The 111,901-nt window shown below is 51.7% G+C and overlaps 4 protein-coding genes and 1 long non-coding RNA gene across 24 annotated transcripts; all 5 read right to left on the reverse strand.

Moving 5' to 3' along the window:
- Nucleotides 1–36,503: 36,503 nt before the first annotated feature.
- EIF4E2 (eukaryotic translation initiation factor 4E family member 2) lies at nt 36,504–61,122 on the reverse strand. Of its 5 annotated transcripts, XM_036911976.2 has the most exons (8): nt 60,967–61,122; nt 55,345–55,459; nt 54,176–54,310; nt 50,660–50,764; nt 49,366–49,518; nt 49,133–49,269; nt 42,358–42,436; nt 36,504–36,748 (listed from the first exon to the last, which is right to left on the reverse strand). In XM_036911976.2, the coding sequence occupies exons 1-7, from the start codon at nt 60,984–60,986 to the stop codon at nt 42,391–42,393; spliced, it is 711 nt and encodes a 236-aa protein (XP_036767871.1). In that variant the 5' UTR covers nt 60,987–61,122; the 3' UTR covers nt 36,504–36,748; nt 42,358–42,390. The 5 variants fall into 5 exon arrangements, with proteins under 5 accessions (XP_036767871.1, XP_036767880.1, XP_036767857.1 ...); XM_036911985.2 differs by lacking the exon at nt 42,358–42,436; XM_036911962.2 differs by lacking the exons at nt 36,504–36,748; nt 42,358–42,436 and adding an exon at nt 42,472–43,984.
- Nucleotides 61,123–62,792: 1,670 nt separating this feature from the next.
- On the reverse strand, nt 62,793–69,215 carry CHRNG (cholinergic receptor nicotinic gamma subunit). 12 transcript variants are annotated; one of them, XM_057503425.1, is made up of 12 exons: nt 68,623–69,029; nt 68,043–68,182; nt 67,765–67,809; nt 67,455–67,564; nt 66,687–66,842; nt 65,817–65,914; nt 65,302–65,502; nt 65,007–65,079; nt 64,688–64,802; nt 63,764–63,980; nt 63,422–63,555; nt 62,793–63,114 (listed from the first exon to the last, which is right to left on the reverse strand). In XM_057503425.1, exons 1-12 carry the CDS (start codon nt 68,939–68,941, stop codon nt 62,941–62,943), a joined length of 1,782 nt encoding a protein of 593 aa, XP_057359408.1. In that variant the 5' UTR covers nt 68,942–69,029; the 3' UTR covers nt 62,793–62,940. The 12 variants fall into 12 exon arrangements, 8 of the variants coding, with proteins under 8 accessions (XP_057359408.1, XP_057359407.1, XP_057359412.1 ...); XM_057503424.1 differs by having other exon boundaries at nt 65,012–65,079; nt 65,302–65,516; XM_057503429.1 differs by having other exon boundaries at nt 65,007–65,049; nt 68,623–69,027.
- A 3,119-nt stretch (nt 69,216–72,334) lies between these two features.
- Nucleotides 72,335–80,447, reverse strand: CHRND (cholinergic receptor nicotinic delta subunit). 3 transcript variants are annotated; one of them, XM_036912008.2, is made up of 12 exons: nt 79,895–80,447; nt 79,483–79,628; nt 79,014–79,058; nt 78,433–78,542; nt 78,175–78,330; nt 77,849–77,958; nt 76,823–77,023; nt 75,491–75,602; nt 75,274–75,388; nt 74,233–74,437; nt 74,025–74,143; nt 72,335–73,280 (listed from the first exon to the last, which is right to left on the reverse strand). In XM_036912008.2, exons 1-12 carry the CDS (start codon nt 80,445–80,447, stop codon nt 73,098–73,100), a joined length of 2,055 nt encoding a protein of 684 aa, XP_036767903.2. In that variant the 3' UTR covers nt 72,335–73,097. The 3 variants fall into 3 exon arrangements, with proteins under 3 accessions (XP_036767903.2, XP_036767910.2, XP_036767918.2); XM_036912015.2 differs by lacking the exons at nt 79,014–79,058; nt 79,483–79,628; nt 79,895–80,447 and having other exon boundaries at nt 78,447–78,514; XM_036912023.2 differs by lacking the exons at nt 76,823–77,023; nt 77,849–77,958; nt 79,014–79,058; nt 79,483–79,628; nt 79,895–80,447 and having other exon boundaries at nt 78,433–78,514.
- Nucleotides 80,448–80,628: 181 nt separating this feature from the next.
- PRSS56 (serine protease 56) lies at nt 80,629–86,250 on the reverse strand. Of its 3 annotated transcripts, XM_036912039.2 has the most exons (13): nt 86,151–86,242; nt 85,427–85,944; nt 84,693–84,830; nt 84,255–84,308; nt 83,951–84,155; nt 83,508–83,607; nt 83,261–83,420; nt 82,897–83,039; nt 82,492–82,654; nt 82,121–82,297; nt 81,866–82,030; nt 81,280–81,386; nt 80,629–80,920 (listed from the first exon to the last, which is right to left on the reverse strand). In XM_036912039.2, exons 2-13 carry the CDS (start codon nt 85,524–85,526, stop codon nt 80,630–80,632), a joined length of 1,803 nt encoding a protein of 600 aa, XP_036767934.2. In that variant the 5' UTR covers nt 85,527–85,944; nt 86,151–86,242; the 3' UTR covers nt 80,629. The 3 variants fall into 3 exon arrangements, with proteins under 3 accessions (XP_036767934.2, XP_057359413.1, XP_036767941.2); XM_057503430.1 differs by having other exon boundaries at nt 84,255–84,305; nt 85,427–86,250; XM_036912046.2 differs by having other exon boundaries at nt 85,427–86,250.
- A 2,670-nt stretch (nt 86,251–88,920) lies between these two features.
- Nucleotides 88,921–89,531, reverse strand: LOC130684219 (uncharacterized). The gene is made up of 2 exons (XR_008998405.1): nt 89,436–89,531; nt 88,921–89,059 (listed from the first exon to the last, which is right to left on the reverse strand). It is a non-coding gene; the product is annotated as an uncharacterized LOC130684219 (long non-coding RNA).
- Nucleotides 89,532–111,901: the final 22,370 nt, after the last annotated feature.

Below are 111,901 nucleotides of genomic sequence, written 5' to 3' on the forward strand. Positions count from 1 at the left end.
ACTTGAAAGGGGCAGGATTTGGGGGCAGAGCCTACCAGGTACCCTATAAGCCTCTCTGCCACTGAGGGGTGGAGGTTGGACACCTCCTAAGCTGTGCCCAGCCCTGGCAGCAGGCACCCTCGATGCTCACCAGGGAACACCTGGCCACCCTAGGAATGAAGTCTCGGTACCTCACTAGTGACCCAAGGTAAGTCACAGTCAAAGCTGAAAGGCCTATTCTCCACCTCTCTTTTTCCAGCAGCATCCATCAGGGTGCCTGACTTAGAACTTAAAACCTGATTGCTGAATGATAGGTCAACATCAATATTACCGTGCAAATATGACCTATGTTTTATAAAATAGATTTTTATGTATAGAAAAAAAACCATGTGTGTCAACTACCCTTCAATAAAAAATAATTATCTACAAAAAAAAAAAAAAAAAAAATAACCACTAAAGGGAAAGGGACCAAACTGACCATTGCCACTGCTGGGAGTCAGATCATGTCCCTTCTTTTTCAATTCTCATTTTTCCAAATTTTCCACATGAATATATAAAACTGTAATAATCAGAAAACAAATGTGATTGTTTAAAGTGAAGATGTCCTGGAGGGTCGATATGTTAGCTATAGAGCAGCTGAAAGTATTTCACCTTGTGTCATCCCATGAGCTCACAGATCTCACTAACATTCCCCTGGGTGGCTAAAGGAGGTTCTGCATCTCATAGAGAAATTAAATGTGTTTTAACTCCAAGACTTCGTTTTCACTTATCTATTACTGTATAACAAACATTCCCAGACCTAGTGGTTCCCAACAACAGCAATTACTTTGTACTCAAATCTGCAGTTCAGGCAGACCTTCACGGGGAAATCTCTTCTCTGAACCACTTGGGAAACGCAGGGGCAGTTTCAAACCTGGTGGCAGGAACCACCTGAGGACTCATTCCCTCACAGGTAAGGGTTGATGCTGGCTGATACTGGTCCTTCCCCTTCCTTGGGGCTGTTGGCTGGAACACCTACACACGGCCCCTCCGTTTGGCCTGGTCTTCCTCACAACGTGGTCACTAGATTCTTAGGGCAGGCTCGCAAAGAGGAAGTCTCAGGTAGAAGCTGTATTGCCCTTTATGATGAAGACTCAGAAATCAAATAGCCAAACTCTGTCAAGACAGTCACAAAAGAGAGGGAAATTAAATCTCCACCTCTCAACAGAGGAGTGACAACATAATATCTAAGAATTGCATGTGAGATGGGACATATACTATTGTGGCCATCTTTGGAAAATAGAATTTGACAGTCCTCCCTCTGAAAATACCTGTGGAATTGAGTCTATTCTGGTTCTGGACATCTGGACAAGAACAGATAGTCCTTCAGCCCCGATGCGTTGGCACAGTCTCTGGGACCTCTGGGAAGTGCTAATCTGCAAGTCAAGAGGTCAGAATGAACTGAATTCCAGAAAGAGAAAAGCCCTCCAAGAGAGCATTCTGTCCTGCCCATCTTTGCAGTATCAACTTCTTCAACAAGCCAAAATCTCAGGGCTTTGATTTGTTTTAGAAGAAAATGTTTTGTCCTTTAAAAATTATGCGATTGTTGGTGTCCTGTGCTCTTTCCAAGTTTCTTCATGTAGTCCCTCACTGAATTAAAAATATTCCAAAATTAGCTAGTGAGGATGGTTGTACAACTCCATAAATATACTAAATAAAACCCACTGTGCTTCAAAAGTATTCATTTTATGTGAATTATATCTCAATAAATCTGTTATTTAAAAATGACAACAAGCCATTACTTATTAACATAAATTAGAAGAAACATTGTTTTTCATTTTTGTATGTCCCTAATGTTTCCCTTAGGATGAGAGTTGGATATGCATCTGCTTCTGGATTTGATTTGTTGCAATTTGTTGCTTTATTTGAAGAGTATAAAGACAATCTGGCCTTCCACAGATGGCTGGAAATATACTTGGAAAAGGAACCAGTATTTGAATAGTCTTTTCAGATCATTGTGGTTATCATCTTCTTTGACACTACACCAAAAGGCAGAAAAGTGAGTTTTTTTTAAGTTTAGTTGCAACATGGAAACTGAAAGCATACAAAATCAACTCTTCACACTGTTACATTAAAATCTATTACTCTATCTTGCACACTTAATGGATCCTTGACTGATGCATAATTTCATAGCATTTTGTGTTGGCCATGTTGACACATTTCACTTATACGATATTCAAGTTTTCCAAAATCTTAGTTTTTACTTGAAACTCAAATGTTAGGATTCATAGCCAAACAGTTGACCCTTGAACAACACAGGGATTAGGGGCACTAGCCTCCTGCACAATCATAAATCTGCATATAACTGGCTCCTCCAAAACTTAACTCCTAATAGCCTGCTGTTGACCAGAAGCCTTACTGACAACAGTCGATTGACACATATTTTTACAGCACATTACATGTGTTGTATACTGTATTCTTACAGCGAAGGGAGCTAGAGAAAAGATGCATTTTCAAATTGTCACAAATGTCCAAAAAGTTTTCTACTATACTTATAGAAAACTTTCTGCCCATAAGTGGAACCGCATAATTCAAACCCATGTTGTTCAAGGGTCAGCTGCACTATCAACTGTTTACCTTGAAGTGGCAGGTTCGCTTTGTTCGTTGTTCAAGAAGGCACTCCAGCTACCCAACCATGAATAGCCACAGCCTATCAGTTGTTCTTTGGGGTAAGAAATGATGTTCCTTTGGAAAGGGGGCTAGTTCTGCTCCGGATCCATCGTATGCACGCTGTTCTCCAGACGACTACCATGCTGTGGTCTGCAGAGGTGCTCTATCTGCACTTTCATCACAGCAAATATTAAAAAACCATTTCCTGAAGGACCAAAATTAATAAAATTAAAAATTCTTCAGCTTCGTCAGAAAGTGAAACTGCAACTTAAAACAGAAAAATGAAAACAAAAACAAGGAATGCACAAGGGTGAAGAACAGGATGACTCCATACAGTTTGGTACCACAGCCTTGATTTAGGCTAAGGTGACATCTGTTTCACCCACCATCACTTTTGCACCATTGGTGCAAATGTCAACACATTGAAAAAGCCGTATGATGTTCTTAGTATCACAAAATAGTTATCAGAGGTCTGCGGATCACATTTTAAGAACCATTAATCTGCCTTATTTCTTTCAACAGTGGCCAGGTATTCTATTCTGTGTGTAGCATAAATCATATAGCTCCTCCCCTGCTGATGGACTTTCAAGTTGCCTCTTGCCTTTTGCTATCCACCCAGGACAGCAATGAGCAGACTCCCCATCTTAGGTGTAGATGTGTTACACAATGAAAGACCTCATTCATTCACTTGACCAACGTGAACCCAGTGTCAAGTCCTGTCCTAGGTGTTTGAGAACAGCTCCAAACAAAACAAGGTATCTGTACTTATGGACTACATTCTGATTGGAGGAACAGTCAGCAAGACAAAAACATATGGTGTGTTAGATAATAATAAGTACGTCTTGCTGATGGGTTTCAGCCCCAGGCAAGTTCACTATGGATTCAATGAGATCGAAAAATGACAATGGAACATCTTTGGGGTGAAAGGGTTTATACCCAACTATATTCCCACAGTGACAAGTCAATCACTTGAATCCCGCCCGCTCAGAGCGAGTCTGCAGGCAGCAAGCCAGTCTCTACCACTAGATCTCTCTGCCCCTGCAGCCGCCTCAGTCTGTCCTGGGCACTGTCAACACTCCAGTCTCTGCTCACCTGCAGCCGTGTGGCCGTGCCACTGTCTCCCAGAGCACTGGGCGGAGTTCTTTATATAGAGTCAATAGCAACATATTGCCCACACGTGTGTAGTGAGCTAGCCAACCCAGGCCAGGTGAGAATTCTGGCCACAGGAACTTTTACTTTATCCACAAAGTACTAAGACAAAAATAAAGCAGAGACGAGTCTAGGATGGAAGTGAGGAGCAGGTTTCAACTTCAGGTAAAATAGCCAGAAGTAGCCTCTGCAAGGAGGCCACAAATTAAATAATGACCGGCAGAAAGTGAGAGGCCGAAGTGAGCTGAGGCTCAGAACGTACACCACTCAAAGGCTGGGGGAGTTCTTCCCTTTGTCCATAGCACCCACCCACTTTCCTTCAACTATTCCCCTGTAGCTGTTTCCGGAGGCCCTCAATTATGTCTTCCTTTTCTCCAGGGATGTGCCCTCCAGGGCAAGTTCCAGATCTTTGTTTTTGTTTGGGAAACCCTTAAAGTGCCTCACACATCTTTCCCCAGGCCACTGCATCCTCCCCAGTGCCAAGCCCACAGACACTACCTAAATGGGTTTTCTCACCAGTCTTCCAGCCCAGGCAGTGTGAAAGAAGGCCTGACACACTGGCCTCCATGGGGACCCCTGACCAGGCCCTGGAAGGCCCCTGCTGGCATAGCCGCAGGGAAGTCCTGGCAGAGAATCTGGAAGCAAAAGCCAGGGAGCTTTTTAAGCCTCAGACTCCAGGCCCCAGGCCAGACCTAGAGGCTCTGACCCCCATGTTTTGGGGGGACTTGGACTTGCCAGGGAGCTCCACGGGGGCCAATGAACTCCACGGGGGCCAATGAGACTGAGAGTCCCTGGGTGGCCTCCGCTCTCTGTCTACTCAGAGAACAAAAAGACTCCAGATGGCAAGTGTTGCTGAAAGAGAAAATAATTCCTTTTCCTAGTTTTCACCTGATGGGAGCAGCAAGTCACTACGAGTGGGCGAAAATGAGTCCTGCAGAGTTGGAGGGGGCAGCCAGATCCCGCCACCACCCTGGGGGTTCCGGGTCAGGTGGTGGCTGTCAGAAGATAATCCCACGTGGCCACATCGTCTCCCTACCCAAGCCCTTTGGGGCTGGTGCCTCCCTGGGGAGACGTGCCTCCCGGCTTTCGCCCAGTGCGTTAACTCCTGGTCCCGCCTGCTGAGGCTGGTCAATTCTCCTCCCTCCTTCCCTGAAGCAGGCATGCCCAGGTCTGCTGGGAAGAGCATTAAAACCCGTGGCAAGGCCCTCCTCCTAACTGGCCACTCCGTCTGTCCATCCACCCTCCATTCATAGGCAGGAGGGATTGGTCCAAAAAGTGCTGTCCAGTAAAAATAGAATGCATAATTTTATTTTAGAATATGTATTTTTTATTTTACATTTTCTAGCAGCCACTTTTTTTTATTAAGGTATCACTGATATAGAATCTTATGCTCAGGTTTCACATGAGCAACATTGTGGTTCCTACATTTGCCCCTATTATCAAGTTCCCCCGACACACCCTGAAACAGTCACTGTTCATCAGCGTAGTAAGATGCTAGAGTCACTACTTGTCTTCCCTGTAGCAGCCATGTTTTGAAATGCAAAAGCAAACAAGTGAAATTAATTTTCACAATATATTCTATTTAACCTAATATATGCCAAATAGCATCTTTTAACATGTAATCAATATAAAACTACTAATGAAATATCTTTAATTATTTCATTTCATACCAAGACTTTGAAATTTGGGGTGTATTTTATACTGACAGCTCATCTCAATTCAGACCAGTCACATTTCAAGCACTCAGTGTCACCTGCGGCTAGTGGCTCCCATGTCAGTCAACTCGGGACCAAGAGACAAAGCAGAGTGTTCACTGCCCCCTTGCTCTGACCCACACCTGCAGAAGCAGTTCTGCTGCTGAGAAGCTCCTGTCTGGCCTCAGCTCCGGCCTCTACTCCCTCTGGTCTGAACCCACTCCTACTTGACCCGCCCTCTGCCCCACCACACACGTGCAACAGGGTGCTCAGATCCACCCAAATCTGCCCCAGTGCTCCATGGGTGCCAAACCTGGGGATAAGATCCTAAAATAAAGACCACATGGTGCCCTTGGCCCTAGCTTACTTGTCCAGCCTGGGACCCGGCAGGAGCTGCAGGAACCTCCGGGAGGGCAGGCGCGGATGTCCTCCCCCTGCACGGGGTGCACCGCTGAGGTTCCCAGGTTTGCCTGATTGCCAGGAATCTGCTTGTGGATAAAATGAAAGGTCCTGTGGCCAGGATTCTCACCTGGCCCTGGTTGGCTAGCCCACTACACACATGTGGGCAATACGTCGCTATTGACTCTATATAAAGAGCTCCCACACCCAGCGGTGTGGGGGTGACATGGTGGTATGACTGCAAGGCTGCAGGAGAGCAGATGGGAGCAGCAAGTCACATCAATATATGATCGGAGGCTGGAGTGGTGGCAGCGGCGAGAACAGAGGCCCAGAGGACGGCTGGGCGGGACGACTGTGCTGGCAGAGAGGCCCAGAGGCAGACCGGCTTGCTGCGTGCAGACTCTCTCTGAGTGAATGGGATTCTAGTGACTGACCTGTCACCATGGAAATAAAGTTGGGTATAACCCTTTCACCCCAAAGAAACATTTACTGTCATTTTCTTTGGTCACACTGAATCCATAGCGAACTTGCTAGGGTCTGAAACTCATTGGCAAGGCCCTGCTGATGGAAGCATTTCTAAAGAAGTATCGGCTCTGATAGTAAGTGTTTCGGCTCCTCCCTTTAGATGTGACCCAGGAGTCCTTAGCACGGGAACAGGTGGGAGGGGCAGAACAGTGAGGTGAGTCCTCGCTCTGCCAGTCAGTGGCTGTCTGGCTGTCTGACTTGGAGCATTCCCTAACCTCTCTGAACTTGTTTCCCCATGTACACAACAGACGCAATATTACCCACAGATGTTCAAGGATGCTGTGATGACTCATGGCTTGTAAAGCACTTAGTAGGTGTCAGATTAATGTCACCCTGTTTCTATAGGTCATGGCTAAGTCAAGTTTCAGTTATTGATCAAAATATGAGGAGAAAGAATGTATTAGCCACATATGCAGTGAGAGCCGTCTGATATATTGGTTAATACTCTAAATTGTGTTTTTTTAAATTAAGGTAAAATTCACAAAACCATTAACGACTCTGGAGTGTACAATTCAGTGGCATTCAGTGCACTCACAGTGCTATGCCACCATCACCTCTCTGGTTTCAAGACTTTTCATCACCCCAGAACACCCTGCTCCCCTTAAGTAATCATTTCCCATCTCCTGGTAACCACTAAGCTGCTTTCTTTCTCCATGGATTTGCTTATTCTTAGTATTTCAAATAAAAACAATCATGCAATATATGACCTCTGTGTCCGACTTCTTTCACTTTTCATGTTTTTGAGGCTCACCCAAGTTGTAGCAGGTATCAGTACTTCTTTATTTTTTACAACAATAATATTCCATTGCATGGATAGACCATTATTTCTTTATCCATTTATTTCTTGATGGCCATTTGAGTTGTTTCCACTTTTTAGCTCTTATGGATGCTGCTGCTATGAGCGTGCACATGCACATTTCTGTGTGGACATTCAATTTCATTTCTCTTGGATATATACCTAGGATTGGAATTGCTGGGTCATAGGGTAATTCTGTGTTTAACTTTTTTGAGGAGCTTCCGACTCTTTTCCACAGTGGCTGCCTGCATCATTTTACATTCTTCCCAGCAGCGTGTGAGGGTTCCAGTCTCTGCACATCCTTGGGCCACACAATCTTAATACTGAGTTAAGTCTTAAGTAACTGGCACATACATAACATTCCATGGTCTGTGCTGAAATCTGTTGAAGTACAGACATTGGAATGAGCCTGAAGCAACCTGGATGGTCGATAAATGTGAAAAGGTGCTCTGTCTCCCTGATAATCAGGGAGATGAAATATAAGCTGCCCTGGCAATGCCAGAACATTTCTTACTCATCAGATTCACATACATTCAAAGGTCTGACAAAGCCTAGTGTGGCCAGATGAGAACCCTCAGACACCACTGGTGAGCGGGTAAACTGGCATAACCATTGGAAGTCTCCCACATCCTCCTGCTCTTAGGTGTATATGTTAGAGAAATGCACACAGATTCAGAGATATGAACCTCATGTTTAAAAATACAGTTACTGATGGAGTTCAGGACACATTACTCCAAAATATGGCACCTTGGCATACTGAACATTTTAAGCTGAAGGAATCTGAGAAATGGCAGGTGTAGGAAGGCTTTCTGATCTTCCCTGAAGCAGGTCATAGACCCTCACGTGAGAAGTGCCCTCCCTATACTTGGAGGACAGTGGCATCTTTATCTGCAAGACACCAAGAGGAATCTGAACGGGCTCGGTTCCCACAGTCCCCTGCATGCAGCTCCCAGCCTTTCTCTGGTCCTATCCCATGTTCCCGTGCCTTGCCATTCTTCGTCATCGAATCCAGCATACAAACATTCATGTTTGACTTTGGGCCTTCATTTCCTTATGAAGGCTCCCATGTCACATAAAACCTATATGAAATAAATGGATATGCTTTTCTCTTATTAATCTGTCTTTTGTTACATAGACTCAGCTGAAAACCTAGAAGAGTAGAAGGAAAAAGATATTTTTCCTCCCCTACATCATATTGTAGGTGGAAAAAAATGGAAACCACTATTTTTTGTGAATAAACTACAGCATATTTTTCATCAATTCTAATGACTTACAGAAATCATGTTGGGCAAAAAGAGTTGCAAAGAATAGATACATTCTTATGCATATACCGAACAGAAATTCCTACATGTGTGCACTGAAACTTTCAGGTATAATGCCATATATAATGATATATATTACATAACCAATATATAATAATGAAAGACAGTTATAATAATGTTCATAGCAGTTGTATTAATAAAAGCCCCGTACTGCAAACAACCCAAAATGTCCATGAATGGTAAAAATGGATAAATTAATTGTGGCAAATTCATACAATGTAATTCTATATGTCAGTGAAAATGAACTATTTGAACACATAAAGCCACAGATGAATCTTGTAAATGTAAGGTTGAGGGAAAGAAACTAGGTATAAAAGAAAACATCCTGAATGTTTCTATAAAGTTCAAATCAAGCAAAAGTAACCTTCAGTGTCAGAAGCCAGGGATGGGGGTAGGGGAGCGGCTGGGAGGGGACACAAGAGGGGTTTCTGAGTGCCTCGTAATGTTTTAGTTTTTGATCTGGTTGGTAACTCTGAGTTCATTTTGCAAAATTTCATCATGCAATACCCTTGTGGATAGTGTGCTTTTTTGCATTTATGTTTGTGGTAGTTTTAAAACATGACCACAAATGATTTGACACTCTGCTCATTGAGAGGGAGGGTCTATGTACCCACTCCTTGAACTTGGATGAGCTATGGTGACAGGTGGGGCAAAGAACATGCTGGAATTGACATGGCATCACCTCTAACAGTAGGTCATGAAAGGCCACTCATTCTTGCAACCCTGAGCCACCGTGCAAGAAGTCCGGCTACTCTGAGGCTGCCAGACTCGAGGTGTCCCCTGTGGGGCTGCAGCCGACAGGCCTAGAGGAGCCTGTCCAGTCCGGGTGCCACACATGGGAATAAAGGAATTGTCCCAGAAGTGGATTTTCCAGCTCCAGCTCGTCCAGCCCCAGCTGAGGTCCCAGACATCCTGGAGCAGAGAAGGGCCACCTTCCTTGTGCCAAACACCTGACTCAGAGAGCCTATGAACCTAATAAAATGGTGGTGGCTATTTTACATAACCAAGATTTTTTTAATTGTAAAAAATATATATATATAGCATAAAAATTATCATCTTACTTATTGTGAAGTGTATAGTAGTGTTAAGCTCTTCACATTGTTGCATAACAGATTCCAGAACTTTCTCATCTTAAAAAACCAAAACTCTGTACCCATTAAACAGCTCCCCTTTTCCCTTCTCCCCTGCCTCTGGCCACCGCCCTTCTACCTTCTGCCACTGCATGTGACTTCTCTAGGATCCTCATACAATGAGAATTATATAGTATTCATCCTTTTGTGACTGGCTTATTTCACTTAGCATAGTGTCCTCAAGGTTCAGCCACGCTGTAGCGTGTGTCAGGATTTCCTTTCTTACGAAAACTGAATATCATTCCATTACACGTCTATGCAGTTTGTCGATCCATTCAACCATTAGTGGACACTGGATTGCTTCCACCTTTTGTGAATAATGCTGCTATTAACATGGTACATCACTAAGTTTCGAGGTGGTTCATTACACTGCCGCAGAAAATAGTTGGAACAACATTGTGCTGCAATACAAGTTAATTTTTTTTAAAGTAACTAAGGATGACTATGCCTAAAAAAAAGGTGTTCCCCAGCAAAGCATTCCTGCAAAGACCAGGCCAGACTCTCAGGGAATGCAAGCCGGGACCTCTTCTACAAAACACAAAAACCCTTCTGTGCCGGGCAGCACCACCCAGAGACAAACCCAAATAAACAAGACGGGGTGTGGAAAATCTCTAGCGGAGGGTCTGGTGGTGAGCATGAAATATACTTAAATATAAAGCTGAGAGAGGAGCAGGAATCATGGTTACTTGGGTGGCTATATACAATATAAACCTTGACTTTGTATGAAGAAAATTTGTCAATATATATATATATACTATTTATAACTGCAGATAAAACATTATATGTAGGTACACATGCATATACATGAAGAAGGTGGGGCCAGGTTGGAGGGGTGTGACAGAACTAATTTCTTCCTCCAATATCAGAAAACTAATCAATTGTATCTACTACTGGACTATGTAGGGGTTTTGTTTTGTTTTCAATAATTACAAAAACAACAACAAAGAATGAGTGACTGATTCCTCTGCCCTGATCCCCAGCTCTTTGGACATGGCTTTCTGTGCCGTGCCTATGCTGTCCTGCAGGCTCCTGTTCAAGCCCCGCATTGCCCTGAGGTTAGTGATATTTACTCATTTCACTGAGGTTCAGAGGAGGTAAGTGTCTGGCCCAGAGGTGCACAGCTGGTGGTGGGAGGGGACCAAACCGAGGTGTGTCTGATGCCCAGTCCTGACCCCACTCCCGTCCCTGCAGGCCTGGCCTTCCCCACCAGCCTTGGAAAGCTGGCCCTTCTCCTGGTGTAGGGAGAATGTCTAAGACTAGGTGTTAGTGGCTGATGTGGCCACTAATTTGGGTAAATTTGGGAAAATGGCCATCTAGTCTCAATTTCCTTATCTCTGAGCTAGAATGAGCCCTTGTTTTTCATTCATTCATTCATTCATTCATTCAATAACAACAATTGAGGGCATCCTCTGTGCCAGGCCCTGGGTTGCAGCAAAGTGTTGTGATGCAGGTAACCCAGGGGAACCACTGGGCACCAGGGGGTCAGGGAAGGTCTCTGGAGGGCCGACAGACCCTGGCTGACAGCCTGGTGCAGATGGGAGGGCGCCCACCAAGGAGCACACAGACAGGCAGCGGGGTGAGCCCCTTGTGGTGGAGGCAGGGCTGCCGTGGGCCCCTGGTAATCTGCTACTTTTCATGTCTTTTACCTGTTCTATAATTTTATATATCCGGGTATATGGTATGTACTTTTTTGTGTCTGGCTTTTTTCATTCAAAATGATTTTGAGGTTCATCCATGGTGTCCTCCAGCATCAGTTGGGGTTCCTTTTTATTAGTCCACCATATAGACATACAGAATCCATTTATCTGCTCATCACTCATGATGAGAGCTGTAGGATGAATGCTTTTGTCCTGCGCCACCACCAAATTCTTATGTGGTGGTATTTGGAGATGGGGCCTTTGGGAGGAGATGAGGCCTTGAGGGTAGAGCCCTCCTGAGTGGAATCAGTGCCCTTATAAAATAGATCCCTTCCCCCTTCTGCCAGGAGAGGACTAGTGAAGAGATAAACTGGGAAGAGGGTTCTCATCAGGCACCAAATCAGCCAGCACCTGGACTATGGACTTCTTAGCCTCCAGAACGTGAGATGTAAACTTCTGTGGTTTATAAGCTCCCTGGTCTGTGGTACTTTTGTTACAGCAGCCTGAATGGACTAAGACAATGAGTATTAGGATTGTTTCCGATTTGGGGCTATTACTAATAGAGCTGCTATGAATATTTCATATGAGTCCTCCTGTGGATATATGCTTTCATTTCTTTAGTTTAATTATGTAAGAATGAGAGGGCATAAGTAAAATGGTATGTTTCAATTTTTAAGAAACTGCTAATTTGCTTTCCAAAATGGTACTTCATATGCCTACTGACAATGTCCGAGGGTTTCAGTTGTTGTTCTTCTCACAGTACTTGGTAAGGCCCGTCTTTAAGTTGTAGCCATTCAAATGGGTGAGTAATGATGTCTCATTGTGGTTTTAAGTGGCATTTCCCTAGTGATTAATGATACTGGCCAGTTTTTCTTGTCTTTATTGGCCATCCATGCATTTCTTTGGTGAAGTGTTTGTTCAAACCTTTGCTGATTTTGGGGGGTTGTCTTATTAAGGAGTTGGAAAGTTCTTTATATATTCTGGATACAAGTCCTTTGCCAGATATATGTACTATAAATATTTTCTCCCAGGCTGGGGCTTGCCTTTTAATTTTCTTATTGGAGTCTTTTGAAGCTCATGCTCGTTTTTATGTCAATAAAATATCCAAGAGAGGAAGAAACTGAGTGTAGGGGTGGTGCTCCAAGCCCAGCTGATTGGGATCACTCAGAATTTAGGATAAAGCAAAGCTGAAATGCCACAGACTCTGAAACTCGTGCCTGGTGTTAAGGTTTCCATTTTGGGTCAGGCAGGTAAAGGGCCAGGTGAGCTGGTTTTATGCTAGACACTGGCCCCTGCTGGCCACTTGCTCTTTTGGACCCCTGGGCGCCAGCTGGAGGAGGTCGCCTTCCGGCTGGGAAAGCATGGCCCAGGAAATCTCAGAAGACTGCCCCCTGGAGGTCGCCAGGAGCCACATCGCAGATGGCTCCTGAGTCGGCCGGCTGGTGGGAGGGAGGCTGAGCATCTGGCTCCTACCTGCCCTCTCTCCTGGGTGTGGGCAAAGGCTTCCTCTTGGCAGCACACTGCTGGGACAGTTCTTGCCCCGAGGGTTTCAGGGTTAGTTCCTGGAATCTCTGGGATTTGGGAGGACAAACAGAACTGTTCGGCCTAAGGGAGGGAGGTTCAGACACAGAAGTGGCTCCACTGGGCTGGTGAGTAGCTAGCTGGGAGCACCGCGGGCCACCCTACCACACGGCGCCCACTTGGGGCCCTGGGCCTTGTCAATGATTTCCTCATTCCCAGGTGACTGGGGCCCTCCAGCTAAGGAAGGACTAATCATGAAGGTACTGTGTGTGACACAGGCTGGACAGCCCCCTCCCAAGGTGGCACTGTGGACCGCAGGGATGCCTCAGGTGCACAGCATGTCCTCACCTGGCGTTAGGGCTTTGGACCAACTCACCAAGCTGCCATCTTCTCAGGAGGGACCCCCTTTCCGCTTGCGGGATCCAGGGGCCCCATGGGCAGGGGTGGGAGTCCGCTGGGGCAGCTGGTCATCCTGGTTCCCTAGCCCCTCCAGAAGGGCTGTGGAGCCTCTGCCCTCTGGTCTGGCTGGAGCTTGTCGGCTGGGCACTGCAAGCTGCAGGTGGATCCTCAGGGACATGAAAACCGCAAAAGATGGACTTCAGGGGGCCCTGGCCTTCCCCCTGCCCTAGACACTTCTGTCCTCTTCACCTATGGACTCCTACAGAATGTTTTGAAATGCAAAAAACAAAATACATGGGAGTACAAAGGAAGGTAATTATATTAAAATACAATGATCAAAACATTGTTGACAACATGTGCTACGTGGTGCTTCTTGGCTAATACATTAACAGCAGGTCTAACATGTCAGGATTTTCATGACAGAATAATGCAAATGGTATTTCAAGCTCCCTGCAACAACTATGAGGTGATACAAAACCCTGCGAGGTCACAGGCAAACATGATTGAAGAAAGTGCTGGCTTTTGGCTGGAGGCTAGTAAAGATAAAGACGTAACTGGTTTCCTCATCCAAGTTCACAAACTCACTGGGTTCTGTCCACAGTCACCTTGGGGATCCATGGACCCCAGGCGAGACCCCGGCATGAAGGAAGAAGACAGGCAAAAATGAGGACAGTGCATCACTCCGCGGAGAGACCTGCCCCAGAAGGACGTCACTGTGGACCTCTGGCATCGGGCTCAGTCCTCAGACAGGGCCCTACACTGCCTGGAAGTCCCCTGGAAAAGGGACCTGGCCAGGCCACAGGTCTCAGGGACCACAGAACAAGACAGACCAGCTAGTCAAGAGGCCAGCTTCCCTCACTTCCCTGGCCTTCCCAGGAGGAGTACTCAGTGAGAGGAGAGGCCAGGACAGGCCACGTTGCCCAGGCATCGGTAAAGGCGTCTCTCCGTCCTGCACATTCCCAGACCCCAGCTCTGCCCTCCACTGGTCGGCTCAGGGCAGCCTCAGCAGCCATGGAATTCCGGCCTGCATCCTCTCCAGCACCCCGCAGCTCCAGGTCCAGCGGGCAGGGGGCAAGGGCAGCCTTCTGCGGGCAGCCTCCACCTCCTCAGAACAGCATATCTACACACCTGCCTCAAGGAGCTGATGGGCAGGGCTTGTGGACAGAAATGAATAGCAACAGACACAAACCAGTCTCAGTCTGAACTGAACCCATCTCCCCAACCCTGGGACTTTGGAGAAGTAATCTACACGGTCAGAACATCCCCTCTTGGCATGTGCTGAGACCACCTTGCCCTGAGCCCTCACCTTCCACCTTTGGAAATGTAAGGAAGGGTGGGAGATGAAAGTCGGTGTTTGTAGACCCTTTTCCCTCCCACCCTACAGGGAGTTGTGTGTGACTACAGTGGCCTCAGCGACTATCCCAAGCCAATGCCAGCACTTTGGTGTTTCTTCTTCCTGTGCCCACCTGGAGAATCTTTGTGTTAACTGACTTCAAGATGAAGGAGACAAAAGGGACAAGATTCATTGTACATCACACTCAGCCACTGTCAGAGATGGCCGGGGGCTCTGCCCAGACACAGGTTCAGATCACATCAGTCTCCCGGGGAACAAGTAAGTGCATCCAGGGGGACGCTCAGCCTGAAGGTGAAGGAGGAGGAGCCTTGGGGGACATGGGGGAGGCAGAGCGGGGCCCCTGGAGGAGAACCAAGCCTTCCTCCCCAGCGGCCTGCAGTTTAACACCCCTCAAAATGGATGTAGCCCCTCATGATTACATGTGTCCTTCCTACTGGGGGGTTACTTGGGGATCCTTAGTCAAGTCATCTCTGAATCTCTGGTCCCCAAGAAAGAGCCTAGCACACTTAGGCATTAAAAAAATAATGATGATGATGAAGGAAGGAATTAATGAATAATTGAAATGAGTTTTATATTTCACGTAACCAAGCCTCCTGATCAGAATGTTTCCATATGTTTACCTTCATTTTCATTTTAAGAACTTATTTTCTTTGTGCTTTTAAAAAATCTTTGTTTTACAATAGGATTGAATCTATTAAAATGCATTATGAAGCAGATATGTTTGAATCAAAAAAGTCATTGTACTTCATGCTTTTTCCCCTGGCCTTTCCTTTCCTTTCCTTTGCTCTACAAGTCCGGTGGTTTTCTTTCTCTTTGCTCCAAGTAATTGCAACGTCATTCTATTGATGGTTACCCTAAATAGGAAGGAAGGGGGGTAGGGAGGGAGGGAGGGAAAGAAGGAAGGAGGGAAGGAGGGAGGGGGAAGGAAATCTGAACCTATGTTTTCTTGATTACCAATGTCAAGAATAAAGCAGGTTCTGAGCCTGCACCCCACTCCACCCCCGCCCCGCCCCGCCCACCGCACAACGGGAAGACAGGGTACACTTGCAGTCTCTTCCGATTTGCTCCCAGAAATCGTGGGTTCATTCAGCAATCTTTACTGGGCGTCTCCTGTGTCCAAAGTCCTAGGCACTTGGACTGGTAACTTGCAACACTAAAAATAATAGAATCTCCCCTTCGACTAACACTTACCACGAGCCGCACACGATACTAGGAGCTTTACATTCACCGCCTCATTTCGTTTTCAAGAACTCCCGTGCGCTAGGATTTGTCTTATTTAATCTCCCCAGTACCTTGGGAAGTAACGGCACGCCCGCCAGAAGCCCAGGCCCTCGAGGCGGGGCCTGGGAATCCCGATTTTAGAAAGAAGATGTATGAGGGTGTCCCCGGGTGGCATGCCACGGGGGTCAGACCCAGCGCGCCCTGACTCGGAAGGCGCGCTGGGGGGCGAGGCGGAGCTTGCGCAGGGCCTCTGCATCCCTGCCGGGCCCCCTCCAGCCGCGGGAGGGGAGACGCAGGTGGGTCGGGGCAGAGGAGCGGGGAGGCCGAGCTTCCCCCTCTGCCTGGCATCCCTGGTGAGTCCGGTCGCGGGCATCTCCAACACCCCCGGCCCCGGATTGCAGGAGACGGCAGGACCTGGCACGCTTTTAGTCACCTATTCTCTCCTCCGCTAAGACCCACCCCAGTCCGGGTTTAAATCCAAGAGGATTTCAAACCCCCCGCCAGGCAGGGAACTTTAACTGGAAGTGCCACCTAGTGGCGGCTGTGAGGAATTACCACGTCCCCGCACAACTAGAACAGAAATTGGATGGTTAAACACTGTAATTGAAATTTGCTAAGGGAGTAGAACTTAAATGTTCACACACACACACACACGCACGCACACACACACACACACACACACACACAAATAATAATTATGGGAGGTAGCGGATGTGTTAATTGACTAGGTGGGGGATTCTTTCACAATGTATGCATCTATCCCCGCAAGTACACCTGAAATATCTTGCAATTTTAAACGGCAAGTATACCTCAATAAAGCTGAAATTAAAAAAGAAACAGAATAAAAAGCCTGGTTAACATAGAAAATCATACACTTTCAAGATTGGAAGGGGCTTTAAAGAGCAGCTACTGCAGTCTCCCATTTTACGTCTGGGGACAGTCTCACCTGTAAGGGCGTTGCTCTCAACATTACAGACCATGACCTGAAGAGACTGAGTGAGTGACACTTCGGAGAAAGGCCTCTGTTAAAAACAAATTATCAAAAGAGAGTCAGACAGGAGCCAAGGATTACCTGCTTTCGGAAAGCACACCTGGGGCGGGACCTGGCCAGTCTCAGTTCATCCTGGGGCGTGTGGTTTGGAGCGCCCTCTTCTGCATACCACTGGTTCGTCAATGAACCTCTAAAAATTTGCAATAAAGACAAATTCATTTTGCCCATAGCGTTTGTTCTGTATACATTCATTCATTCAGCAAATGTTTATGGATGACACCCTGTGCCAGTTACTGACTACACTTCAGGCTAAAGATTCAGAGAACACACTGGCCCCAGTTCTTGGGTTCAGAGCATTAATGGGGCAGACAGGTATTAATAAAACTTTCCCATGAATTCATACCAACTGTGATAAATGGCCAGGATGAAAAATAAGACAATGAAAATATATTACAGGGGACCTGACCTTGGCGGTGAGGGAGGGATTCCCGTAGGAGGTGGCCTTGCTCCTGAAACGGAAGTTTGCAATTAAAAAGTCAGGTAGTGGGGCCTGACGTGTAAAGGGTGGGGCCTCCACCCAGTAGGGGCTCTAAGGTCAGTGTAGCCACCTGTCCACTGACAGGGGAGCTGACCTCAATGCCATTGGGTGGAAACAGTTTACCAAGGGGGATAAGAAGCAGGGTCTCATTTTCAAGTTTCATCAAGGACTGTTAGTTGGAGGTCATTTTAAAATGGAAATTTGAGAAATTCTATCATCTTTGTCATTTCTGGTCAATTTATATTGTCTGTTTTTTCTCAGGCTAAAGGCCACCTTTACTTCTAATTCATATGTCAAGTAATTTTTTTTTATTGGATGCCAGTCTTTGTGAAATTTGTTTTTGGGTGCTGGATTTTGTTGTGTTCTTTTAAAGAGCGTTGGGAGTTTTTATGGCAGGCAGTTAATTACTTGCAGATCACTTTGATCTATTTAAGACTTGTTTTCAAGCTCTTTCAAGACTGGTCTGAAGTAGCCTTACCTCTGTGACTACCTTACCCCACTTTTAAGGTGTGGTACTTCTGGGCTCTCTACTGAACATCCTGTGCATTCAGTGAAGTCTCTTCATTTTAGCTGGTGGGAACTCAAATAATTCCTAGTTCTTGCAAGTCTGGAATTCTTCCCCTTATGACTGTGCAGTAAGGGTTCTTTTCCCTGAAAGGTGCTTTCGTCTGGCCTCAGGGAGTGTTGTCCCAGGCACCTACAAATGGGTGTGCAGCCAGAGATTCCATGGATCCTGTGAGAGTTGTGTCTCTATCTGCTTTCCCCTCCCCCTGCCTCTCTGTGCTATCAGTTCTAGCTGCCTCAGCGCCCCCAGGCTTTGACTTCTGTCTCTTCAACCCACTGAGATTGCCAGGCTCTGTTTGGTTTCCCTTCTTTGTGCCCTGTCTGGATTTCACCTCAGGAACAAAGCCTGGGGGAGGGTAGGACTTGCCTCATTTTCTTCCCTTTTCTCCAGTGCTGCCTGTTTCCCACCACCAGTTAGGCATGCTGTCCAGGTGTCTAGTTGCTTCTGGCAGGAGTGCACGGGAGGACCAGCTGACACTCTCAGGGCAGGAAGCAGAAGATTGTATTCTTCTGAGCAGGTAGCTCAGCCCTGAATTGTTTCAACATTTATTGCAAAGTAGCTTTAAAGTTACAGAAAAGTTGTAAGAATGGTACAAAGAACTCCCCTGTATCTATTCAAATGTTGCCAGTTGCTGCAATAATACCAGTTTGGAGCAAAGGCTCCCGTCCAGGATCCCACAGGACGGCAGTTGTCTGACCTCTCCAGTCACTTTCCAGCTGAGCCCCTCAGTTTTTCTTTGACATTTAGACTTTAACATTTTTGAAGAGTACAGGCCATTTGTCAATGTCCCTCAATTTGGGTTTGCCCAGTGTCTCCTCATGATTAGACCCAGAAGTGCATAGCCCACCTTGCATCCTAGCAGGTGGCACCTGATATTCTCTGTCCCATGACTGGTGGTAATAACTTATCCACTTGATAAAGATGGCACATGCCAGGTTTCTCCACTGTAAAATTCCTTTTCTTACCTTTGTATTTAGTAAATGTCTGGTGGGGAGGTACTTTGAGACCATGTAAAGTCCTGTCCCCCACCCCCTTCCTCTGCTGGTTTTGACTTGCCTTCACGTTTCCTGCTGGAACTGATTCTCACTGTGGTGGCCGCCAAACCGTGATGTTCCACCGTCACCCTTCTTTCTACAGCAGCTAGCTGCATTCTGCTGGGAGGAAGAGCTTTCCATTCTTGCATCATTCAGTCATTGATGTCGGTATGGACTCCTGGGTTCTTATTTTATTTAATGGATTATTATCTGTTACTAACATTAGTGATTTTGATGTTCAAATTATCCCTTTAATTTAGCTTTTTGTCTTTTTTTCTGAGTGTCCCTGCATTCTTTGCTCACTTCCTAATTCTTTAGCACTAGGATGTTCCAGGCTCATCTTGTACTTCTCTTCCTCTCCATTCCCCAAGGAGCTCTGGTTCCTTTCCGTGGAGTTGGGTGTCTGGTAACCAAGACCTGGGTGGTGGGTGTGGTCACTGTCTCAGGGGCGTTGTATCCACAGGCCTTTCCAGTGGCCGTAGCTAAGAAACATGTGTATATATATATATACACCCAGAGACACACACTCAGACGTACATCTGGAGTTCTTCCTTTCTCTCTACATACTGAATACTATGCCTTCAATACTATTGCAATCCCAACCCAGCACCACGGGGCTCACCCCACCCCAGTCCAGATTAGTGCCTGCTTTTCCGCCAGTGAGGGCCCTGGGTCCCATTCTCTCCACATGCCTACTCACCTTCACGGTCTCCTGTGCAACCATTCCCGGCTCCTCCAGGCTGCTGCCTCTTCACAGCCTGGCCGCCATTCAAAACCTTCCAACCACAGCCAACTACTTCATCCGGACCTGCCCTGTGCCTTTTTGACAAAGGAAGGAAGGACGCCAATAATTAATATTTAATGAGGGGAAAGAAAGAGAAGAGAATGAGATTATTTTCTGTTTTAATAGTTAATTCAATTAAACATTCCAGCCCCTTTATTGAATAATACTGTGATTTGAAATGCTGCCATATCATATACTAAATTTTAATATGCACATTAAGTACTGTTTTGGGGGTTTGCTACTTGAAGAAGCATTTGAAAGTGAAAGAAATTATTGTGCAGTTATTCCATTAATTTCCCGTCTGTTGAAAGAAGTCAAGGATGAGGGAGAAGTCCGGAGCAAGACGAGAGGCGATGATGGGCTCCCTTTCAGGCCTGGTGAATTTAGCAGTGAAATCTCAGGTCTAGTGGGAAGGCTGGAAGAGGAGACGGGAGCCTGAACACCCCAGGTGACACTCACAGAGCCCGAGCCCTGCTGAGCCCTCTCAGCAGCCGCCAGGGTCCAGCGTGGCGGGTAGGTCCCTGGGGCCTCATTCTGCTCCTTGGCGCGGGGAGGGCCGAACTGCAGCAAAGCAGAGCGACCGCCAGATGGCGCTGCGGCGGCCATCCCGTCCCGCGCGGGGGGTGGCCGGACTCGCGCGAAGATCGCCCCTTGACACCAACTTTGATCAGTATCCGCGAAGTTCTTTGATTCCCACCACGGCCAGGCGCTGCGCCGGGCTCCTTGGGACTTCAGTTCACTGGATGCTAACGGAGCCTTACGGGATAGGGAGGCATTACCTTCCCAGATGAGGACCTGGCTCACAACTAGCAAGCAGCAAAGCTGGCCCGACCCAAAGACCGCGTCCGCTCCACCTGCCCTGCCCCGCTCGCTCCCAGGTATTAAGCTTCGGTGTTGATGATCTAGAGGCCGGGGAGTCTCGGACAGGAAAGCCGCGTCCCGCTTGGGGGCCAGAGTCCTGACTACTTGGTCCCTCATTCTTTAACATCCATCCCGCCAAGACTGGGGGCTGCAGTTTAGTGTTTGGGCGTCTGACCCCATCCCCAGCTGAGGAAGGGAACGGAGCAGGGGACAGTGAGACACTCAGGGAGCTGGGGCGGACTCTGGAGGGAGGGGTCTACTGAGCATGCACCCCCACCCGCCCCCCGCCTCCCCACCTCTGCCCAGGCGCTGCAATTCCTAGATGCCCGGCCTGGCACACTTGCGTCCTTTCCAGGAGCCTCAGCGTCCTTATCTGTCAAACGGGGTCTCAGTGACCTGGCCAGCAGGGCTTGGAAGGATAGGACGAGATTCTGTATTAAGGGCGTAGGAGGGCATCATGGGGGGAAAGCGGAAAGGGCAAACGTGCGAGGCGCATCCAATGAAACCAACACGGCTTCCAGAGTGGAGGGGGGACGCCAAGGTTCCTGAGCCCGTCCTGCCGGGAGAGGGAGTTTCTCTGTCCCCTAGAGCTGTGGGAAGCTGGTAGAAGAGGGAAGACGGAGGCGGGGGGTGGGTGGGGGGGCTGTGTTTTAGAGCTGTGGCATCTGGGGTGACGGTGCAATCTCGGGTCTAGCGGGCAGGTGGGGAGAGGAAACAAGAGCCTAGACAGCCAGGTGACACCAATCTGAGGTCCTGTTGGCCGTGGGAGAAGCTGTGAGGAGCAGGAGCAGGAGGGGGAGGGTTGGATTTGTCGCCCCGGGAGGAGATGGAGAAGTCAGGGCCGAGCCCCGCGGCCGGACAGTCCACCCAGAGAGCTGGGCCAGAGAAGCGCTCCCAAGGTCAGAGACAGGAGGACAGGCTCCAGGCGTGCGTGGGCGGCGAAGATGCTGTGCCTACTGGCCCCGAGCATTCACTTCAGAGACTGGGGAGGGAAGAAAAGAAAGAGGAGGGATGGGGTCATGGGAAGTTGTTTTAACTGGGAAGCGAGAGACCAGTGAAGATGATGAATAAATGCTGCGGAGGAGGGAAACCCCGGCAGCAAGTCCCGCCCGTGGAGCTAACAGTGTCTCAGTGTTACTAAATCAAGTCCTACTTTGTACTTCCTAACGAATCTTCATAACCAAGTAGATTTGTTCTAGGAATGCCAGGATGGTTCAAAACGAGGTGACCTATTCATGAAATTTGTCACATTAATAGAGTGAAGGAAAAGAAAAGATCATTTGCTATCTATGAGGAAGCACTTAATGAAAACCAAACCATTCCTGATAGAAACTCTTAGTAAACTAACAAAGAATGAGTCCTTGCATGGATATAAAGAGGATTTATCTCTTAACTTCTGGGAAATCCTAGAAGCTCCCATTAAATCAGTACAAGGAAGGAAGCCCGGTAGCAGTGTAATCATTTTGATATTTTTTCTTCACATTCCGGCCAACACAATGACATGAGAAATAGTAAAGGGGTATAAATACAGGGAAAGAGAGAGACAGCGGTTATCATGATTTGAAGACAGTCAGGTTATCTGCTTGAAAATTCCCAATCAACCACTGTGTATACACACACACATGCTATAAAACCAACACATTTAGAATAAGCTGTTTTTCAGTAAAAGGTGGTTAAAAGAGAAATATACAAAAACAATACCTATCCTCTCTATCGTAATTTCAATTAAGCATATAATGATTTACAATAACAAGAAATATAAAGTATGTTGGAATGAATTTAACAAAAATGTATAGGACCTAAATTTTAAAACAAAAATAAAAGTAAGAAATAAGAAAACTTTGCAGAGAGACATAGACTTAGTAGAGAAGAATATACAGCATGGCCCTGGAAATAATATACAATGTTATAAAAATAATAAGATTTAAAATCCATATTCAGTTTAATCATTACATTAGAAGTAATCCTAATACATATATGAGAATAGCCAAGAAATTTTTGAAGAAGAACCATGATGTAAGACTTTCTCATTGCTACTAATGGATATCTTAAAGTATGGTTATTAAAACTGCATATTATACATATAGAAATAGCTGTTCAGATCCATAGATCTGAATGGAAAATCCACAAGTGGGCCCATGCATATATGATAATTTAGTATGTGGTAAGAGAAGCATTTCAAGTTCTTGGGGAGAAGAATGTTTCACAAACAGTGTTTTAAAAAGCTGGTTAACATCGTAGAATGCAAATAGGGTCAGATGTGTATGTAATGTCTTAAGCCACGTTATTCTAGATTTCTTAAGGATTTAAATGCAGCAACAAACCAAAAGCACCAGATTTACGGGAAGAAAGTAAATTATAGGTTAAAGTTTAATAACCAGTATAGGAGAACTAAGCAAACATCCTAAAGAAAAACTTGATAAACATAACTAGGTAAAAATGTAAATACTGTAAATAAAATTAAAAAAAAAATGACAACCTGGGAAAAATATATGCAGCAGATATGAAAAGAGATTAGTATATTTAATCTCTAAAGGGCTCTTCAAAGATCCATTAAAAAGATGTTATTTTAATAGAAAATAAGTAGGCAATTTCTAAAACAAAAAAGAAATACAAATACCCAACAAATACAATGTCCAAAATAGAATAATACCCTTTCTCACATTTGAATTTGGCAAAGGTTTAAAAATAATAACAAACCCAGGGTGGGAGAATGTGCACCAAAGTAGGTATTCTCTGAAGAGCGGTTTGCTGGTACATGTCAAAACCCTTCAAGGTAGGTGGCTCACGTTGTGATTCCTAATATCCCTTGGCTTCCCTGCTATGCGAAAACCAGGGGTGATCATCTTAATCCAACTAGGATGATCCCACCCTCTTGCCACAGTGACTGGCCAGGTAGCCCAGTTACCTTCCCTTAGCCAAATGATGGGCTAGGTTTGACCACTTTACCCTATTCAAACCAAAGAGCCTCCAGGGGAGGTTTGCTGGGGCCACTGGGAAAGAAGATTCCTTGTTCTCTGGCAAGCGCTCCCAGACTCCTGCCCTTCCTCCTTTTCTGGAAGGAAAAGAATACATTTTGAATCCTGAATGTGCTGAAGCCATTTTGCCACAATGAGGGATGGTGCCAAGGATGAGGCTGTCCTGGGGTGGGGGGCATAGTGGACAGATGATAAGACTGGGCCCTTGACCATATTGTGGGACCACTGAATCACAGCCACTGGTTGGAAGCTGCCTCCAGGGACATTAGCCAACTGGGACTTCCAGTTGCCTTGTGTGCTTGCAGAGTCAAGGAAAAAAGTCCTGAAACAAAGAGACTCATGTTCACAGCAAGCAAACGCAGCCGTCTACCTATAGGATGAACGCCCAGCAGACACAGGCAGGGCACCAACACAGCTGCCGCAGTGGTGTGAGCTGGTTGTGCTGTTTGCAGCAGACACAAGGTGCATCCGCTTCAACCCAGCACTTCTATAGATGGGAATTTATCCTAAGGAAGCAGTAGAGGGTGCCTCTCAGTGCAGAGCGGATCTGTGGCAAAGAGCCCAGGCTCTGGTCGACATGGGACAAGTGTTTCATTTCTCTGTGCCCCAGGGTCTCCCTCTATAAAGGGGGCACAAATGAGTGCCTGTCTCAAATGGTGGTTGGAGGATTAAATGAACCAATATATGCCAAGGGCTTCTATCAGGAAGGCACATAGAGTAAATACACTTGGATGTTAAATGTTATTAAAATTAATGCCCTTGGTGACAGCAAAAAGTCAGAAATAAACTAACATCCAACTACAGGGACTGTTGAGTCTATTACAACAATTCACACAATAAATTACTACGTGGCCATCAAAAAAGCACACACACTGTAGAAATGTAACCACTGACACAGAAAAATGTTCATGACACATTGTTAATAAGCAGTGCCCGTTACAGGACAGAATGTCCAACCGTGCTGGGATCAGCTTCCTGGTTTTGATATCGTACTATGCAAACTATGTAAAATGTAACCACTGGGGCAAGGGGAAGGGTGCAGGGACCTCTCTGCACTATTTCTGCAACTCCCTGCGAGTCTAATGATTCCAGAATAGAATAGGAAGACCACAAGAAGTGGCGGATCCACAGAACGATCCCTTCAGTTGGAGATCTCTAATGTGTATGTAGTATAAGCTTACACACTTGGGTAGTGAGAATATTTTTCTGAGTGAGAGACAGAATGGATTTTTCAGTCTTTTTTTCTTTTTTCCTGTCTGTGCTTTCTGTAATGGTGCAGTTTTAGGTTTACAGGAAAAATTGTCAAAAAGTATAGAGATTGCCAGATCCCCTCTTCCACCTTACTCCAGTTTCCACTATTTTTAATATCTGATTTAGTGTGGTATATTTGTTACAATTGACAAGCCAATAGTGATGCGTTATGATTGACTAAATTCCACAGTTTATGTTAGAGTTCCCTCTTGGCACTGTACATTCTATGGGTTGTGATAAATGTGTTCTGATGGGTATCTACCATTCTGGTATCATATGAATAATAGTTTTTCACTAAAAATCCCCTCTCCTCCACCAATTTATCCTCCCCCCCACCCCCGAAACACTGAGCTTTTCACCGCCTCCATAGTTCTGACTTTTCCAGGTCGTAGAGTTGGAATCATACGGTATGTAAGCCTTTCAGCCGGCGGCTTTCACTTGGCAACCTGAACTTAAGTTACCACCATGTTCATGGCTTAACAGCTCATTTCTTTTTATCGCTGCATAATATCCCATGGTATGGATATACCACAGTTTATCAAATGAGCACTTATTAAAATAAGGGGGATAAAATGTATTTGGTGTAGCCACGGCAGAAGGCGAAGGTGTGTGTAGAGAGGCACCGAATGACCGTGCTGTTGTCTGGGGAGGAGGGAAGCTTGAGCATAGCAGCTCGTTCCATGAGGGGAGGACCAGGCATGGAAGGAGGGGCGCCAGCAGGAGCCCTGGGCCTCTGGGACCTGGGGGAGAAGGCGGATGCATGACCAGTGCAGGAGTGGTTGGGATCGTCTGTCGCTTCATTTGACCTGTCTTGAGGAATTTCCTGTCTAGCTTGTGGTGGGTTTCAAAGCACTCCTGTCTACCACTTCCTGGCAGCTGCGGTCTGGGAACGCTCACCATCAGGCCATCACTTTATAAATATACTCTGAGCATTTCGCAGGAGGCCAGGGGCTCAGAGCCTGGACATTTAGCACCTTCGTGGCCAAACTGGCATGCTGCTGGCTGCTCTCGTGCCAGGGCATAATTCAGCAGCAGACAACAGCCAGATAGTCTATGTGACCCCACTGTACCCCTAGGGCCAGAGTAGAAAAGTGGCAGAAGTTAGCTCCCCCATCCTCAGTTCTGAGACTCTTTGAGATCCCAGAGCCAAAAGGGCTTTAAGGCCATCTGGTCTACCCTAGGGTGTGCCACTGGGATCTCTGTGGCTAATTCCCGACAGGTGGCCTTCTCTCCAGCCTCTGCCTGTTCGCCCACACTGCTGAAGCCAGCCTCTCCGTTTTTAGAGAGCTCGAATTACCAGGAAGCTTTTTTTCAGCCTAAATCCTGTCTCTCACATCTACCCAGGAGTCCTAGTTCTACTGCTCAAGGCCACTTTCCACAGTCACTCATTCAAATATTTGAAGCCATTCTGCTGTCACCGTTCCCCTCCAGAGGAGATGGCTCCTGGGCGTCAGCTGTTCTGCAGGCAGCGCCAGTGGCCACCCTCCTCGGTTCAGACCCTCCATTCTGCAGAGTAGCCCTGTGTGCAGTTAGCTGCACCCCTCTCCTTTCCGAGAGAATCAAGTTTAGGTTTCCCTGCCCCCAGTTGGCAGCACACATCCTATTTCTTGCCTGGGTTAGTGCTGGGGATCCGTAATTTCTGGAGCCCTTGTCTGCACCCATGCTGCTGGGCCCACTTTCCACGCTGATAATGCATTTTCCAAAAGAGAAGGCAGTTCTTTCTTCCTCTGGTGATCTCACACCAATTGTCCTCATTCCTTTTATGCTCTGATCATCAATTAAACGATCCTATTTGCCCATGGCGGTTTTTGCCGGCCTCAGCTCATGTGGGGCTTAGATCTTAGCAATAGTTGTCCTGGAGATCCAGTCTTGGATGGTCCTCTTTTCCTGCCTTTTGCCATGATTTGGTCAGATCATGTGACCACCTTAGCATGCCTTAACCTGGGGCAGTCTGACCAACCGTTGGCCTATGAATGACCCACAGCTAGTGGCAGTGCCCCCTTCCCTTTAGGCTCCAGCCCCATGCCTGTGTGTACCACCCAGAGCCCACCCAGGTTGGGGCTCAGGAGGGGCTCCTTGACGGGCAAAGTGGGCTATGCCTTGCACTCTTGGAGCTGCACCCCCTGCCCCCTTCCTGCTGGTTCTTTAGGAGCCAGACCTTCCCTCTAGGGTCCCTTTCTTTACCACTTGCCACCTGGGATCCCACCGCTTCTGCTGTGGTCAGGGTGGGTGGGGATTTCATTCAGCCTCATAAGCATGGCTTTTTTTGATGTGAGCGCATAGACGTGTTTCCCTTGTACCAAGTGGGGCTCACGTTCATTTCTTGCCAGGCTAAGCTTGCTCACAGTCAGAGTCAGGAGCCCAGAGCACTTGCAGGCCTTGTGCTAACTTAGGTCATGAAGCGGAGGAGGTGGAGCCTGGTGGGTGGAGCTTCAGGCAGAGTATCCTTGAGTGACAGGCCTGGGGGCCAACGCCCTGGTGCTGGCCCTGAGGGAGCTGCAGGATCCCGCTGTGGAGAGCAGGAAACCAGGCCCCACCTTAGAGCAAGGGCCATGCATTCAAATCAAGCATCACCTCTTGTGCAAGTTTTTGGGCTTTTTATTTTGAAATAATTTTAGATTTGCCCAGGAGTTGCAAAGACAGTACACAAAGTTCCCAGACACTTTTCACTCAGCTTCTCATAGTAGCATCCTATACAACCATGAGCTGGGGATTAGGGAATAAGGTCTGACTCTGCTCTGGGGCTGTTAGCGCTGTGATAGTTGAGGCATTGGGGCAGATGTTGGGAAATCCGTGTGGTTGGGCCTAAGATGAACAATAGCATCTCTGTGTCTTCTCGGTCTTATTTAATTCATGCTCCTCCATTTCAGTATAAAATAAACTAACAGGGACTTAAGACAGTGATCTCTTAGAATGACTAGGGCTTGGGCTCAGGCACTGGTGAGTACCATGCACCGTCTGGGCGGAGATGTGCCGAGTTAGGAGATGGTGTGGGCGATTCACCCCTGGCTTTGGTCTTCCTTTGAGCTCCAGCATGTGTCCTCTCCCAGAAAGCATCACGGCCCACGCACCTCTCCCCTCCTCCTGGCTCCTTGACCCTCCAGCTCTCTCCCGCGCTCACCCTCTGGTCTTTGCCTGGAGTCTCTCTCTTCCTGCAGTCAGGTATCTGCAGCCCTTTCCTTCCAGTCTCCTTCAAGTCCTACTCTCTCTGCCCCTTGGCCTCACTGGGGCCTCCACCCCTCCCTGTTGCTCTGCCATGATTCACCCTCTTTCCTGCCTAAGTGCCTTGGCCAACCACCTCAGGTACTGGTTGCCAGCACTCTTCTCCAGTTCATGCCCTCCATTTTCAGCCTCACCAGCCCTGCCAATTCCTGAACCCGGAGACTGGATTTGCTCCTTCCTGGTGTGGGGCACCAAGCCAGGACCCTGGCATGCCTTGAAAATCCTTTTGTGTAGTTGGTTTCCATCTGCCCCCCCCCTTGCCCTGTGGCTCTTCCAAACATTTACCCTTCTCTATACATAGATCCAGAGAAGGCCTTTCCAGTATGTCTCAAACTCCAGAAGCCATAAAAAGAAAGATTACGATAGATTCAGATAAATAGTGACTTTGGATGTGAAAACATTGGGACAAAATGAGACAATCTAGGAAAGAATATACTTGCAGCTCTGCTGGTCTGTGCATTCATGGGTTGCAAATAAAGCCCTTGACATCCCAGCAAATCAGAGCAAAGGACTGTGTAGGAGACAGTGATGAATACACAAAGTAGAGAGCGAAGCACATCAACAAACCATGACCAGAATCCTGGCCCACACAGTTCAGAGGGAGAAGAGTCAGTGGAGCTGGACATGTCATCAGTCCCTGCAAGCAGGACACAGCTGCAGCTCTTCCTGCTGGGCACCTGGGCTTCTCACACCCTAGAGGTTCCACAGTAAGTTTAACAAGTAGTCGCTTTCAAGTCAAGCTTGCCTGCATACAACAGGTTTTCTTGTTAAGAAGATGCAACTCATCCTCAACTCTCTTGTCCACCCTTGGCCACCAACGCAGTAGAGGCCTCATCCCACCACAATGGGTAAGCCACCCTGGACTCCTTGCTAGCTTGTACTGTTTTTTGCAGTGCTCAAGCTCACGTCACAAAGAGATAGTCTCCTTACTATATAAAGAATTCCTAGAAGTCAATAAGAAAACCAGCAACTCCACACAAAAATGGTAAATTTTTGTATATAATCAGAAAAGCAAATAAAAATTGTTTTTAAATATATAAAATAAACTCAATATCACTCTTAATGACATTGAGACATTTTTTAGAATTAGCAAAAATCACAAAGTTTTTAAGATACTCTCTTGGTGGGTATTTGTGTTCTGCTCCCACTTCCAGAGTGTGCGTGTGTGTGTGCGTGTGTGCATGTGTCTATTTCCCATACTAACAAGCAACGCTCTGGCACCATCTGGGTGTCCTAGAATTCAATTCTGACACTATCTACCTGGAGATAGCATCAGATTCCACAAGTTAAGGTTCAGTCCTACAAGATTGCCTCCACTTCAGATACCAATTGCAAGCCCAAGTTGTTACCTGTATTTCTGACTAAGTGGCTATTAATCAGACATTCCCACTATGCCCTCCTTGGATTCGATTAATTTTATAAAGTGGTTCACAGAACTCAAGAAACAAGTTTACTCACTAGATAACTGGTTTATTACAAAGGATATTAAAGGATATGAATTAATGGCGAGATGAAGATATACATAAAGTGAGGGCCCTAAAAAGGACCTTCTGTCCGGGTGGAGTTGGGGGCCCGACACGGTAGCACATGGAGGTGTCCTGGTTCCCCAACTTGTAAGCTCTCCAAACACTCTCCTTCTGGATTTTATGGAGGCTTCATTACAGAAGCATGCCTGATTAAATCCTTGGGGATCAACCTCCAGCCCCTCTCCACTCGGTAGGAAATCAGGGGGTGAGACTTTCAGTTGGTTCCCTTGGCAACCAGCCCCATTCTTAAATGCTTCAAAAGTCACCTCATTAACACCAACCCAGCTGAGGTGAAAAGGGGCTTGTTATGAATAACAAGACACCCGTTTCACCTTTATTACTATGAAGGCTTTTCAGGAACTGAGGACAAGAGACCAAATACTATAATAAAAGATGCTCCCATTGCTCTTACTGCTCAGGAAATTCGAAGGCTTTGGAAGCTGTTAGCCAGGAACCAAGGATGAAGACCAGATATATATTGGTCACCTGAATGACCAAATATATATATTTCTTATAAATCGCAAGATCGTGGTGGGGCTACGAGGAAACAGGTACTCATACACTGCTTGTGAGAATATAAATCGGCAAGAAATTTATATTTATCAATTTATCAAATCCATTTACTCTGACCTAGCCTAACAAGTCCTCTCCTAGGAATTTATTCTATGCAGGCACGCACATGTGCAAAATGATGGGTATGTAAACAGAGTTAGCTACTGCAGTTTTCTTCCGATTAGTGAAAGACTGAAAATAATCCAACTGTTCATTACATTAGGGACTGCTTAGCTAAACAAGTCATGCATCCATAACCTTTTGCCACACCTGTTACACCTTTTCTTCTGTTCTTCAACAGAATTAAATATATCTTAGCTCTTTCACGGAGACTGTTCAAGGCATTCCTACCAAGCCGGGAGCAAGAGAGAAAGCCCACTATCACCAGCATGACTTACGGTACTGGAGGTGCTGACCAATGCCATCTGGTAAGAGAAAGAAAATGGAGATAAAACAATTGGAAAGGAGAAAATAAAGCTTTCATTGTTTGAAGATAATAAGATCACATACCTGGAAAATCCAAGCAAATCACCTGGAAAACTACAAGTATTTATTGATTCCCAATGAACAAAACTCCAACACAGAATGGATCTCTCGCCACTGTTTCTGGATGATCGGCTGTCAGTAGGACCAGGAAACTGTGAGCCTGAGCCCATTGTTGCACCGCATTTGCTCTAAAATGAATTCTTTGCTTAGAAGCACTGCTGTGTGGAATACCACGATGACCAAAGCGTCCTGTAAATCTCCTTTTTGCAGAAGTGTTTCAACCAGCCAGCGTCTGTGGGTGTCCGCTCTAAGTCAGCTCTGTTCAGAGACCAGAGCACGCCCCCTGCTGTCACAGAACCACCCCTAGCAGGAGGGACACACAAGGGCACTGGCATGGGCCCGTGCTGTGGGGACATGGCAAGAAATTCAGGGGACCAGGAGGGCTTCCTGGAGGAAACAATATCTGAAGGGTGGCAGAGGTGGACACAGGGTGGAGAGGGAGTTTCTCACAGCAGGTGCGCTATGTGGAAGCAAGAAGAGGTGCATCTCAGGCGCCCCAGGAACTCAGTCTGACCAAGAAATGAGCTGGAAGAGCATTAAGTGAAGAAATACAGGCAGTCCTTCAACAGAGCCAGGCTCAAGGGAGGGCTGCTACCTGGCTGGGGCCGGGGAGGGCGTGGTGGGGGAGGTGGGAGCACACCAGTTAGAGGAGGTTAGATGCTGGGGATGGGTGAGTTGTCAGAGGCTGAGGGCCTCTTTCTTTATCTGTCAAATGGGGAACAAAATAACCTACCCATAGGGCTACTGAGACTAAGTGAATCATGCATGTCAACTTACCACTGTGCCTAGCACAGAGTAAGTGTTTAACAACTGGTACACTTTCCTACGCAAACCAGTCTTACCCATAGGCCACACCTCCTGCATGAAGCCCACTGGTAACATGTCTGCACTTTCAGAGTCTAGGTGAGTGAGATCACCTGCCCACTGGCCTGGACCACACTGACTACATTTGAACCCCAAAGCCTCCAGGAAGCCTTCTTTCTCCCTGGCTCTTCGGGGTGCAGGAGCTCCAGCCTGAGTCCCTCCACTGCACTCTGCAAACCTCTGCATCTCATCTGCTGGGTTCCAGAACTTCTCCCCTCCAGACGGTGAGCAACTTGTGGGTACAGCTCCAGGCTTCCTGTTCACCCACCGAAGTCCAGCCTCCCAGGCAGGAGGCGAGTGTTTGCTGAACATTCTGCGGATTGCAGAAACCGAGGATGGACTCTGTTCTCTTGCAGCTGACACAAAAGTGAGCAGTACTTTTTAAGAACTGTTGGGATGGAGGTGGGTTGTTCAGGGCATTTGAGCTTAAGTTGAAACGATCTTAAAGGGGAGTTCAGTGAAGGGCCACATGCAACTAGGCCTAGTGGGTAAGTGTCGTGGCTGACACTTTCAGCTGACACTGAACAGAACTGTACCCAAAGGAAAGCTGACCCAAGGCTCATGGGCAGAGACATGAGGGAATAAATACCCAAACTGGGACCGTACAGGCGGCCCAGAGCTCAAAGAAAAAAGGGCTGGGTTACTTCCATCACCCTTTGGCAAACCACGGAAGTACACACAGATTCGGATGTGGATTTGCACTTCCTGTCCACAGTGCTTTTTCCCAGCACCACCACCAATTACTAGTGGAATGCCTTATTCGCCAGCATGGTATTCCATGTATCACTTTTAATTAAAAAAAAACTCATTTCACAGCAAATGAAGTGAAGCAATAGCTTTGTGACCACATAGGCTTTACCAAGTCCCTCACCACACAGGAGCAGCTGGATAAACAGAGGGGCAGAATGGCCTACCGAAGACTCAGTTACAGCGCCATCAAGAGGCAACATCCTGAAAGGACAGCGTCCTTACAGGCTGCAGTACATGCTTGGCATGAGTTGTCCCTACTGGAACCAGAATCCGTGGGTCCAGAAATCAAGGGATAGAAGGGGGAGTGTCCCTCTCCCCAGTCCCCTCCAAGTGGATCTGCTGGCTGGGAGGTCTTGCTTTTCAAAGGAAGAATGCTTCTGCCCGGGAACAGAGCGATGGCTCCATGCGGCTGCGAACTGAGGCTCATCTGGCCGTTTTGGGCTCTTTGGGACACTGAACCAATTGAAAAAGGGGATGACTCTACTGGCTTTGGGAGCATTACCAGGGGAAACCTGGGCACTGCTACACACAGGGGTAGGGAGGAGTGTGGCTGGAACCCAGAGAATCCTCTGGGGACCCCCTTAGAAAAAGCAAAAATGAATGGAAAACTGTAACAAGGGCAGGACAATTAATTCACACCCTTTAGGAATAAAAGTCTCAATCAACCATGCCAAATAAAGGATCTTGACCAGCTGAGTTCCTGGCTGAGGGCAAAGGAAATAGTGACTAGGTAGTGGGAAAAGGGGTTGTAAAATCAACTCCAGCCTCATGACAGTTAGACTGTACATAGCTCTCTACTGGTGTGCTCACACACACATGCATGATTTTCTTCTCCCCTTCCCACTTCATGCAACTTTTGTTGGAAGTTAATGTTACCCTTTAGTCTTAGGTATCCTGTTATTCTATATCATTTAGATGAGACTGTGGCTGGCTCAGAGGAACCAGCATCGCCCAGGGGCCCATAAATGACTGTTGGGCTTTATGCCTCCTCAGTTTGAGGACAGGATTAGACCACCTTCTACATTTAGTGGCATTGTGGGTGGGAGTTGTTTTTGTGCTAGAAATAAAGTCCACATATGTGTAGAAGGGTGTTTGTAGAGGCTGAGTGGCCCAAGAGAACCGTACCGATTAGTAAGCTCTCGTATCCCACTTCGCACCCACCTTCACCGTTTTTGTGATACTGGACCCTAAACTCTGCAAACATTTCTGCTCTGCCAGCTGATTTCCCAGATTTCTCCAGCAGGTGCACTTGAGGGAAGGTTCCATGCTGGACAAAGAACAGGGCCATGCTCCTCCCTGCATCACGCCTGCTGGCCTCTCCCCACCTCCGCGTGTTCCCAGAGCCGCAGCTGAAGGCAGTTGCCATTTCCATCAGGCCCAGGGCCAGCTTCCTGACACCCTCAAGATCAAGACACGTCCACAGGTGAGCAGGCCCCATCCCGAGGCAGCTCTTCTCGGAGTTGCAGCCTCCTCAATGCTTCAGTGCTTTCTTTTTGCCTTTTTAGTTGGTGCATCAACGGTTCCATCCTATTGGAGAGGTAACTCGCATGGTTAATGTCTCCGACTGGACCATGACTGACAGACACAGAAAGGGAGTGTCTATTGAAACAGTCTCAAGACAGTATTGTTTTAAATCCTCTCTCAGTAGTAAGTGACGCTGGGCAAATGTCTCTCCTGGTATGTCACATGGGCACTGGTGGAGTGACTTCTTAGTTCAAAATCGAATTCTTTGAATTTCTTTCCATTTTAATATTACTTACCCCAAATTGAGAAGATTTGAAATGAACTATATTCTGATATTAAAAATGTAAACGGCATTTTGGCAATGATTAGTACTAACTAGAGAATATTTTTGTAACACGTTATGTCAGTGATGCTGGCATTGCCTGGACTGTTTCACATACTTGGTTCTGGAATGCAGGAAAAAGGAAGCCCAGGCACAGGAGGGCAGAGTTAGCAGCAACGAACTACCCGTGCCCCCACCTCCCTTGGAGTGAAGAGTCCACAACCCAGTTCTTGCCCATATTTTCCATTTATTACTGCAGTAGACAAATGCTCTCAAAGTGCAACATGAAATCAGTCGCCACCGCCTCTGCTCCTCTGGCAAATTCTTAGAAATTCATTCTTGGAGCACTCTGGGCCACCAGCTTCTCTCTGGGTGGAAAAGTATTGCCATTGCCAGTGTCACAGGGACACACACACACTCACTGATAAAATGAGAAGAGTCCTGGAGTGGAGTTGGGGCTGGGAAACCCGGCAGAGGGGTCATGGGAAAACAGCCTGCCTGTGGGCAGTGACCCCACCCATCGCCCACCAGCAACCTACACGTTTAGGTTGGCCCTGGCGAACCTTTCCCACCTTTGTCGCACAGGTAATACTGTAACTCGTATCGCAGCACAGCAGACGCCCATGGAGTCAAAAAGAAATGAAAAGACCTCTCAAGCCAGTTTGGAAAATGGGTGGTTTAGATAAACTGACTCTTTAAGCTCCCATTTAAAGCCATCAGGAAGAGTATCTGTGAGAGCTCTGGGGGTAAGATGTGCCGCACAGAAATAACTCCTGTTCTAACCAGCAGATGATAAGCATTATTTCAGACAGGTAAAGATAACTTTCAAATACGGCAATGACAAAGAGGAAAGGGACACATGAGCAGCTCTAGAAAACATGAGAGAGTAAAAAATCTGAACAAATGAGATCCCTCCCTACAAAAAAAAAAAGCACAAAAATATGAATATGGACAAAACCCTTCCTCATGAGCACTTTACACACACATCACACACACATGTACCCATGCAATAGCCAGGCTGATGCCCAAAGTAGGGCAACTCCCAGTGTCGCTCTTTGGAATTTCCTGGCAAATCGGAGTGCAGGCGGAAGTGAGGACCTCCCTGGGGTCTAGACAGTCCTCAGGAGCAGCCTTGCTCCTGTTTGCCTGAGCCCTTCACAGCTGCCTGGGACCCAGAACTCCTTCCTCGTATTCCTGGATCACTGCGTTATCCTCCCATCCGATCTACGTCTGCCTGTAACAGGAGCTCCTCCCTTTTGGCCCCCGTAGTCCTGCTCTTTTAGGAAAAAGCATCCCGGGACAGGGGCAGTTAGAGGGTATTCAGGAGTCGGAAAGAAGGGAGAGACTAATATGAACACAGTAAGGAAATGCTCACACAATTTCTCTGAGACCAGGTGGCTAAGGCCCTGGCCTTCAAGGGTAGGTTTTAGGAGAGGCCTTAATTTAAGGTACTGTGATCTGTGCTCACAAGAGCCAGGCAGGACATGCCCCTTGGAGGCTGCTGTCGGGCGCACTCGGTACTTGCTTCAATCCAAGGCGCTCTTCTGACCTCCCTGACTTCAGGCGTTCTGGAGTCAGATCACCCGGCTTCTCTGGCACGCGACTGGCCATCCTTAAAGCACGCCTGCAGCAGCCTGCACGAGGTTTCTCTCTGGGCACCGCGGGTCGGCGCACATTCGCTAACATACATACCCAGGGATGAGGACTGAAGGCGGGTTTCTCCAACCACTGGAGACAGGCACAACCATACAAAGAAAGCCATCCATCATGCTCACCTTTTCTTCAGATGCCGCAACTTCAGGATCACAGAATTTACCGTATCGTTAGTATGTGCCGAGAAGGCTTTGCTTCCCTTCCTCAGTGAGGGGCATGTGAGAACCCACAAACAGGCAGGACACACTGGCCCTGCCCCTCTGGGAAGACGGATTCAGGCACTGACCTTGCTCCAAATCCTGCATTTGGAATCTCTTATAATCTAGCTCCTCATCAAACTGGATTCTGCTCCGGTTTAATTTACCAAGGCAGACCCCCTGAGCCACCTCATACTAGGACCAGTGCGGCCCACAGGATGCAAATTCTAAGTGCAGCCGTGCCTAAAGTCCCACAAGAGGGAAGCCTGGAGGGCATAAAGCAGGAGACTACACAAAATTAGTAACATATTTTCAGAAAGTGATGGGCTTGGGGAAAGAGGGGAGAGAAATAAACAAAATGTCCCAATAATTTAATGGCAGAGCTAGAAGAGAGCATTTATAGCTATTCCGGGACTCTTCAACAAAAAGCTTCTCCTGGGTGGACAGACATTCATAATACTGGTAACTTTCCGTCGATAGCTCTGGCTTGTACATGTGGTCACAGCGCCCTTCACACAGCAGAGAAGAGCGCACAGAATGCCCAAGGGGCATCTGGACAGCACACAGCAAAACAGAAGGCGGACCTTCCCCCAGAAGACCCCAGTAAAAAAAAAGTGTGTCTAAACAAAGTCACGTTTTCCGTTTTTCCGCTTTATAAAGTCAGCGATGCTGGAGGTGTCTAGCGGAATCCGTCCTCTAGGAATGAGTGCAAAGGGGGAGCACGTGGCTCAGGGACGTCCCTCAGTGAGCAGGCAGAAGGGCCAGCTGGAGACCCCCCATCCATTTCGGACAAAGACACACATACAGAAAAGGATTATTGCCAGCGTGTGTACTTTCACAATGTGATTTTTGTATTTCGAAAGCTTGAATTGTCCCTGAAAGAAAAAATGGGAGAAAATAGAGCATTCAATATACAAATCATCTATATAAGCAGCCAAACACACACAAGGGGAGATGTGGGCTCAGCAGCTCTACGGCCCTCACGACACACCCCAGGACTTTCCTTCCTCACTAATCTAAAGCCAACACAGCAAACAACCTCCAAGTCCCCTCCACACTTGACTCAATTGCTTGCAATAGCAAGATTAGAAATAACCCAAATGCATACCAATGGGGGACTGGTTGAATATTAGTGTCATGGCACATTCCTACAATGGGACACTTGTACAACCTAAAAAAACAAGACAAGGAAGCTCTCTACTAATAGGAAGAGCTCTCCAAGAGAAACTGACGTGTTAAGGGCAGAACAGTGTGAGTGGACATGTACATGACCTTTTGTGTAAGTGGGGGCGGGGGAAATCGGGTCATAGTTTCCATTTGCTTGTACAGACATAAAGAAACTCTGAAAGCTACACAAGAAACCAACAAAAGTGGTTACCTGAGGTGGAAGATGGGCAAGGGAGCACAGCAGAAACTGGGCTATAACTGGAGTTTGAGTGGGAGGGAAATCCTTCTCTCTTACACACACACACACATGCACACATATACTTTAAAAGAACCATGTGACAATATCATGTGTTCACAAAACCAACCAACCCTTGGTTCAAAACTTATGCAGCTAACGAAAGGATATTCCAGTGGGTGTAATCTGGGTACCCTACACTTTAGAAACTTAGCTATAATTCTCAAAAGAGAACGTGTATGTGTGTGTGCACATGTGTGTGAGAGAGATACAGTAAGGTGCACCCTCTTAGTTGCCTTCTACTGAATGCAGGCAGGCTCAGCCACCCACTAGTAATCCTGTTACTAGTTCCATACTAGAAACCCAACAACATCTTAGTACTTCACATCACCATTTGAATTCCAAAAATCTCAGGGCTGGAAGGTGCTTTAAAGGTCACGTCATCTATTGCTGTGGCACAGAACTTCACACTTAAATTTGTCTGAAGTTTTGAAACAAGTTCTCGTGGACCTTATTTTTGAGTCATTGTTTCCTTTTAACCTTAATGGGACATTCTAGAAGCTTTGGCCTTAACTGGCCTATTTAAAACTGCTACAATTGATTGGGCATATAGCAACTGGTCCAGAGTAAATACACACTGATGAAAGAAAATGGTCAGCCCATCCAAACAGAAGCTTCCTCCTGCCACTGGCTAACAGATGCTCCTCCATCCTGGCAGCAGGCCGTCGGGCAGTCACGAACAGCCCTCGCTCACTACACGAAGACGATGGCGTGGACCAGTACTGTGAGAGCGGAGGCTGGAGCCGGTGTGGGTGGACTCTGTCTGGGAAGAAACTGATGCTATCCTGAAAGCCCGCTGGTATTTCTATAGCCGACATGCCTGACCATGTAGCCCCTGTATCAATGGCTACTGAGTACTTCAACGATTTCCATCTAAGGCATTAAGACTGAACACAAAGGGAACTTAATGGGGTGATCATCTTTTTAAAAGGTCTTTCAAAAGGAGAGACCCCACTGGAGTACCAGAAGTAGGTAACAAAGGATAAGGAACACATCCGATCGCGAGACGGAGGAAATCAGGTGTAACTGACGCGTGTGTGCTGTTTCTGAGGCCCCTTAGGGCCGATGTGCTGTAGGGCTGAGTCTGTGTGGCAGAGGACGCCTCTGATAACAGAGAGGCGATTAGGAAGGAATGGTTTGCTTTGCTCTTCTTCCCTTTTGATGCCACCTCTATCCCGATAGAGCAACTGGATCGCAAGTCAGCAGCAGGGAAAAATAAGACAAGTGAACAAAAGGCGGGGCTGCGGGAAGGAAGAATTAGAATTTTATGGCTATGGAAGAATTACCTCTCTTGGGGCAGAGAGACAGCACCAGCCCTTTCAGCTGTTTGGTGATGCAAAGAGCATTTCAGGTTAAGGCATCGCCACAGCAGGTCATCCTGTCTTTTGGAAGAATTCCTGCTCTGTGCTGGGGTTGGGCCAGAAACAAATTCTTTCTGTAGAAGGTAAACTGAACTCTGTAACACATTCCCATTCACATATTGAATATTTATTCTGATTATTTCTATTGTCAGAGATCTCTTCATTTCCAGAAAACCTAAGAAGTCACCATTATTCTAAGGTCTACTTGTAAAATGGAAAGGGGAGGAAAAGAGCACATGAGCCGGAGAATCCACCTGAGTTTCCCCAGAGTTTGACTTAAATGAAAACAAAGAGCAATGAGTGTGGGTGACAGGCTCCTGACAATGACAGGCTGAAGAAGGCTGGTGGCAGCTTTAGTCAGCCTCTTGATATCAAGTGGGTTGAGAATAGCTTGGTGCCATATTTAGTGTGAGCAATGTGTTCACCTCAAACCAGCCGGGAACTGATTCTCAGTTACGTCGTCCCTCAGCCCAGGCCGATGTGCCCAGCACACAAGAGATTAGAAACAGGGAAAGGGAGAACATAAGCAGGAAGTGGCAGAGGCCACAGGCAACTTGTTTTTCAAAAGCAAACTACAATTGAAAAACTCCAGTGAGCTCCAGGCACCAGCCCCTCTAGCCCCCTAGCAGTGCTGTGTAGGTGCAGGGGCTATTGGGAAGGCTTTTATGGTTTGCTTTTGGTTTTGCAGTGATATAAAGATATTTTTGAAGGAAACTGTTACATCTTCATCTGTGAATTTATGTAAAATAAGCAACTGGGACTTAGCCTAGTGGATTGATTTAAAGGGGCTTTTCAGACAAGGTATTGATAATATAGCTTAACTTATCCCAGGGGAATTTTACCCTCTAGGACACTGGACAGGGGAGCTGACAGACCACAGTGCTAGTGTAAGTCAGAAGTCTTTCTCTACTGGGTGAGCCTTTGTCCTGATAGCAGAGCCTCAGAAACACCAGCGCCCCCTCCGAATTGGTTTCCAGCATCACACTCCCAGGCATCTTAGGGAAAACGTGCTCAAATACTCTGAAATGCTTTCTAACCTTCTGTGTCTCAAAATGATTGCCTTTCTGTACTTCTAGAGAAAGTATAAGTTCAAACTCTGAAAAGAATGAGCTAAGGTAGAGCTTAGCCTCTGAGGGTGGGCCACAGAGGATGAAGGCAGTCGGTTCCTCAGAATGCCCCTCCTGCAGCAACCTGTCACTGTGCTGGTGCCCAGCAGGGGCACCAAGTGATTCTGGGTCCTCAAGGGGCAGTTGGGAGCTGCTGAGGAGGAGCCCTACCTGAGTCTCTGCTCTGCAGGGAGCCCTCAGGGGGCACTCACAGGCCTACAGGCTCAAGTACATACAGTCTTCAGGGGAACATTCTGGCTCTCAGCTGTTCACCGCGGGCAAGCTCTGGCTTCCCCTTCTCTCCCTCCCTGCATATCAAATAAAATGCAAACCCTCTCCAGGTTCAGTGGGGCAAATTTCAGTCTCTAATTTCCCACTGAGTGATCATGCCAAGTTCATTCCCCAACAAGACAGATCACTGCTATGCCTGCCAACCCAGACATACATGTAACAGAATCTCCCCCCAGCAGCTAAATGGGAATTGCACTGAAGCCACGGTTAAAAGGGATGTACTTATTTGTAATGGAGGTCAAATGAAATAGCCCTAAAACAGTAGCAGCTACATGTAATGGCATAATACATTAACAGAGAAAAAGTATTTGTGGTTCAAGAAGAATTACATAAATAGCAGTTTTTATTTCTTCATTTACCATGATCTAGCTGGAAGGGGGAAAAAGCAAAGCAAGAAGAGAAGGCCGGAGTGTCAGGGGCCTCTTAAGTGGCAGCTCCCACACACACAAGCAAGGTGCACTAATTAGAACACCTCTTTGAAGGTTGTATCAACAGACTTGAAATGTGAAGTCCTTTGTAAGTCTGTTAAGACAATGTAGTGAGTTGTTTTCTTTGCTTAGACCCTAATACTCAGCCTTTCAAGGCTGTGGTTCAAGAGTAACACCTAGACCATCAAGTGCTTCCTTTGTCTGCTGCACGGGGGTGGGGTGCGGTGGGGGCAACCCAAACAACAAAGACTACAAAAACAACAATTATGCACATACATGACTTTCAAAGCAATTCAAAGATATTTATTCTGGGGGATTCAGTGTCAGCTAAGGGGAGAAAGAATAATTTAAAATTTTTTTCCATTCTAACTATCTCAATTTCATTACTGCATTTTTAAAGCCCCTTTTTTATGGAACCTAAAATACTACTGATTTTTAAAGGTACCACAATTTTATGCACTTTAAGAAGTAAACACTGCCTATAAAACTATGACAAAAGCCTTTTTCATCACACACAAATGTAAGCATTAAAAAAACAGAAAAAAGGACTTTTAGAAATAATTAAACCTGATAATGTTATTTAAACAATCTCATTATAGCACCAGGCCTCTGGAAATGTAACTTATTTTGAGTATCTGCTATTTTTCAGCTTGCAAGTCAATGTGCCCAATATCAGAGCCGATGCAGGTTTTTCACCTCTCCTTGGGTATGCTAGCAGCCATCTGGAAATCTATGTTGACTGTGTTTTACAGAGAAACCTTGTAAACTATAATTTAAAAAAATCTACTATTATCATGTAAAAATTCATTTAATAGTAAGGGAATTAAACTATTAAGAGAGAAGGCCTGAGTAGCATCACGGTGTGTGCCAGAGCCCTGGGGCCGTCATACATCACATCGGCCCGCAGGGGAACTCAGACCCTGGCCACCTGCTCCTGTCCCTCAGCGTCCTCCTTTCTCTTCTAGCCCATCTGAGGGATGCAAGTCTCCTTTTCTTGAGAAGCCTGGGAAGGGGGACTTCTGAAGCACCTACTATACTACCATTGTTGACATGCTCTGTTTCAATTTTAGAGATTCTCTATTTCGCAGGGAATGGTGCTGGATGGTGGGTAAATGTCCAGGACTATACTCTCAGGCCAGGCCATGCTGATTCTGTGCTTTCATCCATCCCTCTTATCCAGAATAACTTTACCCAATTCCCTTTGCTAACAAGACAGACATGGACTTGGCGCTCTCTTAGTGGAAATACAAATGTTCTTAAAGTGAATGTTTCAGCTGACCCAGCCTTCAGTTCAGTTGATCCCAGGGCCTCTGTCTGCCAGTAAATGTGACGGCTTAGTTACAGTACAACGTGACCTCTACCTCAATGCACTACCTCAAGTTCTATCACTCCCTCCTCACAACTGACAACCACCACCAGCAAACAAGACATACCTCTCACCTAACCCATACTGGGGCCCGAGGAACTGCCCTGTTAGTTGCAGGATAATTTTTAAATGGCCACATCTGGGCAAAAGACAAAAGATATGTGGCACATTTATAACCATGAAATGTTATCAAAGAGGTCTGAGACATGTTAGTCTGCTGAACCTCATTTTCCAAATGGGAAAACAGAGGTAATAATGAAAGTCACCTGTCCAGGGTTCCCCAGGAGACATGTGACCCACATAGGACAACAATCCAGTGGTTTTGGACTCAGTGTTTTTCTGAGGCTGTGATCATCAAAGAGGAGAGGCTGGAGCAGGTTCCTGTCAGGAGAGGGCATCCCCTTGGGAAGAGGGGTCCTATGGCTGAGAGGTATGTCACAGGGTTACAGAGAAGATAGACAAGGCCCTACCCTGAGTGTGAGAGACAGAGGGGGAGCGTCCGATCAGCGGCCGCTGCTGTTCACCAGGCCATGAAACTCCTCCCAGGCCCTGGCAAACCAGAGACAAAAAAACACAATAGCACATTCAGATCAAAAGCTTTTTAACAAAGAGAGAGCAGACATGATAATCCCACATCCCATTTCAGATACCCTCGGGTTGAGTGAGACCCACAGACACCTGGCAGCCCCGCAGTGAGGTTCCCCACCCAGGCTCCCCCCTCAGATCAGCAGCGGTGGCCGGCACCTCGTAGGGGCACTGGGCACTTCTGGCTTGCTCTGCTGGCCAAGTCTGGCCCTCGCTATTTCCTCGAGGATTTGCAACACTCCTATCTCCTCCTTCATAGTGAGGTCAGAGCCAGGCCCACCTGTCACTGGAGACTCCTCCACAGGACAGGCGACAGCACTCTCTGCTTGGGGGTGTGAGGGCAGGTGGTAGAAACGGTCTTTTTTTGTCCAGACTCACCGAGGGTCAATGTAGGTACCCAACAGCAGGATGAGGTCTAAAGATGCAGTGAGGACATCATACCACTTTCTCTGCTTCCACATTTCCAACCAACCCTTTGACCCTTCTAAACTCACCTCAAAACTGTATCAGGTGCCATCTGTTTCTGAAAATATCCGTTTAACTATTACCTTAAAATTTAAGCTGTGTAGGTCACAACAGCCGAAAATACCCAGGGATCAATGCTCATTACAACTTTCATGCTAACTCAATGTAGGATTTGGGGTTAGGAAGGGATAAGAAATGTGACTGAGGGGTACAGTCTCGTAGGCTGGTGCTCTACGAAGAACAAGCCTTTGGTGATTGCTGGCCACCAAACAGGAGGAAACCAGATCCCTCACACATCAGGAAGCCCGAACCCGCCTCAAGTTTTCTCAGAGGAGCTGGTGCCCTACCTTTCTGCCCTGGCCACTTCTTAGCCCCATTAGGGACAAAGTGTCTACTAAGTTCCTGGAATTATATACACACACACATAGATACACATATGTAAAAATGGGTAATTTCGTGCTTCTAAACCTAAAACTCCTTGTTATCAGTTATTCCATTCCATGAATGGGGTGACAATACCCAGGGTGACAACATTGTTCATTAGTCACTACAGGTTTAATATTATGGCCACTAACATATACTTCATTCCAGGCCTTCTACAGATAGCTTTCCTTTTTCTAAACAGGGAGGGATTAAGAGAGACCTGGCACAACAAATTAATTCTTGCAGGCAATATTTATACTAGTTTCATTAGCATTTCCCTTTTGAACTGCAGCATTTACAAGTTAATGATATACCTCTTAGAATAAGAGGTTGATTTGCAGTTAATGGTTTCTTCAGAGTTATGACCAAAGCTACACGTATATGCTAAGTGAATTGAAGAAAAATGTAAGCCGGCCAAACCAGCGTGCCAGTCTTTGTCAATTCACAAACTCAGTTTCCACAGCAAGACCACTGTTCCACAGCCGTTTCTGGAGGGAGAGTAACGCAATGAACTTTGTGAGTCCAGGAGTGACATCAGAAGGCCAGCACTCTTCACTTCAAATGAAGATAAGGGCAAAGCAAAACTCAGTGCTTGGCCAACGGCCCAGGAAACTGCTCTTCATTCTAACAGGGAGATTTAAATTCTATTTTAAGCAAGTTAGGGGATCAACAAGAAATTACATGGCTGTGCTAAAGCTTCACCTCATTTATCCTTGTTTCCACAAAGGCCTACACTAGTGCAAACAGAGCAGTTCTCTATGCAAGAACCTGCGGACACAGGGACCCCAGAGCTCCCCTCCAATCCATTCTAGCACTAAACTACCCTCACATTTTCTTCAGAAGTGTCTCCTTCATAGGAAACCTCAACATGAAGAATCTGGGTAAAGAAATGTCCTCACATGGATTCAGTGGGAATAAACAGTGGCCACAGTCATTGGTACCCTTCCTCCTGTTCTTGTAGGCCAACGCTTGGCTAAGAGGCAAATCAGACACCTAAGGCTGGGTGTGAATATTCTAGTTATTTTCCACCTGGCATCCCAGGCATATTAGATAATATTAAAACTTGCTTCTTTTAAAGGTAAAGAACAAGTTAAATGTGAAAAGTATCATATGAATGGAGTTTCTAAAAAAAAAAAATCCTGAGATTAACATATCCTACAGGGAATTCTGAACAGGTTCATGACAGAGTAACAGAGTCCTTGAAAGACCACTGTCGTCCCAGCTCACTTACCAGAAAGCAAATCCTAGGAGCAGAGATCTCACCTCTGTGCCATTCTGTGCTGGCCCCTGCCCACCCCACCCCCCAGCCTGGCCCCCAGCCTGCAGTCAGCTGGCCCGCACCGCTCACGGGTGAGCTCAGCCTCCTGCTGGTCTGGCTGCGGTCCTGAGTATCAGTAGGAGGGACATTTCATCAACAAAAAGCCAGGCCAGTAATTATGCTGGCATCACCCAGGCCCGCTGGGCTATGATTTAGCTACGACAGAAGGGTCGCTTCATCCTTGCCTATAAAATTCAACATTGAAATACAATGAAATTTAGATGTGATAAAGGGAAGTCCCCAAAATTTGACCCATTTCCCCTCTAGAATAAAGGGACGAAACAGAAGTCACCTACCCTGAACTTTCTCTGCAAAGGTGTCTGGTCAGCCTCCCCAGCACTGTGGCCCACAGAATGAAGCTGGCCCTGTCTCCCCTTTTCCATTCCAGGACAGAAGCACACAAGGACTCAGTGGGACTATTCCAAAGAGGAATTCCCTCACAAAAGGCGATGTTGCTTTTTATGGCTCTGTGCCCAGAGATGTGTCCTGGTGGTCCCATGATTCTGGGTTGCAGGCCTGGCTGTTATGAGATTTCTCCTCAAAATGGAGGCTACAGTGAGTCATTTGATGCTTGCAAAGACCCAAACCTATGAAACCCCAACACTGACTGGCCACATTAAGAGGAGCCATGCCCCTGAGCTAACAATTTAACAAGTCTCCCACTTCTCAATGGGACCTGCTCACCCTTAAGGGGTGAACTGCTGGCAATACCCAAGGGTAGGAGGCAGCAGGCGGGCATCTGATCTGCAGCAGAGCAGCTCACCCGGCACAGAACGCAGCAGTGTTTGCTCAGCTCACCAAGGAGTGCAAGGAAAAGGCTATAAGCAGTGTGATTAGGGGAAAGCTGGAGAAACCAAAGTTGAAAAAGGCCACTGGAATTTGGACTGAAACATAGCAAGGCAGAGGTTGCTTGACTCGACTGTGAATTCTAAGCCACTCCTAAAAAAATGTCCCTCACCACTTTCAGCAGCCCTCATCTCCAGAGTACTTGGGGATGATTAGCTATTGGCTCTTTCTTCCTTTCCTTGAATTCTCAAGTCCCAGCAAATGCTGTTCCTTCGCTCAAACAAAGCCACACCAGTGGGAGAGCCACAAGGACTAGAACAAAGCCGAAGACTTCTAACCTCTGTTCTTACGTGGCAATGACCAGAGGGGTCTCACAGTCAGTTTGGTGCTTTCTAATCAACTCTTACTCTGGAAGGTGACCTCGAACTCAACCCCCAGACTTTATATGAACTGAACTTAGGTTGGTAACATGTAATAGTGGAAGCAAGAGGGAAGGGGCCACAGAAGGGAATTCTCTGACAAATGCTGAGAACAGAGAACAGGCATTTCCATACACCAACAGATCTCCTGTTTTCTAGGTACGTCAACCAATTCTGGATATGCAATAAACACAGAAGCTTTGACACACACACACGCCTCCAGATTGCTGAGCCCAGGGCGCTAGTCCCAGTGTGTGTTCTGTGGGGCTCCCAGGCCACAGAGAGACTGGTGGTCAGTCAGGATGGAACAAGGGCAGGGTCGCTGCCAAAATGGGATAGCCAAGTTTGGAAAACTCCACATTATACCCATGGCCACCCTCACAGATGCTATCAGGCAACCTGACCTAGTGTCCACAATAATCATTTACTTTTAGTTTTGGTGTAGGTGCTAAGAAAACCTAAAGTAACATGAGGCCTGTTGAAATTCCACGTGCAGTTAGGAGCCTAAAGGCCAAGCTGCCACACATGTAAGCCGAGCCAGGAAGCACACAGATCTGGCAGGTGCCAACACCAGATAGCCTAAGGAGCAGAGTCACCCAGGAGGAAGACATTTCCACACCCCGGATCCTGATGCACAATAATCCTGGGGACTGGGAGGAAGGGAAGTTCTAGAACCTAGAGACCTGGCAAGCAGGGCTAGCTCAAAGAGGAAGATCATCTGGCCCTAAAGGGAAAGCAGAGGGAGAAAGCTGGCAAAGAGCTTATGGCGTGGGCAGCTTTGGCACAGTGAGAAAACCCCATTAACACAAAGCAAGGAAGCTACATACGTACAGCCACATACAGATGGGAAGGAAGCAGGGCTTTACCTTCAAGCAAGAGATTCCTTTGAAGTAAAGGCAAAGTCAGCAAAGCAAAGGCCAAGGATCCCCCTTTCCAACCTTAGGAGACTTTTCAAGCTGAATTCTAAATCAGAAATAATCTGTTCTTGTCAGATGGGATGTGTGACTAGATGGGAACTAAAATTCAAGTACCAGAAAGTGGAGTCTCGTTGTGAGAGCTACATGTCACCTCCTTACATCAGAACTCAGCAGAACTGGAAAAAAATACCATGTGACAATATACAATGGATTTATGGAAATGAGGCGGCATTCCCCAGATGGCCCTCCATGGAGAAGTCTGTGCCATTCCTTAATATGGTGACAGTCAGACTGCAAGGCCACTTCTTTGATGCACCATAAAGAGCAAGAGCATGAGACAAGCTAGTTTAGCACCATTTATTAAGTGATCTCAGCTGTTGTTGTAGCTGCTGCGTGTCAGCCTGTTCTTAAAACATAAAATGCTCTTCCAATTCCTCTTGTCCAGGACAGAAGGATCTTCCAGGTAGCACGCCAACACAACAAGAGACTCCGATGATGCCAGCTTCAATGATGGTGCCATCCAGACAGGGAGAGGGTCATGGCACATTCAACCGCGGCTTCCAGAGGTTTTGAAAAAGGAGCCTTTGGGGGCCCAGCCTGCCTGGCATTCTAGTGGAAGTGCAAAAGGTTGGCACATTGGGAGAGGAAAGAGAGGGAGACGCTAGGGCAAGTGGCATCTGGGTATCAAGGAGGGTCTTCTGGTCCCTGTAGCTGCAGGGCTGGTGTACTAGGCAGACCTCTGGAAAAAGCAGCGAGCAGCAGACCAAGGCAAAAAGCCCACAGGCTCTCCTAGACTCTGTAAGAACTCGTACACGGTTCTACATAAGTCAGGAAGAACTGTCCCAGGGTATGAGAGAGGGGGAACAGTGGAGAGGGGAGAGTTGAAAAGTATCTCTTTCCCTTTCCTATCCATGTGAAAAGTTTGCTTTTGGGGGAATGGGATGGGGCATTTGGGAACCTTGAACACAGAGTCATAGAAAAAGAGGGTGTGGCTCTGTCCAGCCTGGACTGCGTCTGGCTGGAAAGCAGAAACTACTTCTATCCCAGATACAGAATAGGAAAAATCTGCCTAGAGAAAAACACAGCTCACACAGGACTGCTAAGCCAAGCCACCAGGGCCATGGCTGGCTAGTAACTGCTGGTGGCTATGATGAGTCACACCCAGCCACCTCGTTACGGACCAACAACTCCTGTGGCAGTGTTCCCAGTTAAGAATTGGCACTTAGCACTTAGCTAGTTTAAGCCAACCCCACGCACATTGTGTCTGAATGCATGGGAAAGGTTCCCAAGCCTGCCTGCTGAACACAAGTGCTGGGCTCATTCCTAGTAACATGATGATGATATCACTGCTAATGATAATGATGACAGCAGTAATATACTTGGCCCTGTAAGAGCATTCTCCATCTGAGGATGAAGAGCTGCAAAGGTCAGATCAGCCTGACGCCCACTCTGTCCGGTGAAGCACTAGTACCCCCCATTGTACAGACGGGGAAAGGGGGCAGAGTGGCAGAGACTTGCCACAGGCACATCCTGACACGGGAGTCAAAGGAGAAAATTAGACCTCAAGGCCTGGTCCCCAGCTGGCTAGCTTTCCTCCAGTTTGGAGAAAAATCTACCAGCCACACCCCACAACTTCTTCCTGATAACCTGAGTTTATTTATGACATTCAGTCCCGGAAGGAGCGGCCCTAACCAGTGACTCTCACCCGTGCACGGTCAGCTCCATGCCCTGAGTCCTACCCAGGTGGACCGCAGAGCTCGTTTCTCCCTCGGCATTCACGCGTCCCTGCTCTCTATGCCCACAAAACACACTAATTTGCTTCCTTTAGCACTTCAGCTCTGCACACACGGAAATGGGATCATCATTCCCAAGAAGAAGTCAAGATCCCAGGACAAAGAAAACAGACTGAAGCTAACAGGTTAAAAAGACATGCCAAAGTGGGGTGAGAGGTAGACAGGGAGGAAGACTTGATCAGTTCAGTGAAATTACCTTAAAAAACAGCAAGAAAAGGAAAAGCGCTTTGTCTTTCATTTTAAGATAGTGTATAGCAAATGAAAGACAAGACAGCCTGTGCAAATAAAGCAAGCCCAGGCGGTGCAACAGGGATTCTGCAGACGGGCCCTCTCTGACACAAAGCACCCCACAGGGTAGGTGGGAAGGGAGCCTTGCCAGCAAAGAACTGCTACGAGTGGCCAGAAGCACTAGAGGGGAAGACTGGTCTGTCCCTTCTCCCTAAGTCGGTCTCCTGTACCACCATACTCCTCTGGGCCCAACTAAGGACCTACTTCTGCTAAGCTTAGGGACACAGCCCCCCAGTGCCCCCAACACGTACTTGATGCTGTCGGTGTGGGTTTTGTATTCCATAATGGTGTTGGGAGGTAGGTTAAGCACTCGCCGAAGAGTATCCCGGATTCGGGCCGTGGTTGCTTGGTCGCTGGCAGTCTTATTCCATATTGAAATAATGTCCTCCTACAGGAGGAGCAGAAGGAATCATCAAAGCACACCGAAGGCAGTGAGGAGAGCAAAGGCAACACGTGACCCCAAACCTGCCCGGAGGCGGCTTACCTGGAACCGGACAGAGACCACAGCCCCACAGATCTCCTCCCCCACCATGAACTGCTCCCCCAACATGGCCAGGATGAGATTCTCCCAGCAACGGGATGCCAAGCCTTTCCGCAGCCGAATAATCCACTTGCCGCCATTTTTATTTGCATCATCCTGTGAAAGAGGAAGCATTAAAGTTAAAATACAGTTCCATAGCTCTTTTTCTTCTGCATTAGGCAGTAAAAAGCCACTTGAACAGTAAGAAGTGTAGTCATTTTCCAATCACTCAATTTTATAGGGAATATGCTGGTAGGACTAGGGAAACAATAAATGGGGAAAAAAGAAAACCAAGGTGGGGATCCTTGGTAAAAACCATTACAAAAAATGGCTAAAGAGACCCTTTAAAAATAATCCTTTTTTTCCAGAACTTTAGGAATCAAAATGAAACATCATCAGATTTCAAACACAGATCATTCCTCACGTCATTTGTTAAAAGTGTATGAAGTGTCACCATGTCTCAGATACTGTCATGAGGCCACAGTCTCCACCCAGACCCTGGCGAGTAGGGAGAGACAGAAAAACGAATCCCAGCAGTAGTCTGACAAGTGCTGCTGCAACAGAGTCATGCTCAGTAAGCGGAGGCAGCACAAGACAGGACACTCAGGAGGAACCCTTCAGGCTGGGTGCTGAGGGACAAAGGAGTTAGTCGGGTAAAGCAGATGACGGGCTCTGCAAGCACTAGAACATGTCTGCGTACAAAACTGAGACAGGGAGATGCGAAGAGCGGGAGCCAGCTGACTCAAGGGAAGCTTTAGTGATGACGGGAAATGAGCCCTGAAGGGTGGCTGAGGTTCAAGATGATGTGAGCAGTGAAGGGTGGCATTAGGTTTCTACCTGGGGTGTGTGAGACCACATCTGTCATCCAGAAAACTGCCCTGGTGTCAGAATAGAAGAGGGATTACAGCAAAGAGATCTTAAAGCTCAGCCTGTAAGATTATTTTTTACCCACTTTAATAATGTGTGTACTATGGTAGTATATTACACACACACGCACACACACAAACCAGTTCTATGGGAATAAGGGTAATGAAAAAAAAAACCACCCTTTAATGTTATTACAGACCAGGTTCATGATGAAATGACCTGAAAACCACCCGCACAGATAAGCGATGCCATCAGTGCACTTTCCTGGAAGCCCTGGTTCCAAGCATGTACCAAATAGTGACGCAGCTTTGAGAGAAGCTCTGAAATACTTCAAACGTGGCAGGGCTAAAGAAAAAAGGCAGAAAGGCGGTCCGAGGCTCTCAGTCCTCACCTCCCACATAGGTTTAATTCCTTCTTTGAAGAGATGGAAGTCACTGTGGCCTGTCAGGTCCCCGGGACGTACCATGTGGCTGTAAAACCTCCAGAACTGCTCCACCTGCAGAAGAGGGCCCAGGAGTACAAAAGATGTGTCTTTTCTTTTTCTCTGAATGAACCAAGGTTTATTTAAGAGGAAAGCATAAACATGGAAGACACTCTGCTATAGGCTGTACATTCTAAAGGACACATTTTCATTTGGGGGATTTCATGTGGGAAGGAAGGTGTTAGAGGAAAGCATAATGTAGTCTGATAAAAAAAAATGTAATACTGTTGATGTAAGAATAAATTATTTAGGTTAAAAGTGCCAGCCTCAGCCAGAAGTGGGTGAGGCCACGTGAGTATGCGCCCCCGAGGAAGCCGCAGGGCTTCCCGTCACACGCTGTAAGAGGACTTTGTTTCACACAGTGGAAACCCTTTAGCCTCGAGATATATTTAGTGTCACGTAAACTCAGCCTGAATGTATTTATTAGGACCACGTCACTTTTAAAAACTTCAGTATTATTAACTATGGCCATCATGCTGCATATTACATCCCCATAACATTTATTTTATAACCTGAACTTTGATCAATTCTTGATCAAAGACTGGTTACTGGCAGACAGCATTAGCTACAATGAAATATTTTAGTTTTGCTTAGTTACTGAGCACAAGTGATGGAAACAACTGGTGCATTGCTCTAACCATGGTACTGCTGCTAAGGTCAGGGCAGTCCAAAACCACACAGAACTTAGCTTCTCAAACTTAGGGTTTAAGTCTCCCTTAGCTAGCAAATTTGTGTTTTTCCTTGTCCTTCCTTCAGAGTTTTGTTGGATAACCAGACATATCTCTCTATCAGATGTATGCTCATTTATACTCATTGTGCTATTCCCAGTTCTCTCATTAGTTACTTGATAGGATAGATTACTTCCCTATTTCTCTGTAACTCAGAGGGCACCTACAAAGTACTGGCCTTCATGAAAAGCACACTTTAGGAGGAAAGAGTGGACATGTAACAGCCTGTAGAAACAAATGGCATTTGCTAACACACTGCTGAGCAAGATACCATGTGTAGCTGAAAATGGGCACTGAAGAGACAGAGATGGAGGTCACAGTTCCAGATCTGGACAGCAACTGAGGAGAAACAGACCGTACACTGTGGGAAACAGCTGGCCCCTCAATTTCTCCACAGAGCAGGAACACCGAAGTGTTCCATGTTACAAAGATGTAAGAATGCCACTTGTAGGTCTTCAATGTAGCAACTGCTATGCTTAATTTTATACAGAGATTTGGGACAGCAAGTGGTCACACACATACACTGAGCAATCATCTTTTTCCACCCTAACAGTGGACAGAAACAAAGTACACTCACTAGAACCTGTGGCCCACTGTGAATCAGGAGTTTGGAGCGTGGTGTGGGAAGGAAGTAACCAGCAATCCTTAATTCCCCAATCAAGCACTACTTTATTAATGGTGTGGTCTCCTCCAGTCTAATTGTCAAAACACAAGAGAAACAATTCAGCAGCTCAAGAAATACTCTTAAACTTGGAAATATTTTTTTCTTTCTCTTTAGGCAATTTGCATTTTTCAAACCAAAAAAATAAATGTTCAGATTCAGAATATGAGATGGAGAAAAGACTCAGAAATCATCTCAACTACTCTTCCTCTTACAGTTGAGAAAATATTTTCAGAACTTGTCCCAGTCCACAGAGTCAAGCACCAGAATAAAGATGCCTCGTGATTTCCTAAGCCCAGTGCTCTTTCCAGTTTAAGACACTGCCCTCTTAGTCACCCTGATTTTAAAAAGTTTTAAATAATTATCAAATACTGGATACTAAGATCCACTGGAAAATACTGCTTTGGAGTTGATAAAAGGTTTCACAACGTGATTATGTCTCTGTGAACAATTTAACTAATTATGAGATATTTCCTAATGCCTTGAATTACATGACAGCAGACTTTAAATTCTCTGCCACACACCCAGTGAGTATCAAAGCAGCATTATCCTAAGAGCTGATGATAAACTCTATTCAACTCAACATACATCCAAAACAAAACAAAACCTTCCTGGCACCTTATCCAGTTGGGTAAATTCATATACGCCTTTCTTAAGAGGAAAGGAAAAAAGCTGGAAATATTAATTACCAAAAAAAACCTGAACAGAATCCTGAACAAGAACTTCCTCCCAGTTCAGTTTCTCCTCTGATCTTCAAGATGCTCATTAGCCAGTTGTTAACATAATGGCTGCCATTCTACCTGTAATGAATGCTTAGCATTCCCACATAGCAGGTAATCAAATTTTTTGTGATAGATCGGAATGTCAGCAAAGTATAGATATTTTTAAAAGTTTAATTCTATTGTTTCCTTTGCCAAGAATCCCTTTGTCTTATCAGCTGTTCAAATTCTTTAAATTCAGTCTTAAGCCGGCTCCTCCAAAGAGGCTTTCTGCACATAGGAATTAATTCCTTCTTCCCTCTGACCTCCGAAACCACTACAGCTACGCCTTCCCTACAGCGCTTTTCACTGTCTCCTGTGAGAGAAATTCCTGGGTGTGACTTGTGTCCCTAAGGGCAGGTCCCAGTTCATTTCAGAACCTTATGAGTGCTTTGAGCTCATTCAACATTTCTTGAACCAAATACGAAGCAGGGCACAAGCTGTTTTTCACGTCTCAAAAAAGCCTAAATTTACCAGTAAAAAGGGAACACTGTAAAACAGGCCAAGTAAAGGAAGATCTTTGCTTCTGGTTGAAATGATATCAACTCAGTATAGTGATCAGATGATCTGATTATCAGTTATATACCTGATTAATAACAGATAAATTTAATTTGTCTAGCAAGCAATAGTTTAAAACTTGGAGTCTCTTGGCATGCATATTGATGTATTGGAAGAGTGAAAAATATGCATGGGCTTTCGAATGTGGCTTTTATAGCTTATCCAACCTAAGGTTCAATGCTGGTTCCTCCACTTAATCAAGTAATTGAGCCTGGGCTTTCTACCCTGACGGTACTGTCAAGAACAATTAAGAGATTTCACTTTTCTTTCTGAACACAGAAAAAAGATGTTACTTTATGCATAATCACTAAAATATCCAAAACCCTAACATGAGGTTCTTAAATACAAAATAAACTTTTGAACTCTAATGTCAAGCTTCATGAGAACAGACTCCATGTACTATAAAATTTTGTGTCCCCCATGAGGCTTTGTGCATACTAAGGACTCAACACACAGCTACTTAAACAAACAAAGCTGTATTTCGGTATTGTCCCCTTTTGATCAATTCCACAATTCACATACTTGTTGACACCTATGTATGTTACCAATAAATGTCTAATGAGAAATATTTAAGAATGAACATCCTGACCCCTCAGGGACTCAGTCAACTAAAGAAACCAGGATCCTAAATAGGTTACCAAGAGGGTAAATAAACACAGTGATAAAACAGGGGCATGAATGTGTTACCAAGGCATACTACGTTAAACCACTAAGTACTCACAGAGGCAAAGGTGCCGATCTGTTTGATATTCTGTTCGTAGCTCTGTGAGCTAGTGGGACGGCCGGGAGTTCTCCTGGAGTACCAGAAAGTGTAGTTATACTGCAGGGGATGCTCTGCTGGTCCAGGGACAACAGCCTGTGAATTAGAGATGATGTGTTAATCCTGGACATTTTTCAAATGCTCAGAGATGGAGAAAACATTGTACAGTGTCATCCCTTACCACCTCCCCAGTTAAAAAGGATATATCCTCGATTACCTGCAATGTGCCCAAAATTGTGCTTACACAGTAAACTTCGTTAGTGGCTAGCTGATTCAAAGTTCCTGTAACATTTTATTGGTGTTCTTATAGCTTTTAAAACTTTCTCTTTCCTATCATAGATATTTATGTCTGTGTCTATCTCAATGTATTCCCAGGCCAAGTATCGCCTTCTCTATGACATTCTATCACTTACTGGCTAGTGACCTGGGGGAAATTGCTTAACGTGTTTGTGCCTCAGCTGCTTATCTGAAAAGTGCGAAAAATAATAACAATCATTTCACAGGGTTTCTGAGAGACTCAAATAAATTAACTGATGTAAAGTGCTTGTTAGCATAGTGCCTAGCACATAGTAAGTGCTCAATGTCAGTTACTGTTATTACTGCCAATATTAAACATAAGCTCCTTGATCCACAGTCTCATTCATCTTTGTGTCCTCTTAGCACCTAAAATGCTTGCATTCAGAGGGTACTCAATATTGTGGAACACATGAATTAATAACTGCTTTCATGTTTCAGGAAATAAATTGATCAGTATCTCTCATTTTCCTAATTTTATTTTCCAAGTCACTTTCAGCTTAGACTATTACTGACTAAAGTGTTTAGAAGTTCAAGGAATGTGCAGGATTTGAAATACTCAACAGCAGCTTATGAAGCAACTAAAAGCCTTGTTAAACACCAGGATTAATCTTCCGTCCCTCAGGCTAAGGGACTCTTGTGACAAGAGAAAAGCTCTAAGTACCAAAATAAACTCCAGTGATTCAACAATCCCTTTTTTTTTATTAAGGAACAAAACTAGGTATTCCAAAACAGGGTGCTATCAAGTTAATCCACGGTCTCCCGGATAAACCAATTCCAATAGATAATCAAGTCTCAAGTCCAAAGGTAACTACATCCTGCAGCAGGAAACTCACCTTCCTCTTGCTGCCACCCTGACTCTTGTCCCGTTCTGCCTTTTCCTTCTCACCATCTTTCTGTGTGCTGTTTTCTTCATTTTGATCATGGTCCCCGCTGTCATCATCTTTTAATCTGAATGAGAAGACAAAACAATGTTGTTCCATGACTGAACTGATTCTTGCTTACCTGACAAAGCCACCAGGTCAAATGAACAACCATGTAATCAACCGAAGTTACTCAAAATACAGGCAATGAGAAGCACATGAGATGAGAGAAGGGCCAGGGAATGTAGAAGGGCAATTAGGAGGACTGAACAAAAATGAAATGCCCCTTAGGTAACATGTGAATTCCAAAAAGCACTGTCTTGCAGTTTTCTAATAGGCTGCACAAAGCAGCAAGAGGTAAACAGTTAAAGGGACTGTTTTGGGGTTTTTTTTTGGACAAAAATAAAGAGTCAATACACAGACTCCAAGAATGAACTAGTGGTTACCAAAGGGGAGGGGTGTGGGAGGGCAGTTGGGGAGGGAGGGAGAAGGGGACTGAGGGGTATTATGTTTAGTACACATGGTGTGGGGGATCATGGGGAGAACAGTGTATCACAGAGAAGGGACAGAGTGGATCTCTGGCAACTTGCTGCACTGATGGACAGTGCCTGCATTGGGGTACGGGCGGGGACTTGATAATATGGGTAAATGTAGTGACCACATTGTTTTTTCATGTGAAACCTTCATAAGAATGTATATCAATCATACCTTAATAAAATTAAAAATAATAACAATAATAAAGAGTCAATAACGAGAAGAGTTTCTGTGTTAAATAACTGCTTTAGCATTTCAAACGAAGTTTAAAAACCTACCTATCTTTCTTGTCACTTCTTCTAACCATCTCTTATCCTTCCCCCACTGCCAGTGCTGTAGTTCAGGCCCTCTCCTCCTATCATCTCAATTATTACAGGAAATTCCCAGGCGGTTTCCCTGATTCAAATGAGCTGCTCCCTCCCTCCATCCTCCACACCCCCACCACCATGACCTTCCTAAGAAAGAATCTGCTCATTTAACTTCCACGCTCCAAACTCTCCACTGTCCTTGCCCTTTGGTGCCCACCCTGCACGATGAAGCACAATAAAATGTACTTCAAATGTACTAGAATCTGACTCCTGCCTACTGACCTACTCTGCCCCTTCCCCTACCTCGCAAAGCAGCCTATATTCCCACATCTCCGCTGTTTGTGAACACCACTCCCTCGGCCTGCTGTGCCATTCCTCCCGTGTCTGTTTTTCCTATTAGACAGAGGGATCCCTTAGACACTTACCTTCTTGATCTTTGTAACTGTAGCACCTAGGACAAGAAGATATTGCCCTAACAAGAAGATCTAGCACAAGAAGATACTGAATCAATGTTAAATGGAAAAAAAAAATGGTTGAAAGAAGGAATGAATGCCTTCCTCCCTTATAAATAGTCAAATGTACTTCAGGCACTAGCCTTTTAAAAGAAGTGAAACTACCCTAAGACGTTCAGGTACACCTAAAGTGCACTGGATTCAGACAAAAAAATCAATGGAAAGTGAGTTCACAAAGATAGTAAGAATGTTGTTTAGTCTAGAGCTGGACCATTAGCTTATCAAAGATCTTCACCAAAATTACCTTTCTGGCCCTAATGACTAGTTAAATGGGAATTAGGTAATTCTCAAGAAAGGTACTAGAAATGATACTGCCCTACACAGATACTGAAACACACTGTAAAGCATTTGTATTAGTCCTGTGCTGGGGTGACAACTGCTCTGCCCATTCCACAGCCCTAGCTGTAGGGTATACTCAGGCGGTCATTCGCTCCCCACGAACATTCCCACCGCCACCCTGGCCAAGGGCACCTGGCCAGAGAGCAGGTGAGCCTGGCTAATAACCTATCAGAGCCAAGCTCAAAGTCGGAGAATTCTCCCTTAGCTTTTCACCCAGAGATGAAAGACCACACAGGTTCAGGAGCTGGGGCAGCATATGAGGGCCATATGGAAAAATCATGAGGGAAACACAGTGAGCAAAAGCAGAGAAAGCCAGCAGGGAGAGAGGGAATGAAGCGGCTGAGCAGACGAAGTGGGCAGGCCAGGGGCTGCCTGCGATGCTCCCATCTCGCTGGCTTAGTTCAACCTCCCTGGATTTCTGGGAGACCAGTACCGAGTGTCCAATACCCCTTCCCCTTTATTAAACTTAAGTTGGTTTGGTTTCTTTTCCAAAAGGGGCCTGTCTAGCACACAAGTCCCACAGCATTTACCAAGTACCTACTGTGTGTATCAGGTACTACAGAGTCCCTGTTCCCAAGGACCTGCCTCAAGAGAGAAGGCACCACATTCAGGCCTCAGCATATCAAGGCCCTGCTCTGCTTACACAGGACACCACCTCCTGCCTGGCTGCAACAAACTCCTTCCACTCTAGTGGTATCAACCCACTGGCAGTTCCTCGACCTCACTCCTGTCTTGATCATTACATGGTCTCTCTGAGAGCTTCTCTTCCCCTACTTGCCTTCAGGACTCAGACTGAGGGCCAACTTCTCTTGGAAATATTTCCTAATCTCTCCTTAAGCTGAGTCAGGCTCCCTTCTTCTGAAATCCCCTATATAAATGTTTGCACTTGTCCCAGCTATACTGTCAGGCTAGTTTTTTGTCTCCTGATCGAGAACATCTCAAGGGTTTTTATATGGCATAGGCCCAAGACAGCTCCTACCTCTCTTCTTCAAGGCATAGCCCAGGGACTCAACCATTTCCCTCTCTTCTCAGCTCTCCCCCTACCCCAATTTCCTCTGGGATCCCTTCCCTTTAAATGTTGGAGAGTGACACAGTCACCTCAGCATCTCATATTGCTAGTCCCAAGCAAAGAATAGTAAGTTCCTTTCTTTCTAGTGGTAATCACTACTAAAAGCAATAAAAGAATATAAAAAATAATCATGTCAGAGAAGAAACAATTGTACTGTGATCCCTCAACCACACTGCCCAACTCTCCTCGGTGACGGTAAATGGAAACCCTAATCGATTTTCATCTTGTGAGGTTCTTGAGGGTGGAGCTAACCAGCTACCTGCCCTCTGAGCCTACACTTAAGGCAAGTCATTTGCATCCTATCTTGAGAGGCTACTCTTCCCAGCTTGGAACTGGATTTGAGCCAAGACAACAATCCAGAGTGAAAACCAGTGCTCCATAGACTCAAGCAGGCAATTACCATCTCTGAGGCTGTCCAGACTTAATTAATGGCTCCTAGTTAGCTCAGGGATCTTCTGCCCAGGTACATCTTCACATTGTTTGACTAGAGTAATTCCTTGCAGGTAGGAACTTGAGCCTAATTCACCTTTACATGTCCAGCATCAGACAGAGGCAGAAAAAAAATGTTTAATGAATGGTTTTCTAAAATCTTTGCAATGCAAGTTCACATAGGATGAGTGCCAAATAAATGGTGGAGGCAAGAGCTAATGGGCCAAAAACTAGCAAAGAGAGAATAGGGACAAAATCAAGTATGACATCTACATCTGAAAACCAAGCTTATCACAACTGGGACTGCAGAATAGTGAAAACATCGTGGGGTTTTACACGTCAATAGGATCAATGGCAATAGATGTGGGGGCGGGGAACAGTAATAGTTTTTGGTTATGTTGCTAGACTTCAAAGCCACACAGCAAAAGAGGCTAGAGTTCCTCCTTAATCTGAGCCCATCAGATTACCAACTACTGTACTTAGTTCCAGGCACTAGACTTTTCGTTTCTGATACTTCCTTAGGTAAAGAGTGTAGAAGGCAAATATGTAATAATGTTCTAAAAACTGCAGACTTTTTGCATGAAAAACAAAAACAAAACTAGGGGCAGGAGAGCTGATGTAAATTGCTATTGCAAATGAAAGCCTTGTTTTTTCCTGCTTATACAGAAAACAGATGTTAAAAAATCCTGGCTCAGTTTAAGGGCAGTTAATAATTAGAACTAATTAAAAATTACCTAGGTTAATTTTTGTCAAGAGGTGCTTGAACCATTAAGCAATAAACCTGGATTTGAATCCCACCATATGGCCCTTCCTTTCGCTGTGGGCAAGTTATTTAAGCTCAGAGAGCCTCATTTTTCTTACCTGTAAAAGGAGGTAACAAGATCCCCTTTGCAGGGTTGTTAGGAGTAGAAATAATACATAAAAAGTCTCTAGCAGATGCCTGTGGAAATAGTACCTTTCTTAAATTAGCTTACTGCAGACCTCCAAATGATTTGGGTAAGCTGGACCAGATGACCCAAAGTGTCTCCTTAACATGAAACACTGATTTGTTCAATTCAGTGAGGAAGGGGTACAGGGTTTGCAGAAAGCTCTGTGAGGCAGGATTTCGATCTGGAGTTATGTGTTGCAGAGTTTACTATGGGGCAAGGAGGGTTCATATGGGGATGGGCTCAGCTACGCAACAGGCTGGAAGTGGCAGGCTGAAGTGACCTGCCAAATAATTTTTTCAAGTAGCAAAGACATCTCAGCAACCGGGAAACATTTCTGAGTTACTGCCTGGGCTACTGGAATCCAAGCCACCTGAATTTGTGCATTAGCATTCATTGTACTGGAAAAACACCAATTTCCCATCAGCAGCAGCAGTTCACAATCTAAACTAACAGTAATTCCACTGTACATTTATATGTCACTATTTAGCAATTTACAAAATACTTTTAAGCATGGCTGAATGATTTGATCCCTATCCCACCCCAGCGCAGCAGTAGGGCACTAACCACTACTGTGGTTTGGGTAACAAAGGCTCCGAGACTGGGTAACTGCTGTCAAATAACTGGTGACTGGCGGGTCTGGGACTGGAAATCCAGGTCTTTGTTAGATCAGAGAGCTTTACTAGACGACTAGAAGTAAGAACATAATTAATCTCGAGATATAATTAGTGGAGGGAAATACCCAAAAATACTTTTCTTTTCCACACCTCCCAACTGTTTGATGCTGGAGCTAGGCAGGGGGCAGAAGGAGGTGATGACAGGAATACCCACTGGGCATGAAACCCAGCGGCTCTTACCAAGTGTGGTGGAAGAAGGGAAAGGAGGGGGACGAGAAAGAAAGACGGAGTCTCAGGGAGGCTCTCAGAATTGGGTAACTGAACCGCCACTGAGCCGAGCGCAGCAGCCACATTACCTCATTGCATCTTCACAGCTCTAGGACACGGGCTCTGTTACCGTCCCCACTTTGCAGATGAGAAAACAGACTCAGACAGGAGAGGCGACACGGCCAGACCAGAGTGAGTGTGTGAGGAAAGCTGGATTCAAAGACAGGGGGGCCGGGCTGCGAAAACACCCAAACCGCTGAGGTCTCCACCCCTCCACGCCGTTGGCAACCTGCACCCATCGAACCCACCGGGTCGGGCGTCCTAAAATCTGACGGACAGCACGCCACCTCCTCTACCCCCGGGCCCCTGCGCTCCGCTCGGTTCCTACGACCCTGGGGTCCTCGGGATCCCCGCACCCCGCCTTCGCAGCCCCCTCCTCTCCTCCGGCCGCCCGGGCCCTGGCTGGCCCGCAGCCCAGCCCCGGGAGGGAGGCCGGCGCCGCAGACCTTGCGACGGCGCCACTGGCCCCGAAAGGGGCGGACGCGGGGAACGGCTGTGGGAAGGGGTCCCGGGGGACGGCCACGCGCCACTCACGCGTCGAACTTGTTGTTCATCCTCTCGCCGCCGCTGTCGCCACTGCCTCACGGAGTGACTTCCGCTCCGCCAGGTCCCTCCGCCTAAGGCCCGGCCACTTCCGGTTGCGCGGGGTGCGACGGAACGTCGGCGCGCTGGCCGGGTGGGGGCGGGTACGGCGGGTATCCCCGGACGCGCGCGCAGGGCGGCTGCGCAGGCGGAGGGCTGCGGCCGTGTGCCCGTCCTTGCCGGCCGCCCCGGGGCGCGCGTACGAGGGGGCCGCGCGGGCTCAGACCCATCGTTTGGTGTAAATTCCCTCTCCACCCCCAGGGCGGGCTGCACGGGGCTGGGCTCCCTCGTCACCTCCCCGAGGGTGTGTCCATTCGGTACCCGCGGTACTGGGTCACAGAACCGGCCTCTGCAGGTTGCCGGGTGGACCGGGCGAGGTAATCAGTGTCAGGCGCCAGACACAGTAACCCTCAAGCTGTGGTAGCTGCTGTTCGTCTTTGCTTACTTGTGCCAGGAGCTACAGAGCTAATCTCCGCCCCTGAGGCAGTCAGAGAAGTTTAAAGACTAACCCTAGGTGACAAAGCTAGTGAGAGCATTACAGAAGCCAGAAACGGTGCCACCGTCACCAAATTACCTCCCTGCTCTTAAGTCTCTGCTCCAAATACAGAGTGGCCACGCACTCAAGACACAGTCGCTGGAGTAAACGAAATTACCTTGCTGGTCACAGCTCCAAAGCCGGGAGCACTGTACTTGGGGGAGGGCTTATTTCTGAGGTTTTCTCCACTCCCTCCCACCATGTCCCATTGTCACGTCTTTACGGGACACTATCACATTTTGAAACGCCTTCACCTGAACATTTGATCCTGTGATAAGGGTAGATAGGAACTGTCTGTGCCCATGTGTACAGATGAGGTAACAGAGGCTCAGGGAGCACAAAAGACTTGCCCAAGTTGTCTTGCCACCAACAGAACTCGGGCCCCATTTGTTCTCTTAAAGCAGGGCCATGTATCTCTCCCAGGAAGACCTCAGCTGGCCATTTTGTTTCCTAAATGGGATCCCAGGGGGGCTGGTCAGGATCTCCTACCAGAAAGCAGAGCCCAGGGTTCCTGTGACCTCCCAGCCTCCCTGCTCCTCATGTTAACCATCCTTGGGGACCAGTGCAAATGCCCCGGTCTTTGAGAAGAGAATGGAGAGGGGTCCATTATCCAGACCCTAGAATCTTTCTTAGAGTGTCTAAAATTGGGTCAGAGTTGGGAATTTTGGACTCCAAATCTTATTTAGCCACCAGTTCTGGGGAGCCCCTCTTACTCTGGGCCCCAGTTAGGCCATCTGAAACATGGGAGAATAGTAACTCTTGTTTTTTTGTCAAGACTCTTTGTTTTGCTGCGAGGAGCTCTTAACAATGAAAAAAAAAGATAGTAAAAATTATGAAATCTTTTGTGGTCAATGACAAAAAATGCATGTGAATGGAATGGTCACTGGTGCAGGTATTAGGTGCTTATAGCTCCCAGAAGCCAGGGGAGGTAGATGCCAGTTGGAGTGGGCTGCTGTCCTCTATTGAGAGAACATTGGCTGCTACCTCTCATCTCTCTTGACTTCCCTCCCTTAGGAGCCTGCAGACCACTCGCAAAAGGGAGGGGAAACCCAGGCTTGGAGGCATAGGACCTTGCCTAGTTGGGGACATCTTACAGAACACAGTCTTTAGGGCTTCTGAAATGACGGAAGTTGATAATGATTTGCTGAAGTGAGGGTATCACCAGGACTGGCTAGCCAGTGCCACGTGGATACTGACCTCACAGTCTGCCCTGCCCACAGCCTGTTCCCAACCACTCCAAGACTCCAGCTCTCTCTTTTTATTTCCCCAGCTTTTCTCAAGGCCAGTTGGCTCACATGGCTCTGGAGGGTACTTCCCAAAGGGCACACTCATGACCTCAGCAGCAGTGGAACACAGCTAAGGCTCCCAATGGCTAACAGAAGTTGGTTGGCTCAATCAGGTGATGGCAGGTAGGAACGGGGGTCTCCAGGGAATGGCAGCGAAGGCACCTGGTTGTAGTGGGCCATGAGGAAGATGCCAGCAGTGCCACAGACAAAGAGCGACAGCATGGCCAAGAAGCAGACACGGTCCAGCACGCGGCCCACCAGGAACCACTCCTCGTTCCCCTGAGGACAGGAGACAGGGTATCAAATGACTAGCCGCGACACCAAGCCTGCTCTGATCCCGGTCCCATCCTTGGCCATCCAGCGGGCTTCCATTCTCCATCTCCTTGTGCCCTTCTCACCTACCTCAAGGCCTCAGCCTGGCTTCTTCATGGTTCCCTGGCGCTGACGCTCCTTGCCCGCCCCATTCCCAATGCCACTTTTTCCATCCCCTGCCCTACCATGGCCACCCGACTCATCCTGTCCCCTTCTCAGGTCCACGTCCCTCACCAGGTACTCAACCGCCAACCCCACCCCCGGACTGGCTTACACGGTCAAAGTGGCTCTGCTGGTGCCGGGCACGAGCAATGACGTTGCAGGCTTCCACACTGGCCTGGATGGCCGGCGAGGCCTGCTTCAGGCTGCCACACAACTCCTGGCTCTGCCCCGGCTCTGGGCCTTTCTCTGTTGAGGAGAGAGGTGAGGTTTGGGAGTAGAAAGGAGGGGAAACGTTTGAGAAAGTGGCCTCTTCTTAGGGACCCATGTCCCTCTCCCCCCAACCTAGACACTCGCCCAGCACTCATCTGTTGCGCCTGGTGCATTGGCCAACAGACAGTCCTCCCCGTCTGGAGTCACTGGGAGGAGTGTCCCCAGCACCACAGCCCCTCCTCACCTAGCTTCTCCAGCGCTGCCCTCACCAGCCCATTGCGCTGCCACTGCCGGAAGAGGAGTTCACTGCGAGGCAGGCGGAGAGCCACTTCCTCCCCTGCTGCGACTGACCACCCCAAGGAGGAGCCATTCTGTAGCCGGGGCCGGGCGTCTTGCATAGCCACTGGGGCCAGCGGGCGAATGTGCATACGCAGCAGCTGGGGCAAGAGCCGCAGGAACACCTGGAGAGGGGATGTTCTGGGCAGCTTAGCTTCGCAGCCCACAGACCTGGGCATTTGGGTAGCCAGGTTGGCTTCAGAGCAGAAGGTAGAGGTTGGCATGAAGGGCTCGTGCTGCCAGGGACTCAGAGACAGCCTGCTGGGAGCAGTGGCTTGTCCCTGGTTCAGTGCTGTTCTGTACCAGATGCTGAGCCCGGATCTCCAAACTTCCGTGCACATCAGAATCACCCGGGCACTTGTTACAACACAAGTTTCTCGGCAGTACCCCTGCTAGTTTGGGCAGGATATGTGGCATGGCCCTGGCATCTGCATTTGTAACAAGGGCCCTAGCTGACTTTTGCAGCTGGGCTGCTGATCACACAGACCCTGGAGCCAGACTGCCTGGGCAGAACTCTCCCCTCCACTTTGTAGTTGTACAGTCTTGGATAAGCTACTTAGCCTCTCTGTGCCTTATTTTCCTCATCTGTAAAATGCAGATGACACTAATACCCACTTCATTCAGCTTTTATGCAGATTAAATAAGTTAGTGTGTGTAACACACCTTTCACATTGTAAGCACTCAGTATTATCATAAATCCCCTTGGGCACATGCTTCAAGATTTGCACAGGGCAGGTTTGCTACTCAGTGTGGCAGCAAATGTAAATGCCTAGGGTCAGGGTTGTCAGGGGAGAAGCAGGAGGATGCTGGTGGGGGCAGGGAAGGGCCTTGCCTTGCGGATCCCTCGGGCCATGGAGTGTGTGTGTGGGGACCGCAAGGACACATTGAGCACAACCACAGCATTCACAACGATGAGGATGGTCACCGCCAGGAGGAAGGTCAGGTACCTGCGGGAGCGGCATGGGCAGGAGGCAGGGCTGGCCTATTGGCACTCCATTCCCAGGTGCCACCCCTACCCTTAGCAGCTGATTCCCCCAGATCTCCTGGACTGAGGGGCTGCCATTGAGGATGGGGGTGGGGAGGTGGCGGGTGGGCAGTGCCTGGAGTTCCCAAGAAAGGACGGGAGATGGGTAGCAGGCATGAAGACTGGCCTTACTTGCTGATGAGTGGCACCGCCTGGGAGGTCTCGGGCACCTTCTTGGCCACAAGGAAGAGGAAGACGGTCTGGGCCAGGAGCACGTTGATAGCGACAGTACATTTCTGGCCACCCGCTGCCCGTGACCAAGAGGTCCTAAGAGCAAATCTCAACCTCCCCGCCGTGGGATACCTCCCCTCACTCTACAAGAGCCCAGTATCCCTTGTCCCAGAATATAGTGTCACTCTGTCCCCTCCCAACTTGTCCTCTGTGCTTCCGATCATGGCTCCCTTCCCACAGGCTCCAGGTACCCTTGGCAGGCAGGAAGTAGATGAGGATGGCGACAGAAGAGATGAGTACACAGGGCACGATGATGTTGATGACATAGAAAAGGGGCTTGCGCTGGATGAGCAGGTAGAAAACCACCCTCTGGTGGCCCGCCTCCTCGGCTGGTGCCGCAAGGTCCAGCAGCATCTTGGCTGGCCGGTGCCGGATGGCCCACTCCCCGTTCTCTGCAGGCAGCAGGCTGGGGTGGGTCCCAGGGGGTGGGGGCTGGGCAGATCCCCACAGTGCACGCGACCCGGCAGCAGCGCAGCCAGTGTGTGCCCAAAGGAGCACCATGGAGGGAGACAGGCAGGAGATTGCATACTAGACCCCTCCCACCGGAGCTGGAGTGATTATCGTGGGAAATCAGAACTTCATTGGGCCTTTAAAAACATTTTATGGCTTACTGTAGTTTTCATCTTGAGCTACATGGGAGGGGGCATGATCTCGGCCTGGCTCTGCCTTTGAAGCCAGGTCCAGCGGGGCCCTGGGTGGAGGTTACCTGTGAAGGCCTCGGGGTCGATGAAAATCCACTCGATCGTCTGACCATCTTCCTGGCTCAGCTGCAAATTGATTTCATTGGTGCTGTAGGTCTGGGACCTGGAAGCCACGGAGAGAAAGGATAAATGTGTGTGTGTAAACCCACCCATGAAGTCACAGAGACAGTGATCTGAGGGCAACCGTGGGCAGTTTTGCCTCAAAGAGTCCAACCAACACTCTATACAACCTGGCAGCAAGATGTGGGGGGAATTGGGCTCTTTGGGGTCCAGAGAAGTTAGAGTCGAAGGGCCAGGAGGCTCTGGCTCAGCGCCAAGAGCCCGGGGCCACTGTGTCTCTCCCTCCCACTACTTCCAGGGCAGGAGGGGCCGATGGATAACAAAGGAAGTAGTGTCTGTGCCTCTTGGGTCTGTTTGCTGAGGAGGGTCTCCCTGCAAGGTTTCCTTGTAATAAGACTGCTCCTCTAAAATACGGGCAAACTCTCACACAGACCTTTCCCTCCCTTATGGAGAGGAAACGGAACCAGCCCCTGCCTCTCCGCAGGGCTGTGGGGTGTAGTGGTCTTGTGTGTGTGTGGGTAGCACTCATGTTGTGGGCATGCATATGCCTTCCCGTTCACCCACCCCAGTCATTAATTTCTCCCCTTGGGCACAGGTAGGGAAACTGAGGCAGTGAAGGAGGAGGAGTGGGGACTGGGACTTAGGAAGGATGTAGGCGCCTTCAGGTATCTGGGCCTGAGACAGGTACAGAGACCCCAGAGAGATGGGGCCAGGCCCCTGGCCAGAAGCCTCTCAGACCCCACCCAGCCAGGGCCCACCTTAGAGCAGCAACCTGAATCCCCAGCCACCCCCAACCCCCCAATAAATGGCCTCACTGGAAGATGAGGGAGCAGTTCTGCCAGTCGAAGGGGAAGTAGGTGACAGAGACAGGGCAGGAGGAACGGAAGATGGCAGGGGGCAGCCAGTAGACGGAGCCATCAGGAGACACGAGCACGTTGCAGTAGAGAGCCACCTCGAACACGCCGTCCACACTGCACACAGGCCAGGCCACAGGCTGAGGGCTCATAGCCCCTACTTGGCTGAGACCTGCACCCCAGGCTAACCCTGTGTCCCATGTGGTTAGGGCGGTGGACACCAACCCGTCCCAGCCTGTCCTGCCCCTGCCTGGTCCCCACCTGGCCATGGGAGCCACTCCCTCCCAGCAGCAACCTCCTGTTACACCCCTACTGCCAGGCTCCTGAGGCCCACCCCATCACCCCTGCTTTCAGCTTTCTTCAGGGATGGTCAGGATAGTGGCTAATACCTGTTAAGCTCCTGCAGTGCCGGAGCAGGAGCTCAGCCCTTCCATGCCTAACTCTTTGACTCCAGACAGCTTCTCTAAGAGCTGTCTTCAGCCCCATGTTAGAGGGAGGGGAGCAGCCTGCCCAGACATCCCAGCCCGGAGGTGAGGGAGGTAATGGAGCCAGGCCTAGAATCGGGGCTGCCGGCCCTGGGCCCTCCGGTCGGCACCTGCTCCGTCCAGTCCTCCCCAGCTCCTTGGGGCACACCCAGTCTGCACCCTCTGTTCACCTCTTTTCCCAAAGCCCCGTTGACCTGCTGCCCTTGGGCCCTTTGGTCCCCCCACTCTTGCCTGCACCCCTCACTTGTTCTCCAACACGACATCCGGCCGCCACACCATGGTGGATGGCACCCTCAGCACCCACAGGCCCTCGTAGTCTTGTGGGTCCCAGCGCAGACGATAGTCACACCATTGCTGCAGGGGAGGGAGGCTGCCAGACCCCTACTCTCTGCTGTGCCACACCCCCAGGAACTGGAGTCCAGCCCAGAGGGCACAGAAGAGGCAGGGGTGGGGGGCGGGGGCACAGGGAAGGCAGGAGAGGCAGCCCTCAGGGCCTTGTGGTCCGAGCATGGGTGGCCTGATAGTGGGAAAGAGGGCAGCAGGGGGCCTCTCACCATTTCTATCCAGACATTGGTGGTGAGGGCCTCCTCTCGCTCATTCTAGGGGTGCAGAACAGAGGGCTAAGCCTGTATCACTTGCCCTCCCCAGATGTTAGTCCCTGTAGACTACTATTGGGCCCCGGAAGACACCCCACGGGAGTTTTCCAGCTCCACCCTCCCTCTCCCCTGTGGGGCCCTTCCCTCTCCTGGCTGCTTCCGCTCCCCAGCAGGTCCCGGGAGGCTGTGTGCGCTGGTCCTCTCCTCCCCAGCCGTCCTGCAGGCCTGTGGCTCACCAAGGAGATGAGGTTGGTGAGGGTGAGCTTCAGGCTGACATTGACCACGTCCGAATCGCGCTCGGCTGGCCTCAGGTGCGGGTTGTAGTTGAGCATCAGGTCTGAGAGCAGACGTTCCTCCTGGTTCCTGCCCTGGGCTCCTGCAACGGGCAGTGATGAGCCTGGGGGCCAGGGCTGAGGCAGGGCGAGGGGGAGGCCACAGGAGGGAGTGATGTGGAGAAGCAGGGAGCTGGGGGTGGGGGGCAGGCTTCAGTAGCCTTCTACACCTCTACCCGCTGAGGCCTTGGGCCCCTACTCCAGGGCTCCCCCACCCTGGCCCCGACCCCCTGTGTCCACACCCAGGCTGATAGCCAGCAGGGGCAGGAGCAGCAGCCGCTGGCCCCCGTGCATGGCGCCACAGCTCTCTGCAGTGATGAGCTGGGGCTGTAGCTTCCCAGGTCTGGGGCACAGACACAGACTCTCCGTCTCATGTAACAGCTCACACCCCAGCCCGCCTGGCCAGGCAGCCCAGCCCCACCAGCTGTCTGACCGCAGCAATGTCAGCTGTTCGAGGATGGACACAATGCCGAGCTCAGGTTACCTGGGCTGGGGAGGGCAGAGGGGCCCCTTTTGCCCCAGCGGAGCCTGTCCAGTCTCCATCCCCACTCAGACTCAACCGTCCCAGCCCTCCATCCGTGTTCCAGCTGGGGGCTGAGGGTGCAGCCAGGGGCAGCCGCGTGTCGGGGAGAGGGCAGGGTGCTGAGGAAGGGCCCTGACGCAGGCTCCCTCTTCCTGCTCTGGTCCTGCGGGTCAGGATTTGAGGAAGTGTGAAGGCTGTTGGGAAAGCATGTTTGGTACCTGAGTTTCTCTGTGACGTGGATGAGGACCCCAAACCTGTCCCACCAGCTTAGTATCTTCATGGGTCACCCCACTGGGCCAGGACACTGGCGGGTAAAGCCTATGGAAAAGATAGATCATGACCCCCAGGCTTTGACACCTTAACGCAGATTAGGGCGCCAGGTCAGGGTCCTCCCAGTCTCTGAGGTGTGGGACATGGGCCTGGTGAGGTTTGAAGGAAGGCGACTGAGTAAGTTCTAGAACTCAGGGATGTTGGGTATAGGACAGGCCCTGCATAGAGGCTCTTCAGTATTTATCAGTCATCCACACTTAGGGAGTCCCCAGCACGTGGCAGGCCCGAGGGCACGTAGGCAGAGGTAAGCTTCTTGGGAGTGCACAGTTCAGGGGGCAGGCAGACAAGATCAAGGCTGTGGCCCTCAGGAGAGCTGGATGAGGAAACCCAGAGGGCCAGAAAACAAGCTCCATCCACTTGGTGGTTTTTGGTTCGGGCCAGGGGGAAGAGGGGAGCTGAGGCTGATCTGGGAGCTGAGGGCCCAGCAGCCGGCTGCGGCCATGGGCTCAGGCCACCTGTCTTCTAACCATCTCTTCCAAGAACACAGCTCAGAATGTCCCAGTAATTGGGCAAGACAGAAAATGCAGGTTCCCATACATGCCATCTACCCTTCAGCAACTGGGGGACAGGGTGGTGGAGGCCTCTGAGGGCTGGAGAGAAAGCACCGTTTGAGGACTTGACCCCTGCCCCCAAGTGAATAAGGTTTGCGGCATTTCAATGCATTTCAGGAAGCCAGAAGTCAGCCCTCGAGACGTCCTGTTCTTGGAGATCCAAATGAGCTTGGCTCAGAGCCCAGCCCCCCGCACTGGGGCCACAAGCTCTCCTGTCCTTGCTGGGACCTCAGGAGCAGGGGTAGTGGTGGCACCTGCCTCCCCTGCTTGTCAGTTTCTGTCCTCGTGCTGCTCTGGGACCCATGCTCAGTTTTCCTTGACAGCCCCCACGCTACCCCTGCAAGCTCCACACTCACTGCACATCTGGGTGTATAGCTCATTTTTCCTGGAGTTTATCAAGTCAGCCCCTTCTCCCCATTCTGCTCTCTGTGCCCCCAGACTCAATTCCCTCACCCATTTTACAGAACAGTATCTCTCCCCCTCTGTACTCCTCTCTAAGACCACACTTTACCAAAGATCATTAATGCCTTCTGCTAAATAATGGACCACCTATCCACCCCCCACGCCCATCCTGCCATGCCCCAGGCACAGGTGGTCCGGCTGATGCTCCAGCGTGTCTGACTTTCCCTTCACCTTCCCTGTAGATGTCTGGCGGGAAAGGAAGATGATGGAAGGTAACTTCCCTCTGACAGGAATTTTGCCACCTTTCTGAGTATGAGATTTACATTGCCATTTCCTCCCTTTCTCTCTGCTCTGGGAGAGAGGCTGAGAAATCCTCCCGGAGTGCAGTTCATCTCAGGAGGAGGAGTGGGGATTTCTGCACTGGAGTGGTTTGGAGGAGAGGTATGGGACCCATTAGGAGAAAAGCTTCTATGGATACCATTCATTATCTAATAACTGCTCCCCTCCACCTTCTCTAGAGGCTGGAAGAGTGAAATGCTCATTTTCTAGTTCCCTTGTAGAGAGGGGTGGCCATTGGATAGCCTCCCGACTAATGGGATGTCTGTAGAAGTCAGCAGAGGGGCTTCAGGGGAAAACTTTTGCTTCCTGATAAAAGGGGTCAGAAAGGGCCGCCCCTTTCCTGCCTTGAACTTAAATGTGAAGTGTGGACCTGTGACAGTCAGCCTGCAACCTGGGGCGACAAGCATGAGGACAAGGCCAACCTGCTAAGGAGGGGGGCTGGGCAGGGGGCGCAGAGCCCGGGTTCCTGACAGCTTTGTGGGACAGCTGAGCCGGTGTGGCAGTCACTGCTTTGTGGTTCTTATTATGTGACAAAGAGGGAACCTTATTTGTTTAAACCTAGGTTCTTTGGGTTTTCTGTTCCTTGCAGCCCAGTGCACTCCTAATAGATTTATTGCCTTTGAAAGAGGGTAGGTAGTCCTGAGGGCCTGGGGAGAAGAGTTCCCCTTTGGCCTCCCAGGAAGCTGGCCCCAAAGGGTGTGACTTCTTGGAGAGGAAGGAGACAGAGTTCCATGTCGCCCCGAGAGTGGGCCAGTCCTGACAGCGCCCTGGGGCTGGAGTGCTGGAGGACTGGTGCTGCTGCAGACCCTCTGTGACCCTGGGAACCTGCACAAGAGGCACACTCATTCGGATGTGGCATTCTGTGTTGCCTTCTCTGGAAGATCCACTGCCACCTGAGCAGGCCCTGACCCAACGGATTCTCCTGGCAGCTAGACCATATGGGACCTACTGCCAACAGGGCACCACCGTGTGGCAGAGAGAAGCAATGACAGAGGCTGAGGGGTCCAATTCAGGCCCTCCGTGGAACTCTCTCCTTCCTCTCCAAGAAGTCACACCCACAGGGGCCAGCTTCCTGTGAAGCCAAAGGGTAACTGAGCTAATGAGATCACTGATTCCTTCTGAGGGAAGTGGGTTGAGCTCTGAAGATGAAGCCTGTACATCAAGGATGTGAATACTTGGGCCTTCTGCACCTGCTTCAATCCTCTCTGTCAACAGTCGGGCTTGGATGCGGGAGACCGTTGCAGGCCTGTCCTCTGCGACTCAGGCTCACAAATGAGGAATGAGTTACATAACCACCCCTTAAATTTGTAGGACACAGTTAAGTACCTTGCACTTACTAGAAAATTCAATTTTCATAACACCCCATGAGCTGGACTTAGTATAGACACATTTGGCAAATTAAAAAAATGAAGCTGCAAGATGAGGAGTGGCTCACCCAAGGTTCCATTGCTAGTGTCCCCAAACTTTGTCTCTTAAAACAACAAGCATTTATGATCTCACACATTTCCTGAGGGTCAGGAATGCAGGAGTGCCTGAGCTGGGTGGTCCTGCCTCAGGGACTTCATGGGGCTGCAGACAAGACATTGACCAGAGTTGTGATCTCATCTGAAGGCCCCGGTGGGGCTGGAGGATCCACCTGCAGGGTCACTCATGTCGCTGTGGGCAGGAGGCCTCAGTTCCTCACTCTGTGGGCCTCCCTGTAGGGCCGCTCATCATGTCCCCTGACCTCCCTGAGTGAGGGATCCAACTGAGAGAGGGAATGAGGGAAGGGCTGCAGTGTCTTTTATAACAGCCTCAGAAGCGACACTCCATCACTTCTGCCTCCTACTGACGACACAGACCCACCTGGTGCAGTGTGGGAGGGGACTTACATGGGTGTCAGTGCCAGGAGGCGGGGATCACTGGGGCCATCTTTGGGGGGTGGGGTGGGCTGCCGTGGCTCCCAGCTCCTATGGCCTCAGGCTTTGGTCCTTAGGATAAGACTGGTAGGAGCTCCCTTTGGGGTAGAGTTGCCAAATTTAGAAAATAAAAATGCGGAATATCCAGGTAAATTCGAACTTCAGATAAACACAGAATAATTTTTTGTATAACTATGTCCCAAACATTGCATGGAAAGCCTACTTTGGGAAGGACAGTAGGTGCCCAGGGGATATTCCTGGGGAAGGCCTAAGTTCTGGGCTCTAGGATCATGCATGTGACCTGAGGTTGACAGACTGACCCCTGGCTTTGTGGATGCTGAGCCTAACCCTTCCACCCCAAACCTCAGTTTCCCTGACAGACCCAGACAGAGTGGTCAAAGCAGAAAGGGCTGGGGAAGGCCATTCTCCAACCCTGTGGCTTCCACCTCGGCCCAAATCTTCCTTCCCTAAGGAGCCTCCTTCCTTAAGGAGCATCCCCAGCCTCGGTTCCAGGGGGGACCTCAGAAGCCTGAGCTGAGGCTAAGGGCTTGGTGGGAGAGGCTGGAAATAAAGGCACAGGATCCTACTTGCTCTACGCCCACCTGGGGGCGGGGGCAGGCAAGGAGAGGACTCTGGCTTCCTTACCCACAAAAGGCCAGCCTGAGTGGCATCCTCTCTGGCCCCTGAGCTCCTGCCTTGCCCCGGGTCATCCTGCCCCACCCCCCGTGATGTCCGTTCTCAACCTAGTTGGTGGGTCCTGCTTTTATCTGCAGAGGAACCACTGTGGATGAGTGGGCTTCTCCCAGGCTTTCAGTGAAGTCCAGTTCGTCTCTCCCCAGGCTTGCAAGACCCCCTGGGGTCAAGCCTCCAGAAGCTGCCCTGGGAGCCGGGCCAGGCCGGGCAGGGCAGGCTCAGTCTAGATGAAACGTTTATCCTGCTCCTGGTAGGAGAAGGGGTCCCCAGGGAAAGGCTGGGGTGGAGGCTGGTTGTAGGTGCCCTGCAGGAAGATCCAGGCTGTGCCCACCACCATGATGGGCGTCACCACAAACAGGCAGAGTCGGTCCACTGTGCGGGCCACCTGGTTCCAGCACTCCTTCTCCTGGGGAAGGGGGACGGAGAGAGTGGGTAGAGGAAGGCCTCAAACCACAGACCCATGCTCCAAGCCGGGGCCCGGGGCCAGAAGCATGGCTTCGGTGCATCTTCGGGGGCCACCTCAGGCTTGCAGTAGACGGGACAAGCCAGCTCATTCTCAGCAAGGGCCCAGCCCCCCTCCAGCCACAGGCAGGGCTGGTCATTTTGTCCGTTCAGGAGAGAGAGAGCAGGGCCACAGCCTCCCTCCTCATGGCACTGCAGGGCTCCAGGAGCTGGGGAGGAGCTGGGACCACCAGGACTCTCAGGGACAGTGGAAGATGGACAGGCCCCTCTCCACCCTCCTCAGCCCTCTCGGCCACTCAGGGCAGCTGCTCACCCATATGCAGACTGCAGAAAGGTACCCCTTTCTCCAGAGAGGATTTTTAAAGTTGTATAATATTAAACAACCATATAAGGCTGCCTTTTAAATGTCTGGGTGTGTCTGGAGTATCAGACTTGGAGTTGAATATGGACAGAAAATGATTGGCAGCTGGGAGAAAGAAGAGATAATAAGGACGTCAACAATGTGGCCCCAACAGGGCAGAGCTGTGTGCCTGCCATGTGCTGCTATGGGGTTCTAGGCAGGGCTCTCCCTCCCTGGGGGGGCCTGGAATCTGTACCCGTTATGACCTTCTTCATCTAAGTTGGCATGTGTCCACTTGATCAGTGCACTACTTGAACACCTATACATGGCAACCCTGTGGCTACTCACATCGTTGTAATTATTCTGGTCTCTCATGTGGTTGACGATAAAGTTGGCCCCATCCACAGCTGGCTTCAGTTGGCTGAAGAGGTCCTGCTGGGCCTGCTCAGAGCCTGCTGGGGGCCGGCCTATGGATGCCAGGCCAGAGATGAGCATGAGGCCTGCCCACACCACACTTCCCATGCATGAGCCAAACCCCAGGCCACCAGGGACCCACGTGCAGTGGTGAGGCGCTGGGCTAGCCCGTGCCGCTCTGACTGCTTCTCGAACATGAGGTCACTTCGGGACTTGAGTGAGAAGTACTCTTCAGCCTTGGAGATATAGCCCAGGGAGCTGCTCCTCCTAACCAGGGCCCCGGGGCTTGGCCCGTCCTCCGCTGGGCGAGACATGTGTAAGAACTCGGGCAGGGTCTCCAGGAAGAGCTGCGGCATGTTGGGGACACAGGAAGGCCATTTTACAAACACGGGTCACCTTCACACATGCAAACATCTGTGACTCCATTCCTGGCAGCCACAAAGTGCTCCCCTGTCTGACACTGTCATTTAGTCCCCTGATCCCCTACACTGGGGGGGCTTTCAACTCTCCCTACTGCTCACAGCACAGAGCACTACTCCTTTGTTGAAAATTAATTATACATGAAAACAAAAAAGAAAAATGCCCTAAAAGTTTAGCTCTGTACTTCAAATGCTTAAAAGTCAAAAAAGTTGCTAACTACCGTTAGCTGCTCCAGAACAGCCAGGTAGCCCTGCAGTGGCCAAGAGGCAAGGACAGCCCTCTCCCGGGTACCCTCACCCCACATTCCTCACTTCTTTTTAGTGGCAGTAAAGCATACAGTAGAATGAGGAAACCTTAAGAACATAGCAAGACAAACCTTTACAGATGCATTCAACTGCGTAAACACCACCCAGATAAGATATCCAACATGATGCCAAAGGAGTTCAGTCATACCCTCTCCGCCCCCCATCGGTTGCTACCCATCCTGGGAGGTAACCCCAATCCTGACTTCTCTCACTAAAGACTGCCTTCGCCCTTCCTTGAACTTCATAGGAAGGAAGGTGCGTGGTCTGTGCTCTCCTGTGTCTGGCATCTTTCATGGATCACTACTCCTGGGAGTCATCCTTGCAGGCATGGGTAGCACCTACCGGCGCTTTCGCACAGCAGGGTGGCACCCTGAATGAGCATCCTGCGTGTGGCTCCTCGTTCTTCTGTACAGGGGCATCTGGACAAGTTCCAGGTCTTGCCTGTTGAGAACCCTCACCTTCTTGACCCCTTCGGACAGCACGTGGGTGCTGGGTGTGCGAAAGTGGATGTTGAGCACGATGACGCAGACCACCACGACCACGGTCACCAGCACCATGCCGAAGAGCAGGAACCTGTGGGCACACACTCGGCCTGGAGCCCCCAGGGAGTGGCATGGCAGGGGCACGGAGGGTGGCATGTGTTGGGGGGTTGTGGTGGGGTGGGCCAGCACTCACTTGCCAATGAGGGGGATGGCCATGGATGTGGGGGGCAGCCGCTTGGAGATGAGCAGCAGGAAGACAGACTGGGCCAAGAGCACTGCGATGGCCATTGATGTCTTCTCACCACCTGGGGGAGCCCGGACTTAGCTGCGACCTCTGGCCTTGGACCCAGGAGGTCCCGCCGCAGCCCCTGCTCCACTGTTGGCAATGCTGTGGTGTCCTGATTAATATCATGGGCTTTGGAATTAGAGCACCTGGGTGGTAATCTGGCTCTGCCATTTACCTGCTGGGTTATCTTGGGCAAGTAGCATAACCTCTCTGTGCCTCAGTTTTCTCAACTTTTAAATATTGTGAGGATGAAGTGAGAGAGTGTGTGTTAAATGCTCGCTCATCACTCTGCCTGACACCAGTGTCATGAGAATCCCAGCTATCATGTTAGCCAGACCCCTGCAGTTCAGCCCTCTTACAGTCACAGACCTGTGTGTGTCCCTCCCCTGCACAGCTAGCCACAGGGCATCCCCCTAGCACCAGGATAATACCCTGGTTCCTATCCCTTCACCCAGGGACCCCTGCCCAGCACGGCCCTGCGCTTCCCAGCTGAGCTCCTGAGCACACTGCGCAGTGACCGCGGTGATCTCAGGGCCACAGCCTCTGGATCTGCACGGCCCCTCCCGACCCGTCTCCAGCTCAAGCGCTGCCTCCTGCAGGAAACCATTCCCATCCTGCCACCCCTCAGGCACGCTCCGAGTCCTACCGCGCCCACCACATCTGCCAGCGGCAGGGCCTGGGCTGCGTGTGTCTCAGGAACTCATGGTGCCCTGCTCATGGTAAACATTCTGACACCATTCTGGAGGCAAGTGAGCACGGACTACACATGCCCTTCTACAACCAGGTGAGCGCATTATATCCCCCACGCCCTGGCTTCTAGAGATCCCACTCTCCACCCAGTGGGTCATGGTTGATGGCCTCTGGTGTGCCAGGCCCACAGTTACTCATGGTGACCACACAGACCTGACCTTTGCCCTGACAGAGGGACAGTCTGGTGAATCTCCCTAGGGTCTTTGGGAAGCCCACCGTGAGAGGCCAAGCAGGGTCCGAGAGGGAGAGAACGCCCCAGGGACCCTGTCCATTTGGGGATGCTGGACAGGGTCACCAGCCCTCCCCACGGCTCCCCTTGTGCTCCACATGCCCGGGCCCTGGGCAGGGAGCCCCAGGAGTGGTGAGCCCCCTGTGGCTCCTAGAAGGAAGTGAGGGGCAGGGCCGAGGCAGCGGGTGCTCGGTGTCCTCACGGACGGGGAGAGGCTGCCCCAGGCGGGCTGGGAGCTGGGGACTGGCGCTGAGGCTCACTGTCGGCCGGCAGGTAGAAGACCAGGTTGATCATGAAGGAGATGAGCACACAGGGCACCAGGATGTTGATGACGTAGAAGAGCGGCTTGCGGCGGATGATGAGGTAGAAGGTGACATCCTGGCGGTTGCGACTGTCCAGCGGGGCACTGGGGTCTACGTTGATCCTGGCCGGCCGGTGCACTATCTCCCACTCCCCGTTCTCTGAGGGCAGCACATGGACATCTTGGGGTCTGGCCTCTGGAGGCCTCGGGGGACCTTGGGGATGGGATGAGGGGCTGGGTGGGGTGAGCTCCCAGAAGCACAGCCAGGCCTGCCTGCAGGGCCCAGAGAAGGATTCTGTGTGTACGTGTCTTTCCCTGGGTGTTGGGGTGGAGGTTGCAGTCTGCAAGGGAGAAATTTTCCTCTGGGATTGATCTTTTTTTCTCCTTGGAGAAAATAGAATCGGAGGCCATATATTGGTTCGAATAAGAAGTCTTGGGTAAGAAAGCAAGAGAGAATAAGAACCCCATGCCCACGCCCATGCGAGGTACCAGCCTTGGGACCAGCGGGCTGTGGTCTTCTCTGAAGGACAGTGGCCTGTGGTGGGGGCCCCATGAAAGAGCTGAGCCTGGCCACAGATAAAGGATGGGAGTGACACATTTGGGGTGATGGCCAAAGCCCCAACTGCACCCCTGTGCTCTCCAGGGACAGAAAGATGAGCCACCCTTTCCACATCCATCTGTCAGCCACGTCCAGCCCCAGGGACCCTGCTCAGACCCAGAAGGGTCTCTGGCTTTGGGTGGGGTGGGCACAGGGCACGGGCACCCCTCCGTCTCTGCCTTGGAGACACAGTCCCTGCCCCCTGTTGGGCTTCTCTGCCTTCCAGTGTGCTGGATTCGTGTCGGTGACTATGAGAGCCTGTGTGTGTCCTGTCTGTTGCCCTGCGTGTCCGTGTACCTGTGTGTCTGTGTCCCAGCTGTCAGTGTGACTGTACCATGGAGATGTGTCTGAGGGGCCTGCCCAGCCAACAGCTGCTGTTCCGGGCACCTGTGAAGCCCTCGGGGTCGATGATGATCCACTCCACGGGGTAGAGGCGGCCCCCTTCTTCATCCTGCTTCAGGCTCAGGGTGATCTCCTTGGCTGTGTACTTGAGCGAACTAGGGGTGCAGCGGGCAGAGGGTGGTCCTCAGCCACAGGCTGGGGATGCGGCGAGGGGAAGGGCTAGTACAGGAGGTTCCTGGTGGAGGGGCCACTGTTGGGGAGGGCACTCTACCCAGGGCGGGGCAGGGGCTTCTGCTAAGGGTGCTTCATTTACCTTCCTCGGCCCCGGCAGGGTGCCCTGGGGTGAGGGGTGGCTGGAGAAGTGGGTGTACCTGAACTTGAGAGAGCAGTTCTGCCAGTCGAAGGGGAAGTAGGTGACGGAGATGGGACAAGAGGAGCGGAAGATGGCAGGCGGCAGCCAGTACACAGAGCCCGAGGGAGAGAGGAGCACGTTGCAGGCATAGGAGATCTGGAAGGAGCCATCATTGCTGGGGGACAGGGACAAGGGCCACAGTGAGCACCAGCCAGCTTGGAACTGGCAGGGAGGAGGAGGCAGAGAAGGGAGGGGAGGCCAAGGACTGTGACTCAACTTGTTCTCCAGCACAATTTCTGGGAGCCACAGCATGTCTGGGGGCAGGCGCAGGACGGTGATGTTCCCAAAGTCTTCGGCATCCCACTGCAGCCGGCTGTCTATCCAGACCTGGGAGCCCGGGAGGTGTGTCAGCAGTGGGCTCTGCTGTTGTTCAGGTTTCCCCATGCCCCCAGTTCCCCGGCGGAAGATTGGACAGGGCCGGGGAACTGTATCCAAGGAGTCTGGGGGATGCGTGTACAGAGTGGGGACTCAGAACTGTCACATACATCTGTGTAGGATGCACACTGCACAACTAAGGGAGCATATTTCCACTGTGGACATAGAAGACTCATGTCTGTATTATGACCTTCTGACAGGTGGCAGAAGAGTGTCTTCTAATAAAGTCAGGATACTGTGACAGTCTTCCCAGAGAGGGAAGAATCCTAATCCACACAAAGGTGGTGGACCTGAGTTTCTCTGTAGGCAGGACAGAGCAGAGGCCTGGAAGACAGTGTCTGAGATAGGCTGGAAATCTCCAAGCACAGGGAGCCTGGGCCCTGCACCCTCATCCCCCGGCTCCCACTGGGGTGTTCTACTTACATGCTCAATCCACACGTTAGTGGTGAGGGTCTCCTCAACTTCTTTCTGTAATCAAACAGGAAGGCTGTCCCCCAGGGGCCTGCCGCGTTCTTTCATCTGCACACATTCACCAGGCACCTACTGCCAGGTGCCGCCCAGGGGAAACCCTGGCAACTGGCCCGACCAGACTCCTGACCCAAGCCTGCACAGTCAGGAGTGGGTGGGCAGACCACGGAGCAGGGAGGGCACACGACCTCTGACGTGTGTCATGGGTGTGATAATGAGGCACCTGGAGCCGAAGCTGGAGGGAGTGGGGGTGCAGGGCATGGAAAATGGCTGGAGCACGTTTCCTGGCAGGAAGAGCCACCGTGGGCTGTTTGGAAAAGCCCTGAACTTCCTCCATGGCCATCCTAGTCTGCAAGACAACCAGGCTTCCGGGACACTGTCCATGCTCTCCCTTCCCCAGCCCCCCCACGGAGGGGCCTCTCACCAGGGAGATGAGATTGGAGAGCGTGAGGGCCAGCGAGACCTCCACACTGTCCTCTCTGTGCGCTGCAGGCCGGATCTCCTTGTTGTAGCCCTTCTCCTCAAACAGGTGCCGGATCAGCCGCTCCTCCTCGTTCAGGCCCCAGCTGCCTGGGGAGGGACAGGGACAGGACAGATGCTGGGAGGGGGCCCAGGAAGGAAGCTGCCCTGGGGTCCTGCGGGGCCCTGTGACTGGCCTAGCAGGGGGATCCAACCCTCTCCAGGAGCAGGGTCCTGGTGGTCAGCCCCTCTGGGGAGAAATGGTGGTGGGCATGCGGAGCTGGGTCTGATGCTAGGAGGGGCAGGAGGGCACCATGCAATGGAGACTCGGTGGCATCCTGAGGGCCTCCTCAGGGTGGGGTGATGTCCATTCTTACCACACACGACCAGGGTGGCCAGCAGCCCCAACGTCAACCCAGGCCCCTCCATCCTTCCCTCCGACTGTGTCTTGCATCTGCCCCTCTTGTCTGCAGGGTTGGGGAATGTGGGTGGGAGAGGGGACAGGTGCAGGGTGGGGGTGGGTGGTGAAGGGAAGAGGCAGCCGGAAACGCAATCTGACACCTCTAGCCTCTGCTTCAGGATAGAAAACCCAGAGCAGGTGTCAAGGGGGTGGGGACAGGGACTGGCCAGCAGGGCAGGAGCCCAAGGACACAAGACAAAGATGCCAGGCTGGGACTCTCCAGAAGAGCAATGGGGCAGCACTGGCAGTAACGTACCACCCCAGGGGAGTGGTGACAGGCGGGCCAGCTGCTGCCATTTCTTGGGAGGCAGACAGGTGTCTGAGATGGGGGGTTTTGCAGCCCCTCTCCAGTAACCTCTGCCAACTGCTTCTGGAAGCTGGGGCTTGCCTGGGCCACACCCCTGGAGATCTAACGTCCACCCACCTGGTTCCCATACCAAGAAAGCTCCAGAGTTGCCTCTGTAGATCATAAATAATGTTTATTAAAGCAGCTGTGATTTTCTGATGGCGCGTCTGGAAGACACGCAGGGCCAGAACCCCACCCCCACGCCCCAGCTGACCGTGGCACTGACAGTTGGTCATCAGGACCCCTGAAGCCTCCAAGCCCCTGGGAGCAGTAGGTCTGACTGGGGGCTGGAGACCCAGACACGGCCTATGGCTGCCTGGCAGGGGGAAGCTGAGGGCTGAGTGGATGGTGCCCTTTCCTTCTCAGCTCCTGGCTCTGCCTTGCACCCATCTGGGGTCCCTTAGTCTCTGCCTCGCCCAGGGCAGCAGAGCGGAAGGCCTGCAGGGCCTGCACCAGCAACTGGGGGAGGCTGCGGGACAGCGTGGCGGGCTCCAGGCCCACCAGGCCACCGAAGACCACACGTCGGCCCCCCAGACATGCCCGCACCCAGGCTCGGAAGAGCCCGGTCAGCGTCTTGGAGCCCAGCTCTGCCAGGACCTGCAGAGGGAGGAGGGGGCTCAGCGGCCCACAGCCCCATTCCTGTTTCCCTCCTCCTGGCCCCCAAAAACTCTCACCCAGGTCCCCCTCCCCTCCTTTACCCCCTGCAACCCTGCACACTTCCTGCGTACTCAGATACCCCCACAACCCCTCCCCTCGCACCCCCCATACCTTCACACCCACTCAGTGCCCCAGCCCCCACTCTTCGGATCCCCACCATCACCTCCACCCCAAGCTGCTGGGGGAGAGGTCCCCCCTCCTCCTGGGGAGGGTGCCCCTTGTGTCCCCCTACCCATCAGGGCTGACCAGGTCAGCTTTGTGAGGTCACTGTGAAGGAGTCTGGGAAGCCTGGGACCTACCTCCTGAAAATCCACGGCCAGGCGTTCCGAGGGGACTTGCAGGATCCAGGCATGGGTGCCCTGAAGGGTGGCCAACTTCTGTTGCAGGGGTTTCAGCCCAGGGCAGCCTGCAGGAAAGGGAGAGGCCCTAGAAATACAGAAAACTGACACCGGCATGGAGTCAATACCTCAACTCCCTGTGGGCAGATTTCTCCTCCTGCTATAGATGGGGAAACTGAGGCTCAGAGAGGTTAAGGAATAACAGAGCTCAGTATCTCTGTTGACACTGTGAGGGCCCAAAGCCACAAGTCAATTCCCCCGAGAGTCATCCGCCCCACTGCGGGTGGAGGGAGAGCGGGTGGCCGGTTGCCCCACGGGGTGACTGCTTTCCTAGGCAGACCCCTGAGAATACCCTCCGGGCCTCTGCCAGCCTTTGGCCTACTCGGCCGCCAGAGGGCGTCATTACCATTAGCTTCCCGGCGCTGCTCTGGCCTCCGTTTCGCTACCCGCGCGCCTGCCGCCCACGGTAGCGGGGAGATGCAGAGTTAGGGAACAGCCTCCGCCGCGCAGGGATGGGGCTGGGGCTGGGCTGCGAGGGCGCCGGTACCTGCGTGTAGACCCTGCTCGCGGGCGGGGTGTCTGGGAGGCTCCCGGAGCGACGCAGCGGGGCGAGCCAGGGCCGGGGCCAGGCGTCGCATCCCAGGACTCGGGCCGAGCAGCTCCTGGGCGCCCCGCAGCAGGCCCAGCAGGGTGTGAGCCAGAGAGCGCAGCTCTGCGGTAGGACAGGGTCGGGGCGGCGGTCAGATGTGGGTCAGAACCCCCGCCCACTCCACCCCCGGCCCAGCACCCTAACGGGACTGACGGCATCGCCGCCGGCGCTGCTGGCACTGCTGGTGCGCCAAGCGCTCACAGGGTCCCATGGGCCTCGGGCACAGGCGGACGTAGAAGGCACAGGGCAGGGTGGCATCGGCCAGCAGCTCCTCCGGCGGGTCCCAGGCCAGAAGCTCCCTGCAGCTGGGCTCGCGGCTGGAGGGGGCCGCTGCGGGGAACGGCAGGGGCCAACTTAGTCCCCGCTTTGGGCCCTGGCTCCCACCGTTCTGCCCCAGGGGAGACTGGTTTTACTGACACAGTAGCGGGCTAGGGTCGGGCCGGCTGGAGACGGGTTCGTTCCCTGGCTGTTAGCAAGACACTCTAGGCTGGGGGGGTTGGAGGAAATAGGAACCGTAGGCTCACCGCTCATCTGCTCCTGGAGCCAGTCCTTGAACACGGCCACACGGGTGTAGACCCCGGGCTTCCCTGGTTCCCCGCATCCGTCCCCCCAGGAGGTGACTCCGTACAGGACCTCCCTGGGGCGGGGGCCCGGCTCAGAGCAGGTCAGGGGGCCTCCAGAGTCACCCTGCGGGGACCCGCGCCAAGAAAAAGGGCACTGCAGTGACCTTCCCCCTCCCGTGCGGGCCTTACACCTGGCAGGGTAGGGCAGCTCAGAGCTCTACTGGGGCTACCACTCATCTCCATTTCAGCAGGGAGGACATAGAGGCTTCGAGAAGTTGAGTGACAACCTGACTGTAGGAGGAAAGAGGCTGTCCTGTCCCTGGGAAGTGGCCCATCCAACGCTCGCCGATCAACGGAGGCTTATACCTGGCATGAGTCGATGCCCCCAGCTAGGTAGCCGGCACAGAGCATACTGCTGGGGCGCAGCCCAGGGCCCAGGGCCCTTCTGCAGGTGTCGGTGCTGAGCAGGGGCACGCGGGCCTCCCTCACGGCCTCAGCCTCAGGCCCGTCTACAGGAAAGCAGTGGGGGGGGGCTCTCAGGCCTGAGGGCAGGGTCCGCCTTCCCACTCCTCCCTGATTCCTCCCCCTTCTCAAGATTGATCGGCATTTTGCTACTGCAGCTGGGCCTAGGCAGGATTGTTTACACCCAGGCCTTCAAACTTCCTCACCCCAGCCCCTCCCGGTACTTCCCGTTCCAGGGGCGGCTCACCCCCTATGCCCTGCCCCATACCTTCGAAGAGGGCCCCCCAGCCCGCGATGGAGCAGGCGGTGCCTGCCGGGGGCTCCCGGGGCCCCTGGGGCAGACACACGGGGCGTGCTGCCCCTGTCGGCTTCACCGGCGTCCACAGCTGCACCAGGGCCAGGTCGTTGTGGAAGGTTCGGGGGTCAAACTGGGAAGGGGATGGCGCGTAGCGTCAGTCAGGCGTGGGGTGGGGATGCTGCTCCCAACTCTGAGGGCCTGGGGGCTGTCCTCTTACTTTGGGATGGGGCAAGATGCGGTTTACTGGCACCTCCTCTGCTTGCTTCCCCTGGGGCCCCTCGGCCAGTGTCACCGTCCACAGAAGCTCGTTCTGGGCGCTGCAGGGCGAGTGGCCAATGATAGGCAGGGCAAGGGTGCAGCGAGGTCTTTTGGAGACTCTGCCCTCCGCCTACGGGCACCACCCAGCGAGACCGCACACCGGGCTGTTTCTTCCTGGGCGCCGGGAGGGTGGGCCGTGCAGAAGCCACTGCTCCGAGTGGGCCGAATGCAGACAGGGTAGACAGGCCCTCCGTGGGCACCTTGAGGCCAGGGAGCCCGGGAGGGCGGCGGCCGCCGCCAGGGGGCAGCAGAGACCGGCCTCGCGCGGGTCGTCCTCCCAACCACCCGGGAAAAGTTGGACCCCGCGTCGCGGATGGGCGGGCCGGTCCTGGGCCGACATACCCTGCGAAGCAGTGCGCCGCGGTGAGAACCCAGGACGCTGCCACCAGGACGCCGCCACACAAAGGCTGCCCGCCGAGTTGCAGCCTCACCAGCCAGGGCCAGGCGCCCAGCGGTGCGGGGCTGCCCCCCACGATGCGGCCATGGGCCCGCGTCACGTTGACTGTGTCGGGGCGTCTCTCACCACACGGCCCCAGAAAAGTGGAATCTGAGTCACAAGGGACAAGTCCTGGCCATCCTCACCATCGACACCCCTCCAGGATCCACCCTGCTTTCAGCCCCGCCCCCTTCCGCCTTTCAGTCTCACCTGGCTCAGGTGGATCCTGGAGGGGGGCTTGAGGCTTGGGACGCCCAGGTCCTGCTGAGAAACAGACCTTTGAGCCCTACTGCCCCCCTCTCCCGTTTCCCCTACCTGAAGCTGGGCCTGAGACCTGTTTCTGCCCTACCATCTCCTGCCCCTGTGCCTTCTACCCCGCCGCCGCTGCCCCCAGCCCCTCATGGAGGCAGCCAGGGCCTGTTCTGGCGGCCACAAACTTCTCCCCGTTCACCAGTGAGCCCAGACCGTTCCTGCCCTCCCACATGCTGTGCCCCCTGCCTGGCGAGCCCTTTCCACTCGGAGAGACCTTCATAAGTGTTGTCTTGGCTGCAGATCCATCCAGTCTCTGTCCCCAAGAGGGAGTCAAGTCTGAAGGCTGGGGGGCGGCTGGGCAGGAGAATGGCCTGAGCTTAGGAGGTGCAGGCTCACCAGGGCATGGGGGCGTGTGGTCGGCGCAGCCTCGGCACTCTTTCAGTTTGTGCTGAATCTCCAACGCCACTCGATTTACCATCCACTGAGCGCTCCTCTGGGCAGCCTGTAACGCTTTCGTCCCCTGGGCTGACAGAGCTGCTAGGACACGGGGCACAAGTCGCATCTGGCTGCTGAAGAGCCTCAGGCTTGTTCTCAGTGCCCAGCCCTGAGCCCTTGGGAGACCCACGGTGAAGCAGGCTGGGCTCACCAGTGAGGAGGACAGAGACCCCCCGGGCCCCGGAGTCAGAGCGGATGCTCCCAGATTCTCAGCCCAATGTATCTGTCATTCGACTGAGCTGGGCTGGAATCTTTGAAAAGGGCCTTTCCTTAAAAACCTCAAAGGAAGACTGGCACCCCAAAGGGACAGTCATCACATCACCAGGCTTGTTGATGCAGCATAGCTGTGGTCGCGTTGCCCTCCTTGGGGCCCAGTGCTGTCCTGGGCCCCTTCCTCCTGCTAAGCTGGGAACCTTCCCCAGAGGACCCCCATGGCACTGCTGGCCAGTCCCGCTCCCTTTCCATCCTCGTCCTCCCCTTCCTCTCCCCCAGTCCCTGGCTCCTTCTCCCAGCAGGGTGGGCAGAGGAGCAAAGGTCCTTGTGAGTGGGGACAGCAAGTTCGCATTCCCCTGCCTGGGACCCGTGTCTCTGTGCTCCTCCTCCCCCCTGGCAGCCCCCTCCCAGCCCGGGCTCACCTCTCAGGGTGCTGGGGGGCAGGCGCGTGTACTGCGGGTGCCCGTGGGCAGACCAGTCTGGGAGGGGCAGCATCAGGGCCAGCAGCACGGCCAGCAGCATGGCGACCAGGAGCCGGAGGCCCCGTCCTCTTTCTCCCCCGGGGCCCAGCCTCCAGGAGTGTGTCGTTGGGCGTGTGCCTCCCGCTGCCTTACTCCCCCTGGGCACTGTCTTCTTGTCCCTCAAATCATCTGCCTCTATTCTCTTACATCGGAATTACCCGTTTCCCTGAGTGGGTCCCTCACCTGGCCCTTAACTCCTGGGATCCCACAGGGGAATGGGGCTTGGGGCGCTATATAGAGGACAGGCTGGGGTACCCGGGAGGGGGGTCAGTCTTGGGGGAGGAACAGAATATTGGGCTCCACCCTCACCTTTGAAGTACCATCGTCCCAGCTCTGAGGCCCCCCTTCTGTCAAAGGAGCCCTTGTCTCTGCGGCCCCATCAAAGGGGCCTGGACGGGCCTGAAGCGCTGACGGTTGGGCTGGGGGCCAGGCAGAGGGGTACTGGTGGGCAGGGGCCAGCCCAGTCTCTAGGGTTTGGATGGGGGGGTTCCCATCTGCCTCTGCTCTCCAAGGCGCTTCTGGCTGTGCTGGGGGCAGACACTCCCGGAGGGAGAAGGGTGGGGGCTGCCTGAGGGTCTTGGCCACCCTACCCCTGGAAGAGGCCCCCAAAGTCCCAGCCCCTTACCCCTAATTGCTTGGTAGCGTCCCTCCCCAGTGTGGCCATTGCTTGCGATGATCAAAGTGCCCTAATTAGCGCCGTAATTGCTGCACTGGGGGTAGTGGTGTGGGAAGAGGCAGAGGCAGGCGGGCGCTGGCGTGGCCCAGGGAGGAAGGCGGGAGATGAAAGGCCCCAGCAATGGCCCATGTCAGGGAGGACAGGCCCCAGCAGCTTCTGATGCTCTCCCAGAACATGTGCCCCTCCCCACACGGTGCCTACTCAGCCATCTGGCATTGTTCTCAGTTGCTATGACCCTGATCTGGCAGGAAGGAGTCTTCTGGGGTCTCACGGGAAGGGCCACAAATGTGCAGCTCTCCTGGTGCTGGGTTCCCACCTGGGGCAGAGAAGTGCCCTTCTGCCCCACAGACTGTCCTGAGGCCAAAAAAGAATCCTGGCACCCAAATTCATGCTGCTGATGACCCGGGGTGGCTTTGGCAGTCCTGGTCCTTTCCCAGAGTGCACTCTGTCAGACTCTCCTTGGTGACATGTCCTTTCCTCTCCAGCCCTTGCTCCTGCCCAGGTGAACAGGCCTCTAATGGGGACCTGCCCCTCTTTGTAAGACAGACCCCCGAACCTATGGAGAGGGCCTCGAGCCAAGAGCCCCGGGCGGGGGGTGGGTGAGATGCAGGGAGGGACAGCCAAGCCCAGCAGCCTCTCCGGCCTCTTCCTTCCATGCCCCCAGGCAGCAGAGGATGTTCCATGACCTCTTTTTCCTCCCGAGACTCTCTTCCCCCTTGACCACTGTGATGCCCCAGCATTTTGGTTCCCCCCTACCTCTCTAGGCACTGACCACAAGGAGGTTCCCACCCCGTGGAACTCCATTAGAAGTGGCCACCCTCCCCCGGGTGAGCTGGAGTCAGCTCAGACTGGATCCTGAGAGCCAGTCATCGGCATCACTTCCCAAGTCTGCATTCAGTGACATCACATTGGTAGCTTGCAGTCTGTCATGGTAGGAGTATTTACACCATAGAAGTCATCAAAAGCTACACATCAGAGCTGTTTTGCCCCAGAGAGCCAGTTCAGCATTTACCAGCACACCATGTATGCACCCTGTTTCCCCCTCCCCAGTTACCACCATTCTGGGAAAATACTGAGTATGGATTGTTGTGGGTGAATATTATGAAACTGGAAGTTACTTGTATTCATCAGAATATCTAACCACCTAAATAAGATGGGGCCTGTCTTTTTATCCACAGTCTCCAAATTCTTGGCAGAGAAAGTGTTAGCTCAACACAGTCCATATTTGAAGCATAAACAGAAGTGTCCAAAGGAAAATGATCTGTGGTTCCAAGAAAAAGCCTTCAAGGTAAGGGATCCAGAAAGCAGAGAAGAGGGGTAGGAAGGCCTTGCAGGCCTGTGGGTTGGGAAAGACTAACAGTTCTGACCTGGCCTCTAAGTCTTGGCCTGCAGGTTCTTGCATCCAAGCTGAGGGATTAAGGCCTGGAGCAAACTCCCCATTTGGAGACTCCTGTGGCCACTTCCCCAGGGGCATTCTTCAGGGAGGAGGGGATTCATGGCCACTCAGCATCCAGGCCGCTCAGCTGCTTGGATCTTGCCAAAGCCAGGCAGGCCAGGCCAGAGCACCAGTACAGAGCCTCCTCGCCTCCTTCGCCTCCACTGGTCTTCAGGGCAGGAGGCGGGAGGAGCAAGAGCACCAGGAGCTGCTGGGCTGGTTACTGTCCCAGCTGGCCTCAGGGTAAAGATCTCACCACTGCCAGCAGGAACTTACAGCGTAGATAGCAATTCCGCTCAAACCCCACCCCGCCCTTTCTGGCCCCAATACCACTTCCTGTGCCCATAGCTGGGGACTCTCTCCCCTCCTCCACACGCACTCCACCCAGACCCGGGGCCAATTTCATATACTTCCGCAGGCCCCTCTTGAGGACCAGGTCTAGATCCCTGTTTCATGATGCTATTTTGCTCATCACTGGGGGCTGGTGCACTTGTTTGTTGTCAGCTTCTCTCACAGACATGAAGGAATGTGTTGGAGGCCTTCTGCTTCTCCATCACATCACATTCTTGGATTTTATTCAGCGCAATCATGCCTCAGTTGCAGGCTGTCCACGGGGTGCTTGCCTGTTACAAGGGGCTCATTTGCCCACAGGCTAGTTGAGTGGGCTGGGCCCTCGGACCACCCCCACCCCCCACTACAGGGCTCACTGCTGGCTATCAGATCTACACCCTCCCTGCAGCCCCACCCCACACCCCACACCAGTGGACAGGAAATAAGGACTGGGGGGTGTTCGGGTGGTACAGTGTTTGTGGAGAGAGCATCCTCCCCCACTTCTCCAGCTAAGCTAGAAAGAGGGGTGGGGTCCCCGGAGGAATCAAGGACTTCCTTGCTCAGGAATCAAAGGACCTGGCAAGAAGGAGAGGCTGGCATTGCAGTGCCTGGGTGGAGGTTAACTTAGAGGACTCGCAGACCAGCCTGGAGTGACGGTGGGATGGGAGCAGCTGACTGGGGAGAGGCTGATAGTCTCCTGCTGAGATTTCTGAGGTTCCTGGTCCCTAAGAATTTTCAGAGGGTAATTCCATGTGTGCCCACAGGCCTCAGAGTTGGCCTGAGTGTGGCTGAAACTGGTGACTTCAGGCTTTTGGGACCACTGCAGTGCCGGGGGCAAGGTGCAGTGTGGCACGTTGCTGCCAGCTGTACATCGTTGTTATGCACAGATGTCTGGAAGGCAGAACTGGCTACCTAATTTCCAGGAGTCCCAGCGCGAAACAAAAGCACAGGGCCCCTTGTTCAGCAATTATTAAGGATTTCAAGACAGTGCCGCAGAATATTCAACCAACTGTGGGGCCCTGTGCCCGGGGAGCCACCCAGGTGAACCGTCCATCCATTGGCGGGCAGGTTGGTTCCCCCGGTACTGCTCCTGCTGGTAGAAAAGGAGAAAGAACAGCATTAGGGCCACAGCTGTGGTTCTGGGGCTCCCTGGCCCAGGCAAGTCAGGAGCAGGTGCCCCTTTCTATCTCCCGACCCCAAGACTGAAGAACCAGGGGTGCAGGGACCCTCCTTCCCCCACTCCACTCCCCACCCCGTACCCCATAGAGCTTCTGCAACTTCACCCAAGCACGGGGAGGGGAGAGGAGCTTTGCGTTAATTGAGAAACTGGAGTTTCAGTGGACAATGCCCAGAAGGAGAAGATTTGAAGCTGGTGGGTAGAGAAGGCTCGGATTCTGACCCAGTGTCGAGTGGGGGGCTGCCCTTTGCCATGGTGAAGGGGCTTCCACCCAGCATCATCAAGACAGCACCTGGGAAAATGAAATCATTTCTAATCTGCACCCGACAAGTGGAGATTCCCCAGCAAACAGGTCCGAGCTGTCTGCAGCTGTGAGCCTGCCCGTTTGCCCTCTGCCCGCCTCAGGAGAGAAGAGCTGTCTGTCTCACCGCAGGCCTCCCCCGTGTGGTGTCGCAGGCACTTAGAATAGAGCCTGACACAGTGTTTGCTAAACAGCCACGGAACTGGGTGACCGGTACTGGCCCCTCTTCCTGCTCTGGGGCTGAATTCCCTGCCTGCTGTCACGTCAACCCCAGTCTGTCCAAAGCAGGCCTGGGGTCTCTGGGTGCCCTGTCAGCTCCTCCCCCGGGGCTCCACTGGACTCGTTTCCACAGCGGAGGCGGGGCCTGGCCTGCCGCCCCCTCTGCTCTGGCCTGTGCAGCGCCTCTTCTTGGAGCTTGGCTCAGGGCACAGAAGCCACGTTTCCTGGGGATCCCACAGGTTATCTCCTCAGGCAGGGAAGGAATTCGGCTCAGGGAGGTCACCTGGCTTGTAGGCAGTGGAGCTGGAACCCCCCTCTTCTGCTGCCCCCACGTTCTTCCCTCTTTGCTTCCTGTTTTTGTGGGAGGGAGGGCCAGGAGGACTGCCCAGGGTGAAGGAGGGACACTGAAGGGACTCTTTAGCCCCTGGTTTCTCTGCCCCCACACTGGTCACAGTGGTCCCCCTTGGTCCCCCCCACAGGTGGAGGCAGTCTCTGCCTGAACCCCGACTTCGAGGAGGAGGGAAAGATGTGGGCCTTGTGGCCGCTGTCTCTGGGAAACCCCAGCAGGCTCACGTCAGCAGGCTCCTGTGGGTTCCGTGCCATGGACCAGCCTCACAGCCTCCCCGCTGGCACAGAGGAGGACGACAGCGGGGCCCCTGGGCCCCTGGAAATGGCGAGGAGAGAGCTGGGCCCTTGCCATCTGGGGCAGAAGCTGCCCTTCCAGGTCTCTAGTCCTGCGGGGCTGACCTTCCTCCTCCTCCCTCCCCAGGGCCCTGCAGACCATGGCTCACCCCTTCCTCCACCCCAAACCACCCTGAGTCCTGGGCCCCACCATGGGTAAGAGGAAGAAGTCAGTGGGAGGGAGACTCCCCAAGAGCTGACCAGGCGCCTCTGGGGGCAATGTCCTCGGACAGGATAGGGCACCCACAGCGGCGCCGGCCCAGCTGACTGAAGTGGCCGTGAGTTGGCTTCTAGTGCACTGAAGAATGAGAGAAGGTTGAAGTCAGGGTTTTCTTGGGATGAAGGGCTGCTCAGACACGATTCAGAGCTGAGGCTTGGGCTTCTGGTGGGACCTCCGGGGGAACCTGGGTGAGCCACTTCCTGTTACTGGTTGCAGTGTGTCCCCCGAAAGATATGTTGATGTCCTAATCCCCAGTACGTCAGAATGTGACGTTATTTCAAATGGAGTTGTTGCAGATGTAATTAGTTAAATTGAGGCCGTACTGGAGTAGGGCGGGCTCTTAACCCAGTGTGTCCAGAGAGAAGAGACGCTCGGGGAGAAGGGGGGCAGCAGAGACTGGAGTCCTGCAGCTGGGCGCCGAGGGCTGCAGCTAGCACCAGAAGTAAGAGAAAAACACGAAGCAAATTCTCCTACACAGCTTTCGAGACCCTGATAGCACCTTGATTTTGGACTTCCGGCCCCCAGAATGCCAAGAGAGCGCATGCCACACTGCTTCCGAGGAGGACTTCGTCGACGTGCTGGCACGGACAGGAAGCTGTCTCCCTGCGTGAAGAGGGCCCGATCCTGGGAAGCACAGGAGAATATGGGAGCCCAGAGACCAGGTGGGAGGGGGACGCGGAGCAGCAGCCGCAGAGGGGCTCCCCCACCCCACGGGGCCTCCCTCACGGATCGCCTGTCGCCTTCAGCTTGTCAGCTGTGCCTATTGCTCGGGACACCCCACCTCTGCTTTGGGCTGAACCTGCCCGGAAGAGGGAGAGTCAGGGGTGCTTCCTGGGGGTGGGGGATGCTGAGGAGGGGGCCGTCCCCTGCAGGCTCCACGGGTCTCTGAGAATGGGGTGGCCCTGGAACCTGCATGGGGGGCTCTCTGTGGCTGTCGAGGCTTCAGGCCTCCCTGCTCGCTTCTCATCCAACCTTCTGGGCAGGCGCCACGCAGCATGGAGGAGAGGGGGTCATCCCCAGCACCTTCCCTCAGGCTCAGTCCAGCCTTGTCCCAGGGGCCAGCCCCCCTACCCTGGCCCCTGGGATCCTGGGGGATGCTCTACTTTTGTTTTAATCATAGACCCCAACTGCTGTTTCATTTCATTTAGTGAAAAAGTTGGAGAGTTCAAAGGAATTTTGCTAACATTACCAGGAAAATAGAAATGAAGAAAAATTGAAAACACAGGCCCAGATCAGTTTATGGTGCAGGAAGCCCCGTGCCGCTCAGAGCAGCTGCCGGGGAAGCCCCCACAGCGACCGGGCTCTGGGATGGGCATTTTGTTTCTCAGGTTGAACATACGAAATTGCCATTCTTTCCATCAAAATGGGCATATACATTCCAAAGAAGCCAGTAACAGCTTTATTTAAAAGTATCAATACGCACAAACTACAAGAAATTCCATCTTTCTTATCATTTAAACATGATGGGAACCTTTAGATAATAAGGAGGGGCCATCTAGGCAAAATTCTCTTAAATGGAATAGGGGCCAAATTTTGGGTGCCGCTCTTCAAACCTGTGATTAAGAGAATGCGAACCATTTCACAATTCTGTTTCGCCTCTCTTTTTTCCATTGGTCCTTTTTCTTTCTTTCTTGTAATCACTCCCTGTAAGTTTTCTTTCCCTTTCCTCAGTCTTGCTGTCAGCTGTATCTCTTCAAAACTTGCTAATTTAACATCTTCAATTTCTACTGTAATATCACATTTCTCCTCCTCCTCCATGACAGATTCTTCCTAATCAATATTTTTTTATTCTTATTGCTTTCAAGTCTTTTTATTAACCTGAGATGATCTTTTTAGGAAACACTGCCTCTGTGACAAAGAGACACTTACTGGGGTCATCTGGTTTCCTTCAGTGTTATTTCCATTTATTTTCTTTTGTTAAAGTAAACTAAATGAGATTTAATGAATTATATTTAAAACATTCAATCAAATACCATTATACCAGTATTTCTCTCTTAACATTCTCTCTCTAAACTTCTATCTGCTTCAACGTAAAAAGGGTTTTCTGGACATGATGTTTATTCATTAATTATGACTATTTTTGAGAGGGAGATCTGTTTTTATTTTGTTGAGCTTTTTGCTTTCTTCTTTGTGATTTCCTGCACATTGCTTGAATTTTAAAACCGGCAAGAAACATCTATAGCAATGCAAAACATGGATCATATAATGGGCAGAAAAGAGTAGGGCGCAAGAGGAAACCTTGTTGATGACAGTCTGGCGAGGCAGCAGTACTTCACCCAGTAAATGGTAATGAATGCCAAAAGTTGGTTGAATATAGGCAATTTCGTGTGACTCAATGTATTACAGTGTATTAACTCTTTATAATAACTGAGGAGGTATTAACAGACCCATTTTATGGATGAGGTCACTGAGGCTCAGAGAAGTTGAGTAACTTGGCCAAGACCACATCACAAGAAAATGGAGGACCAGAGAGTAAAAAACAATTCCGTCTGTGGTTGAAGGCCGCACCCTGGCCCCCTGCCCAGCCATGCCTCCTGGGGTCCACACGTGTGTCCCAGGGTTTGCTGAGGACTTGATGCAAAGGCGGTTGGTGCTTCTAGAAAGGGTAGAGAGTTGGCTTCCCATGTGGCAGACCTGGAGGTGGGGAGACCAGGGGCTGGAGGAGTTGGATCGAGGGGGAAGAGGAGAAACCAGGACCACGGACGTCACCAAAGCCCTTCCAGTGTCTGTCCTGCAAGCTCAGGTCAGCTTTACTCCGTAGGGCCTCTGAGGCCTGGGAGGCCACATTGGGGTGCCTCAGCCCCTTGCACCTTTCTGAGTCCCGCTGCCAGGCATGGAGTAGAAGGGGCGCAGCACATACCCCAGGGCCCCTCTGCAAGGCTTCACCACCCTCCAGATGTCTTGCCCCCTGTGCCAAGCTCCAGTCCCATCACTGGGGGTCCAGCAGAGGCTGGGAGGGTAGAGCTGGGGGTGTGTGGAGGGTGGAGCCAATAAATTGCCAAGGCAGTTATGGTGGTGAGTGCGGCATAAACAAGGCACTTTGCCTGCCACAAGCGCCCCCTCTACTGCACGCACGCACGTGCGCACACACACACACACACGCAGCTGAAGCACAAGGCCCATTTGCAGGGTAATGGCTTTGCGACAGCAGGAATTATCTGCAGCATTAGAGGCAGCCAGGCTGGGCAGGGTGAGGCAGGCTGGGAGCGGGGGCTGCAGGCTGGACCTGGGGGATACCAAGGGTGGCGAGAGGTGCCCATAGGCTTGGGCCTGGGCCCCCGAGGATGCTGCAGGGGTGGGAGGCTTGGGAGGGACTGCAAAGGGCTTTGTGTGGACCAGGGCCAGGTGAACGGCCACTGCCTCTACTGCCCACAGTCCTTTCCTTTCTGCTTCCAAAGTCTGTTAGTGGGGCGCTAATTTAGGATCTGAAATCACAGCCAAGGACAGTCACTGCTCTTGTCCTGGTCTCAGAGCTGTGTCCACTACTCAGGCCCAGAGGGGCCCGGGAATCCACTGTGCATCCCTCTAGACTTAGTGGGCTTCCTAGAAACAGCCTAGAGAGAAGAGCTGAGGTAAAGAGGGGACCAAAGGGACCCCCGCCGTGGACACGTGTAGTGGGTGTGGTGGCAGCAGGGCAGGGGAGGTGGCAGCTGATTGTTTCCCTGCTGTGGGAATCAGGGCTGGGTTGCCCAGCAGTGCCAGCGAGGAGGGGTTCGGGAGGAAGGATGTTCCCCTTCTCCTCTAGATTAGGAAACTGAAAAATACCACCACCTGCATCTTCAGCAGTGGCCTCTGAATGCCTGTTTCAGGGCAGACAGTGGAGGCTATTTTCTCTCTGTTCGGGCTCACCTTGGTAGGGGTGGCAGAACCCCAGTAAAGAAAGTGGGGCAAGCTGGACCATCCAGGCTGCTTGGAACCCTGAGGCTGTGGTGATGCGGGGGTGGGGCTGGTCCATGGGGTCCCTAGTGTCCCACCAGACGTGGCATCTGATGTGGGAGTGCTGGCGAATCATGCCTGTCAACCTGACGGTAAAGCCGGGCTCTGTGACTCCAGTGGCAGCAGAGCATCCTGCCCACCTGCAGGCACACCCAGATTGCATTTGCTGAAATAAATTGCTGGAGAAAATAAATCCTGCACACATGATTAATGGGAGGCAGGGAGGCAGGCAGCCGCCACAAAGAGCCACTGGGGAACAGAGTGACAGTCGGGCACAAAGCCAGCGCAGCCGTGGGGCCTCCGGGAAGGGACTCTGCTGATTGCACAGCCACTGGGTCACTGTGGCTCTGGCACTGTCACCAAATAGGGACCCTGAGGCTGCAGCCCAGGGTCTCAGGCCAGCTCCCAGCTTGGCTCTCCATCATTGCAGATGGTGTGAAGGGGCCAGTCCTGAGCTTGGAGCACCCCTGACCTGGCCTGATCGCTCCTGGCAATTGAGGTCCCCACAGGCTACAGTAGGGAAGAAGTATAGCCAGCATCTCAGGGGAGAACAAGGGCTGAGGACTTCCCTACTGGCCGGCTGTGAGTCCTTGAGCAAATCACCATTTGTCTGAGCCTCAGTCTCCTCATTTGCTCAATGGAGCTAGTACGGGTGCATCCCTTAGAAGGTGGTTGAGAGGTGGAGCTGAGGCCACCCAGGCAAAACGCTTACTAGGATCTGGTGCACACTGGGGGGCAGGGGGGAGCAGGATGGGGGCAGCCCAGCCAGTCAAAGGGTACTCAGTGTCTCTGATGCGCCAGGCCTGGGATACATGGAGCGTATAGGTTGAAGTAGGCAAACACTGAATGACAAAATATCATTAATAGTAATGACATAATGTATGTCATTTAAAATGTGCAAGGTGCTGTGAAGAAGGCTTGAGTGCTGGGAGGATTACAGTCTGAAGGTCAAAGCAGGCTTCCTGGGGGCACTGAACACAAGTGAATGTGTTGCAAAAATCTAAAAGTTAGACAGTGCATTCTGTTGGTGAGGCTGCTGAGAAAGAGCCGCATCCCGGTGCCCCTGCAGGGCAACTGGCAGTACCTGCTCCAATACCTGCCTGAATCACAAACACCCTTGTTCTGTAGCTAGTGCCCCCACTCAGGGCATTGTATCCTACAGATATGTACAAAAGCATACTTAAGAGATGAAGAACGATGTTGCTCATGTAATTGTAGATTAATGATACCAAAAAAAAAAGAGAGAGAGAGATGAGTGTACAGGGAGGGATATTCACTGCAACCTTGTTAGAGCAAAAAAGCAGCAGCAACCCAGGTACTCATCAAGAAGGGACTAAGTTGAATACACTGTGTACACAGCGACACTGTGAAATACTATGTGACTGTAAAAAAGGAACTAGGACTCTACTGTTATGGATAGAATGTCGAGACAGATTGAGTGAAAACAAAATATGAAGAACAGTGTATGTAGTATGCTACCTTTTGACTAAGAGAGGAGGAAAAATAAGAGCATAGCTTTTTACTGTCTTTAAAATACAAGAATTTATTTAAAGTGGTTACTTGGGGTTATGCTGGGGGCAGGTGCACGGAGACAGGGTGGCAGGAAGGCTTTTTACTTTGTATTGCTTTGATTTTTGAACAATTTGGATGTATTACCTACTAATTTTAAAAATATACATATTTAAGAGACTGCTCCTGGGGGGCAGAGGGTGGAATCTCAGTACCCAGAAGCGCCGGAGCAGAGCGCTGGCTGACCTTCCTAATTCCAGGCCTGCCCTCAAGCCAGGGTGGCCTTTTCTGAATAAAGCAGCTTTGGGAACAGTTAATCCTTCCAACCTTGCCCTGGGAGGCGCGGGGGAAGTGACTCTGCAGCAGGTGTGGCCCCAACCAGGCCCCGCTCTTGTCCCCGAGCTCGCCGGAAGCAGAACTCCGCGGGTGGGGGGGGGGTCCTGGGAGTGACCGGAGCAGGGGACGGCGGACGAGGCTCAGCAGCACCCTGGAGGGAGGATCTGGAGCGACATCCGTCCCGCCATGGGGGCTCGAGCGGGAGCGCGCGAAAGGGCTTTGCGGAGGACGCGGGGGCTGCAGCGCCGGCCCCAAGAGGCGCGGTCAGCGCCCGGCAGATCCGCCCCACCTCCCCGATGCATCAGGCCCAGGAGGCCAGCAGGTGTGGGGCGCCTCCTGGTGGTGCTCCGGGAGGGATGCCGCCCTTGGAGGAACCGGAAGCCCAGGACCAAGTCCCAGCACCCCAGGGAGGGTTTGGTGGCCAAGTAAAATCAAGGGGTCGCCTAGCTGGAACAAGGAGTCGAACCCAGGCGATTCAGGGGGAGATCTGGGGCAGTGGAAGGAAGATCTCAGTGACTGTGGTTGCTGCCAGTGACCGCAGCTGAGGGGGTGTGGGTTTCACCAGCACCGCCTGCACGGCGACCCCCTCCCTGGCCCCCACTCTCAGGCCTAGGCAGCAGGAGGGCACAGCTGCTGCCTGTCCTTCTGGGGCTCAGGGAGGTGAGCCTCTCGCGTTTTCTGCCTTTCCCATGGTTTTTCCACCCTGTCCCACCCTTCCCCAAGGCCATCCCTCTCTGTTTTCTGAATCGCCCTCTCCCTGCCCAAGCCACAGCCCTGGGCACCTTTGCCCACCTGTGTAATCCCAAGTGAGCCAAGTGACCAGCTGCATCATTCACAAGGCCCCTGCTCAACAGTTCTTAACAATTCAAAGATGGCAACGACAGAGCATTAACCCAAGCAGGGCATCTGGGTGAGACACCACAAAGCTGGATTGCAGGCTAGGGTGGCGGAGAGAGGGGGCAGAGAGTGGAGGTCGCTGGGTGCCTGACCTCCAGTCCCTGGCGCATGAGTCCCTGGGCCTGCGGTTTGGGGTTTCCCCTCGCCTCGTTGTATTTGAGCATCTCTCCTTTGGGAGGCTTCCAGACCTCTGCTCCCCAACTCATGTGCATGCACACGCACACACTCACACACATGCACACTCAGTCAGGCGGGCCCTCAGAGCAGAGCAGGGCAACTGAACGGGCCAGGGGCTGGCTGTATTACTTACTGCTTGCCTGCAGAAGCCCAGTAAGCCTAAAGGGGTGCGCAGCGGATTCCCGGGCCCCTCTGGGGAATAAAAGGGGGCACAAGGACTTGCTCTGGGTGTCATCTTGCTCACAGTCTTGGCTGGGGACTGGGGGAATGATGCGATTAATAGTCATTTGTGAAGTTCAGTGAACCATTAGCACGTGTCAGGGCCCATTCTAGGCATCCTTCTGGAAGTGACTGAGGGATGCCTCATGGAGAGTCACGCAGCCGCGGCTGTAATCACACACTTTACACACACGGACTGAGGGAGGCACGGCAAGGTCACATGAATTGTGTGTGTGGGGAGGGGAGGGTGACACAACAGAAAGTGGGGAGCTAGGATTTGAACCTAGGCAGGTGAAGTCTGCTGTCTGAGCCGAGGTACACAGTGTACCTCTGAGGGTGCCAGGTGGAGCTGAGCATGGTAACAGAGAGGCAGACTAACCCCTTCGGTCTGTCTGGGGTGTGTCTGCCCCACTGGGCTCTCTCAAGCCCTCATCTCTAAGCCACTGTCTCTGAGCCCTGCTCTTGGCCTGGCCCCATCTCCTCCTCGTCCAGAGGCCCCCAGTCTACAAGCCCTGCATCACGGGATCCAGGTTTTGGAGAGCCTGGGGTTCAGCAAGGGAGGTTATCCTTGAGTAGTGTAGGAGCCTGAAGCTAGAAATTGCCCTCTGTATTGCCTCGGACCCCCACCCTTGGGGTCTGGTCCTCTCCTCCAGGAAGCAGGCAGCCCATGGAAGGGTGCTGTCCACGTGGCTGGAGGCGCTGACTTTTGGCCTAAGCCAGTTCTGACAGGGCCACCATCCCCACCCATGTCCTCCTGGCCCAGGAGGCTCAGGACCAAGTAGAGGGCCACTGAAGACCCCAAGCCAGCCTTGAAGCCAGGCCTCTAGTCTGGCCTCCCCTGAAGGCTGACCTCCAGAGCCTGTCCTTGGCTCTGACTAAGGCATCCTTTCCCATGTGAGCACAGGCGCGTCCCTCTCTGCACCCTTTCTCCAAGTCCTGGGCTGTCTCTCTGTCCCTCTCCTCTCCCTCTCCCTTCCTCCCTCTCTGCCACCCCTGCCCCTCTCAGTGAGTCTGCGTCACTGGCTCTGAAACTCCCACCCCCACCTCTCCCTCCCTCCCTCCCTCCCTCCCTCCCTCTCTCTTCTCTAGGCTGTACCTGTGTGTCTCTTGTTCTCTCTCTCTGTGCACACCCCTCCCCTTCCCAAGCCCCCTCTCCAGCGCCCCAGCATCCCCCAGCCTTCCCGGGGCTTGGTCCTCAGGAAGCCTCCTCCTCTCCCCGGGCTCTCTTCCTGCCTTTGTTGGGGCGGAGGGGGAGCAGAAGCACATTTCTTGTCGTCTAGACCTAATATCTTAATGCAAGACCATTACTCACCCGGAGTCCAGGCAGGGCAGGCCTCCCCCCTCCTCATTTGTCATCCAGAGTGAAGCCTCCGTGCTGTTCCTCAGGGATCAGATTAAGGGCCTGACAGTCCCGATGAACACATTCAGCTGCCAGTGCCGCCTCCTTACTCCCCCTACCCCAGCCTCCCTGGCTCCAGGTCCTGAACTTTGAGCAGAGGAGGTCTGAGGCCTCCCAGAGTCCTGTTTCTTGCTTCTGCTCTTCCTTAGAGTGCCTAGCAAGGGGTGAGGATAGCTTTTCACCCGAGACAGAGAGAGAGAGAAAAAATGCTGGGCCCAGAGTGACCTGGACCCCTGGGGTCTGTTGAGCATTCACAATAAAAATAGAACAGCTAACACTATATATAGTCCTTCAGCCCTGGCAAGCCCTTTACCTGTATTCACTCATTTAAGCCCTACAGTGACCCTAAGAAGGAGGCACTATTATAATATTATTATCCCCATTTTATAGGGGCTCAGAGAAGCTTAGACCTTATTATCCCCAAGGTCATAGTTAGTGAAGTCTATGTGACAGGCATGGTGCTTTATGTCTGTTAATTTTCTCAGCACAGTATCTGTGGGAAGGGGCTAGTATCATCCCCCTCTTACAGATGAGAAAACTGAGGTATGTTCCCAGGTCTAGAGCCCTCTGGCATGGCTCTGTGCCCTACCATGGTCCTACCCTTCCTTTATCTTGTTTCCTGGGGAGAGGATCAGCTCTGTGTCATTCTGTCACAGAGCAAAAATGACTGCAGCCAATTTGGGGGAAGCAGGAGTGTAAGATTCCTGGCCTAGTGTTTCTGCCCCTCAGTCCTGTTTTCAGGGCCACATTCTCCACCAGAGCTCCTGGTTTACAGGGGCAGTGTCCAGGGTAACTCACCACTATGAGCCCCTCTCAGGCCTTGTCACTGAGCATCTGCCACCTGGAACCCAGACCCCAGCGGTGGAAGCCAAGAGCTGTCTCTATGGGCAGGGCAGGGAAGGCACTGTGGAGCCTACCTGGAGCCTACCATCTGCTGCCTGGACATCAGCTCTTTCCACTCCACAGCAGCCTGGTTCCCATAGTAACCACTGGCTTGCTGTCTCCTAGCAACTGAGTGGTCCTCCGAGCGGGAGGAGCAGCAAAGGAGAGTGATTGACATTTGAGGCCCGAGAACTTGGGTTCAAATCCTGACTAGGGCCAGCAGGCACTGGGCCTGAGTAGGGGCAGCAGCCTACTGCTGCTTGCCCAGCTGGCAGCCCCTCCCAGGGTCCTTGTTCCTCCACCACAGGCCCCAGTGTGGTGCTTTCTTTCATAATTTAAGTGCCCAGGGACCCTTCTAGAGAAACCACACCCTGAGCCATTTCTGCCTTACCCCCTATAGAGCCACAGTACATTGAGCTGTGCCCTTAACACATATCTTTTAATTTTACCCAGTGAGGTAGGTTCTTTTCATTATTTCCCAGCATCGGATGTGGAAACTGGGGCGCGGTGAGGGTAGGTTACATGCCGAAGTCTTGCAGCTCACAAGAGGCCAAGCTGGGACTGGAACCCGGATCTCTCCGAGAGCCTGACTTCTTAGCATCTTTCCACATTTTGTCTCTTAGGAGCTCGGAAGAAGAGAGTGCGAAGAGACAGGCTCTCTTCCTGCGGATGGAGTGCGGGTGATGGCGAGGCAGGTCCGGGACCGCCCGAGGTGAGGGACGCAGGGCTAGGGGACGGGCCGAGCGCGGAGCCAGAGCCGGACGAAATCCCGGGGCACTTAAGGGCTCCGACAGAGGCCTGGAGGCGGCGGCCGCTCCAAGCGCCCGGGAGCGCGCCCTCCGGAGGCCGGGGCGGGGACTGCAGCGCGGAGAGCTCGGGAGTCCGCGGCGCTGCTCGGCCCCGGGGCGGGGGCACTGGTGGAAGGGAGCCTGGGCACTGAGCGCCGGGGCCGGGAGAGAAGCAGCCGGCGGCAAGCGGCCCGCGCAGGGGGGCCTGGGGAGGAAGAGCCCGCGGCGGTGTCCGCAGGGGCCTGGACCCCAGCCAGCTCCCCAGCTCCCCAGGCCCTCGGCCTGGGTTTTCGCTGGGTTGGGGACGTGAGCCAGACGTTGACCAACATTCCCGGAAGAGCGGGGTCTCCCTCCCCAGTCCAGGGGATCACCTTTGCCTCCCGCCACCCTGCAGGCCGAGCCTCCCCTTCCCCGCCCGCCCAGCTCTCCTCCCGGGCCAGGGCCAAGGTCGCTGCTGCAGCTCGGGCCGCTTGATTCAATTAACTAATTCCCGACAAGACAGATGTGCAATTCCCCGCCGCCTGCCACCAGACGGAGATGGAGCTCCCCGCGGGCGGGGGCGGTGACGTCACGGGCGGCTGTGACGCCATGGGCGCCCGGCCAGGACTCCCGCGGCGACCAAGTGCGCCCTGGGCCTCTGCAGTGTGCTTGCGTGTGTGGGAGAGGTGTGTCCGCTCGTGGGTGCGGGGGCACATCTGTGTCTCGGTGCGCCGCCCCTCTGAGGGACGCCCTGGACCTCCGAGGTCTCCATTAAGGTCCACGTTTGGTCCAACAAGGCTGACTCCCTGAGTGCAACCTCCCTGCTTCACTCTGCCCTACTCCTCTTTGCCCTCTAAATTTGCCACCCTTCCCCGCCCCTGCCCCCATACCTCTTACCTTGGTGGAAATAGGTGCGTGCATAGTGAGGTCCACACGTGTGCGACACAGGGCCTGCCTGGGAGCACACTTCAGACATGAACACGGCGGTGCCCAGGTGCACGCACAGGGACACAGGGAACCGGAGCAGCCTCCCAGCCACATATGCACACACAAGCTGGCCTGCAAGTACCCCAGCCCCACAGCCTCTGGTGTCAGCCCCTCCTCAGGCTCCTGGGCCTCCTGGTGTGGTTGCGGAAGGGGCAGTAGAGGGGGAAGGGAGGCCTTGTCAAGGACACCAGCAAGGAAAGGGGAAAAAAAAAATGAAGTGGAAGAAATAAAATCAAAAGGCTTTTAAGGCTGCTCTCCCCAAGTAGTTGATGTCTTGGCTGCGATTGCTGGCCATGAAATATTGTGCTTTCTGATCGCTTAATGCACGGAACACCGCGGCCCCCTCCCCCTGCCCGAGGCATCCACCCCCTCCTCTCCCGGGTTCTCACTGGCAGATCTGCCTCCTTGCTTGCAGAAGGGCCCAGAGTGTGTGGTGGAGGGCACAGATGATGCCCACTTCCAGCCTGGCACTGACCCCAGGGAGTGCTCCAGGAGCCACAGCTGGCGTGGGGACCCCAGCCCACAGCCTGGGCAGCAGGGCAGAGGCCAGCTCTGGGCTGGGGCCCTGCCCATGCCTGGCAGTTGTGTTGCTCAAGGCTGTCCCTGCAGAGATGCTGGGTCCAGAGGGGAGACTTCAAGCCAAGTTGCCCTCAGCCTGGAGGGGAAGGACAGGAGAATCCCTGTGTGCCTAATCAGGATTCCCAGCAGCCCCGGAGGCTGAGGAGATTGTGTGTGTGCGCGTGGGGGAGGGGATGGGTGGGTGGGAGGTGTCCAGGCCTGATTCTCAGCCTTTAGTTAAAAACTGAGCTCAGTAATGGTTAAAAGTCCTGGCTTTCAGCCTCGGCTCACATTCCAGCCCCATCACTTCCTGGCTCTGTGACCTTGGGCAAGCTCCGAGCCTCCGGAGCCTGAGCTCCACACCGGGAGGGATGAAGCAAATAATAGAACTGGCCTCATAGGGTTATTGGAGGATTAAAAGAAAATTTATGCAAAGTGCTTCGCGTAGGGCCAGTGCAGGGGGCGGGGGCATGGTGGGGCTAATTATCTCTGTAATCTCCGCACTGGCTCCACCCCCCATTGCCCAGCACTTAGAGCCGCCGCGCAGGAGCAGCCTGATAGGGGGTGCCTGCCGCCCCCTTCCCCTCCCCACCGCCTCCTCCCACCCTTCTCCGCCCCCGCCCCACCCCCAGGCAACTGTTCACTCTGTGCGCCTTTCTGTCAGGGCTGCAAAATTGGCCAAATCTCCGTAATGCTAAAAAATTGGCCCATTAGCTGGCAGGGAACACTGATAGGAGGGGAGGGTGGTGTGCACTGCTGCCACAGATGTGCAGGGAGGGGGCTCCAGGGCTCCCCCCGGGGGAACCAGCAATGCCCAGGGAATGGGCAGCTGCCAGGTGTGTGGGGGGGGGGCCCACTGTACACCTGATGTGCTGGTGGGGGCTTTCATGGCTTAACCTCAAATAAAGCCCACAACAGTCCTGAGAGGTTGGTCCTATAATTATTCCCATGTTTCAGATGAGGAAACTGAGGCTCAGAGACGAGAAGAGCTTCAGCAAGTTGCTCAGCAGGTCAGGGAGAGCACTCAGCCCCTGATCTGAGATGCCACTGGCCTCCACGGAGCCACCTTCCCAGACATCCCAGGAACCCCTGGATATCCTGGGAGCTTTGTCCCCGAGGCCTCTGCCCCAGCCTCACCTCCTGGCCCTGCCCCATGAGGTTCCTTACTGCACCGGAGTAGCTGGCCAGGAGTTTGTCTTGTTGCCATCAGCCATGCCCAGTTGCTCCTCAGTGGAGTGAAATGGGGTGTGGGGAGCAGGTCCCTAGGAGCCTGGAGGAGGAGGGAGACGGGAGGCTTGGGACTTCTGCTGGCCCCAGCTGTCCCTCCTGGGGTGCTTAGATGAGGACTGCCCACCTGGGCTGTTTCCCTGGCCTGGAGGCATGGCCCTGGGAGCAGGCTCTTCCCTGCCCTCCTCGTTCACATCTCAGGTGGACGTCGTTGTCCGCACTCTGGGATGAGGAACCTGAAGCTTAAAGAGGCCAAGGGCCTGTTCACAGCTGGCAAGTGGGGTTGCTGGGACTTAGTCCAGATCAGTCTGACTCTAGAACCCAGTGTGTTCATCCCTTTCCTCCAGTGATGGGGAGATACCTCCCTGGGTGTCAAATTTTATTAGGGGACAGTTTTAATCCTGAAAATATTTTCATTCATTCTTTTATTCTTTAAATATGAAGTACCCCCTACGGCCAGCACTATGCACTGGAGGCACATCATGAATAAGACCCCTCTTTACCCCCAGACCAGCTGCTGCGTGCCCCTGAGACCCAGGGCGCCCCCAGCCAGGGGTCAGTCCTTACGTCTTCTCTCCCTCCCTTACTTCCTGGATGTACCGATCTATAGCTGCCAGCCCACCAAGCTGCACGGACACAGGGGTCATCACAGCTGCCCTCCAGAGGCTGAGGCACCTGCTTACGGACCAGGGACTCCCCTGGTCTTCTCCTGTCCAGTCTCCGGCCTCCCTCTCTTGCTCCCATCAGACATCAGGCAGGGTGGCAGGTACCTGGCTCGTCCCTGAGGATATGACTGCCCTCCTAGTCCCGCTGAGTGGCCAGTATGTCAAGGCCAATGCCCTAGGCTGAAAAGGAGGAGGCTGTCATGCTGGGGGGACCTTTCTGTTGGCCACAACCTTGTCCTGTGTCCTGAGACATCACCTTTGGAGACGGAGGACTCTCTGCGCTCCTTCGCAGAGAGATGGTAACATGCCATGGTTCTGACGTTGGGTTCCAATGTCAAGCAGCTTAAGTTCAATCTGGCTTCTGATACTTCTTGGCTCTGGGACTTTGGGCTTTTTCTTTGTAAGCCTTGGTTTCCCCAACTGAAAAATAGGAGGATGATACGGGCTTCTACTTCTTGGCTATTGTGGAGATTCAATGAGGTAAAATGCCTGTCATTAGCACAGTACCTGGTACAGTGTGAACCCTGATAGCAATGACGGTGGTGGCGATGATCATGACGGCGATTTGGGTGGAAATGTTGATGATGCTGATAATGGAGAAAGTGGTGGTGATAATGGTCATAACTGTGATGATGAAGATGGAGAATTTGGAGAAAATGGTGATGGTGATGGTGATGGAAATGATGAGGGCAGTGGTGGCGGAGATGGGGATAATGAGCAGGACGGGGCGATACAACTCCAGGTCCCAATGAACAGGCAAAGAGAAAGGGAGTAGGAAGCAGAGAGGTACTGCTCCATGACCTTCACCTGCCCCACCCAGCGAGGCCCAGCTTCTGTTAGCCCACCTCCTTTCCAGCCTGACTCTGACTGGGCATCAGTCCAGGCCCTGGTCTGGTCATGGCCTCTTGGCCTCACCCAGGGCTCCAGGGAGTGTCCACAGGTCCTGATAATCAGGAAGAGCCTTGGCTCTCCTGCTCCCAGGGGCCTGTCAGCAGGTGACCACGAGGTCCAGAGCGGCGGGCATGACACTGGTGCACTGGCCTTGGGCAGGAACCTCGCGGCTGTGGCCCTTCCCGCAGGGTCCTGAGCAGGGTCAGGGCAGGGCTGTGGGGAGGACAGCAATGTGGGCCGGAGCGGGCACATTGGCACAGTACTTCTGAGTTTGGAGTCAGATGCACTTTCAACACTGACAAGCTGGGGGCTTGCCATTTCTTAGTCTCTGGGTCTCAGCTTTATCACTGTCCTGACACATGGGATGACAGTGTTATCTACCTGGTAGCAGTTATTTTTGCAACAGTCCTGTACGTTGGAAGCTCAGCAGAACACCTGGCACATAGAAGGCACTCCCTGGATGTCACCACTTCCTTCTTACGGCCTTTGTTGGCTCTGCTGGGCTCCACAGATCCTGGCCAGGGACAGACCCTGGGTGCTCAGGGGTCCTGCTGGTGGGCTCCTGGCTGATGGGGTGGGCTCAGAGGCCCTGCCTCCCCGGGCCCTCCCTGTGCCAGGCAGACCAGCCCTGTCTTGCCCCCGCCTCCCAGCCTCCCCCTGCGCCCTCTCCGCATGCTGGTGAGGGCTCTGACGTGTGAAATAAAAAGGGATTTTAATTACCTCTCAGCAAAACAGCAATTAGAGAGAATCACAGCACAACAGCGGTCCCCTCCTGCACGGCCCCTGCCAAGTCCGCCTTCTCCCCTCTTCCTCCAGCAACCCTCCCTCCCCTCCCCCCACCCCAGCTCTCAGGCTGAATAGAACAGAAAGTCCTCCGAAGTCAGCTCGGATCCCTGGGGCCCCAGGGGTCTGGGGAGGGGTTACCAAAAGACAGGAAGTGGTCTGTGCCAGAGACAGGGAGAGGGGGCATGGGAAGGGCTGTGTAGGGAGAGACCCCAAAGGATGAGGGCAGGTCACTCAGGTGGGATCTTCCTGTGGATTCACACCTTGGAGTCAGCCAGTATTTCTTAGGGGTCCGTGTGTTGCCTGGTACACACCTCCCTGTGTGTGTGTGTGTGGCTAGCATGTGCAGACACCTGAGTGTGTGTGCAAGCGTCAGCAACCTGGGCAATGCAGCCCCCGGGATGAGCCTGCCTCGCTGGGAAAGCAGCAGGCTTTTAAAATAATTGCCAGTGACCCTGAGCTATAGCCCTCTGTCTGCTGGCTGTCCCCACCCCAGGCCCCTGCTGCCGGGGGTCACTTGTGGTCTATCTGCACAGCCTGGAGCACCTGTGCTGCCTTTGGAGAGGGGGATATAGGGAGGGCAGGATGGGGAGTCCCCACAGGTGGCCTGAGGCTGGGGGTGGTGGGTGGTGGGCGGCCGCTTGAGACCGCCATTGCAGGCAGCAGGCCCTAGCTGATGCATGTCATGATGGAGCTCCGTTACTGAGGGAGGCGGCTCAAGCATGGGGGCTGTGGGGGGCCTGCGCCAGGGCCCACTGACAGTCTTTCTCACAGGGAGGGGGGAGCAGACGGCTACTGCCACCTCCGTGGTCCCCTCCCCCTCCAGAGCTGTAGCCAACAAGAGCCTGCCCAGACGAGCGGGGAGAGACCCAGCTAGGAGGTTGGAGAGCTCCCCCCGTCCCACAACACACATGGCTACTCCTGGGCAAAGGTCTGAAAGCCCCTAGTCTGTTCTCCAAGGAGCCGAGCCCTCTGGGGTGAGCAGCAATTTCCTGGCTATTAATCTTGGGGTTCCTGTGGCTGTATCAGGGGCCCTCTGTAGCCATAAGCCTCCCAGCCTCAGTGCCAGGGGGCATCATGTCATGGGTTGTGAAGCCAGAATGGCTGCAACTGGATGGCTGACACTGAAGACCCCAGACCCACCCCATCTCACTGGGTGCTATACATGCGCACTGGTTGAGGATGGACCAGGCCAGAACCCACTGATCCCGTGCAATCTGGGCCCTGGAGTCTGGCTTACTGGTCCGTGGAGAACAGGCGTCAGTGCCCTTCATTTCATAACTGGAGAGATCATACAACTTTTCCAAGAAAACAGAGTCAGGTCTGCGTCAGAACTTGTTACCCCAGTGTCCCAGCTTGGCCACTTACCAGCTGTGTGACTTTTGTGAAAGTCATTTAACCTCACAGGCCCTCAATTGCCACCTCTGTAAAATGAGGATAATAATAGCACGTACTCCTAGAATTGTTGTGAAGATTAAATGAGACAACGTAGCACTTAAAGTCCGGAACTTGGCCTAGAAGTCAGGCCCTAGTATTCTTAGCGTGGCCTCTGCTCTTGGACCCATATCCCCTGTGGTAGGCAGAGTTCTAAGATGTCCCCTCAAGATGCCTGGTCCCTGGTGCACACACATACTCTCCCTGTTACTCAGCCAAACACAAGTCTAGGTGCTGCTATGGAGGGGCTTTGCCCATGTAATTAAAATTCTGAATCAGCTGACCTTAAGACAGGGAGACACGCAGACCTAATTACTTGAGTTTCTCTGGCTGGTCAATGAAAGGAAGACAGATTCGAAGCATGACAAGGATTCAAATCAGAGGACATTGTCCACTGATGAGTCTGGAGGCAGAGGGGCCACAGTGCAAGGGATACGGCAGCCTGTAGAAGCTGAGAGCAGCCCGTGGCTGACAGCCAGCTAGGAGTGGACACTTTGAATCTACAAGTAGAGGCACTGAATTCTGCCTCAGCCAATAAGCTTGGAAGGGAACAGAGCCTGAGCCTTAGGGAACCCTGGTATCAGTCAGTGAGGCCCTGAGCAGAGAATCCAGCTGTGCTACGCTGGGACTTCTGACCTACAGAAACAGATAATACATTTGTGTTGTTTTAAGTTAATAAGTTTGTAGGAATCTGTTACACAGCAATAGGAAAGTGTAACTCTCCCTGATAGTGCTGACAGAAGGCCCTGGGACATTGTGCGGGGAGGAGAGCATGGTGCTGGGTGAGGGTGGCTCCAGGTGTGGCTGATGTGTGGATGTGCATCGGCTGCTGGTGCCTCTGCCAAGGGTGTAGGAGGGTAGGGATAGGGCGGGTGGGCTTCCTGCTGGGGGCCCGCCTGGGACTAGGGACCCTGGCACCTGCTGCCTGTTCTCAAACCTGAGCCATCACCTCCTTCAGAGATGTCTGTGGGAGCCCCCTGCCATCCACACCTCAGCCCAGGGCTGCAGGCAGGCGGAGGTGGGCGTGGGTGTTTCTGGTGGCACACAGTTGTTCTGACTCTGGTGGGCTTGTCCTCTGTCCCACAGTTCCATTCAGGGAGTCTGAGAGCATTGCTCTTCCAAACACACAGCGGGAGGCCTCACCCAGGGCCAGGGCCCTTCCCAGCCCCCTCAGTTCCTCTGAGCCTCTGTCTGTCTCCTCCCCCCTGCAGCCCTGTTCTCTCTCTTCCAAGGGACAATTAGTGGCCTCATCTTTAATTAGCTAAAGATCCCCTTCAGCTCCAATCACTTGAAATGATGATGGAGTGTTGGGGGAGGGGACCTTGGCCCAGTGACCCTGTGAAGCCAGAAGGGCCCTTCAGGTCCCGCTGGCTTTTCTGGGCTCTGCCTGTCCAAGCCCCAACTCCTTGCAGTCATAGGCAGTGGCCATGGTGACCCTGACAGGGAGGGGCACCCCATGCTCTGGGGTTCACCTTCCTTTATACATCTAGTCTCTGTGGCTTTATTTGCAGCTTGCAGCAGGAGCTGAGCCACTTGTTGTGGCCTGTCTGTCAAGCAGTGAGCCCAGGGGGCCTGGCTGTCAGAGCCAGCGGCCTGCAGGCCTCACCCTCTCCCTGCTCGCCTCCTTACCCTGCATGGCCACTGCCCTGCTTTGGCTCTGCCAGTCTGGCCCAAACCTCTGATGGCCTTGTGGCCAAGGCCTCCAAGCCCTTGCTGTTCAGGCTGGCAGGAAGGACAGGGTGATAGGAAAATCTGGGGTCCCAACAGAGCTAAGGAAGAGACCATGAAAGTGCCAAGTCACAAGATAACGTCACGTGGGGACCAACGTGGTACAGGATGTACCCAGGGTAACAGAAAACAACTGGACACATCAGACGAGGAGGACCCAGGAAGGGCCCTGGAGGGAGAGACGTCAAGAAGGGAGGCCAAGGCCTGGCTGCAGGCCCTGAGATTCCTCCAGAGGTCTCTGGTCAAAGCCAGCCCTGACACCTGCCTGCCCCCCCAGATTCAGCACCCCCAACACAGTTCCTGGGCTGAGGTCACAGCCAGGCCTCTGGCTCTGCATCGCCAGTGCTTGGGCTCTGAGTGCCCTGCCTGTCCCCCTGCAGAGCTGCCTATCTCCCAGCTCGGACTGTGCATGTCCCTGAGACCCTGAATGCAGCAGGCACAGGTTTAAATTTCAGCTTCAGTGTTTGTGAGCGGGCTGAACTGGGGCAACTTTTTTTTCCTTCTCTGGGCCTCAGTGTCCTCCATGTAACTGGGAGCCAACAGCAAGAGGGCTGGGACAAGGCACCAGGTGGAGGGCACGGCCGGCACAGAGGTGGGGGCCTGAGCCCCTTGAGGAGGGGGGCATCTAGGAGGGCATGAGCCAGGAGGCTAGGAAGGGGTGTGCGGCCAGACCAAGGAGGCCTGCGAGGCCATGACGAGGGGTCCCAGAGGATGTGGGGCAGGAATGGGTAGGATGCAGTGGTGCCTGGGGGGCAGCGGTCGAGACCCCCTTCCTCCAGCAAGGAGGAGAGAACTCCGGGCCAGAGCTGAAGCAGGACGGATGGGCAGGGGCGGAGAAAGTGAGAAGCTTTCCGAGGCTGCAATGCCAGGCCTGGGCCCTGAAGCAGGGGAGGAAGGGGAGGGCACGCTGAGGGTGAGCTTGTTGGGGAGCCTGGTGGGCTTCCAGGGCGGGCAGGGGTGGGTGGTCCCTGGGGCCCAAGGGCAGAGCTGGGTGCTTCGGCTATCACCTGGGTGCAAGCTCCAGGGCAGGTGGAAGGGAGCTGGAGCCGGGGAGGGGTCGGGCGGAGGTGGGCCAAGAGGGAGGGTGGGAGGCCGATGCCAGGGAAGGCCTCGGGATACCGAGACCAGACGGTGTGGGCAAGACAACCTGTATATAGCCTCATACGCCTGTGTGTACAAGTTGCTAAACCACACGTCTTGTGGTGTCCCATTTATTTTAAAAAACAAAGTTACAGGACTTACCTTACCTTACCTTGGGGAAGGTTGGGAGAGAACATGTGTGCAGGAGGACCTTTGCATTTGCTCCCAAAATACTTGTGCAGTTGAGATTTTTAAAACAAAAACATCTTCATCAATTTCTTGTATGAAGTAACAAATTTACCTAGAGATTGGCAGGTGACCCCAGAGAAGCATCTGTGTGTAGTGGGATGGAAGCCTCCCCCCAGGAGGGCGGTGGGGAGGAGAGAGATGACCTTTTGTCATCCGATGGGTCTCATGTGTAGGCCCCGAGAGCTTAGGCAGGTTTGCAGGCGGGGGTGCTACACGTGCGCAGGGCCTGGCTCTGGGGCCTCTGTGAGCCAGTGGCAGCTGTGTGAGATCCGTCCACGTCCATCAAATGCACCGTCTGCTGGGCTCTGGGCTGCAGCGGGTAAGCTGCAGGAGTGTAGTGGGCTCAGGGGGGCAGGCCTCCAGCCCGTGGAGGTGGCACCTGACCAGATAAGAGACAACTGACCTCCCCAAGAGGATGAGTGGTTGGCCAGTGGAAGAGGTGACGGGGGAATGGTGTTCCAGGCAGCAGAACAGCAAGTACTAAGGCCCTGTGGCGGGGGGGGGAGCCAGCTAAGTTCTGGGAAATGAAACCAGACCAGAGTGACCAGAGCAAGAGGGAGGTGGAGGGTGGAGTGAGAGGAGCAGAGGAGGATGGTAAAGAGGTCACTGCCTCGTGGGCACATTCAGAGTGCGACTGCTATGATGAGGGGTGAGGAGAGGCCTGAGAGCCTGAGGCTGGTGGGGGTGCCAGGGCAGCTGTCCAAGCTGGGGTGGGCATACCGTGGTATTGGGAGCCAGCAGAGGAGCTCAGCTAGCGGGCTGCCCAGGGCAGACTTTTGAGCCCAGTGAAGGGAGGTCCAGGAAATTTGGGGAGGAGATAGACCAGGCCAGGGGCCCACGGGCGGTTCCTGGGTTCAAGAATCTGAAGTAGGGTGCCGGGCCCAGCATGCACTAGCCCCCTGCCTGGCCGGGAGGAGACCCACTAGGAGCTCAGGCAGGATGGACAGGCATCCTCTCACCGCATCTGGTCATAGTAATAGGGCGGCATGAAGGCATGGGCTTGGTGGTGGGTCACATGAGCCTTTGGGGCTCCCCAGGTCTGCTGTGGGCACCCAGCTTTCCACAAGGGTCTGCATCAGCTCTGTGACAATCACACCAAGGCTCCGGCCTTCCCTGCCCCCTCCCTGCCACCCCAGCCACTTGGGAGAGTCATTTCATTTCTCAAATTAAAAATCCATTTTGTGCTGTGAATAATAGATAGTATGAGCCCGGGGAGAGTGAGTGGGGACAGGGAGCTGGCTGGGGGGATGTTTTCCAGGGCACAGAAGATGACGCAGAACTATTGGTGGTGGGGGGCAGGGGCTGGCTGGGCAGGGTGGAGGCTGGGGGCATCTCCCAGAGCAGAGGCAGGGCTGGGGTGTTCAGCCCCTGTGGGACTCCAAGGCTTATGGGCTGGAGCAACAGGCAAATGCCACACAGAGGCGGGCCAGAGGGGTGCAGAAACAGTTCTGATAATGCTGGGCTCCAGGCTGGGCCAGGTCTGGACTCACACTGGCAGCCCACCTTGGAGTGGGGCATTTAGCACCTCACTTGAGGTGATAAATAGATGTGAGTCATTAGTGTGAGGACTGTTGTCCCCGGTGAGTGGGGTTGCTCTTCACCCCTTCCCCAGA

This window comes from Manis pentadactyla, chromosome 6 (genome assembly GCF_030020395.1).
Source record: "Manis pentadactyla isolate mManPen7 chromosome 6, mManPen7.hap1, whole genome shotgun sequence".
Taxonomy (NCBI): Eukaryota; Metazoa; Chordata; class Mammalia; order Pholidota; family Manidae; genus Manis; species Manis pentadactyla.

Bases quoted from the DNA above. Each gene is read 5' to 3' on its own strand.
- EIF4E2 (XM_036911952.2), bottom strand. From the start codon at position 60,986: ATGAACAACAAGTTCGACGC. The intron at 55,460-60,966 runs GTGAGTGGCGCG...CTTCTCATTCAG, and splicing joins ATGAACAACAAGTTCGACGC to ATTAAAAGATGATGACAGCG. The intron at 49,270-49,365 runs GTAAGCCGCCTC...CTCCTCCTGTAG, and splicing joins TGGTCTCTGTCCGGTTCCAG to GAGGACATTATTTCAATATG.
- CHRNG (XM_057503423.1), bottom strand. From the start codon at position 68,941: ATGAAGATACTAAGCTGGTGGGACAGGTTTGGGGTCCTCATCCACGTC. The intron at 66,843-67,454 runs GTGAGGGGTGCA...GCCTGTGTGCAG, and splicing joins GATGTCGTGTTGGAGAACAA to TGTGGACGGCGTGTTCGAGG. The intron at 64,803-65,011 runs GTAAGGCCAGTC...CCGCTCCCGCAG, and splicing joins GCGGTGCCACTCATCAGCAA to GTACCTGACCTTCCTCCTGG.
- CHRND (XM_036912008.2), bottom strand. From the start codon at position 80,447: ATGATCTACAGAGGCAACTCTGGAGCTTTCTTGGTATGGGAACCAGGT. The intron at 78,543-79,013 runs GTAAGTAGAACA...CCGGGCTCCCAG, and splicing joins CTAACGTGTGGATTGAGCAT to GTCTGGATAGACAGCCGGCT. The intron at 74,438-75,273 runs GTGAGGGTTCTC...AACATGCCGCAG, and splicing joins TGTCCGAAGGGGTCAAGAAG to CTCTTCCTGGAGACCCTGCC.
- PRSS56 (XM_036912046.2), bottom strand. From the start codon at position 85,526: ATGCTGCTGGCCGTGCTGCTGGCCCTGATGCTGCCCCTCCCAGACTGG. The intron at 83,040-83,260 runs GTATGGGGCAGG...GCTTTCCTGTAG, and splicing joins CTGGGGGGCCCTCTTCGAAG to ACGGGCCTGAGGCTGAGGCC. The intron at 82,031-82,120 runs GTCAGTCCCGTT...GTCCTACCGCAG, and splicing joins GCAGCGCCGGCGGCGATGCC to AGCTGCGCTCTCTGGCTCAC.